At 45.1% G+C, this 144,179-nt stretch overlaps 1 protein-coding gene across 4 annotated transcripts; it reads right to left on the reverse strand.

Moving 5' to 3' along the window:
- Positions 1–24,521: 24,521 nt before the first annotated feature.
- On the reverse strand, positions 24,522–107,585 carry TIAM1 (TIAM Rac1 associated GEF 1; the record flags this gene model as incomplete). Of its 4 annotated transcripts, none has more annotated exons than XM_082491479.1 (25): positions 24,522–25,153; positions 27,182–27,354; positions 28,219–28,306; positions 29,021–29,123; positions 30,106–30,164; positions 31,711–31,819; positions 33,604–33,722; positions 33,850–34,029; positions 36,161–36,269; positions 37,409–37,534; positions 37,821–37,889; positions 38,334–38,438; positions 46,711–46,814; positions 56,533–56,757; positions 61,376–61,462; positions 66,598–66,679; positions 70,550–70,654; positions 76,442–76,612; positions 77,665–77,739; positions 79,795–79,941; positions 82,426–82,611; positions 84,064–84,288; positions 88,388–88,560; positions 91,095–91,542; positions 106,617–107,585. In XM_082491479.1, 25 exons carry the CDS (start codon positions 107,583–107,585, stop codon positions 24,669–24,671), a joined length of 4,722 nt encoding a protein of 1,573 aa, XP_082347605.1. In that variant the 3' UTR covers positions 24,522–24,668. The 4 variants fall into 4 exon arrangements, with proteins under 4 accessions (XP_082347605.1, XP_082347604.1, XP_082347603.1 ...); XM_082491478.1 differs by having other exon boundaries at positions 38,334–38,513; XM_082491477.1 differs by having other exon boundaries at positions 38,334–38,513; positions 46,711–46,817.
- Between the last annotated feature and the right edge of the window lie 36,594 nt (positions 107,586–144,179).

The raw sequence follows: 144,179 nt of genomic DNA on the forward strand, positions 1-144,179 counted from the left end.
GTGTGCTCCTGGAGCAGATCCTCCAGTTTCACTTAATCCAAAAGGGCACCAGGTCACTGGCACCAGAATCTCCCTGAGATGTGAACCAGGCAGGCTCAGCTGGGTGATTAGGACATTGGCTTGGAAAGCACGCCCCAGAGCCAGTTAAAATGCTAACGCAAACATACACTGAGGGCCTGACTCTGCACCTGTTTGACTGATCTAATATATAAGCTATTAAGCAAAACACAACTTTTATACAGACCAAAAGCACTGATTAACTGGTCCTCAAAAGAGATTTTGTTGAGAAATCTGTTAGGGCCATGTAGGGTTTTTTCATACATGTTTTGAAACTCTGAGCTGATTCAAAGTCCAGAGGAAAAATGGAGAAGGAAAGAAGGAAAAAGGTGTTTGTTTTTTACAACTCGTTCACATTTATCATTTGAAGGCAGGCTTTTCCGGGACGAACGCCTGACATTTGACTCTGAAATCTACTGTCACAGACTGCAGCCAGCAGTCACCAATCGTTCTCTCGAAACTTTCATAAATGAAAACTGCAGGACTCATCATCCTAACTTAATACTCAGTGCAATGCCACAGCACAGCGACAACAGACAGATGAAAACACTAAACCCCACTAATGTAATGCGACGAGCCACACAGAAGTATGGTATGATGTGCCGTAAGCTGCAGGGCTTTGTGCTCAGCATTCAAAAGCTCGTGCATCGGCACCGTTGTGATAAGACTTTTTTCCCTTTGTCCCTGTTGTATTAGCAACCCACAGAGCCATGGTGCCACCAGGACAACCGATGTGGAACCGCCTCCATTAGCAGAAGAGAGAGATATTCAGGGGTTGCAGAGCTTGCTGTCAAGTAGGGATATCCACACCTCTTTAATAAGCAGTTACGGGAAACAAATACAATCCAGGTCCCATTTTATCTGAAGGCACAACAAGGCTCCCTCAGAACTTCAGAGCACATCATGTCACCGTGGACTGAGCCACATTCATTCAACAACGCAACTGAGCCGTAGCTAGTTCCTATGTGTCCACTGACGTTTCTCTGCAAGAAGGGAAAGTTAAGGCTAGGATCAGGGAAGACAAATGCATATTACGAAACATTAATAATTTCCATAAGTACCAAATCAAATGAAAGGCTGAAATCCCCTATCACACTGAAGAAAAGGTGGGTTTGTCGGAAATGGAGTCTCACGCATCTCTTTTTGTGTTTTGTCTTTGAAGGAGAAGAGTAAGCCTGTTTTCTCTCTGCATTGAAGACATTTGCACATCCCAGCCTCCAAAACAGTCCCATGCAGGTGAACACCTCACTTGAATGGGATAAGTTTATTTATGCTCTCTGTGAAGAAATTACAGTGGGAAGAACTTTCCCCAGCCACAAGTAGGCATGAGCAAATTGAGCTACCAGTGTCATTTGATTTTGATTTACTTCTTTTTAAATTGAGGCTGCCAGGGATATACTGAACCTGCTGACTTGTAATGGCTTTTTCCAGCTCCTGCCACTATGGTGTGACAGCAGTTTTCACAGTGCAATAAGCTACAATGTCCCCATCAACAGCGTCACCATTGTGCCAAATGGGAATGGCAGCAACCAAGAGAGTGCGAGCGCACCCACGACAGCAGCCTAAACTTATCTTTGGCAGCCCCAGCCAAAAGGAGCTAATGCAAAACCTCCTCATCACCCTAAGCCCCATTGCTACTTCTGGAAGGATTCTTCTGCTGTCACCAAAATAACAGAGCTGCCAATGGAAATGGTTGTAATGGGTTTTTACCAGCCAGCACCTGAGCATCAGAGGTGTTTACATGTGCACAAGATTGTTTTGTCAGCATTTCTGTCTTGCCCTTACACTGTGTTGTATTAACAGTCCCTTCAGGCTCAAATTCAGTTGAATTTAATTATACTAGCAATGCGACATCATCCCTTCGCATGACTAACATTGGTAGTTTTCAGAAACACATATCGCATGCAATATCTCATGGATATACCAATGAAATACCCCAAAGGAATTAAGGGATGTTTCTCTAAGAAGGTGACAAGGCCGATAGCCCAGCTGAAATGCCTCTACACCAATGCACACAGCATGGGCAATAAACAGAAGGAGCTGGAAGCCACCATGTTGCTAGAAAGCTACAACCTAGCTGCCATTACTGACACCTAGTGGGACAAATTCCATGACTGGAGTGCGGCTATCAATGGCTACAGGCTGTTCAGAAGGGACAGGCGAGGAAGGAGCTGCAGAGGTGTTGCCCTCTACATCAATAAATAGATAGAGTGTGAAGAGCTGTCTCTGAAGAAGAGCCATGAGCACACTGAAAGCTTATAGGTAAGAATAAGAGACTGAGGCAACAAAGGGAACCTTGTGGTTGGTGTCCACTACAGGCCGCCCAATCAAGGGGAGCCTATTGACAAAGCCTTCTTACTCCAGCTACAGAAGGCATTGCATTCGCAGGATCTCATCCTGCTGGGGGACTTCAACCACCCCAACATCTGCTGGAAAAGTAGCATCGCAAGCTGTAGGCAATCCAGGAGATTCCTGGAGTGCATCAAAGATAACTTCTGAAGTCAGATAATAGACAGCCCTACCAGTGGCTGGACCTGATGATCACCAACACAAGTGAGCTCATCTGTGACATCAAGATTGGAGGCAGCCTGGGCTGCACTGGTGGAGTTCGCAGTCCTGAGCAAATGGGTCAGGGGAAGAGTAAAGTCAGGACCCTGAATTTTAGGAAAGCAAACTTCCAGCTGTTCAAGGGGTTAGTCAATAGGACCCCCTGGGAAACTGCCCTCAGGGAAAAGGGAGCAAAACACAGCTGGCAGATCTTTACAGATGCTTTCCATAGAGTGCAAGAGCTCTTGATCCCCAGGCGGAAGAGATCAGGAATCAGGGCAGGAGACCAGCATGGCTGAGTTGAGACCTGCTGGTTAAACTAAAGGGCAAGCAGGAAATGCACAGGTAGTGCAACCAGGGACAGGTATCCTGGGAAGAGTACAGGAATGCTGCCCGGTTGTGTAGGGATAGGGTCAGGAAGGCCAAGGCACGGATGGAGCTGAACTTGGCAAGGGACGCAAAGAATAATAAGAGCTTCTACAGGTATGCCAGCCAGAAAAGGAAGGTCAAAGAAAGTGTAACCCCCGATGAGCAAGACTGGCAAACTGCTAACAAGGGACAAGGAGAAGGCTGAGGTACTCAACAATATTTTTGCCTCAGTCTTCACTGGAAAGCTCTCTTCTCACACCTCTCAAGTGGATGGACAGCTAGGCAAGGACTGGGGGAGCAGAGTCCCTCCCACTGTAAGAGAAGATCAGGTTTGTGACCACCTGAGGAACCCGAACATACAGAAGTCTGTGATGATGAGATGCATCCCAGAGTCCTAAGGGAATTGGCTGATGTAGTTGCCAAGCCACTCTCTATGATATTTGAAAAATCATGGCATTCAGGCAAAGTCCCTGGTGACTGGAAAAAGGGAAACATTGCACCCATTTTTAAAAAGGTTAGAAAGGAGGACTCTGGAAACTACCAACCTGTCAGCCTCACCTCTGTGCGTGGGAAGATCATGGAACAGATCCTCCTCGAAGCTATGCTAAGGCACATGGAGGACAGGAAGGTGAGGATGATAATCCTCCCAGGTTGGAGGTGAGGATGATAATCCTCCCAGGTTGGAGGACTCGCAGAGGCCTTGTCAGACCACACCCCAAATCAAAACTTCCTCAGTGAAAAAGAAAAGACGGGTCATTGTAATAGGGGACTCAGTTCTGAGGGGGGTGGAGGGCCCCATATGCAGACTGGACCCGCTACATAGGGAGGTTTGCTGCCTCCCTGGGGCCCGGGTTGGTGATGTTAAGAGGAAGCTTCCATCCCTGGTGCGGCAATGGGATTATTATCCCTTTTTAGTGTTTCAAATATGAAGTGATGATGTAGTAAGAACGCCAAGAGCAATAAAGAAGGATTTCAGGGCCTTGGGACGACTAGTTAAGGGATTGGGAGCCCAAGTCTTGTTTTCTTCTGTCCCTCCTGTTGCAGGGAACGATGAGGGGGTTAACAGGAAGAGTCAGCAGGTCAATGACTGGCTCCGAACTTGGTGCCACAGACAGGGCTTTGGGTTCTTCGATCATGGCCTGATCTACAGAACACCAGGCCTGCTGGCAGCAGATGGGAAAAGCCTGTCTCACAGGGGGAAAATGGTTCTTGGGGCGGAGTTAGCAGGGCTCATTGGGAGAGCTTTAAACTAGATTTGAAGGGGGATGGGCGTGTAACTGGGCTTGCTAGAGAGGCCTGGGCATAGTAGCTCAGCAACTGTGGGGCCGAGTGCTAGTACTTTTGAGAATCAGAAGGCCCACCACTCCTCAAGGGCAAAAACTACACACTCATTGGCTTTTCTGAAATGCCTGTACACCAACGCATGTAGCATGGGGAATAAACAGGAGGAGTTAGAGATCTGTGTGCAGTCACAGGATCATGATCTCCATGATCTCATTGCAATTACTGATATGTGGTGGGATGGCTCACATGACTGGAACACTGTCATGGAGGGCTATGTTCTCTTTAGGAAAGATAGGCTGGCGAGGTGAGGCGGTGGAGTTGTGCTTTATGTGAGAAAGCAACTGGAATGTATTGAGGTCTCCCTGGGAGCAGATGAAGAGCAAGTTGAGAGCTTGTGGGTAAGGATCAAGGGGCAGGGTAATATGAGAGACACTGTTGTGGGTGTCTATTACAGGCCACCTGATCAGGATGCGGTAGTTGATGAGGCCTTCTACAGACAGGTGAAAATCACCTCACAATCACAGGCCTTGATTCTCATGGGGGACTTCAACTACCCTGATATCTGCTGGGAAGGCCACACAGCTAGGCATGTACAGTCCAGTTCCTCCAGTGCATTGATGACAACTTTTTGACTCAGGTGGTGGAGAAGCCTACAAGGAAAGGTGCTCTACTGGACCTGGTACTGACAAACAAAGAGGGACTGGTGGAGGATGTAAAGGTTGGGGGCAGACTGGACTGCAGTGATCATGAGAAGATAGAATTCAGGATTAAGTGTAGTATAGACAAAATGACAAGTAGAGTTGAAACCTTAAACTTCAGGAGGGCTAACTTTGATCGTTTCAAGGAGTTGCTTGGAGAAATCCCATGGGAGATGGGAGGGTAAGGGGGCTCAAGAGAGCTGGCTGCTATTTAAGCATCACTTCCTCCAAGCTCAGGATCAGTGCATCCCAAAGAGAAAGAAATTAGGCAAGGGAAGAAGGAGAACTGCATGGCTGAGCAGGGACCTTCTGAAAAAGCTCAGGTGGAAGAAGGGAGTTTACAATAGGTGGAAGAAGGGGCTGACTGCTTGGGAGGAATACAAGAATGCCGTCAGGGTATGCAGGGAGGAAACAAGGAAAGCCAAGGCAGCCTTGGAATTGAACGTGGTGAGGGATGTCAAGGCCAACAGGAAAGGTTTCTTTAAGTATATAGGAGACAAAAGGAAAACTAGGGAAAATGTTGGCCCGCTGTTGAATGAGACAGGTGCCGTGGTGACAGATGATGCAGAGAAGGCGGAGTTGCTAAATGCATTCTTCGCTTCTGTCTTCACTGTTCGGGCCAGTCCTCGGGAAACCCAGACTTTGCAGGTAACAGAGAAAGTCTGGAGGGAGCAAGACTTTCCTTTGGTTGACGAGGAAAAAGTTAGAGATCAGTTAGATAAACTGGATATCCACAAATCCATGGGGCCTGATGGGATGCACCCTCGAGTGCTGAGGGAGCTGGGGGAAGTCATTGCTGGGCCGCTCTCCATCATCTTTGAAAGGTCCTGGAGGACAGGTGAGGTGCCTGAGGACTGGAGGATAGCTAATGTCACTCCAGTCTTCAAAAAGGGCAAGAAGGATGACCCGGGAAACTACAGGCCGGTCAGCCTCACCTCCATCCCTGGAAAGATGATGGAACAGCTTGTGCTGGGTATCATCTCAAAGCACCTGGATGAAAAGAAGGTTATCAGAAGTAGTCAACATGGATTCACTAAGAGGAAGTCGTGTCTGACTAATCTGATAGCATTCTATGATGAAGTGACTAGATGGGTGGATGAGGGGAGGGCAGTGGATGTTGTCTACCTTGACTTTGGCAAGGCTTTCGACACTGTCTCCCACATCATCCTCACATGCAAGCTTAGGAAGTGCAGGCTAGATGAATGGACAGTGGGGTGGATTGAGAACTGGCTGACAGATAGAGCTCAGAGGGTTGTGGTTAGTGGTGCAGAGTCTAGTTGGAGGTCAGTAACAAGTGGTGTCCCTCAAGGGTCAGTACTGGGTCCAGTCCTGTTCAATATATTCATCGATGATCTGGATGAAGGGATAGAGTGTACCATCAGCAAGTTTTCTGATGACACTAAACTGGGAGGAGTGGCTGACACGCCAGAAGGCTGTGCTGCTTTACAGTGTGACCTGGACAGGCTGGAGAGTTGGGCAGGGAGGAACCTAATGAAATTCAACAAGGGTAAATGTAGGGTACTGCATCTGGGGAGGAATAACCCCACGCATCAGTACAGGTTGGGGGCTGACCTCCTGGAGAGCAGCTCTGTGGAAAGGGACCTGGGAGTCCTGGTGAACAACAGGATGACCATGAGCCAGCAATGTGCCCTGGTGGCCGAGGGCCAATGGCATCCTGGGGTGCATCAAAAAGAGTGTGGTCAGCAGGTCGAGGGAGGTCATCCTCCCCCTCTACTCTGCCCTGGTGAGGCCGCATCTGAAGTACCGTGTCCAGTTCTGGGCTCCCCAGTTCAAGAAAGACAGGGATCTGCTGGAGAGGGTCCAGCAAAGGGCTACGAAGATGATTAGGGGATTAGAATATCTTTCATATGAGGAAAGGCTGAGGAACTTGGGTCTCTTTAGTCTAGAGAAAAGAAGAATGAGGGGGGATCTTATTAATGCTTTCAAATACTTAAAGGGAGGATGCCAGAGGGATGGTAGGAGTCTTTTTTCAGTGGTGCCCATTGATAGAACGAGGGGTAATGGGCACAAGATTGAACATAGGAAGTTCCATCTTAACATGAGGAGGAACTTCTTCACTTTGAGGGTAGTGGAGCCCTGGAACAGGCTGCCCAGAGAGGCTGTGGAGTCTCCCACTCTGGAGACGTTCAAAACCCGCCTGGACACTGTCCTGTGCAACCTGTTGTAGGTGACCCTGCTCTGGCAGGGGGGTTGGACTAGATGATTTCCAGAGGCCCCTTCCAACCCTGACTGTTCTGTGATTCTGTGATTCTGTGATTTGAGACAGCCAGCATGGCTTCACCAAGGGCAAGTCCCACCTGACCAACCTAGTGGCCTTCTATGATGGAGTGACTACATCAGTGGACAAGGGAAGAGCTACAGATGTCATCTATGTGGACTTCTGTAAGGCCTTTGACACAGTCCCCGACAACATCCTTCACTCTAAGTTGGAGAGATATGGATTTGATGGGTGGGCTGTTCAGTGGATGCGGAATTGATTGGATGGTTGCATCCAGAGGGTAGCAGTCAATGGCTTAACGTCCATATGGAGATTGGTGACAAGTAGGGTCCCTCAGGGGTCCATATTTGGACCAGTACTGTTCAATATCTTCATCAATGACATAGACAGTGGAATTGAGTGCACCCTCAGCAATTTTGCTGATGACACCCAAGCTGAGTGGTGCGGTTGACACACCTGAGGGATGGGATACCATCCAGAGGGACCTGGACAGGCTCAAGAAGTGGGTGCGTGTGAACCTCATAAGGTTCAACAAGGCCAACTGCAGGGTCCTGCACCTGGGTTGGGGCAACCTCTGGTATAAATGCAGGCTGGGGGATGAAGGGAATGAGAGCGCCCCTGCCAGGAAGGACTTGGGTGGATGAAAAGCTGGACATGAGTCAGCAATGTGGCCCAGAAAGCCAACTGTACCCTGGGTCGCGTGGCAGCAGGCTGAGGGAGATGATTCACCCCTCTACTCCACGCTGGTGAGACCCCACCTGGAATACTGCATCCAGCTCTCGAGCCCTCAGCACAGGAAAGACATGAACCCATTGGAGCAGATCCAGAGGAGCGTCACAAAAATGATCAGAGGGAAGGAACACCTCTCCTATGAGGACAGGCTGAGAGAGTTGGGGTTATTCAGCCTGGAGAAGAAAAGGCTCTGGGGACACCTTATTGCATCCTTTCAGTACCTGAAAGGGGCTTATAACAAAGATGGGGACAAACTTTTTAGCAAGGCCTGTTGAGATAGGACAAGGGGTAATGGTTTTAAACTAAAAGAGGGAAGATTTAGATTAGGTGTAAGGAAGACATTTTTTACAGTAAGTGTAGTGAAACACTGGCACAGGTTGCCCAGAGAGTTGGTAGATGCCCCATCCCTGGAAACATTCAAGGTCAGGTTGGATGGGGCTCTGAGCAACCTGATCTAGTTGAAGGTGTTCCTGCTTATTGCAGAGGGGTTGGACTAGATGGCCTTTAAATGTCCCTTCCAATCCAAACTATTCTATGATTCTATGTTCAATTAATAGCCTGCAGGTGAGGCTGGTTCTAGTTGCTTGGACCATGGTGGAGGACCTATAGGAAGAAAATCACAGAATCACAGAATTTTCAGATAGGAAAGGACCTCTAGAGATCATAGAGTTCAACTCCCCTGCTAAAGCAGGATTGCCCAGAGCACATTACTCAGGACTGCATCCAGGCAGGTCTTAAAAACCTCCAGAGAAGGGGACTCCACAACCTCCCTGGGCAGCCTGTGCCAGTGCTCTGTCACCCTAACCATAAAGAAGTTTTTCCATGTATTTGAACGGAACTTCCTGTGTTCCAACTTGTGCCCATTGCCCTTCGTCCTGTCACTGGGAACCATTGAAAAGAGCCTGGCTCCATCCTCCTTCAACCCACCCTTTAGGTACTTGTAAGCATTAATAAGGTCTCCCCTCAGCCTTCTCTTCTCCAGGCTAAAGAGTCCCAGCTCTTTCAGCCTTTCCTCACAAGGGAGATGCTCCAATCCCTTAATCATCTTAGTTGCTCTTCGCTGGACTCGCTCCAGCAGTTCACTGTCTCTCTTGAACTGGGGAGCCCAGAACTGGACACAGTATTCCAGTTGTGGCATCTCCAGTGCAGAGTAGAGGGGGAGAATGATCTCCCTCGACCTACTGGCCACACTCTTCCCTATGCAGCCCAGGATTCCATTGGCCTTTTTGGCAACAAGGGCACATTGCTGGCTCATGGATGTTACGGGAGACAGTGTCAAAGCCTTGCTGAAGTCAAGGTAGATGGCATCTACAGTTCTCCCCTCACCCAGCCAACCAGTTCTAACATCATAGAAGGCTATCAAATTGGTCAAGCATGATTTACCCTTGGTAAATCCATGTTGACCACTTCCAATAACTTCCTGTTCCTCAACGCGTTTGGAGATGACATCCAGAACAAGCTGCTCCATTACCTTCCCAGGGACAGAGGTGAGACTAACCGGTCTGTAGTTCCCTGGGTCCTCCTTCTTGCCTTTTTTGAATATTGGAGTGATGTTGGCCTTCCTCCAGTCCTCCAGCACCTCTCCTATTCCCCATGACCTTTCAAAGATGATGGAGAATGGTCTAGCAATAACATCTACTAGCTCTCTCAACACTCGCAGGTGCATCCCATCAGGGCCCCCGGACTTATGGATGTTCAGCTTGGCCAAGTGGTCTCTGACCCGGTCCTCCTCAACTGAGGGAAAATCTTACTCTCTCCAGACCTTCCCCCTTGCCTTCAGGGTTTGGGATTCATGAGGGACAGCTTTAGCAGCGAAAACCGAAGAAAAGATGGCATTCAGTAACTCAGCCTTCTCTGTGTCTTCCACCACTACGGCACCCGTCTCATTCATCAGTGGGCCTACATTTTCCCTAGTCTTCCTTTTTCTATTGATATACTGAAAGAATGTCTTCTTATTACCTTTAACTGCAGTGGCCAAGCTGAGTTCTGATTGAGCTTTGGCCCTTCTAATTTTCCCCCTTGCATAGCTTCATTACATCTTGGTAATCCTTATAAATTGCCAACCCCCTTTTCCAGAGAATGTAAACCTTCCTTTCTTTCCTGAGGTCCAGCCAAAGCTCTCTATTTAGCCAGGCTGGTCTTCTTCCCCGTCGGCTCGTTTTTTGGGACGTGGGGATGGCTTTCTCCTGTGCTTCTAAGAGTACCTACTTGAAGGTACTCAAGCCTTCCTGGGCACCTTTGCCCTTCAAAACTGCCTCCCAAGGGACACTCTCGACCATGCTCCTAAACAGACTTTAGCCTGTTTTTGACTCCATCAAATGCTCCATCAAAACCAGACATCACAGCCCTCAAGTTTGTGAAACTGTTGTTTTTCACTCCAAACAAATCCAGTTCTTTATGAAACTGGAGAGAAGCCCTTTCCCAGCTGTAAAAGCAACACAGATGATGATAGTTAAATTTTGGGATGATCCTTCCTCATTTCTTCCTGATACTGCTTTCAGGACCAGAGAGCAAGAATCCAAGAGAAAGCTTAATCACTATACTATGTTTCCTACAAACAGATCTGTTGTGCCACTCCAGGTGTAACTTCAAATAATGGTAACAGGGAGAATTTTTGGCAAGGGGTAGGGCCAGTCAGAGATCATTATTGCACACTGATGCTGCAGTTTTTTATACACAGCTGTGGGGATTACTTGCATATGGCATGTTACTACTGAACTTCTGCATGTTTGGGATCAAAGTTTTATTATCCTGCAAGTTTCTTCCTCATTCCCCAGTATTAGTCTCTCCAGGGATGGGACATCTTTTTGGACTGACAAAGTACTTCAGAAAATAGTTTTGCAAAGTCTTAATTCCTTTGATTCTCGCTAAGCACACCCTTTGCTACTGTTGTGGTATATTTATATTTATTTATTAGTGTAGAGCCATAAGGCAGCATTTTGAAGTGTGCACAGTTTTAAAAAGTAGATATAGGTGTAGAGGAAGGGAACTGATACCCAGCTGGTACCACAATATGTTATTTGTTTAGAGCCCAGTCATAAAACCAACCAGGTGAAAGCAGCAACATCCCTGCAGATTTTCAATAGCTGAACAAGCGGACATCTCGCTCTGTGCTGCAGACCACAGCCTAATGCAGGGTTAAAACATGTGACTCTGAGAACCTGGCACAGCAAGCAGAAAAATGGAAAGCCCCTCCAGAGGAGGTGAGCCCCCTTGCCAGCACAGACCGGCTCTGTATGGGAGGGCAGGAGGTGTCTGTGCTGCCCCACAGCCCTCACTGTGGATCAGAGCCAGCACTCTGCAGGTTCAAGCTATTCAGCCTAAATGACCTAAATAAAAAAGTCCTCCCCTGTAGTGATTATCCCACAACTGGGACTGTAGATTCCATTAGGTTGTTTCCTTTTTCCTGAAATTCTGTCTTCATTTCTTTCTTCAGTTCCCAATGAAATTGTCTCACTGCTCCCCTCCCTGCCCCTGGTCTTAACTCTCCACACTGATGTTTATGACCTTCCATCCCCAGCTGTTGCCCCAACATGCTGAAACATCTTCTTGGGCCACCTACAGAAATAATGCCAAGCACAGCTCACTGCTCAGGGCCTTTCCTTGCATCGCCTTGAATTCAGCTCCTGCAGCTCCCTGGGGAAATACGGAGATCTGATCCCCACGGTTCCAACTTGTCTGTACCATGTTGAGGTGAATCTTCCCAGACCCACCTACTGTTTTCAAAATGTATTTGCTGTGCAAATATGCAATTTTTATCCCAGCACTCTCAGTTTTACTTTACTTTTAACAACAGCTCTTTCTTCACTTCTTGAGCAGGAGGCAGAGAAGAAGGGTCATTTAAAAATCATTTCATTACCAACTGCTCATTTTCTCTTTTCTCATGCTTTATGAGGTTTTGAGGGGGCAGAGGATTGGATTTTCTTATCTTTTTAAATTACTTTTTTTTTCTGTCTTTATCTCCTTTTTCTGGATTATTCCAGTGTATAATTCAACTAATAGCCTGCTATTGCAGTGACCTCGAAGAAAGCTGATACTCTTCCTCTAGTTCAGTCTTTTAGTTTCTTACTGGAGATCTAAAGCGCTTTTTTTTAATGCTGTATTAGGAACTTGTGGGAGCAGATGAAATAATTGATTGTTCTGCACTGCATTTCTACCAAAGTTTGCTCCCACATCCCCCTGCATTCTCCAACAGTGGGGTTTTTCCCAAAACTCTGTAGTATCATGGAGAACTCTTGAATGACTTGCCATTTTTAAGCATGTTGCTGCAGTTCTCAAAGAGAACTTCAGTGATGCCGGGCTCTTGCCTCAACCCACCCAGCCACTGGTCAGCCAGGGCATGCTAGGAAGACTCTCAGTGCAAATCCGTACACGGTCTTGGTGAACAGCTGCTGGCTCCCACACCACCTTGCAGGTCCTGCAAAAGCAACTGGGGAGGTGGGACGTATATGTCACTTTCAGGATTTGCAGGCACAAAATCTGTTTCTCCTTTCTGCAAAATTTGCCTGTCATCTAACGCACTGACACACGGCCATCTTCGACACTTTTGCCTGTTAGGAGGTGTTATCCCCATCCCTCCCCTCCTTCCTAAATCCTTGATGGGATCCTTCGGTCCCTTTGGAGAGTTCATACAAAATACCAGACACAATTCGGGGAGAATCTGTCCTCTTTCATCGGGGGAGATGATACCCACTGATCAGGTGCATCAGTCCCAGCATCATTAGTGCTTGGATGGCTACAAAGACACTAAACTCTCTAATGCCCCTTGAGGAGTTAATTAAAGGGGTTTAATCTTTGCTGAGAAGAAGTGAATCCGAATCTAACCCTGGAAATTACTTTCTCTAGCAGAATGACGTAAAACCCTCCGCGGGGTTGGCAGCAGCCCTGCAACAGCATGGGACGCCTTGTGTAAGGCGAGCAAAGAGGACAGCGCTTGACTGCCGCCAGAGCGCAGATGCCTTTAATTCATTTTCTGTTTGTTTGTTTTATTAGAGCGGAAATACCCCGGCTTTCAAACCGGCGAAATCACCAGGCCTGCCGGGCGGGCCGACGGGCGCCATTTGCAGGGGAAGAGTGACCCCCGCTGGCCACGGCCTGGAAAGGAGCCGCCGGCAGCTCATCCCGGCCGAGGGCTGGGCGGAGGAGGAGGAGGAGGGGGAGGAGGAGAAGGAGGAAGAAGAGGAGGAGGACGCCTGTGTTGAAGATCAGTGTCCTCCTCTGCCCTCTCCACACACAGTCCCCCCCGCTTCCCCTCAGAGAAGCCGCCGGGCCCATCGCCGGTTCGTGCCTCGGCCACCCCCAACGCCGGGCGGGCGGCGCGGCCCTTCCCAGGGCAGCCCCAGGGATTTTTGGCAGCAGAGGGCGCCGGGAGAGTTTTACCCTGGGACAGCAGTGGGTGGGCTATCGCCATTTGCAGAAACGCCTCTTCAGCCTCTGATCTTTCCTGTAGAGGCCTGCGGCTCTCGCCAGCAGTGGTGTTGTGCTGTGCGGAGGGCCTGAGGCGCAGGAGTGCAGCGTCTGGCTCTGGGGTCCCCAACATCAGAAGGACACGGACCTGTTGGAGAGAGTCCAGAGGAGGGCCACAAAGATGATCTGAGGGCTGGAGAACCTCTCCTGTGAGGACAGGCTGAGAGTTGGGGCTGTTCAGCCTGGAGAAGAGAAGGCTCCAGGGAGACCTTACTGTGGCCTTCCAGTACCTAAAGGGGCCTACAGGAAAGGTGGGGAGGGACACTTCGTCAGGGAGTGTAGCAATAGGGCTAGGGGTAATGGTTTTAAACTGAAAGAAGGTTGATTTAGATTAGATACTAGGAAGAAATTCTTTACTGTGAGGCTGGTGAGACACTGGAACAGGTTGCCCAGAGAAGTTGTGGCTGCCCCATCCCTAGAGGTGTTCAAGGCCAGGCTGGATAGGGACTTTGAGCAACCTGGTCTAGTGGAAGGTGTCCCTGTCCATAGCAGGGGGGTTGGAACTAGATGATCTTTAAGGTCTTTATGGGCTAGATGAGGTGACAGCAAAGTGGATTGAGAGCTGGCTGTGTGACAGAACTCAGAGGGTTGTGATCAGCGGCACAGAGTCTAGCTGGAGGCCTGTAACCAGTGGTGTCCCCCAGGGGTCAATACTCAGTCCAATCTTGTTCAATATATTCATTAATGACCTGGATGAGGGGACACAGTGTATCCTCAGCAAATTCGCTGATGATACCAAACTGGGTGGGGTGGATGACACTCCAGAGGGCCGCACTGGCATCCAGCATGACCTGGACAGGCTGGAGACTGGGGCAGAGAAGAACCTAATGAGGTTCAACAAGAGCAAGTGCAAGGTCCTGCACCTGGGGAGGAAGAATGCTAGGCACCGGTATAGGTTAGGGGCGGACCTGCTGGGAAGTAGTTCCGAGGAGAAGGATCTGGGGGTCCTAGTAGACAGTAAATTATCCATGAGCCAGCAATGTGCCCTTGTTGCCAAAAAGGCCAATGGAATCCTGGGCTGCATAGGAAGAGTGTGGCCAGTAGGTCGAGGGAGATCATTCTCCCCCTCTACTCTGCACTGGTGAGGCCACAACTGGAATACTGTGTCCAGTTCTGGGCTCCCCAGTTCAAGAGAGACAGTGAACTGCTGGAGCGAGTCCAGCAAAGGGCAACTAAGATGATTAAGGGCTTGGAGCATCTGCCTTGTGAGGAAAGGCTGAAAGAGCTGGGACTCTTTAGCCTGGAGAAGAGAAGGCTGAGGGGAGACCTTATTATGGCATACAAGTATCTAAAGGGTGGGTTGAGGGAGGATGGATCCAGGCTCTTTTCAATGGTTCCCAGTGACAGGACGAAGGGCAATGGGCACAAGTTGGAACATAGGAGGTTCCGTTCAAATACACGGAAAAACTTCTTTACGGTGAGGGTGACAGAGCACTGGCACAGGCTGCCCAGGGAGGTTGTGGAGTCCCCTTCCCTGGAGATTTTCGAGACCCGCCTGGATGCAGTCCTGAGTAATGTGCTCTAGGCAATCCTGCTTTAGCAGGGGAGTTGGACTAGATGATCTCTAGAGGTCCCTTCCAACTCTGAAACTCTGTGATTCCCTGATTCCATGAAGGTCCCTTCCAACTGGAACTGTTCTATGATTCTGTGAAGTCAGCTGGGGCTCTTGGCTCCATGCTGAAGCTGATGTTGGAGCTAACTGCCTCACAGACAGTTAGCACTGACCACCAGCAACAGACAAGGCCCACATTGTGGTCATCAGGACCAAGCTGCATCAGTCACTCCAGCAAGCAGGTCCTGGGCTCCTGCAACAGTCACTGACTGTCAGCTCAGCTTCTCACGAGCTGTCCATCACAAAACACTTGGAGCACATTAGGCACGGCAGAGATAGCTGAGCTGAAATACCACCCTGGAGGACCAGGCAGGTGTGCTGTACTGCATGTTGCCTTGGCTGAGCAGGGCAAAGCCTCCAGCACACCTGAGGAAACCACACAGGGCTGGCCCTATGCAGCAGGAGAGCCTCAAGGTTCGCTGAGGTTTCGTGGAGGAAACCTGATGAGATGACTCGCACTGGACCAACACAGTGGCTGTACAAAGTGATAGGCTTTTTCTCTCGGAATTGAAAAGAAAGCTGCTGGAACTATGGCTGCCTGATTAGATTTAAAATGTAGCACCAGAGACAACTCTCTGGCACTGGCAACAGCTGATCCAGAACGACCTGTGCCTATGCTGGGGAGCTCCATTAGTCTCCCCAACACCATGGTCACAGGCAAAATGTTCCCATGGCTGTGTGCTACTCTGAGAATTAACATGGGGGAGCCTAGGGGGCCTGAGAAGCAGGAGAGCAGCTGGTGCAAGATGGTACCTAGAGCAATTTTTGTAGGGACAGTGAGTGCAAAGGTTCATTTTTAAAATGAACATTTTTAAAATGAGCTTTTTTAAAAACACAGAGCTGCTTGTTAGCCCTTGGGCATGGAGGAGTCCCCCCTCACTACAAGAAGGACATTGAGGTGTTGGAGCGTGTCCAGAGAAGGGCTACAAAGCTGGTGAAGGGTTTGGAGGACAAACCTTATGAGGAACGACTGAGGGATCTGGGGTTGTTTAGCCTGGAGAAGAGGAGGATGAGGGGAGACCTTATCACCCTCTACAACTACCTGAAAGGAGGTTTTAGAGATGGGAGCTGACCTTTTCTCCCTGGTGACAAGTGATAGGACAAGAGGAAACGGGTTCAAGTTATGTCAGGGCACGTTTAGATTGGATATTAGGAAGCATTTTTTCACTGAAAGGGTTATTAAACATCGGAATAGGCTGCCCAGAGAGGTGGTGGATTCACCATCCCTGGAGGTGTTTAAGAAAAGGGTAGATGAGGTGCTTAGGGACATGGTTTAGAAGTGGTGGTGTTTTTATCAGGGTAGGTTAATGGTTGGACTTGATGATCTTAAAGGTCCCTTCCAACCTCACTAATTCTATGATTCTATGATTCTATGAGTGCCTGGCTTTTTCCTTGCCACACTCCAGGTACCCCAGGTGCTGATTCGGAGTCTGCTCTCCTTTTGTAGAGAATGTAGCATGTACTTAATATTCTATTCACGCCTCTCTGCAGCTTTATGAATCTCAGTTTCTGGCTTTGATCCGGTTCCTGCAACATTAATTAATTTCAGGCCCTCTTGCTCCCTCTTTTTTTCAATATGCTATTTCTAATTCTTTCTCATTTCCTCAGGTTACCTATATCATTTCAAACAATTTTCCCCAAGAGCAGATTACTTGGCTGTTGTAACAATGTGTGATTGCATATGGGTCATCAGCTAATTGCATAGATGCGACATAGGGATCTGGCACACCTCTCTGGCACACAAGTCTACGACACTCAAAAATGGCATCGGCATTCGCCTCTCCAAACCACACACAGACTTGCAGGAGGAACTGCAGGAGGAAGTTTCCCTCTGTCTTCCTCCGTTTCATGCAGAGAGGGCTGGCTCATGGTAGCGCAGAGCTTTTAAGCCAAAGCAGCGGGGAGGATTTCAGATCAGGTGCGGTGAGGTGCACAGCGAGCTGGCGTACACGAGCCACTTGTCACCGCTTGTGTGCGTGCTCTTCTAGTTGTGTGCTGCTTTCTGCTTGATGGCCTGACTCTCTTCCTTGATTTCACTGCTTCACTGACTTCCTGAAGGTTTTGGATTAGTCTGGAAGTATTACAAGCTGAAAATAATCCTACCTTAAGTAGCAAACATTAACTTGCCACTGCTGTAGGAACTGCTGCATATACCATACCCTATTTTGATGCCATTTCCTTTCTGTGCCTTTCATTGTCATCCCTGAGAGACATGGAGCTCCACAAAATTTAACCACTCTAAGAATCCGTGTCAGACTTGCTGGCAACATATTCTAGTTGTTTAATTTCTACTTCCTTTCACTGTCATACCTTCATACTTTTTATTATCTTTTTTTTTTTTTGGGGGGGGGGGGAAGTCCCGTGGCATCAATTAGCTGGATTAATGGCTCTTTGAGTACCAGAAAGAGCTCGGTCTGGAAAAAAAGCTGACTAATGAGGAATATGACAGAGGTTTCTGAAGTTATGGATGATGTGGAGAAAGTAGAGATTGACTCTTCACAGTTTCCTCCGATGTAAAAAGTTGGTGGGTGTCAAGTGAAACTAGTGGGATCAAAATTCAGAATGAGCAAAAGCAGGTGGCACATCCCTGCCTGGGTACCAGACCTCTAAAACTCCTTGCCGAAGGATATCTGGATGCAAACAGCTTATCTGGATTCAAGGGCACACTGGACAGCCTCCCGGAGCCGAAGTCATTGGAGAGCTACTAAACACACAGGGTGGGATTCAGTTGCCTTTAATGTCACCTGAGGTGCCCCAGGATTACCCACCATACTCGCCACCATACTCCATATGCCTCTCTGGATGAGCAAAGCTCACCTGAAAGCACCTGTGTCCTCCCGCACCCCACACAGAGAGATGTCTTGGACCTCTTAGATGCCTGAAGCATTACTACTGACTACATGCAGGCAGCTGAATTGACCTTGAGATCTTCTGAAGTACCTTAAGATACTACACCATGAAACAGCACTATATGCCTGTGTTTAGGAGCTGGGAGCGTAGAGGTCAAAGCATCACAAATGTTTGCTCTATTCTTCTTCCCTAGATGTATGTCTGTGGGTGCTGTTTGAGGCAGGACACTGGAGGCGTCTGTAGGGGAGCCCCGAGGCATATCCTGCCCTCCACCGCCCCTTGCAGTCAGCCTTTCCCAAGAGATCCCTCCTCCAGAATAGCCACATTCTGAGTAGGGTGCTGAACTCAAACATCTGCTGGACTCTGGGAGGAGGGGGAGTAGTACCTTTAGCTCTGATGTGCCAAAACAGGGGGGTTTCTCATTTCAAATATTTCGCTGCGACTGGGAGAAGACGGGGGAGTAGAAAACATAATTTCATATACCCAAATGCAGTTGGGATAAATGTCTAGTGATGTTTTTGCAGCAAGGAGCCAAGGATTAGTGGCAAACAGGAACTTCTGCCCTTTACTGTGTTTAGTAGACCTGGGGCATCCCAGGAAATATACCTACATCTGCACCGAACATTTCTCACTGGGGGCGAGAGGATCTTCAGTTGTCCCACCTCCACAGTAAATCTGTGCTCCTGCCATTTCCTATGGAAGATTGTCACTAAGCTTTATCTCCTGGGAGTTTGTCTATTGGGTGTCATCGCAATATTTTTATTTTTTGATAGAAAAGTCAAGATACATTTTGCAGTTTGATCCTGACCGAAAAAAAAAAAACCCAACAACAAAACAACAAACAAACTGAAACTTATCCTGCGTGACTGGGTATGGAGGGGTGCAGAGAAGGAGTCACAGCATCACAGGATAATTCAGGTGGGAAGGTAGTAGACCCTCACTAAGGTCTCTGGTCCAACCTCCTGCCCCAATCAGGGACAGCTCCGGGATCAGACCAGGCTGCTCGGGGCTTTTTCTACTTGGTTCCTGAAGTCCCCAGGGATGGAACTGGCACGAGCTGTTCTCCTTCCAGGCCCACGGAGGCGTAATCCCCTGAGGTGGGGTGCAGTCAGCATCACCTGTAACGTCAGTGCTTGGAGGGGAACAGCCACAGAAACCACGGCTTTATTTTGAAGGTCACATAGAAAATACTTTATTGGCTACAATTATTCCCTAACTCATCATCATCCCTCCCCCCTCTTATTAAATTGATTGGAAACACAGATTTGAAAGGAGAAAGCAAACTCAATACCACAGCTGTACGTAAATGGACAAACAAATTGGTCATGGTTTCAGCTGGGATGGACTTAACTTTCTTGCTAGCAGCTGGTACGGGGCTATGTTTTGGATTTGGGATGAGAGCAGTGCTGATACTGCACTGATGTTTTTGGTTGTTGCTGAGCAGTCAAGGCCTTTTCTGCTCCTCACACTGCCCCACCAGCAGGTAGGCTGGGGCTGCACAAGAAGTTGGGAAGAGACACAGCCAGGACAGCTGACCCCAGCTGACCATATTCCATGCCATGTGATATCACAGTCAGCATATGAAGCTGGGGGAAGAAGGAAAGGGGGGACTTTCAGAAGTTTGTCTTCCCAAGTAACCATTACACGTGATGGAGCCCTGCTTTCCTGGGAATGGCTGAAAACCTGCCTGCCCATGGGAAGCAGTGAATCAATTCCTTGTTTTGCTTTGCTTGTGTGTCCAGCTTTTGCTCTACCTATTAAACTGTCTTTGTCTCAACCCATGAGCTTTTTCTCATTTTTACTCTTCTGATTCTCTCCCCCAACCCATCTGGGGGGAGCGAGTGAGCAGCTGCGTGGTCCCAGTTGCTGGCTGGGGTTAAACCACGACAAAATCCCTGCTGCCCAGGCAGTCTCTGTGACTTCTCTGATCACTTTATTACTCTGCCACAAGAAAGGATTTCTTACTACAGCTAATTACTTCTTTACATTAACAAAGAGGAAACATCATCCAGACTAATGGCTGAACGGCCTTCTGCAAACCTTTCCCTGGTACCACAGGCTTTCTGCGTGACCTTGTGTGTACTCCTCTACCTGCCTTCATTTGTCAGGCTTAAAATGGGAACAATTTACCCAGGCCCTAAGGCTGCTCTAAGATTTCATTATTGCAAAAACCTGCTCGAGCTCATGCCCACGTACAACCCAGAGCTACTATGTATTATTAACAGGATGTGGCCGAAGAAAAACGGAAACAGAGGAAGCAATTTTTCAAAGGCTTTCTTGCCCCTCATTTCCCCCCAGAATAAGGCAGAGCCGCAGCAAGCTCCCAAAAACGCTTGGGTTCATTCAGTAATATTGGATTGGATTCATTCAGTAACACTGACATGCTGACAGTCTTCTATCAACATGCATGGCAGGCCTGGTAATGGAAAGGCTTAAATAAGAGAAGTCTAGTGTTCAGCAGAAGTACTTCAGCAACTGCTGAGAATAAAATTAAAAGGAAAGGAAGGCCCTGGAGTGGGAACACGAGCTGTGGGAAGCACTCTTTGCCGTCTCCATTATTATCTGGCCACAATTAAAATAGCCACACACAGGGAGCGGGGTCACATTCTTGACATGTTATTTGCAGAGACAATAGCCTCCAAAATAAAGTATTTCCTGTGCTATCCTGAAGCCAGTGCAAGCAAAGCAGGTCTGCCAGAGCAGACAATAAAAAACAACTGACTGGTAAAACTAGAGTTAAGAAAAGCCCTTCCCGAACCTCAGTGCTACAGGGCGCCGTGTCCTCTCTACGCAGAAGACTGATGCTGTTCTACTACGGGCAAGACCAAAGGGCTGTGCAAAGCTCTTAGAATCATAGAATTGTTGAGGTTGAAAGGGACCTTGAAGGTCATCAAGTCCAACCATTAACCTAACCTGACAAAACCACTTCTAAACCATGTCCCCAAGTACCGCATCTACCCTTTTTTTAAACACCTCCAGGGATGGCGAATCCACCACCTCCCTGAGCAGCCTATTCCAATGTTTGATAATCCTTTCAGTGAAAAAAATTTTCCTAATATCCAATCTAAACCTCACCTGGCATAACTTGAACCCATTTTGTCTCATCCTATCACTTGTCACCAGGGAGAAGAGGTCAGCCCCCACCTCTCTACAACCTCCCTTCAGGTAGTTGTAGAGAGCGATAAGGTCTCCCCTCAGCCTCCTTTTCTCAGGCTAAACAACCCCAGTTCTCTCAGCTGTTCCTCATAAGACTTGTCCTCCAGACCCCTCACCAGCTTTGTAGCCCTTCTCTGGACACGCTCCAACACCTCAATGTCCTTCTTGTAGTAAGGGGTCCAAACCTGAACACAGTACTTGAGGTGGGGTCTCACCAGTGCCAAATACAGGGGGATGATCACTTCCCTAGTCCTGCTCACCACACTATTCCTCTTCTCGCAGCTCTGGCAAAAACACCTTGTTTCCTAATAAACCCGTTCCCCAGTGTCCACCAGCCCACCTTCTGGGGACAATCTGGCAGAATCCACGTGCATAACCCAACTGCCTGCACATCTGTAGTCCTGGTTCCCCTCAAGAAAAGCAGTGAGAGCGGTCTCAACCACAGGCCAGGGAAGCTCCTGCCCAGGCTGCACAAAACACCAACCCACAGTGTGCTCCTTATGTTTGGACTAAAACTCAGCACCTCAAGGGGAGAGGGTTTGGCCAAACAACTGGCCACGGTGAGACTGGAGAGCTCTTCCAATGTAACTGCAATTCTTCCGGAATTTGCTACTTCTTTCCCCTCTCTTTTTCAAATATGCACTTAAGGTTCCTTGTGACCAGCACAGAAAAAGAAACAGGCATGACTAGTTATGGACATAATAAGGGAAGTGTCAACTCCCACTTCTGTAAAACATGAGCTGAGCCGTACCTGAGGGCTCTTTCCTAAGCTACAGAGACTGGTAGGTGAGAACACAAGAACTACCCTATAGCATTACACTTTCCACCTTTCATACCTTCTGTGTAAGGCTTGATATGTGATAAATGAGCTACATAATATGAACTTTTAAAGCAAGGCATGATGTTACCGCAGTAGGACAAGCTCTTTAAGCAGCTTCATATATAACCTGAAAGCTGGACTCAGTTGCTGGAAACATTGCAGTAGCTAGTGAAACTAAACTGTGGAAGAAACGAACATGTGAACTCATCTAAAGAAAGGCTGTGGCATTTAAAATAGTTTATACTTGTTCACATTTGTTCTGTGCTGAGCAGACAAGCAAGCATTAGCACGCTTTGCACCCATGTTTTTGATGCAGTTTTGCGGATTTGGGGAACAGTTTTGCTAGTTACAGACCTGAACACGCCATTTTAAAGTTAGCGGTCCCACTAAAGGAAAGCTTCATTTTGTACCAAGGTGCATGTCTAATAGGCACGCTGTGGCCAAACACTTGTGTCTAGCATTTGATCTCCTGCCTGTCTCGTTTTCCATCCTCTAACAAGCAAGGCTCCAGGCTTGGACCTTCCATTGGGGAAATAAATAAAAAGGAGGTTTCAATAGGAGAGAAGGGAGGCCAACAAGCTTGCCCCAGCCTTTCATGCTGGACAGGCTGAAGCTCAGCACATGCTGGCCAAAGGAGCTGTTACTTACCCCTGAGCTCAGACCCCACCAAAAAGCGGAGCCAAGACAGGCTGAACCTGTTCTAAGGGATTATCTGCACACGATACAGGGCACACGCTAAGGGTGGAAACCTCACTATTAAGGAGGCTCCCTACAGGTTATTAAAGCCAGGAGAGTGATCCCAACAGCTCCATCTACTTTAGGACTTGCTTCCTCGCTTGCCTCTACTGATGAGAAAGGCACCTGTCGTGGAGCACACACGTACACATACCACTCTCTTGTATTTTTTTTTCCCAGTATTTTATTTCTGACAGGCATTTACAACGTTCCATTCATAGAACTAAAAACATAAAAATAGACCTTCTTTCAGCTTATAAAAGAAATATATAAGAACCTTTGACATAGACATGTCATGACATTATGTACAAGAACAAAGGTACCTTCCCAGTACCAGCCTTCCAGTTTTTCAGCGCTGACTGTATTCCGCTGGGTACAGCATAGGACAGCTAAAACCTCCGCTTCTCTAATACGCTGGGACACAACTGACAGGTAGATGATATAAAACAATGATGTGATAATACAAAGGGTATAGAAACCTTTCTAAAGCTTTTACGAAAAGAAATCAGAAGATAGCAAAAAGTTAATAGAGAAAGCTTTCATAAGATCAAGTATAGTGCACCAGAAACCAGAAAGGAGGGGGGCAAGGGAAGAATGCTAGCTGGGACACAAAGACAGTGATGGATTTTTGGGGGGAATAATTTTTGTTATGTTTTAAAATATAGTCAGAGTGGATTTTATAAAATATAATCCTAAAGCTATTATAAAATTTCAGGTTTTCAAAGTACCTACTAATGTATCAAACATCAATAGATACCAACAACAAAAAAGAAAATTTCATATAATCTTCCTTTTTTTCCTATAGGTGAAACTGAAATGGGAAAAGCTATATAAATCCTAAAAAAAAAAAAAAAGTGCTATTTTGTGTTTTGTATTTGGAAGTCTACTTAAAAACCACAAGATTTTAGTCACATTTTACCCTGTTTTAGATGTTTAAATAAAAGATTTAAAATGTTAAAGAGGTTTGCTTGTGTAGAACTTGTTCATACTCTATTGCAGTGGAAAAGCTTTTATATAGGAATTAAAATACACTAGTTTCACCCACAGTAGGAGAGTGGATGAGGTCAGTTTTTTGGCCATGAATTCCCTGTCCCCTAAGCCCAAACTCTGCCAGAGAGCGGACCAAACGGATCTGTGATGTTGTTACACTGGCTCCAGCGAGGTTACACCATGGATCGGTTTGGTCCACTACAATTCAGTCTTGTCATTTTATTTTATTCTTTTTATTATCTAACTAAACTCCAGTCTCAAACATATACAATAATCCTTTTCCTGAAGAAAGTTATACCTAAATAAGAGTTTCCAGTTCATATTTTAATATAAAACCACCATTCCTAACCCTCTGCAAAAAGCTAGCCTCGTATCCTAGACGTGGAGCTACGCTAACGCTGTAAAACTCTTATCCCTTTGTGCCCCTGCATCTCAGGTAAAATACAAAAAAATATTTCTTCAAGTGTTAAATTTGGATCTCTTAAGAGAGTTTGGCATCTTTATAATATTATGTAAAACTAGAGCTTCCAACATTTGACATTAAATTAGACCAGCCACAGACCAAGAGGACGTAACACAACATAAATCCCAAACCTTTCCTCACACATTCCTAAAATACATGTATATTCTCTTACATTTAAAGAGGGAAAAGTAATAAGAATACTGCAACTGTACATGTTAAAAAGGCAGTTTCCTCATTAAGGAGATGAGCCTACGACTGACGTTTTACGGCTATAAAACCCTCTGTTTGTTGTGCTATTGTTTAAGCTAGTTCACTGCACGTAGGTTAAGACATCCAGAGTAATTTGTTTTCCAGTGATGATATTCTCCCCGTACTTAATTTCAGCCCCTGATTATTTTAGAATAAATAAAATAGTGTGAAAGCCCTTGGTAACGTAAGACAGGACCTTAAGCTTATTCCGTTCCAGGTTTTGAGCGTTTTACAGTTGCCTAAAGTGTGGCTGCATGGCTTCGGACCAATTCAGCTGCCGAAATGGTGTGTGCAAGTGTGCAATCTATCGGGATCAGCGCTCCGCAGTGTGCGGGAGCGGAAGGGAGGGATGGAGGGAGGGACGGGGAGACCTACGCATCCAGGCAGGGAAGGGGAGCGATTTAGAGCTCCGTGTTCAGTTTCCTGCTGGGGACAAAGTCTTCACGCCTAACCCAGATGACCTCCTCGCCGTGGCCCTCCACGTCACCGTTGATGCCGGACAAGGCCGCCTGCTTCTTCAGCTGGGTCATCCTGGAAGCATGCGTGTCCATGGTCGGGCGCGGGCGGTCTCCCCGGCACGACTGGCTGCTCGTGATGGAGGCCGCCTGCAGCCGCTCCCGAAGGTCTCGGTCGGCCACGGCACCTCTCATGGCCTCGCAGTACTCATCGTCATCGCTGAGGATGTCTGTTTCCTTGATGTCCTCCTGCTCCTCATACTGAGCAAGGTCAAACTGTTCCTCTACCCAGCGGTCAGTGTCCCCACTGTGCGTGGGCTGCTGGGGCTCTTTTTCGGGGCTGCTTGTGTAGACGGCATCTGAGTCAATGGTAAACCTGTTTCGGGCCAGCCGCCGCCTCCTCCTCCCAAGAGACTTGCTTGGGGCTGACACTGCGCACACACAAAGATAAAACCCCACAGGCTTTTTACACACGGTACAACTCTCTTTAAAAAGTTAGTCTTCCAGGGGCCCTTTATTTAACACTGCTAGGCACAAAGCAGGCAGACTCCCACGAATGACCTAGTCATTCGGCATCCTCCCTGCGGGCAAGTCACACTTCACTCAGCTCCTCAGCACAGGTCTCTCTCCAGCTGAAAAGGGAGTTTCTGCTACTCAGATCCACAGTTGGGATAATGGCCCACAATTACTGTTCCTCCTAAGCGGTAGGCAGGCAGCCAGCCAGCACAAAGTGCATCTGTTCAGCTCAGCTTCTCACACGCAGTGCCCTGCTGTCAGCACACCGTGAAAACCAACTAGCCTTACGCCTCAGTACGGGAAATTGCTTTGTTTCGGGTAAAAGCAGCACTATAGGTTTCCAAGTAGCTACCCCAGTGCTGAAGATGCTGAAATTGTTGCATTATTTATGGGGAAGTAAGTTCCCTCTCCAGGCCCGACTACTCCCTTCCCTGCTCCCTCCCTACTGGGGGCCAAAAAAAACCCAAAAACCCAAACATAAAACCCCCAAACCAGAAAAACTTCCGGAAGTTCCTTACTCAGTATCACCTGGTCTACTAGCTTTTGCAACTGGCCCAATTAGCAAATTCACATCTTCGGTGTTGGAACATCTTCATAAGAGGCTTGTGAGGCAAAGCAGGGGACGAATCCTGCAGCTGAAGGACCTGCAGGCATTCCAGTGCTTTACGTGCACACACACGTAGCTCCATGGCAAGCAGGTGAACTCCGAGGTTAGAGTTTGTCCCTCTCCACTAAACAGCACCTTAGCATTTTCAGAATGCATTTATTAAAATCTAGCTTAGGGGCGGGGTTACATTTTAATATCCCTGAGCCTTGAAACATGCATTAAGTACAACAGCTCAGCAGTTGCAAATTTTCACTCTAGTGAGAGGTCTGGACTCTGAGAGGAGATTTTAATCTCCGCAGAATTCATCAGGCGAATGCACCAAGGAGCCAAACTGAAAAAAAAGTTTGGCATCTACAGCAGAACAGCCCCACAGGCTGACTGAAGAAGCACTGTGGTAAAACAGTTGCATTTTGGCCCTCCTTTGGCTCTTCTTCCTTACAATTTTAAGTGTCTCTGAGGCAGATGGCTAACAACACCCCGAGTGAGAAGCCATGCTGCGAATGTTATTGGTCTGGCCTGCCCGTTACAGAAGAGGAACAGAAAGGCTGGTTGTCTACATTGCTGGATCTAATGAGCAGAAAAAAAACCCCAACAAACAAACAACAGACCAGAACAAAACACGCAGCGGTGCCGTGTACTTTTCAGTTGGAAGCAAATGTTTCTTCCCTCCATCATCATCTAGTGTTCTGAAAATGAAAACCTGCTTTTCTCTGGGATTTTCTCATTGCTTTTGCCTGAAGTCAACTGAAAAGGAAAATCCATGGTTTAGGAGAGGCCATTACAAAAGTAATAGTACCGAGTGCATGCCTCTCAAAATGTGAGAAGTAGAAGCACGTGCCCTTTAGCAATAGAGCTGAAAAGGCTAAAACGGAGGACTGTCATGGTTTAGGCCAAATTGGCTACCGGGGATGTACAAAGCTATCTCTTCAAACCAAGCCACTCACTCAGGGAAGATGATTTCTCTTGTGCATTTTAATTTAAAAGTGCTTGAGTTAGCTCAAGTTTCTGTACATGCTTTTAAGAAATATGCAGCGGGCTTCTGCTTTGTTCAGCTGAAACCCATTTCCAGATTAAAGTGCACAGCCAATCGGTATTGACAGGAATCCCATTTCTTCCTTCCATGCCAGAAGGACCGCTCTGAAGCCGAGCCTTGAGTGCAAAGCAAGGTAAATAGAGGCAATTTAAGGCTCTCAAGAAGGTGAAGCATGGAAAACCAGCAGTTTTTACATACACAGGAGAGAACGCTAATCCTAATATACAAGTAACAGACACCACCACATGTCCTACAACGGTGCTGGGGTTACTGGGATCTTGAAAGTCTGTAGCCCTACAGTACCTGCCCTGTTCATGGCTGGCCTTGCACCTTTTAGAGCACACAATCTTTTTCCACCAAAAGGAACATATTGCTGGGATGAGGGCAAACTTTCAGTTTTAAGAAGCTGTCTTCTGTGTTTATCCCGCAGAATTGAGTGCACTGCCTTCAGAAAGTCCTTCCTGTGTTCTGGTGAACTGAAAAATAGGAGAGAATACAAAGGGCAGCGTTATTTACAGCTAAATGCTTGCTTTAAATGAGACAAGTAATGACCAGTTCTGTAATTTAAGACAGTGCAAACTGACTGGCATGCACTTCCCCCAGAGAAGACTGAATTTAATACAGTATTTTCAAAGCAAAGCTAAATCTATAATCATTGCAACGCACGTCCAAGGAAACAAATGCACCGTTCATTAACAAAACATTTAGCTATTCACCCCTCTTGAGGCTTCCTTTTCCTCCAATACCAACCATGCACTTCACTTTGTCCGATAAACATCAAGTTGACCCATGGCAGCTAATTAAATCTCAGTTTGTCTCCTGTAAACGCGCACTAAGCAGAAGTCCTGCAACTCTCTACTGCTACATAGTAGGAATTGGCTTGGTATCAGCTCCGTTGGACTCTGGTGAACATGTGTACCAAGTTCTTATTTGAACTCTAAAACACATCTGAGCAACCATCAAAATGAAGATGGACAAGGTTTACTTAAGGAAAAGGCAATGCCCTAAGAATACAGGTTGGAACTTGGTTGCATGAAAGCTACCAGCTGAACAAGACACATGAGCAGCTACCTGACATAAAGATCCAATGCTGGAGTTTACTTGGATATAAATTTGTGAAAGGAAAACTGTAATAAGGATATTCCCATAAAGGCACAAAGCTGATCAAATATATGCCTTTATTTAATACATTTTACAAAATTCTGCCTGCCGGAAGTAAGGTTTTCACACCCTCTCCCCACTTCCCCTACTGGCTGTTCCCAGATTGCCTTAAAGGAAAGGCACAGGCAAGCTGGGATCCAGAGATGTGGCTGCCATTGAAGAGATGGAAACACACTTACCTACAGCAAAGGTGAAACGTTCTTTCTGGCCTGCCTTCAGACTCAGATTTAACATGGACAATCTCACATACAGAATTGGTCTCTGCATCTAAAGTGAAAAGCAAGCAGCGCTTCATTCAACAGTTTTTCATATTTAACCCCAATTACAGTATTTATTCCATAATCCTGAAAAAATGGTTGAAGACCAACCAGGACAACCGATAATACACTGCAAATAACATTAACTCATGGCTGAAATGAAGCAGTGGTTGAGCGACTAATGAAACAACAAGACACTTAAAAATTTCCAAAAGCTAGTAGTATTTTATATGCTCTCACTCCCATAAAAAATACGAAACCTCCCCCCCCCAGCTTTTCAGGTACTCCACAGAGTAATGTCACATTTTACAGCTATCTCCTTTGTTCTTTCCACTTACAAATTAGAAAGGGAGCAAATAGTTTAAAATTTTGAAATTTAATATAATAAGCTTCACCTGAAGCCATCAATGACAAGAACAAAAATTGACTAGCCCTGTTGTCTCACAGCTGCAAGATTTCCTTCTAGTCTCCAGAAGAGGAACAGAGGGACCCAGAGTCAACAATAACTTTGTCTTGTTTTTCCAGGACCCTGACTGGTTTCAGAAAAGTACTGACAAGCTGTAGATACACAACTGGAGCTTCTTCCCCTTTGTTTCCCTCTGGGGTTATTATGGATGTTAGGGTTGTGGCTCCCTTGCTCAGGCCCCAGAAGCTGCATACACATGTGAACACCCCCAGACCAAACATTAAGAACCCTGCCAAATTCATGCAGTGGGAACATTACCTGCACTTGCCAACGCTCGAACCTGCAGTGCTTCTAAAGGTATCATGTGGCGAAAGCGGAACGGATCCCAGTCTTCATAAATTGAAGCTCTATGTGATCCACCCTGGAAGAATTTCAAAATTCCGTTAGGAAATGAGACACCTTGGGATAGTCAGACAAGATAGTCTCCTTTTGCTTTGCACTGAGAATACCCAGCTAGAGACATACTGCAATTCCTATTCTCTCATTACAACACGTTAGTAACCAGCATCACTGATGTGCCTATCTATGAAGGTTTTGCTAAATTCTAGACAAAAGCAACCATTAGACCAATCAGCTCTTATCAAAACCTTCAAAAGTCATTCGAGACCAATGCTGCATTCTCTCTTCCAAGTGCATGTACACTGACAAACATGCATAAGTTTTGCCTTAGTCACTCCTAAGTTATTTTGTGGCCAGCTGACTTTAGAAAACAACCATACGAGCATTTCAAATCACATTTTGGTTTATGCCATACGTGGGAATCAAAAAGTTTTCTGTAATACTATAAACTGTGTTCCCTATTGTAGCAAGGCATGTGTTTACTGTCAAGCTTAGCTTTAACTTTTAATCCCAAACTCCAGTAGGATCGCCTGATATATCCTGTAGGCACACCTAATTTAGCTAGCAGCAGTCAGCACTTGCTCAGTGGCATGCAACAACCAGAACTGAAGTGAAGGCATTGCATTTCACTAAGAAATTTGACAGACATCAGCTCTCATATTTGATTCATACACATAGATCAAAGACCCAAACACAAGGGAGACGTTCAAGGTGACGCCTTTTTTCATGGAAGTCCACTCCACAGCATGGAATGGATGTGGCAGGCCACAGGAATGACTAGTCCAGCAGAGAGCAAAGGATAAACTAAATGACAGCTTGCAGAGCACTGTACCCAGGCTGAACAGCAGGACACTCAGCATTAGCCAAAAACCTCAGTTGTGTGGCAGAGAACAAGAATCACATATGCAAAAGCACACTCTAGCACCACAGCTTTATGGAAAGCAAATCTTGATTGTAGCACCACAAATGCACACAGCATCACCAAAATAGTCCAAGCAACTTACAAGTTTCTTCTTCTGTTTGGAACCATCTTTGTATACAAGGACCACAGCAGTTTTGAACACTAGAGGAGAAAGTTAGAAACAAAAAACATGTAAGTCAATAAGGCCGGGAATGGGTCTCCTCTACGTCCAAGCACAGAGACCTTTCAACTCCTCAGACATCCCTCACCTGAGTCCGGGAGGGAAGGCAGGAGTAAACCTACCATCCCTCTTTCATATTTTTCCCCCAAAAAACCAAGCTCAACCACTTTTACTAGACAAAACCAGGTTACTTCAAAGTCACTTGAAATTAAGAGTTTAAGCTACCAGTTATTGGAACAAGTATTCAAGCAGCATCAGTTCTATACAAAAATTTAGCCAGGGGGATTAAAGTTTTCTAAGTTCACCTCAGACAAATGAGCAGCATCCAGCTACATGCAGCCAGTCAAGCAGGTGAGACTGCGCTTGGCCAGAACTTGAACCCCTCCCAGGTGGGACAGTGGCCTACGTGGAATTAAAAAGTGAGCACCACTGGCAGGCAGAGGTGTAATCCAATTCCTCTTTTCCATCCACATGGAGCTGGAATTTGTCTTTGAAGACTCCAGTTTTCCTTGTGATTTCTTTCTTCAAGGCCTCAAACACACCCTTTGTTTTAGGATTGAATTGCATGGACATTTAATTGTGGATATTTTATGAAACCAATTTAAAGCTTTTTGGAGTAATTAAGAGTTGCCGCACATTCCTAGCAGCTTTCATGAGGGCCCTCATTAAGAGTAGGACCAGGTGCTTTCCCAGCTTAGAGGAAAGCAGTCAGTTTTTATATGCTTTTCCAGAGCAAAGCTGAAAGAGTATTCTTTTGTTATCTGTTTGGTACAAAACAAAGACAAAAATAAAAATCACCGGCTTCCTAACCAGCATCGCTTTCTGGAAACAACGAGGAAAAAGTCTGTCGAGTGTAAAGAAATTTAGGAACAAATAAAGAAAACCTAGCATACTCTGCATTACTTGATATAATTCTGAAAGTAAAAGAGAATTATTTAGCCAATATAAGCAATCACGTACCTTTCCAAGGGACCATACTCCACTGCAGTGGAAAGGCCTTGAGATTTATGCCAAGAGCAGTTTCAATTTCTAGTTTGGCCACCCAAGATAGACTACTCGGAGGCAGGCAGACCACTACAAAGCAACTCACTGAGAGTCCTGGCTTAGCTTTTAAGCCCTTTTAAAAGCTTAGATATACTTGTTGTGGCAAAAGGCACGGTAAAAAAAGGCAAAGCCTCTTCAAGCCCCCAACCCCATCCTACAGGATATGAAAGAGTTACTTGGCATTGATCAGACTACCGAACTATATCGTTTCAGAGACAAATACCTTTCTATGTAGCTCTCAATTCATAGCCTTGGATACAGGTTTCAGAAACTCTTGCACTATTACAACAGTCATCTCCAAATTCTTCACAAGATTTAGATCAACACAGAACAGAATTTGACCGTTGCAGCAAAGAGATAAATACAGTTTTAGGTTCCAGCCAATCTTGCAGAAGGCAACGCTTAACTACCTTCAAGAAATATCTGCTAAGGCACAGTTCACAGTCTTTGAGGCATGTGAAATAAAATTATTAGGATACAAACCAAATGCTGCCAGCTCAGGTTCCTTCTTCCACTTCCCCAGTGAAGCAGGAGGATTCAGCCATATCACTGTATTATGCAAGAGCAAGTCCCCCATCGAAAGGTCTGCAACCTGCCAATACAAACACACGCACAAAGACACAATGTGTAATCAGCTCAAGAAAGCTTACTTGAATTTTCAGTTCAAGACAACTTGCTTGAACTTTATTCTTAAACAAACACACACACCCCCCACAAGCAAACTTTTGGAATATTTAATCAGATGACTGCAAGTGTGTGCAAACAGACTGTGACAGCTGGCCATAGATGCTTGTAAATCCTTAATCGGTGAGCATAAATTCAGAGAAGTCAAACTCAGAGTCCAGCTCTCATAATTTGGTGGGAAGTGAAGGCAAAACCCAGATGTTTCCCTTGGTTTTTTTGCTCCTTTGTCTATCTTTCTCCCAACCAGTTTCTTTCTATTTTGTTTGAACATTAAAGCATAGCCCCATCACACACACAACACAGTTTGGGGTAAAGTTTAGAGACCACATCACGTGAAGCAAAGCACTTCCTCCCCACAGTTGCTATGGCTCTTGATTTCACCCAAAGGCTCACCTGTGAAAACCACATTGCTGGAAACAGACTAATAAAGGAGCTCATAACAACTGTTGTGAAATGCCTACTAATATTGCAGCAACAGGAACTTTGACTTATGGTCTCCCAGAGTGACAAAATTGAGGGCTATCCCCATTCTAGGGGCCATGATATCCCATTCTTCCACCCTCCTTTCAGTGAAGTCTGACTTTTGCCAAAGGACAGCATGGATACCATCAGTACAACCACCTGAGGTCTCCCTGATAACAAGAGCAACGCTAAGATATGTGTTTACCATCTCCTCTCCCAGATTAACACCGAACCACATTTGCTCTCCCAACAGATGTCCTGACACACTCTCTCCACTGTTGCTTGCCAGCACCAACCATAGTCTCTGCCCTCTACCCACCACCTGGATCCTCCCTCCCCGCTGCTATCCAGCTCTCACACCCAAAGCTTCCTCAGCACTACTCAATCACAGACCTCCTTTGCCTTGTAACCCAATGCCTCTTATGTTTGTTCTTCATCCTGGCTGTTGGCAAAACCCCATTACTATTGCTTCATACAGTCACATGTCTCTCCAGCCTTCATCCGCATCACTGCTCCCATTGGCCCAAAGGTTCCACCTCTTCTTTGAGTCCCCCTTGACCTTACTCCATTCCCCCCTTACTGCCCACCACTCTCCTCCACTGTGCTGCTGGACTGCAGACCCACATTTTATTGGTAAACAGGGAGTCCAGGTCTCAGTCTGAAACTTCAAGATACCTTCTATAGGTTTCTGAGACAGTCAGCCACAACTGAGCCATGCTGGATCTTCACTTGTTTGCATATGCATCATACGAGACATCTAGACCAAAGCCCAAGGCAATCTTTTCTATCAAGCCCACTAACACACTTTCTAAAGGAGAAATAGCAGTTTCTCACACATCACACCTCACATTTTGATCTCTTTAAAGTGATTAAAGAGCGAAGTACAGACTTGCCTCAGCACGCCAGTTCACTCACACTGGTGGGGCAAGGTTATTTATGTGGAACAAGGAGAGCCAAGACATGGACCTCAAAATAGTGACCTGCAGGTTGGGATGTGATTTTGACCCAAGCACAACACTGAAGGTAGATTAACCCACTACTTCTTTACATTGGTCCCACTCACTGAACCATAAATGGAAAAAGTTTTTGAATTGTACTGGGATTTATCTCTTTGCACCAAGATCCACTTAAATGACACAGCACGAAAGGTAAATATTTGATACAATTTAACATTCACGTTACAGGCGCTAAAATAACAGCCTTTTTCTCTTAAATTTTATCATTTGTTACCTCTTTTTTCTCCCCTGTTTGTTCCGCTATAAGTTGGTCAAACACTGCCCCGTATTCTTCATGGATTTTCTGCATTTCATTAATGTGGCTGGCAACTTTGTTCATTGTTTTTATGGCCACTACAAGAAAGACAGAGAGACAGGGGAAGAGACAAAAGGTATTTTTAAGCCTCTGAGAGGAAGGGGGAGGAGAAGCGTTCCAGATCAGAGGTTAAACAGGGAAGAGCAACGTAGTTTATCTCCTTACCATCAAGGTGATAGTGTTCTTCACTGTCTACATCAGTCAGAGCAAAGAGCTCCTTCAGCAGGAGAGGGTATTTCAGTATCCGCTGGATGGGTTTGATGAGGTAAGACTCCAGTGTGGAGGAGTGCTGCCGTCGGGGATTCTGAGCATCCAGAAATGCCTTGAAAGCAGTGTCTGTCTTGGCTGGAAGATTAAAATGAAGCAATTGGATAAATCAAAAATCGTAACAGCTGCCCTGATAAAGTGACTTTTCCAGCTTTAAATTCATTTATCCAGAGGCATTTTGCAAGAAAGTGCAGATTTATCAGGTCCACAGTTTTAGATTTATGCACTTCAGGTTCTGAGTTACTGACACTTTGCCACAGATATGCTATTTATGATTTAACATCAGGAACCCACCTACCGTACCAATACATGCAGTTTTTAATTTCACTATCTACAGTATTTCTGGATTTGCAACTATTCTAGACCCACATAAATTGTTTTCATCGTCTGTTTCCTTTAAGAAAAGGCTCAAACTGGATATTTGTAAGAAGTCACTACTTGTGAGTCTCATCTGACAGGTACACCTATAATATTGGTGAGTCTAGTTACTGTTACCTCATTAAACCTTAAAATGCAGTACTGCACAACAACAAGAAAAATCAAGCACTAGTAAGGAGGCAGGAAGCAGTAAACTTATGATGGTACACCATATTTTGGGAGCTCAGGCAGACTGGACACCTGATTGCTGTCATCTTTTCTGCCTGACTGCTACTGAATTTATAAAAATACTATTTTCTCTATTGCTCCCTCTACTAGAACATAAATTTGTACCTGGAGGTAAGTATGGAGAAGGTGGCATTTTTAGACATACAAGTTATTCGGTGCAGGAACAATTCCACACAATTGCTTTATTAGAGCCATGTCCCCTGACAAGGTTGGGTGGAGTTTTTGCAGTTACCCGATTTCAATAAAATAACTTCAGTTTCAACTCCAAAAGCTACCTGCACCTCAGCCGAGGACACCAAATTACACTTGAAATACACTCCCAGGCTTTTTAAGAGATTGGAATAAAATGTTAAGTTCTGTTTGTGCAATAATTCAAGCACAACTAATTCTCATTTATAAATAGGGTCAGCAATGAAAAAGTAAAACAAAACAACCAGATCCACCTAGTCTATGGCCTTAACATTCAGGTCTAACAAAACAACACCAAAAGAGAGCATGGATGTGACTAGCAATAAGTCATTTATTCATGTATTCCAAGTATTCTTTGCAGCACGGTAAATAAGAGTTTACAAGTAGAAATAAAAAAAAAAATGTGCACAAAAAAAAAAAAAAACAAACCACCCCACCACAAAAAAAACCACCCCAAAACCCCAAACTATTGTCAGGCATCCAGATGTACTTTGAAAAATAAGAGCTCCTCCCGTAATGGCATTGGTCCTACAACTGGAACCATTTGTTTATTTAACGTCTTGGCTAAAAATGAATTGCATGAAGCACTGCTAACTCTGAGAGATTAACACTTTCGCAGGGGAAAAAAAACATGACTCCATTGCAAGGCGGCCCATGGGCATTTATAAGCCAGACCACAGTTCATTTACCTCCATCTCAGCAAGCCAAGCTCTGCTAGGAATTTGTACATGGAAACTTCTCAGGCAAATTGGAACAAAGGTGAGAGGAGGAAGAGAGGGGAGAGCACAGTGAAGTTAAAATATTTAGACAGCTCCCATAAAACATTCTCCCAGGCTGATCCTTTCCTACTGGCTGTCAGCATTCTACCACATTGGCCAGAGCTTCAGTGGGATTGCAACTAGCAAGGATTCATGGCACAAACTCTAGGAGGATCCAGAGGTCATTACAAGCATCACCACTCTCAGTTCCAAAGTATAGCAATCCATTAGCACATGCCACATCACCCATTTATGAAAACCTTCCACTCCCCACATGACTGAAAAGAAACTGAACATGTCAGGGGAGAATAAATTAAGTGTGTGGGGAAAGACTACATGCAAGGTTAACGACCTCTTGTAATGAGCTACTCGGGTATCATTACATTGATGGTGGTCCAAAAACGCCCATGGCACTGAGCGCTCTGCGAGTCTCTCAGGCCAGGTGGGCTTACTTCCCTACTGCGAAAGCTCCTGGAGAGCAATAAGGCACACGTATGCCTTCATTCCTCCACCACAACTTGCCCTGCATGGTTTGGGGTGAAGTGGCCACCTCTCATCATTCACAAGGACAAGTTGTGCCAGCCCAAACCAATGTGTCACCGTGACATCTCACCCTCTGCACACCTAGGTCTGTTTGTCCAGCACACGGCTCTTACCTTTCACTAGTACTTTGGGGACTTTTGTGTGGCTGGCACAGAAGGCACTGTACAGCTTGAACCGGTCGGCGTAGTAAAGAAAGGAACCACCCAAGGAAAATAACACTTTCTAGGATTTAAAAATAAAAAAAAATGTGTTAGGAAAAAACGCACATGAAAACCAGTTAGTTATTTCCCCTTCTGCCAGGTCACCTGAAGTTTCCATTTAGCTTATGGATGACAGGACACTGCATTTTTAGAGTGTTTTCACACCATCTAGCAAAAAACAGACCCTTGGTGGCTGGATTCAAGCTATGTGATTAACATCATTAGCCAAGTTCCAGTCAGGATGATCTGGAGACACAACTGACTATACAGGGAGCTAGGTTCACAGCTCCAGGACTGTATTTACATGCCTGAGCTTAAAACCTTACTGATCTAAGTAATGACCGGAGGTCTTAAAGCTCAGAGCACACGGTGGTGACAGAGGCTTCCTCCACTAAAAAAAGTATCTCTGTGCTCTCTGTTAAGGGCACATTTCCTACAAAACAAAAGCTGTGTCCTCATTACGCAAGGGCACTGTTCATGATTCCTGCTTGTTTTAAACAAGCACCTGATGGCAAAGCCACACACGAACAAAAAAAGACAACTTCTTTCAGTAGTTCTTCCAGGGTTGTATGTTAGCCGAAGAGCAATCCCAGTGGAATTATTATTATTCATCAAGACATCCTGTCCTCTGCCAAGGTGAGTGCTCAAAGCAAGAGTAAAATTCCCCAAAGACTAAATACTGTATTATCTACTTGACATATATCCAGTATATGACTGCATTTCCACATTTTCCTATATATATATTTTTAATGAATTTTATATATCTTTTGTTTACATTTCTACCTTTGATGCACATCTGCTGATAGTTGGAAGTATTTGCCATATAGTTCCGCTATGCATCAAAAGCCCAAATACAGAATTCAGATACAAATACAGACTTTACGTAACTTTCCATTTCTAGCTTTTCCTGACAGCCCGAGACAAGAAATCTGGCAGAAGGGCAAGAATAGCATCTAAAAGCACATGGTGTTACAGATTTCTAGTGCTCTATAGGGCTAAATGTAGCATAAACTACAATTGTAGCAAGATGTTTTTCAAACAGTTCCAGTATTAGCTAACAATTAATCTTGAGTGTAAGTAGATGTAGGTTTTTACATGAACAGTGACAGTAGTCAGACAAATATGATAAAGAGAGTTAAAGGATGTAAACAATGAGATTACCTTAAATTGCTCAACTTTTTCAAGCTTTTCCAGGTCTGGAACCAGCCTTACTCCATCTTCAAGAGTTTTCAAGAACTCTACCTGGAATGCTACCATTTCAGTCAGATTCCCAAAGAGAACATCCAGCTAATAAGAGAAAAAAAGTGAGATGTTGAAAATAGCACTTTGCAGCTGAATCACGTTTTCTAGAACTTCAGTAATTCACAGTCCAATTGTATAATCAGTGTGATGTCAGGAAAAAAACTACAGACTATACATTATTGAGCAGTACCTTTATACGCTACTCAATCCATGATTTTAAAAGAAATTGAATTCAAAATTTCTCTATAGCCCTTTCTTAGATAAGCAAGTCAAGCTGGGGGGTGGTGAGAGTGGAGCTACCTAGCAAAAAGATAAGCAACAGGTAACATACCTCATCTGGTGTGAGGAACGTTTCTTTTTGTAGAGGCTTCAGGTATCTCTCCATTAGACAATTTAAGTCCTAAAAATTCAGAAAAAGATTCCCATGTTGGTTCCTCGAACTGCCTCTGATTATTTAATGAAGTGGCAAAGATCACCATTTAATTAGTCTATGAATTTTTCTCTTTCACACGTAAGACAAAATAGTTGGATTTCACAGAATTTAAGATAGTAAAAGGAAATATTTACACAGTTTTACTTACAAAATCAACACCAGCTCTCATTTAACAGCGTTCCTCTGCACACCAGCTAAGTAATTTCAAAATGACAGCATAAGAGTTTGGAAAGCCTACTTTTTTCAGAAGTTTAAGTTACTATTCTAGGGACAGATTGTAGAATTGAATGTAAGTTAACTAAGAGATACATGCACGAAACATAGTTTGAAGTATTAGGTAAAAAACTACCAAAGTTTTCCAGAAGGAGAAGAAATATTAGTAGACGGAAACAACACATTGAGACCCCTTACTTTGACGTAGGTGCGTTCTGTCTCAAGAAGTTCGCAGATAACCTTTCGCAGTTTATCTGCATCTGTGAGCTGTCTCATGGTGGCCAGCTGGGGTCCTGTAAATTCCTGAGGATGAGCACTTGAATCTGAAGGGTTCATTTCATGCAGACTGCGACAGAAAGCGGCAACCTGCTCCGTACTCTTTAAAAAGAAGGAAGAGGAAAGACCAGTGGTAATATTTTAAGTAAGAGCTATAGGAACGATGGAGCTGAGAAGCCTTTGCAGTTAAGCAGTTGCAGCTTGGGGGCTTTTTAACAGATACGAAAGTCCAGAAATGCACACATCATTTCATGTAACTGTCTTTGCTATCTCTCAGTGACTGGGGATAATGGGGAGGGGAAGAGTTGCACAATTCAAATTAATTGAAGAGCTGTTCAATAACATTCCTGGTTTCAGATAAGCATAAACTGTAATTAAATAGGCTCATACAGCACTTAAGATTGAAAAACAAACAAACAAAAAGGCCCAAGAATCAGGAACCAAAAATGACTGTGCAAGCAAAACACACACCCCAGCCCTCTGCCAGTTCCCTAATGGAGTTTGCAACAACCCTTCGAATAGCTGTGTCAACACAGCCAAGGAGACAAGGCAGAGACAGAAACTGTTTAAGCTGTTTTTCAGGGAGGCAGAGCCATCTGGGGAACCAGAGCCCCTCAGGCTTCAAATGCAAGCTCTTCGGGAAGGTAACTGTGTATCTATTCCGTGTCTGGAAACATGTCTTGCAGGGTGAATTTCTTCCCCATAAGTCAGGTTTTTCAGAGCTGCTCCATCTAGCTGGTTTCTTTAATGTTTAATCAACTGTCTTTATATAAAGACAGTTATCCTCTCTTCACCTCCTCATGTTAGATCATCTTCTCGCATCTTTTGTTACACCGAAAAGCTTGAAGCAGGTACAGTCTCTGGTGTCAGTGACAACAGCCCCAGGCTTCTAGGGTTGCCAAAGCACTGGTGTGCCCTATCTCCATCCCTCCCAGAGACCTGGAGCAGGCACGGGAGGGAAAAGAGCTGCTGCACTTGATCACACCTCTAACCTTCTGCATGTAATCCTGCCATCATGTCTTGATCCAGATTTAGAGACTTCCCAGGACTGCCTCTATATCCCTCCAACCCATACTAAAACAACTTACCCAAAATTAGCCTGTTCAAACAGAGAATATGCAGGGAGAGAAAGGAGGGGGAAGAAAAAGGAAAAAAAAAAAAAAAGGAAAAAAAAAAAGGGGGGGGGGGGAGGGAGAGGAGGGAACACAACACCACCCTGCAGTTTGGAGATGGAGCACTGCTCCCCAGAAGGTCACTTCACTCCCACCATCTGGTAGCAACAACATCATCCAGAGCCTGAACTACCCCACACCTTCATGACGACCCAGGCTGAAAAAAATCTCTGCACTTTTTAAGCTGTGCAGTCTGCTCACATACAGCTATTATTTTCCTCTCTCAGTGCTCCTATAGCGCTACACAGCCATGAAGCCCGAGAGGAGCATTAACCAAGCTAGCGATAAGTAAGGGATTTCCTTCCATAACACAGTTACTTTCCTTAAAGGTATCTTATGGCTGTAAACGCTCACCTGAGTGTACCACCGCAAGGCATATTAGCAAAGGTGTTTGTTCTGTAAAGGATGATTTTCTTCAGAACACAAATGTAAGCAATGAACTAATTGTAACTGATGTCTATACAAAAATGCCTTTCAGACACAGTTTATTACAGGAAAAACATTCATCTTCAATATCTGAGGTTTAACTCAGATAAGGAAGAAAGGGAAAATGTTGCAAGTTGAGGGCAGGGGGAAGCAGTGAGTTGAACCAGTCCATTTCCAACTCAGCTTCTGGTAATGGTGCATGTCACGGAGTTGGATTTATTTAAGAGTCAAAGTAATTAGTTTTATTTCTCAGCAAGGTTCCACCTACACTTCCTGTACGCTTAAGTATACCCAAAGCATACTCAAACTTTTAGGTTAAGTTTGCATTAGGTTTCAACAGGTGCAATCTTGATCCCAACAGTCCCAAATCCACAAAGCACAGTAGGTGAAAGTCTGGCTCCCATGCAGGCAAAAAAACCTGCCTGAGTTACCTGCTCTGCTGGAAAGGGGCAAAAAGCTGACAATTAATAAATGTTAATCTGAGCCTGCAGAGACTCAGAATAGGGAGGGTTTCCCCCAGGAACATTTAGCTTTGTTAAGGCTACTTCCTGAAAGAATATTTGAGGAAGGCATATCCAGTGACATTTTGCTCTAAGAGCCAACTGTACAATTAAAAATAGTTATAATGTATAAAGCACAATATGGATCAAACTCCAAAAATAAACCAAGTGTTTTAAGCAGTTCGTGCTTGATGCCCCTCAGACAGCTCACCATTCCATGCATTAACTTGCAATAAGTTGCAGGGAAAGATGGGTCACCCAGAAAGAGCGCGAAAATCCACTTACACCATGAAACGCCAGCTAAACACTAACAAGTAGCTGAAAAGTGGATAACTGTCATACAGGCACGCAGTCTGCCCCAGTAGGAATACTTACATCCATATGCCAAAAAGGAAGCATAAGAGACTTTTAAAAGCCTTATCTCTCCTTGTGCACGCTTAAACTGCTCGCTGCCTTCAGCCTTGCCCAGCTCCAGCCAGCAGCCACTGAGCTCTGCCTCGCCACTGCCCTGCCTCACATCTTTTACCTATTTCCCAAGTATCGTTCACCTGATACTCTTTGGACAGATGAAAGAGCCTCAAGCACACTAATGTTGACAAAACTGTTTTCTTGCTTGTTCATTGAACAAATAGTCATTTCATTCCTGAACGTAGTTCTTTCTACCTTATATTTACTTAAAAAAATAAAATCAATTTCCAGGCAGAGAGCAGATGCATATTGCACCCAGGGAGGTTCAGAACACAGCTATTTTGCTGAAAGCTCTTGAAAAATATTAACAAAAGCCTCTCTGTCCCCATTTTCCTAGAGAAAGTGGGTAGAGTAGAGAAGGTCTGGAACAGAAACAGATCCTTTTATCTCCCAGTACCAGCTCTGTTTGCCAGCTGCAACAATGATAGCACTGAACCAGGATTTCTCTAGGAGAATTACGGCACCACTCTTCAGGCACAGTTCTGTGAGCAATCCCATCTAGCAACCTTCAAATGAGATGGAGGGCTGGCACAACTGGGCTGTTAAGGGAAGTTTACTTTGCAAGTACATTAAGCCCTCCTCTGCAGGGGGCTCAGCAGAGGAGCCAGGCTCGCATCCTTCCCCCACACAGGAGGAGCAAGTCCTTAAACTCATCAAGCACGTTGATGCTGCCCACAGTGGGGAGTTTTGGCTGCCTGCCCTAGAGTTGTAAGAGCAGAATGCCATTTCCCCTTGCGCTCACCGTATAAAGGCATACGGGTGCCTGGCCATCAGGCAGATTGTCCCCTCGAGTGGCATGCAGCACCTCTGTTTCATCACGGATGGCAAACTCTAAGCAGTATTGATCTCGCAAACAAAACTCAAGCAAGTTGCATGCTTTCACACATTGCCAGGACTGCTAATGACATCGCACAATAACAAAAAGCCTCTGCAGGGTATATATATTACAGCTCAGCCTTGAATTTATAACCTGAAAATTAAAACAGCATGAAAATCCATTTAACTGCTAATTACTTAGACTAGTCGCGTTGCACAGTAGATCTGCTCACCAAATACAGCATACGGTACAGAGAGTCGCCGGCTCTCACAGCGCTTTCGTTCTTGAGTTTACGGTTAACTCTCCAAAGAGCCGACATCGCTGGAAAGACAGTATTGCCAGAGCTGTCACTCAGCTAGGACGAAAATCCCAGGTCTCCACATATTCAGCTGACCCGAAAGGCTTTCCCACTCCAGATACTCCGTGCTGCCTACTTGGCACACAACACAGAAGACGGCTGCATTTTAATAAGGAAGGGCAGTGACCATATTTCTCTAAGCAAAGCCTTTCCGCATGTGTTGTTTGCCGCTGGCCTCGTTTGCTCACCACATCAGCTACCAGGCAAAGCTGAGAACTCAGCGCTGCTTTTCATAGACTCATTAAGAGAAAAACTTCAGCAGAGAGGCTGAAATGCAGCAAGGCGGAGGTGAAGGCAGCCCGGGAATATAAATGTCTGTTGCCTGTGGCTGAGCATGAGCCGATTGGCTACAAACAGCACTGCCGAAGAATATTAAACATCTGAAAGGACGGAGGCACAGAATTAAAAGAACTTAAAAAAGCCAGTTACGCGACTAGAAAACCTACCCCTCAAATCCCTGTTTTAATCCTTTCACATCTATTGCAACACGTCGAAGGTTTTGAGACTTAATTCTGGTCTTGAATAATGCTGCAGAGAGAAGACGACCTATTTTCTCTGAAAAAATACCTCTAAATGGTATAAGCATGTACACACACAGCCCATTACAGCATGCTCCCCTAAGCACAACTGCTGCAAGGTAATTAACTTTCATTTCAAGAGGCAGATGTCTTTAATTAGAAACAGGGAGATAAAGAGTGTCCTGCAGTATTTTAACTGATGATGGCTTTTAAAACACATCCCCAATCAAATTCAAAGGAGCATTAGAGGAAAAAACATGCACAAAGACTGCTCTTGAGATACGACACAACACCTATCTTAGCCTTTGGTAACCTGCACCACTAAGCACTCACATATATAATCAGTCTTCAGGGCACCTCCTTTGAACCTCGATTTATTCTACAATATTTAAAAGGCCAAAACAGTCAGGTCACCACAGAGGCAAGTAACCATTTAATAAATTACTCTGGTATGAAATGTTCCCGATATTCTGTAGAACTGGAGACTGACAGATGGGGGTATCATCTAGATTTCATAAACAGCCTGAAATTTGACTTCGCATGCTAGATGAAAACAAGCCTGAAGAGGTGGCACAGGGCAGGCTTCCCTTTCCCCTGCTCCCCTCCTCTGGCCTCCCACGCAAAATAGGGAGAGAAGGGAAAGTTGGGAGCCCACCCCAGAGCAGAATCAAGCAGGAACACAACTCAGGCCACTGCCAGTTGCATGGCTTAAAGGAAGAGTCGCACCCAAAAAGCGTACCTGCTTGCTACTGTTTACATAGATTTCAACCCAAGAGACACCGTAACTAAGAGGGCTGGCTGACAATGGGAAGGCATCAAGAAATTAGATAGGGAGCAAGTCCAAAGAACAACAGCTATCCCACACCACTGCACTGCAGACGCCTCAAGCCACCTTGGAAATAGGTTTCTAGTATTTTATCGGAATAGTTCTACAGACATCCCATTTTTGCTTATAATTATGATTGCTTTGATAACAGTGATGGAGAAGTAAACTCCATGTTACCAGGTCTTTAGGATATACAGGAGATAAGATTTTCAGAAAAGGGAGGAATCCTCAGAGCTACTGGTGAACCCTTCAAATACTTCATCACCATCAACAGCTTGGAGGCTTTTGCAGATTAAGAAACAAATGCACCACTACTAAGGAAACACACACCCACGTGCACATGCTGGTCTGGGGGAAGGGAACAGACAGCTGGGAGGGAGGAGGAGGAGAAGGGAAGACACATTCGAGTACCTCCTGTGTTATACATCCACCTATTCACATACATGATAAAATTCAGGTAAGTCCAAAGGGACCCAAGCCCAGCTTTTACTAGGATTTCACACAGCTTACCTTCATAAAAAGCCTACCCAGCTTGTGCTACAAGTGCGGCTGAAGGAGAGCTGCAGTGCTGCGTTCCTCTCCTTTTTCCATGAATTATTAACTCTCCCCTAGGATCGCTTCGCTGGCTGGAGAGCCGGGACGTTTCCTTGGAGAAGCTCAGAGCTCTTCTCCTCTGCAGCGCTCTGTGGGCATCAGCAGACCACCAGCACCACGGTGCAGAGCAGTGGTATTTGCAGGATTAAGCCCTGCCTCAGGATCATGCTATCACAAGGCAAAAGGCAACACAAATGCTATTTTCGGATCTTCAGCTGCTGATGCTGCATCTGTGCTGAAAGAAGAGGAACTCTGCATTTAGCTGGGAGGCTCCAGTGTAGTTTAACTGGATATCCTCTGCTGCCCAGCAGTGAATGGATAAGAGTGCTCCTGCTCTGCTTTTGCCAAGAAGGGCAGAAAATAAAGAAAGTCTCCCCTGAACACCATCCGAGGGAGACTGGAAGCTGTGGCAGTAATGGCGATACAGGGTAACATGCCCCTCCTGGTAGTAAGAGGGCAGAGTGTTTCACTTCCCACGTACAAAAATAACCCGTGTAAAACAGCACTGAGGACATCAGCTTAATCTTCTGCAGCATAATCCTAGGCGCGTGGAAAGGTGTGGCAGCACACGGACAGGAAAACGCCTTTGCTTTTTCCCTCACCTCACCAGCCGGGTGGCAACTTTCCATGGAAAAACACATGCTGCAGACTCCTTACTCCCTATGCAGATTGACTTTAAAAGCAAAGGGATGAGGAAAACCCTCCCATTGATGGAGCTTTTTTAGGTTAGGGTTTTTTTTCCCATTGTTGTTGTATTGAAAAATTAGTGATTAGCAAGCAGTAATATCCTCCCCACAACTGCATACTGGAATTCTCTATAGGCATTGCAAAATAATTTGGGGGTTCTGCACCTTTCCTTAGAGAGGAAGCACAAAGAAAGCCCACTTAGTACAGAGCTCTTCTATGTGAACAGGGACAGTGGCATTCATGAGTTTGCCAACTTGAGCACACAGTATATATACTATATGTACAAGTGTGCGGCCGTTTTTATGGAAAACCATTTCAAGCAGTTTGTCCCATAACAAACAGAACGTGAAGAAAAATGCCTCACTCACCTCTAGATCACACAAACAAACCAAGACATATTTCTGAATTTTAAAAGAAAAAGTACCAAACACAACATGTCATTTGCAGAAAGACAGATTTTCCTCTGGTTGGAAACCAAAGCTTGTTAGAGTTAAAAGTTACTCTTCCAATATAAGAATATTAAGTATTAGACTGCTAATGCACATTTCTCAGTTTAACTAAATCTGTTGAGCCACAAGGCTAATCATGTAATCCTTACGCCTTGCTTCAGGCAATTATAGCTCTGAAGATCCAGGAGGCAAGATGCAAAATGGAACTCCACAGCCTGTCGCATGGTTCAGAAATAGAAAGCTACAGAAAACACAGCAAGAACGTTTATTCCCCAAGCAGCTGTGCGTTATGCTTGGTGGTCTTCCACAGCTTCAGTGTTTAACAGAAGAGACTCCTTTCAGAGCATGTGAAAATCCCACATATTTACAGTTAAAAATCCCAAAGTATCAACAAACACTTCCAGTTACTCAAGAAGAAATTCTTTGTACTTACAAGAAGTCCTGTAATAAAGCCTGGAAGCAAACTCTAACAGCAATCACCCCTGCATGGAAGTTCTGCATATACTTCATGCATAGGAATGTTTCCTCTTATCTGACTTCCACTGTCTGGCTATCAAAGACAAAACTGCAGGCTAGCATGACATAAGAGATCAGGAAACAAGAGGCCAGGGTCTTTTCCTTCCTTTTGCTACAGTGACGAGTAGAATAGTACAGGGACCAGTTCAGAGCTCACTCTAACACATTTTAGTTAAAACGAGAGCTGAGAAAAAACACACCTATACATAAGCACAGACTAAGTGATATCTGATACTCGTGAGATCGGGTATTCTGTAAAAAAATAGCTGTAAGTTCTCACATCACGTATGCAACAAACACCTAAAAGCAATCAGTGCCTTCAAAATAACCTCAGTAGATTCTGCCACAAAATCCACTTCATCATCATGCCTTATGGTGTGTAAAGCTCCCCAGCACCAGAGCAAGTGCAAACTACCAACCACTGTGAAACCCATCCCTTAATAGACGGCAATTAGGAATCCATTTGCACAACCTCTTAGCTATAATTGGAGAGTTTTGCTTCAATTTAAGGTAGATTGGCTATAATTAGTTTGCATTTAAAAACTAGCATGTGCGCTATACTATTGATTTAAGGAAACACTGTTTAACTTACATTCTTCCTATGCCTAGAAATCAACAAAGAGTAAGAAATTGTAATAATCCACCTGATCTTTTGGTTTAGCTGACCTGCTCTGGTGAAGGAGGTGATAAACCAGGCCGTTTAAAAACTATGTGGGAATATTATCACAAGATACTGAAGATGTGAACTAACCCTGGAAAAAGGCCATTAGTCTTGCTTAAGAGGTAGCCATGTGCCATAATCAAAGCTGTAATTTGTTTCATTCAATATCATCCGTAAACACCTTAAAAGTAAGATTAACATTTTCCCAGGAAAGATGCTTTAATCGTGTGCAGCTGTAAAGTCGGCGCATCAGCTGTGAGTGCACTGCGCTTTCGCTCCTTGTCATGTGAAAATGAAAGTTTCTCACCTTGCTCATCTTATCGGCCTCATCAGATGACTCCAAGTCTTGCGCTTCTGCCTCTTCTGGAGCTGTCTCAACAGAGCTGTCTCCGTCGCCACAAAGCGAGTGCCCTGCTGAGATTGAGATGTGTGTGAAAACCCAACCATCATTTCTGAAAATTCAAAAAGCTGGGCGCAACAGACATGGAGTTCCCACGGAGGGCCAGGCCCCATCCTGCACACAAGTACATGCCAACGAGACATTATGCCAGAGGCAATCGATGACCTTAAAGGAGTACCTCAGTTTACAGCAGGAGCCAGGTCTAACTACAGGTGTAAAACTAAACAGGTTATGGCCAGACACATTATTTAGTTGGAAACTACAAAAGCCGATTCAGAGATAAGGCTAAAATGCCACATTTAAATTCTTATGTTTATTATTAATTTCTTGGCTGGTGAGCAATTGCCTACCTTTATACTTCAGTGGTTTCAAATGGAAACTGCAGTATGTGAGTGGGCAGGCTGTGCCAAGAAACAAGCCTTGATCGGCTCTTCCTCCAAGTTAAGTCAAACGTGATTACTTTAAATTGCTTGCAGTTTTGGCCTAACACACCCACTACTGAGTTTCGATGTTGATTTTTAAGGAAACAAAGCAGGTTTTAGCAGTTTTTAGGAGCCTGTTACATTAACTGAAAATTAAATTTCATTTCCACCAGTACATGGCAACAACCCCTATGCCTTAGTATTCTTCTGGAGACTATGTTGTTGATACAGCTAATAACTTCTTTGCGACTTCTTCTAAGTAAATGATGAATTACCTGCAAGAGACAAAAGAAAGAGCAGAACCAGCCTAAAATCTCTGTGCACAAGTAACTTTTTTGGGGATCTCATTCCCTGACTCAAATAGCTGTAAGACGCAGTATTACCACACTTTAGCCCGTCTTCACAGAAAACCAGATTTCATATACATTCAACTTCTAGATATGGCAAATTATAATGACTAGTGATGGAATGAACTCGGCCAGGAAACTCCTGCATGCCTCAATTAAGCTTCAAGCCAACATAAAAAGATGCTTTACAGCAGCTGAGCCCACACGCTAATTCCTTTTACCTTTCTCCTCTGCTCCTCTCAACCTCATAAGGAAGAGATTTTTCTGCAGTGTCATTCCTGGGGCTGGATGGAGAAGGGTGGTTTCTGAGTACACCTCCCTGCCTACATCCTGCCACACGAACATGACAGTGAATGTCTCACCAGGGACTATACTTTTTATTCTGTTACATTTATTTTTCAGGTAATGCAGAAAAACATCATCAAAGTTCAATGGATACAGCAACACAGAAAAAATCTCTGCTTTTTAAAACCCAAGACTCAACGGCCTATATTAGCATTGGTTTTGGTTGTGTTGTTAGCATGCAGCATTTAAATGTTTCAGTGGAAAACCAAACAGAAAATTTTTCAAACCAGTGGGTTTTTTCATTTGCTAGCCCTACAAACAGAAGCAGCCCAACAGCACGCTATCACGTTGTCAAGCACCCAGTGGTCCAGCAGCCATACCCTCCGATTCGCTACTTAATTGAAACATGGACAGTTTACAAAGATTAACAGTGATTTAGCACATCAGATGCAGCACCATTTCTATGTTAGTCCCATGCTGACTCTCATGTTACTTGCTATTTTTCAATTAGACGTTTCAATTTAGGTAAGTCACATGTACTTTTCTATAAGAAGCATTTGGCTAGATAGCAACGCTGTGAGTAAAAAGGCCACAGTAATGATAACACGCATCTGTCATACTGATATATTTCAGTATGGCCAAAAAGGCTATAATAGCGTGAGTGGTCTTTTTAATTCAGATAAAACGACAGGCTGCTTTCAAAATCAAGAGATTGGGGAGGGAGGGGGGGGAAGTGATTACACACATCTAGTATGTTTGTTTATATTTATACTGGACTGAAATATGTTTCATGATATAGGAATTATAGTCTCTAAGAAATATGTTTCCTAAATGAATAAGAAAATTAAATTCTGTCCCTTTGCTGCAACTGAAAAGGCACTGCTCTTCTTCCAAGGAGTTTTATGTTAATACATAATGTTGGTTCGCAAACACGTCCTAGGTAAGGTTCTCTGCATCAAGACTGAGGGCAGAGATCCAGGTCTAGGTTCCTCAGTACCCAACTTTCAGCGGCTGTTCTTACAAGCTTTCAGCCACAATTACCAAAAACAATTTGCACGACTATACAAGATTTCCACTTTGCTGAGTCTGGAAAAAATTTGGAAAAATTTTTGGTATTTTTTGGTATTCAGAAATCCGGAAATAAATTCAGAACATATTCTGTGTACTGGGATGGAGCTAAATTGGACATCAAATGAAATTAAAAGGACATAAAAGGTAGTTCACAGCTGAGCTTCTGGAAGACATGCCTCTCTTCTGAAAAGACGGGGTTTACATTTTAAAAAGATGTGCCTGCAGGGGTTGTTTAGCAACACAAAATCTATTTAAAGAGTGTTTTTTTCTGTAAGAAGTTACGTTTTCTGAGCCTTGCCTAGATTTTATCAACCTGGACTATCAGCTTTCTGGTCTCTCTATTAATGTGTGAAAAAATTCTTAAAACCCCTAAGCTATCCATTGAAAAATAAGAGCAAAAATGTGCTATGTGTCATAATTTGTTTTGGGCAGTCTGAGTTTTTTCACTACAATTAATTTCCCATTATAAGCTGTGTGAAATACATCCTACAGCTGTTTCTCACCCTAAGCCAAGGCAAATAATGTTTGTTTGGGGGTTTTGGCTTTTGCTTTTAAGCTACCACTTTTTCTTTTCCTGTATATTAAAACACCACTTAATCTGTTTCCTGCAGTATAAACACTTTTACCCAGCAGACAGCAATCTTTCACTTATGCCTTAATGAGCAGTCACACAGTACATGTGCTCAGGGTATTTCTAATGTCTAAAGCTGCCAAAGCCAATGTCGACTTTAGCGGGTTTATCTGGTGGTAGTTAAACACAGGCAATCAGTTCAATAATGCCGCACGTTCCTGCGCTTTAATATCTTCCAGTTACCGTCCCATTTCTGTCAGGTTCATTACAGCATTTTATTTTTGCCCTGTAAATCTTTATTTAGCTGTGCAAGGAGCTCTGAGGACAATGTGCTCGTTTCCTTCTGCAGCACCTGAACGCTGCCCAACCCCTACCATTTGGTAGGGACGATAGCCTGTGGGCTTCACTTGACATTAAGGAATTAGAAAGGGAAATCCAAAAAGCAGCAGGAAAAGGGGGTCAAATCCATGTGGCCGTCAGCACAGACGGAGGTCGCACGAGCTCCCAAGTTGCCTCGGCAGTGTAATATCCGTGACATTGTGACTAATGCCCATTAAATAACGCCTACTTATGGTTAGAACTAACAAAATAAAAGGTAGTCTTATATCATTGGAGTAAAGGTGCTGGGGCTTAAAGGCCTGGAGAATCACGTAAAGCCTAAGCACCATGCCAACACTTGGCTAAAATTTTCCACGGGTGCTGCTTCCAATTTGCAGGGTTGCTGTCGCTCGAGATTTTAATGAGACTGCCACAATATTTGGTACTGCTCTTAAAGCCCGCTTCTTGGTGCCAGATTATTTGCTTTTTAATGCAGTGGAAATAAATATTCCCGGCCAAGCTCTTTCAGCTGTGGTGCAAAGCTCAGAAGTGCGCATCCCACTAACACAAAAAGCAGCATACAAATCAGAACACCCACCCCCCCCACCCCCCATGTTCATACTTTTAGCATCACGATGCCTTAATTCCTGAGTATGTGGAACTGGCAATACTGAATTTACTCCCCTCAATGGCAGCAACAGGGAAGTGCTGGCGAGGGTAGCCCATCTGAGCTGAAACCGCAGAAGAAATATGGACCAGGCAGAATGTGACTACCCCAGCTGAATCCCAGCCAAGACACTGGGGTGTCTGTGCTCCTGCGAGAAGTGCTGCGAAGGTTTCAGCTGCCAAGGGCTCTCAGCGCCTCATGTTTGACTGTAGTCTTAAAAGAAAAGAGTATCTCTCACTTGGGCAGTTCAACACCAATTCCTTAAACAGAAAGTGTCATTTCAAAATGCTGCTCGGGAATGGCCCCGCTATGAAAATGGGTTACCTTTCAGAAGAGACTCTGTCATTAAACAGAACAATTTTCATACATACTGTCTTTCGGATTAAATTTTTATTTGAGACAAAATTTCACCTATAAATCCACAATAAAAAAGGTAAGTATGCATTTTTTTCTTTTTTAGAAGAATTCTGGTTAGCTTTGAAACACTGAAACATGAAAGAAGGAAACATCGTTTTTACCCTGTTCCATTGGGAAATCCCACAGAGTTGCAAACTCCTCCAAAGCCCTGTAAAACTGAGCTACAACTACCACAATTTCAGTCAACCAAGCAACCAACTGGGAAACTCTGCTTTTCCTGGAGAGCTACAGAACAAACCCCATAAATCTTGTTTCTTTTCGAAAGAGCCCTATTGCTTCTCTTTCCATTTCAACACAGCAATAAATTCCAGAAATATAGAAAAATCCATGCTGAACGTCATTCAATTCATTCACTCGTCTTGGGAAAAATGCAGATTTCAATGAAACCTTCCCTGTAGCAGCTGTACCGCGGTCACTTTTCACCCTCCCCAGGTCAGGAGCCCCAGTCAGACACTTGTAATATGCTTGAGTAGCCCCTTTGGCACACACAGTTTTCACAGACGTAAAAATGAAGCATGTGCGCAGGGACCTTGGAAACCAGGGACGCTGAGATCAGAAAAAACCAGCCTTTTCTTCTGCAAGTGGCGTGCCGCAGCCTCGGGCTGGCGGAGCCGGCAGGGGGAGCAGCAACCCAGCAAGAATACTGGGATTACAAAGGACTGGAGCAGGTATGCTTACTGCAGCTAAAATGGGAAGGGTCAGAAACCCAAAGCCGCAGTGCAAAAACTAACGTGCTAATAGCCACGCTGCTTATTTCAACAGCAGCTCAGGCAGACTGTAGGAAAGCCAGGAATGAGACCTCTGGACGCAATTCTGCCCGAGGCAACATCCTTGAGCTTTGGCTTTTAAGCTTTTAGAAAATAGATCTCGGGAACAACAGTTCTGCATGTTTCTCGTTAATTATATGCAAGACCCTCAGATTGCTGCTGCAGTAAATGCCCCTGGAGTTGTTAAATCAAGCACTGAATGATAACAATACTTTTTAACTTGCTACAAAAGGTATGAAATTAGTCATCTGCCTCAGGAAAATAACCCTGAAGAAATTAAGGTTACTGTTAGTCTCAGCTTGTTCTGAAATCCAAATTACTTAGCCTAAGGGAACCTGTGACAGGACGAGGATGGAATGAAAAATAATGGCCATTCTTACAGTGCAGCTTTGGTTTTGGTCTTTAGAGCGCGTGTTACCTTCAGCCTCTGGTTCTCCTGCCTTTTGAATGACAACATAATAGACTCCCTAAAAATACCTACCCACTTCATATCGAGAAGATTAATATACCCATTCAAAACAGGGGTGTACTTTCTTTTTTATCATGCATACATTCTGCACGGTGATTTATATGGCTCTCGGTTATCCCTGCAGAGTTATCCCTCATGCTAGGGGTCTCCAAAATACAGGAGCATGCAAAGCCTAAACCTCAGAAACTCAACCCCAGAGTAAAAAAGGGTAGTGAATTGTGGGGAGACCGCAAACAAATATGGATGCTGCTCCCCACTCCCATTCCCAAATCCCCTACTAATAACAAAATATCTCCTTTATGATTTTGGGGAGAAGCAAGGCTGTGTTTCCAGGCTTCCGGCTCTCATTCCCCGGACCGAGTGGAGCAAGTTGGAAAGACAAAACATTCCTCGTGGGGAGAGGAAACAGCTTTCATTGAGCCTTTTCGGCAATAAGGGAAACATGCTGCAAGGCTCCAGACAGAATGAGAGCTAGTCCTTCTCAACCAGATTTATGCAGACCACATTAGCAGGAGAGAAGACTGAAAGCCAGGAAAAACAGTAATAGATGAAAGGAACAAAACTTGTGGCTCTGCAAGCACAATGCAGCACAAATTCCTAGGGGAAAGTATGTATCATACCCAAGACGATATTTTTCACATCAGTTAGAGATATACAATCAAAGGTCATTTCAAGAATAACCTGTTAAGTAAACACAATGAAGTAACCACTGTCACAGAGCTGATTTGCAGCTGTAACCCTCATCACAGTATGTACAAGGTAGTTCCAGATAATGAAACAGCTGTAAGACATGTCATCGTATTTAACAGGAGCACTGGCAGTCACTTCAGGGAGGTCAACTCCCAGAAACACAGACTCGCTTTGCTCCTGGAAGACCTCCCACTGAGTAATAAGGCATTAGGAAAGCTTCCTTAAAAAAAAAAAAAAAGTAACACAGCATCTTTCTGTTGAAAACACACAATATGATTTGCCTCACACAAAAAGTCTGCCCTTTGCTGCCTTCATAGCTGATGAAGAATTGCCAGTGAAGAAGATAATGATAGCACATCAGCACGATCGGTCAACCAGACCCTGAATTTCTGCAGAATGGATGTGCCTACAGGTGATTTATACCTGCTGGCATTCTGGCCCAGCAACGTTTCACCCCCCTGCTGAAAGCAGGGCTACACTACTTCAGGACTGAAGAAAAAAATCTGCATGCTATAAATAAAGCACATAACAGAAATCACTGAGCTGATTTGCCTAGCCAGCCAAACTGCCGGTAATCAACAAGGACACAAATAAATGGGTCAGTGGGTATTTCATACTTGACTGCTCTGTACAAGAAGCTGTGGAGCGGAGACCAAAAACCTAAGATACAGCCACAATCTCCCAAATAAAAGCACGTACCTCCTTTTAAAATTTCATGAGGATCCCATTTTAGGTTAACGAATCCCTGAAAAAGCACAGGGCCAGAAGAAGAAAGGCTCAGTAAAACATTGTAGTTTTTAGGAGAAATTCTTTTAGAGAAAATTTTTTTTAGAGAAATTGATGGGGAAGATCAAAACACCTGCCTCTCAATCGCACACTTGGGTGCAGATCCTTGATTTCTCTCCCACCTCAGGCTAAGTCATCCCAAATGAGAGCATCGGCGTTGTTCAGCTTTAAACATCGTCTTAATGTCAGTCTTCAGAAGCATATTTCATATGCCAACTACAGGCACTTTCAGAAGCTGCCAGACACCTGCACATCTGCTGATGAGCTATTGTGTTGCTTCTGTTGGTTAAAGAAGTATTCCTCCTCCTTTGAGAAGGAATGAAGGCGATTCCCACCTCAACGTTTGCTGCATTTTGAAGGAAAGGAAATATCAAGAGAGCTCTAGCTTCTGTGATGCCTATAGCCTGAGAGCAAAGGAGCTGACTACAGGACACCAAAATTGAAGGGCAGCTGTACCAAGAGAAATCTGAAGGGAAATGGAAGGCCTAAAGCTTATCCCTGGTCCTGGGGAGCTATTTAAGAAGCAGGCGCCTTGGCCCACCAGACAGTTCACATGCCCACAGCATGACACGGAAAAACAAGCAGCTGTTCCACACCACTGCGATAACCACAAAAGCCCAACTCGAGGGAAGCTTCCAAAGGAGGACAGACATGACTCGAGTTGGGAGCAGCACAAAGGACGTTGTGTCTGCAAAGCAGCAGAGGAGGGAGATCTGATTTGGCCATGACACGTCCATCCAGCCAGGTCCTATGTTTTCATTTCACATGGTGCACGCAGCGTTTCTCTGGATAATGTTAAAAGGCAAATGCTAGGCTCTTCACACACATTTGGCAAACTGTGCATTATCTCACCAGCAACGACAAGGACCCCTCTAAAACCCCCAAAATGCAGAGAACTGACAGTGGCAGAAAAACTGCTTGTTGAGACAAGCTGTTGAGACCCTGTGTTATGAAATGTGACTGCTCTGCCTTAGAAATCACTACATTGCATAAACACAAAAGTCCCAGTTCCCAACTCTTTGCACCCAGGGCAGACACTCACTGCCCTGGAAAGTCAGGGTACGAAGACTCAGGACTTGTGGTTTCAGTGAAAAAGCCAGGCAACGACAGAGGACGGGGCCCGCCTAGAGCTGGTGTTCAAGTAGGAAATGGGGGCATCTTGTGGCCAGCTATAAAAATGTACAAGGTAAGTTTGATTTTTCAGCACAAAAGCCTAACTGGGTAAAGTTCAATGAAAATTGAATGGGAAAAAATGTCCTTCTGAAAGTGTTCAATTTTAACTGCCTTTAGGGGTTTATTCCACATCTTACATGACGCTGCTTTTATCAATCCCCTCAGAGGTATTTGCAATAAGCTGTTTTTAAGCTTTCTTGTTTGAGCTATTCCACTTGCTATGAAAACCACGCTCCTCAAAGTCAGACTATTGGTCCAGCTTTCTCTTTCCCCTCTACGTGTTCCCATCACCTGAACAATGACATTTTTGCTAGATCACTTTCAGTAAATATTTTAAGCAAAACCAGAGCAGCATCTAGAGAGGCAGGCTGTACCTCCATCACCCTTTGCAGGCAGAGATGAGTCAGCTTGGTCCTGAGCCCAAGCAAGCTATCTTTCACTGTGGTTCATTTGCTCCAGCTCAGCATCATGCTAATGCATTCACAGCGCTCCTGGGTTAGGTTCAGTTTGCACCCAGTCTCATCCCAGAAGCCCTTACAGCGAGTGATTGCAGCAATCAAACAGACATGTCCTGGGAGAAGGATGACTAACACCAGGTAAAGTGCATGAACAGTCCCCCTCCTGCTCCAGCTTTTTATTCAAAATGCCCCAAACAAAACCGTTTCATAGTTATCAAAACAACTATTTTGACATTTCTGAAACCTTTACTTTGGGTAGAAAACAAAGTATTTTGACATATTCAGACACCACTTACTTTTGACCGGAAGTCAAAATTTACCTCAGCTCAGAATAGTTTTGATTATGTGGAAATGACTTCTTTTTGGCCATTCCATTAATTTTTCCTATATTTTAAATCATTTCAAAAAACTAAAGTAAGCAGGTATGTCCAGTATCCTCTTCTGGTTTTGAGTACGGGGGGCATTTAGGAGCCGGCAGGTAAGAATTGACTAAGCAGGCAAGTTAAGAGGAGACATGGTACAGGAGCTTTCCTGCTATCCCAATGCAATTCTCAACACTGCTGTCCTACAGAGGTAATGGCTAGCAACCGCCAAGGAGGCGGTCCTGCACTTCTGCAGCTGTTTCCCTTAATCCCAACATGGATGCTTGTCCTCAGCTGGTTCAGAAAGCGAAACTAGTGGCAACCAATTCACAGTTGCTAGGGATTAATTTTCTGCCAGCTCAGTTCTCCGAATGGGACAGCGTGGTGGGCAGGAATGCCCCTTCCCACCACAGTGTGCTGTGGGACCAGTTAGATACATTTGGCTGTAAAATCAGTCCCTACCTTTAGGTGTTTTGAACTATGCTTGTGAGTTATTTATGCATCTCATCAAACACACAGGGGTCCTGTGCTCCCGGCTAATGAGAGAGGGCAAATGTGTTATCCCCTCTTCCTTCCCTGCCATACATAGATCCTATGAGCAAATCCAGAGGGAAAGGCACCTCCTTAGCAGCCCAGAAGGGAGCCATTAGTTCTGTGACTTGCTGTAGGCGCAGTTAGATGATGTGACATGCATTTGGAGATGACACATGTTTCACGGCCTAACCATGTACACAGTCATCCTTCATTGCTACTGCAGATTATACCGTACAGCTTCCAGAGCTCCCACGTATTATCTGCCCAGTGCATTCAGATTGCAATTCCTCTCACTTGCACCACGGATGTTACATGCAGGGATCAATGGGATTACACCAGCACATTGTAAGTGTGAATCCTCCTCCTGGTTATTTCTACATCAAACCAAATACCTTGGTTGCTCCCAGCAAATGCCAGTGTGCCGTCACTCAAGTCAGAGGGGTTTTCCAAGCGACGTGGTGGTGGCTGCATTAGTTTCTGCCCTTCCTCTATCTCAGGATAGGTGCGGACAGTAAGACACAGAGAAGGCTGAACAAGGGCATCTTTCAGCAAAGCTGAGTCCAGATCCTCAGCAGCTTTCTTGTTAATCTCCACAATTTCATCACCAGCTTTCAGGCCTGCAATGCAGAAAGGAGCAGGTAAGACTTGCACAGTAACTTCTGTTACCCACAGACATCAAGGAGCTCAGCCGGGTGTTTATGAAGTGCCAGACAGGGTTATGTCTAGACATAAAGTAAACATTTATTGATATTGAAATTTGATGGACTTCTGCGAGATCTGTTGTCAGGCTGGTACTCCGTACTTCAGTACCATCCCTAGGGACACGGTGCCCAGGAAGTCCTTCACAAGGTACCAGCAACAAGATATTCCCTTTTTCTTCACGTCACTCTGCAAGGGAACAGCCGTTGTACAGCAAGCCACCCTACACAACATATTGCTCGTAAATAAATGTATATTGAAGGACAAGGAGGTGATTGGTGACAGCCAGCATGGCTTCACCAAGGGCAAGTCACACCTGACAAATTTGGTGGCCTTCTACGAAGGGGTTACAGCAGCAGTGGACAAGGGAAGAGCAACTGATGTCATCTACTTGGACTTGTGCAAAGTGTTTGACACTATCCCACACGATATTCTGGTCTCTAAATTGAAGAGACAGGGATTCGACAAATGGACCATTCAGCGGATAAAGAGCTGGCTGGATGGTCGCACTCAAAGAGTTGTGGTCAATGGCTCGATGTCCAAGTGGAGAGCAGTGACGAGTGGCGTTCCTCAAGGGTCGGTACTGAGGCCTGTAGTGTTCAACATCTTTGTCAGCGACATGGACAGTGGGGTCGAGTGCACCCTCAGCAAGTTTGCCGATGATACCAATCTCTTTGGCAAGGCAGACATGCTGGAGGGGAGGGATGCCATCCAGAGGGACCTGGACAAGCTGGAGAGGTGGGCCCAAGCCAACCTCATGAAGTTCAACAAGGCCAAGTGCAAGGTCTTGCATCTGGGTTGGGGCAATCCCAAGCACAAATACAGGCTCAGCAGGGAATGGTTGGAGAGCAGCCCTAAGGAGAAGGACCAGGGGGTGCTGATTGATGAGAAGCTCAACATGAGCCAGCAGTGTGCGATTGCAGCCCAGAAGGCCAACCGTATCCTGGGCTGCATCAAAAGAAGTGTGGCCAGCAGGTCCAACGAGGTGATTCTGCCCCTCTACTCCACTCTTGTGAGACCTCGCCTGGAGTACTGCATCCAGCTCTGGAGTCCCCAACATAAGAAGGACATGGACCTGCTGGAGCGTGTCCAGAGGAGAGCCACGAGGATGATCCAAGGGCTAGAGCACCTCTCCTATGAGGAGCGGCTGAGAGAGTTGGGGCTGTTCAGCCTGGAGAAGGTTCCAGAGAGATCTTACTATGGCCTTCCAGTACCTAAAGGGGGCCTACAGGAGAGCTGGGGAGGGACTTTTTACTAGGGCATGTAGTGATAGGATGAGGGGGAATGGCTTTAAACTGGAAGACGGCAGGTTTAGATTAAACATTAGGAAGAAGTTTTTAACTTTGAGGGTGGTAAGGCACTGAAACAGGTTGCCCAGAGAGGTTGTTGAGGCCCCATCCCTGGAGGTGTTCAAGACCAGGCTGGATGTGGCCTTGGGCAACCTGGTCTAGTAGGAGGTGTCCCTGTCTATGGCAGGGGGGTTGGAACTCGATGATCTTCAAGGCCCTTTCCAACCTAAACCATTCTATGATTCTATGACAGAGTCAGACTTCTGAGGTGCTACACACAGGACAGCGGATGGATGGAGTAGCTGGGCTGGCTCAATCCTTGCTTTTAACTTTCCATACAACTAAAGTTTTTTATTGGAAGTGGCCACCTACCCATACACCTAGGAGGACAGAAAATGTTTCCCAGTCACCTGGGGCGTATGATGTAGGACTTCAGATAGCCTTCTCTCTGGCCCTGTCTGAATCACATCTTAGCACACAGATCTTCAAAAGGCAAATTTTAGCGCTTGGTAAATTAGTCATGTTTTTTTTTTTTCCAATCTGATTTCAGGAATTATTTATAGCATCAGTGCCCAAGGGAAAAGGGGATCTGCAAAGGAAACAGCTGACTCCCGCTCACTTCGGGGGCGATACAGCAATGCTGACAGATTAACATGCAGCCCTCCAAGGTGCCATAGGAAATGTGACCTTCCCCTCCACCAGCGGGGACTCTCCGACTGACAACAGCAAGCTGGACCAGGGTATAATCCCAAATAATCTTCAGCGTTAGGCAGGCAGCAGAGCACTAGGGCACAGTGGTGCTGACAGCCCCGATCGTCGAGGTTGCTCCTGCTGCTGCAGCTTTTGTCTCCACTTGAGGGGGACACTGGTGGTCCCCCTCAGGCATCCCCCCAGGAGCCGGCCCGCTGGGCACAGCTGGTGGGAAAGCATACCCTGCAATGGCCACCAATCCACCAACGGGACCACTGTGGCATCCCAGTCACCGTTCTGGCATTTACATGGATGAAAGCTGGAATTTACAGGGTCAAAAGAGCTGCTCTGTGGGGGTGACCTGCCCTCATGCCATGCAGTCCTCTGGCTGGGCAACCATACAAAGGGTGAGTTTTGCCACCCTTAAAGCCTGGATGAAAGCCCTGACTTGATGAGCCTGAGCTGCAAGCAGAGATCAGCTGCATGGTCCAGGAAACAGATTACCTACGACCTTCAAGAGAGAAACATGGAAGGGAGGAGGCTAAAGAGCTTCAGTCTTCTTTAGGAAAATTGAGATCTTTCTAAATGCATGTAATTGTGCCCAGAAACGGTAGTGTGGCGTGCAGTTTCAGAGAGAATAAAATGAACTAGATAGAATAGCTACGAAGTAAATGGACCATAAAATCATATTTGAAACAAGAACAAAACAAGGCAAGTCAAGCATTTCGCATTATTTCATTAATTCTACTCAGTGATGACATGTCATAATAGTAGCACATTAATATGCCTGCAACCATAAACATCATTTCTGGGGCTTCATTTACTCTTCTCAATACTTGTTTTGTATCATTTGGAATAAAGCATCATGTCTATCTCAGTACAATCAAGGACCTCAAATTCCAACAATGGTCTAGCTAACTCAGACCAACAGAAAAAATAAAAAGATAAATCATAAAAAGCATTAGGATAAAATAAAATTTAAGTTTTCTAATTCGAAAAAAGATTGAAAATTAAATACCGTATCTCATGCGATTAGACTTACTATAGGAAGTGCAGTCAAATGCAAACATGCATGTAAATAATGGGAGGAAGGGAGAGTTTTCCTCCCTGCTTTCTGCTAACCGCGTATTTTATCACAATTATGAAGAGCAACGTATCACTGAAAGCATGTTTTAGCATTTCAGCCCCACAGGAGGCAGTCTGTGTTCATGCATTCATTTACATTGTTGCTCAAACACTAACTAAAAGCAAAATAAGAAAGCCCTGCCGCCTCCCCCCCCCAAATCATATTCTCTTTGCTCCTCACAGGAAACCCACAGGGGTTTATTTCCCCGTGGAAGGCTAGCAGAGAGCTGACCCCAGCCCCTGTTCAAGGCTTTTGGCAGAATACCCATCCTGTCAGCCAGGGAACTGTATGGGGCTGAGGTGGGGTGAGGAGGGACAGGAAAGAGGAAGATGGTGTTTTCAACCTTAATAGACATACGCAGCAGCCTTCAGAACCACCTATGTGGTTTGCTCAAGTTAGGGTTAGAGGCTACGGCTGAGTGAAACTCCAGGCTCCCTGCAGCCAAAACTGCTCCCCCTCCCCTGCCCCCTGCTTCGTCCTTCCTGGTTTCTGTCTGTGCAGTCCTGTCCCTCCACTGTGCCACTTCTGCCACTCGCTTCACTGCAACACAAGCTGACTCCATTTGCTAATGGGTCAGAAAACCAGCCACGCATTTCTGCCACGGCAGTTTTCTGTCGAGCCAGTGAGCTGAATCGGCTCAGCAGTGTCAGAGTCAGCACAAGGCAAAGGGCTGGACCAGTTTGGGGGACACCAGCCCGCACTGCTTTCAGCAACAGCTAACTGTTGAATAAGCTCTGCAAGACCATATAACCACTCGCCAAGAAAACTCTGAAGGTGTTTTTGAGAACTCTGCATACGCTGATGGGTTATGAAGAGATGAGAGTCTTCACACTCTTCATGCTCCCCATGTTAAACTTTAAAATCTGTTTAGGTTTCAGCTGCCCAGCTCCTGCGACTGCATGAGCAGCAGTGCCAGCACATTAGAAAGGACAATGAATGGGAATAGCAGTAAGGGCACGGCAGTGTCAGGGTTGACCTCAGCTTGGGTAAGCTGCAGTTAAACCATATCCTGCTCTGCCCTGGGACAAGCCCGGCAGCCTAGTTATCTCTGCCAGTTTCTGCTCCAAGTGCTGTCATGCTTCCTGCAAAGGCTGGAAGCAAAACTAGAGGCAGTAATCCCAGCCACAGAGAGCACTATGAACAGCCACGTATTCAGTACCTCAGGTTCTTCCCAAAAGAACATGATCTCTTTTGGCCTGGGACTACGGTTTGGTGCATTCATAATGCTCCCATACCAGAAGGCTCAAGGTCCGTACCAGGATTAAGCAAACATTAACAAAAGGCCAGGCTGGATGGGGCTTGGAGCAACCTGGTCTACTGGGAGGTGTCCCTGCCTATGGCAGGGGCGTTGGAACTCGATGATCTTCAAGGTCCCTTCCAACCTAAACCATTCTATGATTCTATGAAAAGCACTTAAAAAACGTCTTTTACCTTTCTTGAAAGCTAGGCCTGTCTCTTTGACGCCATTCACATACAGCCGACGAATCCCTTCTTCTTCCACAGAGGACAGGGAGAAACCTAGAGAGATACCCAGTGAGATGGTTAGAAAAAGCCAACCAGTTTCAGCGTGTCCTACATGCAGTACAGGTAAGGCTGTGCTGTCCCTGCAGTGAGCAGTCAGGAATTCCTCCCTTCTTTCCCATAAACCTTCAAAAATGTAAAGAGAAAGTTAAAAAATGAAAGTGGCTTTAACAAAAACCTGAACTGAATTTCTGAGTTTATATATAAATCATCTACAGCTTTATTTGAAGATACCACAGCTGCAAAACACTGGAACAGACTTCCAATTCTCTTGCCACAAAAGGTCACTTCAAGAAGTTTTGCTGTTTGCAGACAAAAGCTGCAGAGAGCTGTTTGTGACCCAAACAGACAAAAGTCAGGAAACAGAGAGCTATGGCTGACATGCCATCCTGAACTCTGACAAGGCATAACAGCTCCTGCTAAAGCAGAATGCCAACTTTTACTTTTGGAAATTCCTGCACTGGACAAGTTTGTAAACATGCCACTTTCCTTTTTGCCCTTTCATTTCTCAGCTGCTCCTGGCACAACCTGTTACTAGCACATGTTTCATAGCTACGTTAGAGACCCACAGAACAGCCTTATGATGGGAAGTACTGACACAGCCTTAATCTAAACAGTGCAAATGGTACCATTATGTTTGGTTTTGGTGATTTTCTTGCCATTTGTGTTTGACACTGTGTAAGATAACAATGTGTAAAGGAAATACAATGTGGTTAGTTAAATACGGTTTGTTTATTTACTGTTGAGAGTTATCTAAAGCAGAACATTTGCCTTTCTGAAACTTCATTACTCCCTAAATGGGCATAGGCAACCATTTGCTCTCTCTTTTTCCTTCAAGAAAAACATTTGCAAACCTCTGGGGTGAGACGCTTGTCTGACATGGAATCAGCCACCAGCCAAGAGGAAGCAGATGTGCTGGGAGCCTATTCTGACTTTAGGACTCCCTTCAAGTTGGTACTTATAGATGAGAAGTTATTTTTTCATCCATCATTTAAAAAAAAGAAAGGAGGGGGAAGAATGTGGCAGCCTAGAAGCGAGAAGCATATGGCCCTTTGTGACTTACTGAGCTACTTGGAATCTGTATGCGAGCTCCTCAGCCTGAATAAAATGAAATTTGTGAAGCTCACTCAACACACCAACTTTGGCAAAGAGAACAACTCTTTACTAAGCAAAAGAGCAGCTGTAAAAAAAAGTAGTAGCTATCGGCTGTCATCACTGTGAAGCCTACCTGGAAAACCCTTAACCAGAAGCACAGTGAAGCATGCCCAAGGCTGCAGTTCAAGTCAGCACAAATTATCAGTTACTAATATCATCACCCTTTTGCAACTGAAATGCTGTTTTGCAGCCTACTACCATACACTTCAAACAAGGCAGAGCTGCATCTCAAGTTCTCGCTATGGCTAACTGTGACAAGATTAGCATGCCCAAGCAGTCCCAAGCTCCCAATCTCCTCCAGGAGAAGAACTCTACCTCCTCCAGCCTGTCAGGGCTAAGGGCGGGTGCAGTTGCTTTTTAATTTGGCTTTCATTAAAAAAAATAAAATATCCAGAGTGGAATGGGTGTAAGGAGCAATTACATGTGTTATCATCACCTTTAAGAGATGAGAGGTGGGCAATTGGCAACAGCCTTGAAATGGTCATCTCATAAATACACATAACCTCTCTGCAGACAGGGTCCGTGACTATACCCCAAGTACGGATAAACTGTTTTATTTCCACAGTTGTGATGTGGCTGAATCTGGTAAACAATCTGAAACAGCATTCTTGTCCCACTGCAGTGCCGGTGCTTTCACTGCCATGCAGTAAAGCAGAGCAGGCAACTCATCCAGATGGGAAGTACCTCAGTCAAGAGAGTGTGTGTGTGTAGATATATGTATATATACACTTGCATATATGCAAAAACATGTAAGTGTAGTTTGTATATACACATATATAGCGTGAATGTACATCCAGTTTCCATCTGGCTGAATTCTGCAGGTGCTCCACACAAACACGTGTACTAGCATTGCATGAGAGGAAGGGCAGGAGTGGGTGGAAGCAACAGCAATTGCATAAGCTGGCATCACTGCCAAAAAGATTATTATCAAACTGTGCATGGACTCTGAAACACAGGTGTGAAGAGATGGGTGGTGACCCAGACACAGCCTTTTCTTCACTGCAACATTTTGATGACAGGAGAACAAAAGTCTGCATCTATAAGAGCACATGGCCTCACCGAACCAGCACAATACCTGGACAAATCTGCCTCCAGAAAATTACCTCGGCCCCCTGAGACAGACAGTTGCTAACAAAAAAGCCAGTACATTCCCGGTACGTACAGGAGCTGGAATCAATAGGTTCTTAGTGCTGGTGCACCCTGATTCCTTCCCACACAATCTTTGCAAAGATGTTGGTACCAGTGAAAGAGGCAAGAATGTATGTACCCAGACATCAGCAACACAGCACCACATTGACAGATCTAACACTGGCAAGCTCCGACACACTGGCCAGACACTCCAGGCGTGCCTCTTACCACAGGCACGCTGGTGGGAGTAGAAACACTACGAAATGTTCCCAGTTGAGCTTTCCTTGGAATGCTCTGCTCCATCCACTTTACGTCACTTGAACTCCTGGTGTGCTCAAGCACAATGGTGAAGCTGCTCCAAAGGCTTGCTAACGTCTGAAGGCCCAGCTCTGCCCCCTCCCAAGCACCAGGATCTTTTAGCTGGCCCAAAACAGCTTGCAAAGCCAGCAGACAGCTATTCACTTCTTTTATCATCTTACCTTTCTGCCTGGCTAGTGAACTGGCAGAAATTGCACTGGCCTAATTGCACCCTTAGTGAAAGCATTTCACCTCCTTATCTTTGATACCACGTCTGTTAAATGGGAGATAACAACACTAAGTCTACATTGTTGGGATTAATCAATAGCTACTTGTGAAGTATCTTGAAAATTCAAGGTGATTTATTATTGCTATAGCTGGAACACCAGGAATAGCAACAGGTAATATCACCAATGATTTTCACGATCTCAACCATTTTCAAAATAAATACTTTTCCAGTTCTTCTGGAGGAATCAAGGCACAGGGAATTTGGACGTATGTTTTTTAAATGGGCAAGAAGTATGAGACTTGAACAAAGCTGCACAGAAAAAAACCAAATAATCATAAGAATAAAAAGTCCCTTAGCGTTCTAGGCTTTCAGTTTCAGTATTGGCTCCTGACCCTGTTCCCAACACTTGCTGAAGTGCCTGTGAGGGGCTGAGCCCCCAACACTGCCCAGCTGACTGAGAACCAATTTCAAAGGCAGCCCCGCTTACACAAAGGCTTGTGTATGTGCTTAGATGCTTGGAGACTATGCAGTCACGTTACTGATTAAGGTTTTTTTCAAAACAAAACCAGTAGCAAGAACCCTTAAGCAACCTTGTTAAAAAGATTCTACGCCAAAATGTGAAAGCTCTGATCTTTGTGTTGCCATAGCCCGTGAATGTGCTGTAGCTTTCTTTCTGGATTGTAAAAGCATGTATTGGCAATGCTAATTCTGTGAAGAGACTAAAAGAACTAAAATTTCAAATGTACCTAACATACAGGATGGGAAAGGATCTCAGGAGGAAGCCTCGCCTTCCCCAGCACCAAGGCAGGATCAACACTTCACCTCTGCTCCACCGCACACCTGTACTTCAGCACACATTTGTCACTGTATGAACTCATAGTGCTGTTTCGCAGACTACAGAAATTCTGCTGCCATTCAAAGTCAAAGTAAGTTTTGCTGTTTTCTTTCAATGAGAGCAAAGTCAGCTTTTTTTGGGGTGTATTTAGCATTCACTCCCTGCAGGGTCAGAGCCACTGAACAGATACATCCCATGTCTCACACAGCTGATCTCATTTCACAGGACATGACAGCATATTTTACAGTCCTTCCCATCTATCACTTAAAAAAAAAAAAAAAAAAAAAAAAAAGAAGAAAAAGAAATAAACAGGAAATGCCACTCTTGCAGTGCTTTCAGGCAACAGCATAATTATCAAACCTAGGGCCATCACTGTGCTGGTTAATATTTCTCTCTTAGGCCTTCAATATTCAAACTGCAGTCAGTACCACTGCTTTGTAGCAGAGCACAATATTCAAATGGACTGCAGCTGTATATTAAGCAGTTTGGGGATTCACAATTATTCTAGTCATTAAAACAGAATATTTAGATAAACCATAAAAAGATGCAGATTGGTTTCCCACAGGGTAGGTTTCACAAATAACTTTAAAATACACTGCAGAACTATAATTGCCAGAGCAAAGGGCAAACTCACCAGGCCAGAGGCCTGTAACTTGAAATACTTGAAAGCTAAGAAATACGACCACCCCCAGGTAAAGATTAGGGATTTTGCTGAAATTACACAGAGAGGACTTCCTCTGTTTTACATGTTATACACAGATCTGTATGACCTGTCGAATTCTGGCTCCAGGAGTCCATGGGGCATCCTCGAGGGCTGGGTGTGCACCGAGGCCAGGCTGCTCCAGCCTCAGGAACGTCGAGGCGAGACAGGGACCCACCTTGAGTGTCCACGGCAGGCAGGGAAAGGGGCCAAGCAGCTTCTCCTGGACAGCTGCCTGGCTGCAGACCTCGAGATGCCTCCCACCCACAGCGATGCTCCTGGCTGCATCCCTGCCATCATGCTTGGTGGAAGGGGTGAGGAGTGGGAGAGCTGGCTAGCAGCAGCAAGCCACAGTGGCAGCCCTCTCCCAAGCCCCACTGCAGGCCCCCATGAACGCCACGATGCTGGCATTCATGTAAGACGTAACAACTGGCAAAGGATGCTGTTTTCCGCCGGCACTCAGCTGCACAACCTCTGTAGCTGGTGTTTCGAGAAACTACAAGAACAAGAAAACATTTGCCCTTTCTGCCACCATAGCTCTCATCAAAGAGCTACACATCCTACATCTCGAGCACCAGGAAACACAGCGTTCAGTGCACTACAAATAAAACCATCCTCCTTCAGGGCAGGGGAGTGAGCTTTCTGTGGATGACACAGGAATCAGATGTGCTTTTCTTATTGTGTTCAACAGGCCTTTCAGGTATATCAATGAATAGCAAGCAAGAACCTGCATACACTAGAACTGACCTTGGTAGAAAAGTAAAAACAAATCAAGAAGAGAAACTCACCATAAATATCAGAGGATGTATCAGACTTCTCTATTTGAATGTGCTGTGTAATTTTCTGACAGATTTCTATTTCTTTGTACAGCTGAATAGAAAACAAACACAAAAATATGTTACTGTGGGAAGACACATCAATTGTAATCTTTATGAACAGATTTTTTTTTTAATTACAGGCAGAAGAAATGGACTGTAGTCATCATTTATTGAACATTTTTTCTCCACGTGTGTGAGATGTATTAGTAGTGTCACTATGCTTTACTGTTAGAACACAGTTAAAGAGGAGGAAGCAGTGTTTTACTACTGCCAACATAGGAGGAAGGATACATCTGTTTCTCTTGGTCAATACCATTTTGAGTGTACAAGAAAAAGAGCTTCTATTCCTGTTTTCGTATTTTATGGGTAGTCACCATTTATCTTTTTATATTATTTTGATTAAGACATTGCAGGAATTCAATTATTCAATAGTATTAAAATCACAAAGAGGGATTTTGTTTCTTAAATACATTTTTTAATTGTTAGAAGACTTAACAACTGGTATGCAGCTCTTGCTTAGCATGAAATTTCACCTTTAACACGTTTATGTTTATTTGTACCGAGAAAACCCCCCAAGTCTTTGAAATGGTCATTAACATCCTTCCTGGGAGACCAGTACAAATTCACACCTAGGTAATAACCCAGAAGCCTACGCACGCAGGTGCAATTCGCTCTGCCTTTCAGGAGCCAAGCAGCACCTCAGCAGGGCTACATCCCTCCACCACAGCTCACACATTTTGTGCTTTTAAATCACCTACATTCTCCTGTCTTGTGTGGCTCACTATTGTAGCCGGGTCCTGCCCTGAGCTCCAAACAAAGGGCCTGTCACCCCACCTGAGGCAGGGAAATCCTGCTTTTCCAGACAAAGTCACCCAGACCAGATATTTAGAGGCTCTGAGCTGGTATCTTTGAGAGTCAGCCCTGACTTACTCCTTGTAGGATAGCCTTGACACTCCGGAACCCACTGGCTCAGCCAAGGTTTGAAGCTGTTTTTTCCATAGTATAGGCTAGCAATTAAGTAACAAATCATACTTTTGTCTTTGGAAAAAATCATACCCACAGGAAGATGAGAGCCCACAGGTAAATATTAATTTTGTTTACATGAGTGTGTAAAAAAGCAATTCATAACAATTAACGTTTTGTAACTAAGTGGCATCAGTGTTTAGACTGAAGTATTTAAACTGTTTATTTAAAAAAGAAGAGTAACTTATTAGTAAAGGGTTTCTTTAATGAAAATATAATTTTATCTCCTGCTTATATGAGCACTTAAACATCTGTTTAATTGCAAATATTAGGTATTACAGAACAGTTATATACCCATTTAAATGATTGTATATAGTAAAATAAAATGTAAAACTAAGTAAGGATGCCATGCTAGCAGTATTTTTAAAATGCAGTTTTCAAATATAGGAGCATATTATTCAGAACCTGAAAAAGAGTCAAATGACATTTACAAGAATCTCAGCTAGATTTCAGCAAGTGTTTTAAAAATAGGAGAAAGAGAAAAGGAAGCGTAAATCGTGGTATTTATCAGAACAAAACTTGAGTCTGATCCCTTCAGTCATCTCAACTGAGCATGCAGGACTAGAACCAAGGAGGACGGCTGACGTGCTCTTGCAGGGATACAGGAGCCACGCGCTGCCTGCATCCCAAAGCACCTCTTCAAGCAAGAACCTCTATTGAATGGGAGGCAAACCACTGGGATGCACACACTGCAGCTGAGGTCCCCAGACCAGAGAGCCAATCTGACAGCAACCCTGAGGTGCCACTTACGTTTCTGCGCCCCATGGACCCATTGTCCCAACACCAAAGGCAGGCAGCATATTTGGGCTACGGTGGCTTGTCCTGTGAAGCCACCGGCATCACGGGCACCGCATGCTCATGGGGGAGCCCCCTCTCTGGACTGAGGCTATGCACAGATAAGTTTGATAGCAATATCAGGAGCATCCCAGGGAGTTTGCTAGGCACTGAAGAGTGCCCGGGGACAGGATTTCTTCCTGACAGTAGCAGCTTTGCCCCTTTGAGCCATTCCAGTCCTTCAGTGTTACTCACAGCAGCTTTGGAGGAGGAGGAGGAGGAGGAGGAGGAGGAGGAGGTTATTATTATTATTATTATTTGTTGTTGTTATTATTACTTTTATCATCATCATAATTATTACTATTATTAACAACATCTCAATATTTTCCCTTCCTTGTCCTTTTTTCCTCTACCACTTTTCATCTTGTCCCAGCACCCTTTCCCAGGACTACCTTTTCCAGCAGACCCAACGCCTCCAAGCCCAGACTCATCCTACCAGCAAGATTTTCAGGGAGGCCTCTGGTCTCATACTTCCATCTAAAAGTGCCATCTTACCCAAAGTAAAAAGCCTGGCATGTCAAGCTTCAGCCAAAACTCTCCAACACTTAGTTTACAATAAAAGGTGCTTAAAAGTATAACTGCCTGGTACAGCACCTAATGCTAAATACTATCCCCTGAGCCCTTAGTAACATTTTTAACATATAATGAACTGAGCTTGTGAATTTTTGAAAGACTGCGTCAGAGCACAAAGTGTCACCATTAATGTATTGGAGAGGAATGGAATATCGATATTTAATCTTAATTTCTTATTTAAATACATCTGATACATTCTGCAAGAAAAAGGAATATTATTCCTAAGAAAGTATGTTTATCTTTTCTGCAGCAATGTATGCTGTAAAAGCATTTTAGTAGATGGAAGACACCTCTAAGCAAGGTGACATCAACATTAGACAATATTATAAACAGCTATTCAGGTGACTACAAAAATAGAGGCATTAGTTTTATCATATTGCACCAAAATAATTTAATTACACATTTAAATAAATTAACTCAAATTTTCTCATGAAACAAGCACACAGACAAGCAAACATACAAATGTGTGTTGTTTTAATGTTACTACATTAGATATAATGCTGCAGCACCTATCTAGTCTTTCAGCATGTACATATTCCTGCTGACTGTAGAGTTTCAGTTTCATTTCATTTTTTCAGAATGAAAATAAATGATGACTATGTCAATCCTACATCTTTTCAACATAAGACAAGTCACCAAAGTCCTTCTGGGCAATGAAAGCTAAAATCTCGTCTCCTCTGAGTTTTATTTTTTCCCAACTATATTTCACTTCCCAGTCTTAGTACTCAACTGGTACTTTCTCACTCTTTTTTTTTTTTTGACAGTGTTAATGGCAAAGTTTTACTTTTTATAAATAAAACAGCCACCAACGAAAAGGACTTTAAAAAGCTTTACAACATGCATGTGTAAAATGATAGAGCTAAAGCATGACACTAATTCTGTTTGGTCTTTTTTTTAATATCTCATTTCAAAATTCCTTTGAAGTCTGCTTTTGAGATGCATGATATGAAAACATCCAACTGAAGCAATTAGGAAAGTATATTTTCACACGTAACTCCAGAGCTTTTAAACCTCAATGTTTACCTTCCCATTTAGGGGAAAAAAACCCAACACACAAACAACAACCCCAAAAAACCAACTACTTGTGCATTTCCCCCTCTTTAAATATCAGGCAAAGTGATCTGAACAAGAAATCCCCAGGCCTCAACATTATGTCTTTAAAACCACCAAGGACAATATGAACAACAGGAGAAGGCAACCTTAAGAGAAGTTAAGCTTAAATGTATGTTACAGTGACTTTCACACATTACCTGTGGTTGTTCCTCCTCTCATCCACACAGACACATGCATGCACAAACATAAGATAAACCAACTGTCTCCTCAAGATGAAATGTTTGGAGGGATTACTTTACTGTAGACCAATTTGCTATGGTCTGCAAAGCACTATAATTGCAAGTTAAAAAGCCTAACTCTGCATATTACATATCAGATAAACACTAATTAATAGTGTCCTACCAAGGAGCATTTAATTTTGCTCACTAGGTAGCATTACCAGTTCATAGATATCCTCTTCTGGCTTTGGTACGTAAAATTGAATCTGGTTTTCAATCAGGAATTTAAGACGCAGGTAGTGAGCAGAGTGATCCAGCTGGTGTGTCTGCAAGAAATGGAGAAGAGGCTTTAGAAAAGAAAAGCAATGGCTCACATCGTCTATACTTAGAGAACGGCCTGAAAAATGCCCCAGCACCGTCTTCCACAAGAGGCCCATGATCTCCTAACCTGAACAAGAACCTGAACCTCCTCCTCTTCCACAGTAATAACTGTTCATTTAACCACTGACCAGGATGTCAAGGGCAGTGCTAGCACTCTAAGCAGCCTCTTTGGTTCTGCTTATGTGGCAGTTCTGCTCCATCCCATGCTATCACAGAAATAAGCAAACCCTATTACAGCAGAAGACTCAGAGCATGCCTTTGTATACAAAGGGCATTTAAAATCACAAGGAGGACAATAAATGTGCTGCTAACAGAGAAAAATGTAACAGGAAAGGTTTTTTCTGTTTGTTTTGGTTTTTTTAGCGTCTTCATGATTTAGGGAGTTAGTATGATGTGGTAAATTTCAAGCAAGGTTAATATAAAAAAACATCTGTATGTCCTCTAAATTCAAAACAGCTCAGGATACACTGGCTTTATAAGGCTAAAAGAAGCCAAGAGTTGCATACTGGATTACATCCCAGTGGAAACAGGTCACACCATTTTAATGAATTGGTTATAATTAGCTGAGGATATGGCATTTGGTCTGGGAGATGTTAATGACCTTTTCTCAGCATGATTAATAAGCTTGATTTAAGCAGAGGTTAATGCAGTGTGTAATCAAAACACATTAGAATTATGATAAACACAAAGGATGTCATTCAGAAGTTACTTTCAAAGTTCATAAACTATTGACTAAAGTCAACGAAAAAACCCAAAGTGATTCACAAATACAGGAGGTAAATTCTCCTCATTGTCACTTCTGAAATCCCATTATTATATGCTTTTATACATTGGCCTTTTCATTTTATACGAGCAAATTCCCAAAGTTTCCTAGGTTGTACTAAAAACAATGGCTCATGTGAAAATTAATGCAGGAACATCGCTATTGCCTATTTATGTTTTTTAAAGCCTCGCTTATCCAGTTCAAGCCAAGATGATGATACATCGGGACCCAGCTGACTGATCACACAGCACAGATGATGAGTAATGTACACCGAGTGACCTCCGGAAAAGATCACACACTGACCTAGCAAGCCCTTCAGCTAATACTCAGAGAACAGTGAACATTTTTGAAAGTCTAGATTAGCCCATGAATAAAAAAGAGCTACCAATAAGAGGAAAAAAGACAGATCTATTGCTACACGCTACATAGTGCTACGTTCAAACATGTCCAATTCAAAGACCACGTTATCCATATATGAAATTGAGTATCTGAAATGGGATAACGTCTGTAATCTGGACAAATACTTAGTTAATTAAATAAGGAATGTGATATCTATCAAAGGCCAAAATAGAAAGAGCTGAATGTAGGAGATCCTCACCCTCTCCCCCCTTTTTCTGTTTTGATAAGCATTTTGCATGCCTTGGTCATTGTTTACCAACTGTTTTCACTGCTTTTTTTTTTATGTGCACACACATACAAACCCCCCAGAAATTAAAAGGAAGCAGAACTGGTTTTAATTGTTCAGAAATGATACATAGGAGTCCTAGATTAGTTTCTGGTCAGATTAGTTTACTATCCCTAGACACAAACTAAAGAGCACCTTGCACACTAATCAAACACAAACATACAGAGGAGGTGTAAACCCACAGGCTGCACACCCCACAGCCAGAGGGAGAAGTGCACGACAAGTCTCTCTGCAAGTCTGGAAAACGCTTGAGCCATTTACAGCAAAGCCAGTGGGGAAAATTTCTCTGTGGAAAAACCATGCTAGAAGAAAAGAGAGCCAGGCAACCTGGCAGCCTCCTCCTGCCACCATGGTGTATCTTCCCGTGGTCCCCTGCACCGAGGCTCTCGTACGCGTCCTGCATTTCACGCAGTGTCAGGCACGGCTGCTGCGCAAATGCTGGCCAGCCAGACCTGTGCTGAGAAGCTACCTGTCATCGACTAAAGCCCAGGGTTGGGAGAGAGCCCCTGTCTGCAGCCAGGTATTTGTGTCGCTTCCAACAGTGACGCTGAACCCCCTCCCCTTGCAGAGGAGACCCAAAGGGACACTTTCCAGCCTGCCCCAGGCCAGCAGAAATCACAACCTGTTGCAGAGGGACATGAATTGACCCAGTCTGGGGCCTCCAGATGTTGGGCGCAGGCCAAGAGCTGCCTTAGCTGCACCAGCAGGGCAGGGAGCCCGTGCTCAGCCGCCCAGGGCTCCCCACGGGGCCGGGGGCACCCGACACCCTTCAGCAACACAGCCAGCAGTTCAGAGCCACCACCGGCCCCCAGGCAGGGGCAGGGTGCACTCACGCCTGCCCGCAACCCGCTCTGCAGCCTGCGTCCGATAGCATCTTAAAAGAGCAACCTTCCCCACAGGCGGCGGCTTGATCTGCCATCCCAGTGGTCAATGACAGGGCTTCTGCCTGCTTTGATATGGGGCACCACATCAGGCATGGAGATGACCACTGAGACGTCTTTTTTCACGCCCATCTTCGCAGGGAGATCTGCTTAGGAGAAAATTGTGCACGGTGGCCATTTTGGAGAGCAGGAGGGAGCCAAATGCAAGATGACGGATGCGGCACTGAAGCCCTGAACTATGCCAGAGCACAGCACTGTCTAAAGACGTTGCTGGATAAAAACCACATATATTTTGAGCCACTTATTTCTCCCAAGAAATGCCACCAGTCGGGGGTGGATGCCATTCATCTATTACTGCAATCCCATCCAAGTTAAGGAACGAGAGTCATCACCATTAAAGCTGTGATGGTGCAGCACAAGCCACACCATTTTGTTAATTAACATTTGTATAGCTGCAGCAAGGCTTTGTCTACCTGGAAATTTTACATTAAACTGTTTCAAATAGGGGCATGATTTTCTACTGAACTGAAAGGAAAAGGCCCTCTTAAAGTGGACATAGCCAGTCTGCCCTAAAAGACATACTATTAATCCTTTTTTTTTTTTTTTTGTTGCTGGTCTAGCAGCATCCATATGCGGGAAGGTGGGAACAGAAACATTGCAGCTTTCATGATATTAATATCCTTTCGAGACCACCCAAAATACCTTTTAGCAGTCCAAATAAGCTTCCCGGGTTATTTATTTCTCTCCTAATAACTCTGGCTATGTCTGGACTAAATTAAGCAGCTAACCCAATTTAAAGCACAACCCAACAGCTTAACCAATGTGCTCCTGAAGCAGAATTTACAGCCTGGAGTGTGATCCGATTCAACAGGCTCCACGTGGCATAGCGGGTTGGCACACAACCCAAACTATTCACCCATTTCGGCTCCCTTCTAGTTAAAGCAAGGGACAGGCATATTCTTTCAGCTTGGTGGGGGAGACCTTCATTAGCACTGAGATGACAGCACCATGGAAACACGCTAGCCATCCCACCATATTACTCCGGCTTCATACTTGTGCGGCCCAAACTTTTTCAGTAGGAAAACACCAGCTCAAAATCTAAGTGAGCCCGCAGAGCATCAGCCTTAAGTAACTTCTCAGATACTTTGGGCTTAGACCCAGAGACCTACGGGAAATCTGCTTCTTGCCCTGCACGCAGGTCTATTTGCAAAATGCAAATTGTGAGAAAACAGAACCTTTCTTGCTTCTCGCTTTTTATCCAGTTCAGTCAAAAGACTAAATGCCATGTAGCCTTCTATGCTTGATTTTTGGTGCTGTTCTCTCCATACTTGCTCTGCCCAAATCCATATACAGTGTGTGTGTTTCTACTCAATTTTAAGACATACCTTTATGCAAATGTTAGTAATACACACACACACGTTCACACTGATCAGTATTATCCATAGGAAACAATTTAATGCATATACACTGACTTTTTCTGACTTCCAAGTGATGTTATTAGTTAAATCTTAGGAGAAGTCTTCGAGAAACCATTTTAAAATATGCTTTAAACTCTCCTCCCACCAATCTTGATTCATAAAAGTGTCACAAAGCAGTTTTCAAAACCTAACTCGCTGTATAATAACAAGCGGCAATGTTAGTATAAGAACACATTTTCTACAATGACTTGAGTGTACTTAATGTTCTCCAACAGAATAATCAAGCTCAGTTTAATAGCACAGATAGATTTAACCACATCTACAAACATGAAGAGGTTTATATGAAATGTAGATCTTGAAATGTTTACTATACCAGAACTTGACTGGTTCTCAGATGGCAGATGGCAAACTGATGTGAAATGATGTGGATCAGATATTAAAGGGGAAAAAATGAGCTGAATGCAAGAGACAGAAGAAAGAGATTGATTATTAAATGCTACAGAAAAGAAGGCATCCATCAGTGTTTTCCAGACTGCAAACTCTTACAGAAAGGAAAGAAACCGATAATAGCTCTTCAAAAAACAAACACTCACCCACCTCCCCTTCTCCTTATACACCACCACCCACAACAATCAAATACGCAGTGAGAGACCATATTCTCAGCAGAGACCTACTGGAACTGGTGGAGCTACACCAATTTACTCCAGCTAAGGATTGGGCTCACTGAGTTAATCACTCTTACCCATAGGAAAATATAAATCCTAAAAATAAATCATTACTAATGATGTGTCATTCAGCTTCCCTATTATGTCTCTCTCCAAAAATGTCATCTTTTCCTGAACACAATGAAGAGCTTTCACAAGCTGCAGCACCTGGCAGAGAGACGAGCACACTGTATAATTACTGCAAACAAATGCCTTTCTCTCACCTTCCATCGCTTTGGAAGCACATGCAACACGTTCTAAAAGTCCCCAAAGTTAAGCTCTTAATAGTAATAAATGTTTTCTTTTCTTTTGCTGTTGTTGTTGTACAAAAGAGGACTCACTTTTCAGAACAGCACGTGACACGAGTTGGGTCTAGCTTGCAGTCAGCCGGTTAGCGGAAAACATACATTATGTAGCTGCCAGAACTGAAAGCTTGTATTTAATTTGTCAAAGCTTTCAACTTCTCTGCTGAGATGTAACTCTTTTTAATGGCCAAATGTCTCTCTGATACTTCATCTTGAAAAGAAATCCAGGTGGTTTTTCTCCCACTCCCCCCCAGTGCAGATAAAAGCTTTCCTCTCTCTTCCCTCCTGCCACCTACACGAAGCGAGTCTGACTCCGCAGCGTAGACAGCAAACACAGGCACCTTCTCCTACTCCTGGTGCTGCTGTTTTCTCCGAGCCTTCCTCCCCCACGCCAGCCGGAGGGGAGGAAGCGGCAGGGGGAAGGAAGGAGGAACGGCACCTGGAAACAGGACCTGGCACCTGGGAAAGGGTGAGATCACCCCGCTTGCCTGGCGGAGTAGGGAAGGGGCCACGGGAGGACTTGGCAGAGGTGGGGGGACCAGGGTGGTCAGGCGAGGACAGGGCGACTGCACTGTCATGATATGGGGCGTCCGGTGAAAGGAAGCGGACTGGGGGCCAGGATGCTGGGGGGCAGATGGGGACAGAAGGGTCCTGTGCACAGGTGGGTGGGTACATAAGAGGTGGCAGCAGAGGCAGAGGCAGGGTGAGAAGGCACTTCAGAGGCTCATGCACAACAACCAAAGTGGAAAAGGCAAAAATTAGCCTCCCTTCCCCTTTCTACACCCATGCCAAGTTTAGCTCCAACTGTAGGAATTTTTCTAGCATGAAAATTTCAGTATAATTCATGTTTTTCATCTAACATACGACACACAAACCCCAACACCGTGCAGTCTGAGCACTGGCATATGAGAAAGTCACTATGAGATTCAACTGTAGTCCCCTTCACCCTGCTCCAGGGCACACTCGCAGTCTTTACCTTGCAAATAATTTCCAGCACATCTCGTGTGGTGTCCCCGGGACGGATGACTGTTAGAGCAGGCTGGTTGTTTGGCAGGCAGAACCAAGACGGCGTAAAATACTCGTGAACCCAAATATCACAGTCAGGATTGTGCTGATGGACACTGCTCAGCGCCACTTCTTTTTCCCTCTAAATAGACAAAATCCATTATGACTCTACCAGCCAAATACAATCTCCCTTTTCATCAATAACAAGTGTAAGGAACATTATATGCTATATCAGACAGCCCTCTTATAGAGAACACATTTTATTCATAAGCCTAGATTGAAGGCTTGTCTGGACAGGAAATGTTGCAGTTTTACCTGAGCAGTATAAAGTGTGCCTTCCCATGCTACCCACACAGCTACACTGGCGCAATGCGCTTTTCCTGGGATTTCACCCTATGGCTATTGGGAATACTAGGAATGCAACAAAAAATAATAGTGATAAGGAAAGATTCAAAATTAAAACTTAAATGCACTGTGTTTCTGGGTAAACCAATCCAAAGCTAACAAAACTATTGTAGATGCTATAGTTCCTATACCTAGAAATGGCAAAATAGCAAATCTTAGCATTTACTTTGAATTTACATCCAAGTTGCACTCCAAGCTATAAATCCCCAGGAGGTGATGGAGCTGCAGAATCCTTATTTGCTGCAAGTGGGCTCATGCAGCTAAACCCATATGCGCTACATGAAGAACGTGCCTCTTAGCACTGTCTTAATGCCACTTCATAGCTGACTTTCTCTGGGGAAAAATAAAGCAGTTGTAATTGTGGCTGCAAACGCAAAAGCACACAGAAGCTCACAGAAGCACACGATAACAAAACGGAGAAAGCCCTGCGCTTCATACTTGTGCCAACCCTAAATTATGAAAACCCCATATGGCCATCACAAGGAGCCATTTTCCAGAATCAGCAGCATCCAGGTCCTCCTGTGGGAAGGCATTTCCCTGGCGTGCAGTGCTAATACCCTTCTGGGTCTGGCACCTCCGGCTGCGCTTAGGATGCCACACACAGCAAGCCCTTTTGACTGTGGGCAACCAGCTCAAACCCTCCCAAAGCAGCTATAAGCCCTACAGCACACAGAGGGTCCTCTCCTCTCCCAGTGGCTCCATGTCCCCTCTCGCGTTCCAGAGTCAACGCTGCATTTAGGCTGGCTGCAAACGGGGGGCAAGGAGGCAGCTGGGGAGCTGGTGTTTTACCTTGCCATCCGGGACCGTATCGTCAAAGATTCCTTCGAGAGACTTCTTTACTGAATCAACTCCTTCACCAAACACCTGAGGAACAACACAGTGACTCTGCTTTAAAACATGAGCATGACTCCATACCGTCTGCCGCACATGCTAAGGGGACAACAGCATATCTAACATCTAGCATGGAAATCAAACTGAAAAATAAAAACATTAATCTCAAAACACAGAAAAGGAAAACATCAGCTTGTTAAAAGGGAAGGGGGAGTGAATGACAAGCTGGTGATGGGGCACCATGCTAAAAGATTAGAGGCCAGTTCTGCTTAGTGGTTTGTCACTGACTTACTTGGTGGAGCTGGACAAATTTTATCTCCTTTTGTGCTCAGTTTCCCCACCTGTAAAGTGGAGGAAATGAATGCTTCTCCACCTCTGCTAAGGCTGAGAAATCAGAAGAAGGGCTCTGCTTCCAAAAAGTACTTAGCAAACACTCAAGTACCACAAGTCAGTGTAACCCTTCTCTAATGAAATAAGAGCTGGTAACCCCGCACCAGCCAGAGAGCCAAAATCAACATGACTCCATGCAGGAGGAACAACAGAATGGGAATATTTACAGGATCCATCCCAAAGCAGCATCGGACTGCATCAGACGGGCAAACAGGGTCGTTACTGCAGCAGAAGCTTATAATTAAAACTGAAAAGTAAAGTTTTATAGCTCCACATCAGCACAGCTTTATGATCAAGTTGCTGGGTTTGGCTGTCAACTATTCTGTACCTAAAACGAAGCAGAGACCGTGCAGGATGGGAGAACGTCACTGCCCTTTAGGGGTTTACAGTTTACTGCTTCAACTTGGCAATACTTTGCGTGCTACTACACAGGAGCAGGGGAAATGTGTTCAGGCACTACATTTAGACATTCTGTTGCTTTCTCAAAACTTTACTTTTTCTTTGAATCTCTCCAGTATGACTTTTCTTTAACCTGGAATAAAATCCCTTTTCACGCCTGTGCTTATTGACGAGTGAGGGGGGTAGGAATGGGGGCAGGGGGAGGAAGCGTGAAGAAAGCATTTATCCCCACTGAAAGAAAAAACAAAGGTGAGTTCAGGAAAAAAAAAACACCAGGTCTGAAGACACAGCATGGGCGGGATCCTAGCTTAGGACAAGGGATTGCGCTTGATTTGGGGAAAATGAGTACAAAGCAACAGGGTTGCCTCAGCACCAGCACTAAGAACTGGGAATGCACTCATGGAGGCACCTGCTGCTTCCCCGCAAAACCCTGAGCTTTTGCTCAGCCGCTAAATATTAGGTGAACTATTACTGTCTCACTAAAAACAAGATAAATGATTTTGCAGCATTCATCCTCTGCTAAACAAAACAAACACCCACTGCTGCTTTAACAGAAGGAAGAAGAAATCACAGGGCACAGAACAACACGTGTCCCAAGCCTTTCTCCCCTCAAAAAGTGAAAGAAGAGAAACAAAAGCAAAGCCTACACTTCCTGCAATTAGATGAAGTATGGCTTTCAAAAACTGAAAGCTATAATTAGGGATGTTTGGAAAGAATAACAGGGAAGCACCTTCCTACCATACTGAAACACGTTTTCTAGAAAAAGATCTGGGCAGTGACAGGGTGGAAACGCTTTTGCTTTTTAAAAAATCTGAAGCAGAACAGGGACTGTCCCTACTAAATGCAAAGCTTTTTGTTAGTTTATGAAGTTTTCCCCAAACTCAGCTACATTTAAAGTATTCTATAAACTCATAATTTTAATTTAAAGAAACAAACAAGTCTGCCCTTTTTTTCCTTCCAAAGTTGTATCTGTTTTACACTGCTGCTTTGTTACTCCTGAGTTTAGGGAAAGTACCTCAAGCAAAAGCAGAAGCAGCAGAAATGCAACTAATTCAGCTAAAGAAGGTGCAAACTCCAAACCTTGTTTAATACGAGCTGCTGTATACTTATCTATAATTACAGTCACTGATTTTTGAAGAGGATGTGGAATAAGATGACTATGTGCCATGAAAGTTTAAACAGGCAAGGTTAAGGTTGGATGTGTAAGTGCTTGCTGCAAGTGACTCTGGATAAGCTGCATTCTGCACACTAACAAACAAGCCTGGAAAATAGCAGTATCACAAACTTACACACACTTACCTGATTAATGCTTGGCCTCCCTTGCTTTTTCTTTGAGGTAGTATCCAGCCCCCAAAGAGAAGAAAACCTGCTTCTCCGTTTACTGGCAGATCTGGACATGGCCTGCGTCCTTCTCCTCACTCCCGACTCCCCTGTGCGAGCCGCCACCTGTCAATGCCACATGGTTTAAAATCAAAGGTCGCAGCATCCCACCACACCATGGCTTACATAATCTAACAAAGAGTGGAATCTGGTTTAAAAAATAAAGTATAATACTACAGCAACAATAGGTACTCACAACAGGGACTATGGTGATGCTGCCAGGCTGCGTCCTTCTCACTGCAATTTAACGCACTTCTTCCAACATCAAAACATCAAACATCAAAAATTTAAATGGACAGTACCAGCCCTCCCATTTTTTTGGCATTTAATCTGAGATATTTTGAAGCAGCCTAATCATCACAGAGAAAAGCCTCAGCACTAGTGAAGGGTTTGGATTTTTTTTTGTTTTTTTCTTTTTTTCTTTTTTTTTTTCCTAACAAGGTTTCAAAGCTGGACACACAAAACCTGAAATTTCCAAACTTATCTGCCGCTTCTGAAAAGCCCAGTCTTTCTCTTTGCTCTTTCCTGTGGAAGCACTCTGGGCATCCTGGAACTGACTCATAGCTGTTACAAGGCCAGATAAAGGCTTGCAAATAGGTCAAGGAATTTAAAACCTGCACTTCCTTAAAGATAGCAACATTTGAAGTAGTGAGCAAAACACAAGAAGAGAAAAAGTGAGCTGAAATGACCCTTTAGATTAGAGCAGTGTTAACTGCTTGGGTACTTGAAAAATGTCCTGTGGCAACCCCTTTGGAGTGAAATGATAATTTGCCTTTACTGAGACCAAATATTTGGGGAGAGCTTCCCAAATGAGGAAGCTCTGGTAGAAATTAGTGCGGCGTTAGTCAGAGGTGAAGTGTTGAGGCCGAAGTTTAAGCAGATTTCCCATGTGGAGGTGGCCTCAAGAGAGCAAGCTCCTCTTCTGCGAGAAAGGGAGTGGTAGGAGAGACAACAGGTATGAATGGGAGAGCAAGGAGAAGCGAGACAGACAGACAGACCGACCGACCCACCCTGCTGACTTGGCCGTACTCTTCCTGGAACACCTTTGTACTGGATTCCCACAGCCGAAACTAGCAAAATGTGACTGTCATTTGGCAACCCCAGCAGGAACACCCAAATCTCTGAGTTATGCCCCAAGCTACGGAGCTGCGAAACTGGTTGTTTGGGTGCAGCAGATACAAAAACCCATATAAAGACAGAACAAACAGAAGGCTGGCTTGTGTACCATCGCTGTATGAGTAATGGTGATTCTCCTTGGAAAATATGGAGAAATAAAGGAAAAGGAGAACTTCAACACTACTGCAAGCATCTCCATTTCTACATCCTGGACTCGTGAGATGTTTCTTATCTGTACCTAAGACGTTTGTGCAGAAGCACCTGGGAGGCTTAGCCCATCCTCTGACTAATGCACTGAGGAACATTTCAGGAGAGCTAGGGACACCACGCTATCACCATGCAGCACCTAGCTCAAGTCTGAGACTCACTGCATCATCTCCACGCTACTGAGGGCAAAGGAGGACACGAGAGTTTGCTTAAAGGAGAAGAAAGCACGTGTCTTTTCCAACACAACATATTCAAAACATATTTTTTTTCACTTGGCTCTCAAGAGACACCAGCATGAAGAGGCAGACTGTTTTTCAGGCTAACGCTCTGTGCTTTGCTAAATGCAAAAAAAAATAAGCATAAATGCAAATTACAGCCCGGCACTTAAAAAAAAAATATAAATCCACCAGCAATTATCAGGATGATGACGCTAATCTTTTCATATATAAAAGAATAAAAACGCCCCTGACTGAATTACAACTCTGGATTCAATTGAAGGGTACAGCTGACATCTACAAGACAACAGTGGAGCTCAGCTATTTCTGTGAAGCTCCAGGAGTCCAAGCCAAAACTACAGGAACTTGATTTAAATTCATTAAAAAACCACCACTTTGCAATACATTTCCCTGTATTTTTAAGAGCTGGGTTGTTACATTATTTACATTTAAACAACCATTTTAAACATTATTTGCCACACCATAAGTAGCAGAAAAGAACATTTCCCCTCCCTTGTGGAGCATCAGGTTTTGATCACTGGAGACCGGATATTAGCCTAATTGGCCAGTAGATTCATCCATATGGTAGAGAGCAAGCCATGCCTGAGAAGGTCTAAGCCAACACATGCTGAGGGCCTCGGAAAAAAAAACATTGACCTCACTGGACTTTTGGATGAAGCCCATGTGCATGGACATTAGAGGAGAGCGGGCTCTTGTAACAGGAAGATCTGTTTATAGAAAGCATGTTTATAGTGCAGATCTGGAAATTCAAAATCACACGTTTAGGAGAAACATGGTTCTTCCACTTCCATAAGGCCATGGCTTGCAAGCATCTGCTTTTTAATCTATATCCAGCACACACACCCCTTTCAGCAAGCAGAATATTCTACATGCTAAGGTAAGGGCTCACTCCCAGGCACGGACTGCTGTTTGTTGACGTGATCTCTGCATTGAACATGAGAACCGATTTGCAGGTTGGCAAAGATGACCCCTGGCTGCTTTTCAAACTTACCAGCGCATGAAACGACGAGACTGAAAAGATTCCAAGACGGCCCATCGCAACTTTCGTTGGGCGGCTGGCAAAAGCAAGCAGTCTTTTAGGGTTTGGGAGCTCCCCTCCTTGGAGACTAGCCAAGTAACAGCGGTACCGAAATAGGTCCATCTGGAATTGTTCAAGATTTTGTTCCCAAACAAAGATCTGTATACAGCAAAGATTGAAGAGCAAGACACACAAGAAGAAAAGGGGAGAGGAGGAAGAACAGAGTGGTAAATACCTTAAGAAAATTCTAGTGTTCCCAGTAATACATCTCTTTCACCAATGCTGATTTCATTCAAGAAACTTTGATTCCCCTTCTTTCCTGCTATCCCCTACCCTCCCAACCCCCCAAAAGGATACAAATAATAAAAAAGTTTTCATTAGATGGAAAACAACTTTTTTTTTATGTTCATGGCAGAAGTTGTCTCCTGGGACAACCACTCCTTTGATACAACGCTAATTAATAGGATTAAAATTCCATTTTTAATTTTCTTTGTGTTCCAGGATTCTCTTCGGAGCAGTCCCTTAAGAGGCTTCTTTCATGCATCAAGAGCATCTGAGAAACAAGAAGACCAAACCCCACCAAATTCCACATACAGAGCGCCCTACAGCAGCAGCCGCAGCAGCGGCGTTGCTGTAAGCATCAACAGAGCTTGCCATACTTGAAAAAGTATAGTACTCTGGGGATAATTAATCTTATCAGCGGAAGAGCACTATAACCAGCCTATGTAAGGACTTATTTAAATAATTCAAATCGCTGATAGGAAACAGTTTCAAAGCATTTAGAAAAACTCAGTTACATAAAGAGAGAGACTGCTCTGCCCTCTCACTGTAATTGACAGCCTTTGAGTGGAGCCTTTTCAACAGAGGTGAGCATCTCTCCCCTCTCTCCCCCCTTCTCATAGGTTTCCAGGGGGTATGAAATCTCTTTAGCTTAGCGCATTAGGGCCCAGCCACTCCCTGTGGTTTGCACTACAGGCACGTTTGGCAGACGTGGTAGAAGAGCTATAAACTAATGAAGCAGGAGCCATATGTTAGTTTCCTAAAATAAGGTGCTGCTGCGGCAGAGGGAGAGACATCTGCTCTAGGCTCTCTGCTTCTCAGACGCAACTACGTTATCCACTCGAAGTCAAAAGGAGCAGTCCCAAAGGGCAGCCAGGACTGCAGCCATGAGGTCAAGGCAGGCCCTCTCAACAAGCAGAAACCAGGGACAGCTTCTTCACCCCATCTGCCAGCAGAAGAACCAGCCTCTTACACTCTTAAGACAACTGCAACAGCAGCATTTGTCGGCCGACGACCAGCTCTTCCCTAAGGCACCCTGCTACCATGGCCTGGTAGCCTCTTCACTCCCCTAAAGTCCTCACACAAGCTCCGAGCGGCTAGCTAAATCCTTTGTGTGGTGGCCAGAAGACAGCCCATGTGGTACCTTAGTGCACGTTGCTTGGAGAAACGGTGCAACTAGGGCAGTCAGCACAGCTCTCCTGCCAACACACATCTCGCCCGTCTTGGGGAGCTCTGCCCACATACACACACGGCACAGTGGGAGCAGACAGAGGTACCGTTAAGCCTTAAATATTTGCTAGGGGCTTATTTCACATAAGCAAGCGAGATTACTTGATCCAGTATGGTCTTCTTCTTCTTGGAGTCAGTTACTGAGGACAGCTGCATTTCACCCATTTTCTTCATCTTTTCATCCATATCAATCTTCTGCTCCAGCTTTTTTATCTCTGTTTTCAGGAGTTTGACTGTGTCCTCTTTGTGATGCTGCCTTGCCACCGCGGTTGCACAAGCTGAATGGATCGCCGTGATCCAGTTCTCCAGTTCGGTCTGGCTAGAGGTCTGAAGAGAGAGAAAGAGAGGGAAAAGAAGTCAGGATCCTCTTTAAAATTGATTGGAGATTAACAAATGCAATTCCAAGGAGTTTCCTTTGCCTTTGATCTTAAGATTCAAAGCCTTAAATCCACTTACGAGAGAAGTAATAAAAACCCCATCAATTCTTAAGCAGGCCATTTTTAACTCAGCGCTAGGCATTCAGCACTTAGAATTACACCTATATCTGTGCTTTGCAGCTGTACAGTGTTTCCCAGCAAGGTCTCAGGAATTACCTTCCTTGTTCAATGCAATGCTGCCATAATTTGTAGCTCAACATTTAATGACATTTTCTAAACTCCCAGTTCCTTAAGGCAGGGAATGCACCAGCCTCTGTGCTCTCCACAGCATGGAGAGCTTTTTTGGCACGCAACAGTTAGTAATAAATTAATGGCATAAAACGTGACTGTGATATCTATGAGTAGCTTTATTATGATGCATAGACAAACAAGCTTTCCACTTCTGAAGGTCCCAAAGCACTCTGAAGAGAACCCTGTGATCATTAAAGGCAGGCTCATCATAATTTTTACAGCTCTGGTATTGTCACTCCCCAAGCATGTGTGTGACAGTTCGGGAAAAGGGAACACTTCTCGTCTCTGGAAGTGTTCAAGGCCAGGTTGGATAAGGCTTATGGCAGGGGGGTTGGAACTAGATGATCTTCAAGGTCCCTTCCAACCCAAACCATCCTATGATTCTAGGATTCTATGAGATACTAGGCTGGGGCACGGGACACCAGTACATTTTTCTGGAAGAGCACTATTCTGATTAGAGGCTTTTGACACAGGAAGGAGAATATTTCAAAGTATTCCTTTTCCAGACTTTCAAAATAAAAAATAAATCTTCTTCGCCTTCTTACTAAACCACATTCCTTTTTACAGTAGGTTGTAAAACAAAATTTCCAGCCAACTCAGTGTTGCAGCAGACTTTCTCTGAGTGTCAGCCTTCAGCAGTTAATCACACTGGTATCTGGCTCGTGTCTGAAAAAGTAGCAAGGTGCCAAAACACCCTGTTCTAATTAAACTTTCTGATGATACCTGATCTATTAATAGGCAGCACAGTGTGACTTCTCCAGTTGCTAGCATAGATGAAGAAGGTCACCACCACTGCTCTCCTGGCGGTCACAAACAGCAGCAAAGGACATGGCTTACTGAAGCCAAGGAGAGATTCCCACAGAAGCCCGACTCTGGAAATCACATATGCATAGGCTGGACTTCAGGGTGACGCTCCCAAAACTTCTGTGGTACTGAAGCAGGTGAAACACATGTCCCAGAATGACACTGCTTTCCTTAGCTCAGGTTAGAAGTCCTAAGCAGAAGATAGGGTCTACATTGGAAAGACCGATCTCTTACACTCAATTTTCTTGTCTTCAGTTGGCACTGTACAAAGTACATTGGTTAAATTGGTCAGGCTTCCTGCCCAGGTAATAATATTAACAAGTTCTTGTTCATAGGGGCTTACAATGTCTTATCGCCACTGCTGAAGACACGTTGAGCTGAGAAGAAATTCCTTGCTGAGGAATTTCTGCTGAAAATAGAGAAATTATTTGCAGAATGGGAGACACTTTGCCTACACTCAGGTGGTGAAAACTAGCCCCCAGTAGAGAAGAGAGTAGCACTGGACTTATAATGAGATGGTATGTTTTGTTAATTCCTAGAAAAATCGTAACAGCAAGAGGTCATATTTTTGTCTTATTCAATTTTAAAATATTATCAGTCTACCATTAGATTCAGTTTTCTTTTTAGTTTCATGGGGAGAAGGAGCGAAAAAAAGATTCTGGAATGGATTTAAGAGCAGAAGATTCTTCTGGTAGATGAGTAGGCACTTCTGGTGATTCTTCTGGTGATGAGAATCACTCCACCTCTCAATGGAAAGGACGACATAAACAAGCTGCAAACATCTGATACATAAGTATGTGGTGTCACAAGTTGCTCTGAGCTCCTGGAAAATGCATGTGACATCTGCAAGTAATGGATTTGCGTAGGCACGATAAGAACTGACTGAGCAAGGAATCATCGTGTAGGAGGAATGTGATGTCTCTAGGTGCAATGCAGTGGGAAGGCTTGTTACAAGATGTCCAGTGTCTGTACATATTACAAAGCAACCCTATTTTTCTCCCTAAGTACACAGTCTCCGTAGGACAGAAATAGTCTTCTGCAGGTCTGTGGTTTCTTCTCATCAAAACCACTACTACAGCACTGTGTTATGTGTGGACGGACGTGTATGACATGAGCAGTTAAGTAACACTCCTGAAGAGCTGTACACACGTGTCAGCTGCTCTGAGTGCAGCAGAGCAAGCCCTACAGCAGTCACTCGCACATTACTTCCACCACTACGACTGGTCTCCCTCCCTTCACCCCATACCCATCCCTTCTTTCTCTTCTGCTTCGCTGGCCATGCACGGGTTCTATGGCAGAAGGGACACATCAAGGGAAAATTTCTGCAAGGCAATATAAATGATTGTTTTTCATTTGTAAAGGCTCATTTTTGCTATTTTCCACAAAGTTACAGAAAAATCTACTCATGGCATAAAGACAAAGGGCTTATAATGAATAAGGCCCTTTGTTGCCACAAAAGAAATGTACTGAATGTGACCTTTTCAGTATTTAGCATCCACAGGCATTAATTTTATGAGAATTAAGGTTTTTCCTTAGAAAACTCTATGTAAAAGATTTTACAGCTCATACCATTAGATCAAGAGGAGGTGGTGCTCCACAACCTTTCAAGCACGTGCTGAGACCATAAGCACCACACTTACCTCCTGGATGAAGCTCTCCAGGTGGCAAAATACATGTACCCCGCTCAGGAAACGCATGAAGTAGAAAGGGGCAGTGCAGTATTACATTATGAGCTGAGGAATAAACAGACTCAGGTGGCAGAGAAGCTAGTCCACAAAAAAAGGATTATTTTTTTTTCAGTACACAACCAGATACTCAGTCTCTTCAAGTTGTAAGCCAGCACCACGTCCTGTGAATCAGCGAGGCTTTTTTATTTTGCACTAGTTTGAGAATCTAGCCCCTTGTTTAGGACAGCTGCAAGGACCTATGAGACAGTGTAGTTTTAAAGATTTGCTCTGGAAGACAGGGGGATGATGTGGGGGCACATCCTACCACAAAGTCGCTTCTGGTTTAAGAAGGCAAGAAACACTGAACACATTTTCACTGGAAAGGGAAATAAATAAGGAATTCCTCTGGTGAAGAAAACTGAATCGAAAAAGGAGGAAATGGGATCACCTCAGTACAGGCTGGCAGTTACAAATAAAAGAGTGTAACACCTTGGTTAGTGACAACTTGCAATACGAAAGTGGAATGCCAACCTAAAAATCACTCAGGGAAGCAGAAGTTACCAAAATACAGAAATCTTTTTCAGTGAAACACATCAATTAACATATGGTCTTTGATACAAGTACTGGACTTTTTAAAAATGTACCCTGTGAAATTCAGATATTTCTACTTTCTGATTAAAAAAAATAAACATACACTTTCAGCCTCTTCTTGGGCAACAGCAAGATGTTCACTAAGGTCTGTATGAACTAGGGGCAACTGGATTCTGCAGCACCACTGAGAGAATACCTGGAGGTCCAAGTACCCCCTTGCACCTCAAACTCCTTTTGGTCTTGTAAACCCCTTGAGCCTCTCCGCAAGGTGCCATCTTTGATACGTGTCTCTTACGAGATGCAGATAGTGTTACAGCACATTTAATGCACTATTGTATGTCCTATATCGTAGCTGGCCTGGTCTTAAGCACACTGTCAAACCATGCAAAATCCCCAATTTTTACAGGGATGTAAGACTATTTCTTAATTCTTACTTTGTTCCAACCATCTACAGAAAGAGGTTCCAGTCAGTCAATAAAAACAGCAGACCTTACAGTGCTTCACATGTGGTGGCAGGTCTCTTGAGACGCATTTACCGAATATATCGTGTCCTTCCTCTAGCATTGCCAGAGGAAAATCCCAAACGTACTGGAGTCAGCAGGATTTTTCCATTGATTTCAACCAGAGCTAAGATTTCCTCCTTGGTCAGAGACAGAAAAAGAGAACACTTTTGTAAAACCTTCGAACCAGACCAACCTGAAAGAGGAAAGCATCCCCAAGGGAGTTGCTGAGACAGAAGACAAAGTCCTTCTTGGGGTGTTCAGGCACTGCTTGCACTATGCTGTTTTCCACCCAGACAGCGTGCTTTGGGATGCTGTTGTGGTCAATGCCAGATCTGCCATCAGTCTCATAAAAAAACAATGTGCATCCTAAAAGAGATGATCATATATTAGCAAGAAACACATTTAAACGCAACAGCCGTCCTGCATTTATTCAGCACTAATACTTGGGACTATAAATCATCTGTAAAACTGTCACAGGGATGAGGATTTGCCAGGGCTGTTCAGGCTTTCAGCCCCACAGCGGAGAGCACCAGCATTGTCCCAGTTTTCAGCCTAACAAGGCGGTGGCTTCCCCACCATAGGGGCACACCACAAGCTCTATACTACACCAAGCCATGCCCCAGCACCGGCCATTTTGTTCACCCGAGGATTACTAAAACAGAGACGCAGACGTGAGCCGAGGAAGTCATGGGCAGTAAAATACAGCCCCAGATGAGAAACACAATTACAAATCCCAAAGTAGGGGTCCTCCACAGCCACCCCATCCCACCAAGGGGACCAAAAGGAAGACACAGGCATGAGGGTGCGTCTCCCCAGGCAGTGCCGGAGAGCTGTGAGCAGACAGGCCTCAGGCAAACCCCCATGGCCCTGCCCCAGCCTCCTGCAGCTGCTAGCTGCGACAGCCCCTGCAAGGCAAAGATCAAGTGATTTAATTACTGGATGCAGATGAGTAACTGGAAGAAAAACGGACTGGAATGAGCTGTGCTCGCTGAAAGACTGAGGGACAAAAAAACCCAACAAACAAACAAACAAAAAGCATAAACCAAATCCTTATTCCACTATAACTATTAATATTAGTTAATATAATGGTTTAGGTTGGAAGGGACCTTAAAGATCGTCTAGTTCCAATCCCCCTGCCATGGGCAGGGACATCTTCCACGTTTCAGCTCTGACTTGCGGTGACACGGCCAAAACCAAAAGACGCATTTTAGCTGGGGACATCGAACCACCTGCTTGGTTTTACAAAATAATCTTTACAATTCTCCTGGGGGGTGTGTGTGGAAAAAAAGGTATAGCAAGTCTGCAATTTGGGAGACCCCCAAAAAAGAGTCTCTTCTCTGTCTCTCCCCCACATTATCTTACTGTTGTTTTAAACTATAACTGGCACATTGTTCCTCTGCCACTGGAACTGGCCCTCTCAAAGGGATGCCCTGTTACACAGCCTCCCAGAGAACTATTTGCAGCCAAACAATAGCAGCTGTTAACTTCAAAGCCTCGTTTAAACACTGACATTATTAAGGCAGAGCAATCTAAGGAGCAAACACTCCACTTGAGTCAAAGCACTTTAAAATAACATTGCCTCCGTGCTCATCCTTCCCTTTTTTCCTCCCAGATGGCCCTTTGTTTGCCTGCTCCTCGCAGCAAGACCTTCCTGCCACTTTGTCCCCCCCTCTCAGGAGATCAGGGCTACCCCCTGCCCCTGAACCCTCCCTCTGTCCTCTTCCATTTCCCCAACCCCTCTAACCACCCCAAGGAAGAGCTGGCACCTATCTTTGCTGTTGCTTTTAAAAAAGTGCTGCAAATTAAAACAAACAAACAAACAAACAAAAGTGCTCTGAAAAAAAAAAAGCACTCTGTGAGGAGGACAGGGCTTTAACCATACTGAGCTTTTTGGTAGTCGAAGCTACAGCAGGAGACATGGCTCTGCCTCCCCTGGCTCAAAGGCGAGGCCGGTCGTGGCGAGGGAGAGGGAGGCCAGTCCCAAAACCCTGCAAGTGTTGCTTCCCATTTTACTGCTGATGCAACCACATGAAGATTAATTAGAGGTCGCTTTAGGAGGCCAGCTCCTGAGTTTCGCTGCTCCATTAACATTTATGTGCATTTATAAGCACTCAGACCCTGAACAGGTCTGGAGCACGCTCCTCACAGGAACTGGAAAAATTCAGAGAGAAAAGTGTCTGTGGCCCAGGCAGCCGAGGAGGCCGCGGCAGGGCATCCGGGTGCTGAGGGCTGCCCACCACAAGATGGGTGACGCAGTCAGAGCCAACATCTCCCAAGTCACAAGCCAGCCTTGATGACCAAACCGTGGCTTCCTGTCCACACCACGGATGTGCCGCAACTCGCTGGGTGTCTGTACTCACGAAGCACATCTCGGAGAAGAAGAGGCCAATGGCACCAAGTGCACGAGTTGCAAGAGGAATGCAGACAAAGACAGAGCCCCTGGTTGAACGCCTGTCAGTGTTATCACTAGCAAACTCCCACTGTTGCATGCCTGTGGCTGCATGCAGATGTTTAGTTTGTCAGCAGGCCATAGACATAGGTATTTAGTTTGTCAGCAGGCCATAGACGTGCTTCTTAAAGGCAACACCCAGTGCTGAGGGAAGCCACCCTAGGTGGTGCCAGCAGGACTCAAAGGAGGGTACGAACCCCACTTCAGTACAGCGCAGTCGTGTCTTGGACAACACACATGCCATAATGTGAGCACAACGACAACCATCAAATAAACCCCCCCTCTGAAAAATATCAGGACCACTTCCTCATACTTGGTGTTAATTATACTGAAGTTCACAGCAGCTTTTGTTAAGAGTCTAGGCATCTGGTTTCCTCATCTGCAGCAATACACAACCCACAGGACACCGCGGATGCCCATCTGGATAAGCCCTTGCACACTTGCTCTGTACCTTTTAGGGAAACCCAGTAGTGCTTCCATTTCCTGCGCGTGGCCGACTCCACTTTCTTGTTCTTTTTGTGCACGAGGAAGTTTTTCACAGCCAGAGCGCCGGCTTTCCGTACCGTGCCCTGGGCGGCCGTCAGGAGGATGTCGGACTGCCCCGGGGAGCTGAGGGTGCCACTGCTCTGCTCGTCGCTGAGGGCAGAGCCGGCCTCCTCCAGGTTCTCGCTGTTAGTGGTGCTCATCTCCAGCTCCCGGCGGAAGTTCTCGTACACCCCCTGGCGAAGCCCATCGCCCGTCGAGCTGCTCCCGCTGTCGCTGCCAATGAAAGCCCGACTGGCCGTTGGGGAATAACTAGAGTTGGTAGCATTGGAGCGTCTAGAAAGGAGGTCGGTGTCAGTGGCTGCTCCCTCGATCCCACTGTCAGTGAACTCGCTCCCCTCGCCTGCGTTGACGTCCTAGTTGCAAGAGAGACACAGCATGAGATGAAGAGCCTGGCTGAGCCTGGCCTTCTGGAGACACCAACAGAACCCGAAATGCCCAGGTGTCACCACGTTTCTTCACACCCCCATTTTGTCTGGCATTGGAAATGCCTCATCTCTTTTTCTTCCGAAGACAAACAACGGGAAGAAAAGGTGGGGTAGGCAGAACTTCCAGTTTAGGAAAGACCAGTCACACACTCACGATTTCAGGTGGTGCCTCTACAGCCTTAGCATTTTGGAATATAAGATGCAGCATCATCTGTTTACATTAAGCTAAGTTAACAGTGCTAAAGGTTTTGCAAAAGGAGAACATATGGTAGCAAAAACTGGCAGTGTCAAGAAAAGCAGCAACCAACCAACGCATTTTGAAAAGAAAACATTGATATTGTACATTCACACCTACAAAGATACATTTTAGACATCTCAAGATTGTCATTTGCAAATTATATAACTAAAAAGGTACTTCTTTTTTCTCCTAAAAAGTTAATGTATTTGAGATTATTTCTGGTTTGTGTCACTTCTACATCACAAATCCTAATGATGGGGCAGAATCCCATGGTGATAGACCCTGCCAAAAGACCACCACAACAGAACATCCTTCCTGGTCCCCAAGAACTTGCAGTTGAAGGATCAGATGAGACAAGAATATGGCTGGCTTGAGCAAGACAGGAAACAACGAGACCGAATTCAGGTTTCGAAAGCTGAGTGGCTCAGCTTGCCCCCTGCAACAAGGCTAGTGCCTAAAGGGGCCTAACCTCTACAATCTCAGCACCCAAAGGCATCTGCAGCAGTTTTTGAAGGAGGACAAATAAAGGCCAAGCCCTGTAAGTGGAGAGAAATATCTTACGTTAGACACTCAAGAGAAGAGGAAACCAGGGAAGAAGATGCAAAGAGGTGAGATATATGGCCAAAACAACAGGAATTTCAGCCTTTACCTCTCCTGCAAGAGCAGCCGGTGCTTGATTTACAAGTTTTTAAAAAAATGAGGAGACTCTGAGAAGAGGTGGCAGAACGCAGTATTTATTTTGAGAGAAAACAAGCTGCTAGGTGTTGGTTCAAGCACCAGTTTTCTATGCATCCAAGAGCAGCTCTGCGGAAACTGAGAAACCCTCCACCGAGCTCTGCTTGAAACCTTCCTCCTGTGGAGCAAGAGCTGGATGAGGAAACCTTAGGGGGAGGGGAGGGGTGTTGCTGAATCTGACTAACTTTTAAGGCATTAATTTGCAACGGATGGGCTCATTCTTTATAAACGCCACCCCTCAAGGGAGACTTGGAGTCCAGCTGGAAGAATAAACGTTTCCTTCCCCACTCAATGAGCACAGTTATCCTAGTCAGTCTGGTTATTTAATGCAACGCATAGTGATAGACAAGCTGTTCTGGACAGGCCAATAGTCCTCTGCTCCCACCGCATGCGAACGAGCTGAGCAGGGCTTCCTGTAAGTGCAGTCATCTGCCCGTACAGAGCAGTTTTCTCAACCGCACGTTTTTTCCCTGCTGTTCCAATACACTTGTTTCTTGTAAGCCAAATACATTCCCGTTTCTTGCAGCACTGCAAAGGAGGGATATCTGGAGAGGGGAACTGGCGCTGCTCAGAAACCGATGTTTACAAAACACCACCGCAAGCGAGTTTTTGCACTCCATCACGAAAAGCTGGATGGTGCAACTTCCGATGACAGCCCTCCATCTGAGACCCCACATGTCAGGGAGCCAGGACTGGCACGGCCACTCGACGCTCACGTGCCCGAGGCACTGCCCCTCTGCCAGCACAAGCTACATGGGCATAAAACCAGAGTGCCAAAGAACCAAACTGGATCCCCCATGTTCACTGGGACAGTTATTCCCAGAGGATGCCTGGGGTTTGCATTTGTTTTCTGGGGCCTCCTTCCTTCATAAATTTTTTAATGGGAAAAAGTGTGTCATGCATATAGCATAAACAAATCTCCATTCTGCAGTGAACATTACGTAACAGTGGTAAACAGAAATTATTTGAGGTTTTGAGATTTTTACTTTAGGTTAATAATAAATATACAATCAATCTCATAATTATTTTATCCATGCAATACAAAAAGTATAACCACAATTCCAAAATTTTAGCTGTTTAGCTTTTAGGAAGCCTTTCTCATGCTTTATCTAGAATTAGTCAGTTTAAAAAAATAAAGAGTTACTAAAACAGTCCACCAACCTGAGTGAGACAGGATTTGTGATTTTGCCAGCCAGCGTATGCACAAAACTTTCTTGGTGCTTTTTAGCAGATGGAGTATTTTTTTCAAAAACAGAAGCGCACCCAGAGATGTTCAAGCACAGCACTGCAATGCAGGATCTCAAGGTTCCTTGTGCCCTGTGTGACACAGCCGCCTTCTTGCGTAACCTTGATGAGACACAGTACTAATCGCCTCAGTTTCCCTGTCCATAAATGGGGATTATACACTGATACATGGACATAATGGCTTACTATTTATAAAAAAATGAAGGGATGGAAAACTCAGAGTGAATGTTATATACATTCATGAGCTTCAATTGTAGCACATTTTGCAAATATCTTTATAATCTTTACCACAATGCAAGTGATAGGTTGGATGGGTCAAAAGATCTTTTCAGTATAATGCTGCAGCCCTGCCCCTAATCTTCCTCTGCTCCCTGCACTCCCTTTTCCTCTCTTAAATACCCCATATCAAAGACTTCTTGCCAACTGATGCAAACCCTTTGGTAGGAGGAGGGTCTCAGCATACAAAGGTCAGAACAGTTCAAAACCTACAGCCTGCTGATATTGTTCACGCTCATGAATTATGAAACGTAGCATTGAGTGAGCTTAGCACTTTCGGAAGTCCGCTGTATGAGATCGGTCTCGGGGTTAGTAGGGTTAAGAGAATTCATTGCACAGGTCTCTGACTTCTGAGTTCCTGCTGCAATGTCAGCTCATTCTCATCGGAGGGTATGAAAAGCTCTCAAGAAGCAGCCAGCATCTGCTCTGGCCATCTCACAGTGCTATAATCCACACACTGAAGGGCATTCAATTAAGAGTTCAGCAGAAAGTACAGAGGTTTAGTATCATGCTTCTGCAGAAATGTGCCAAGGCCGAAGGGGTAACACTCCCAAGCCAAGCAACAAACCATAGCAGGGTTTGATGAACACATCACTGGGGGCACAGTAATACCCCTGCAAATTTTCAAACAAGGATGCTGAAAATTAAGCATCCCAGCTCACACCCTGAGCAGCATGGCTCTCCACTGATGAGATCGATGTGGATACATGGGCCTCTAGCTTTGGTGTCCAGTTGCAAAGTACCTACTGACATGGCCACCAGAGGCTACTGTTCAGAAGCAAAGCATACATTGCATAACCTTGATGAGATCTGTTTAAAATTATTCACGTTTCCTGCTCAGATTCTCCAAGAGCCCCATGGGTGACAGCAACGTCTCTCTCCTCCAAGGAAGACTTATTACTATCCGAGGTCCATGATGGGGTGCACCACAGAGGCTTGCTAACAGGTATTTCACTCCTCGGCAGGAGTTCCCAGGCAAAGACTCTTGAGGCCAAGAGTCAACTACAGGCATGGCTCAGTCTTCCCCCCTCTGACTCTTGCCCAGCATTCCCGCGGCTCTCCACCAGGATGCCGATGGCATGTGCTAGGCACATCACAGGAGCCGAGAGACAGCTGAAGACTGCAGAATGCATGTTTCCGAAGCCCACAGTTTTGGACATTATACACATATTATCGGAAATCACCAGCACATAACTCAGGACTTGTAATTGCTATAATCAAGGGGATCTGTTTTATTTCACTGGTTAAAATCCCCCAAAAATTTCATTTAGCTCTGTGTAAGATTCAGGACACTGCACCTGATATTTTGCACCTCACCAGAGATCTTGTGTTTTGCATTTTCAGGCTGGCAAACAGCTGTCTCCACACAGAGGAATATCATCTCATCCCATGAACCAAGTGCAAGACTGGAACTAAAATCTGTGCTACCCTGCTTAGCCTTCCCACTGGTGTTTACCTAGCTTCAGGCCTGAGAAGACAAGAGGGCAAAGCAAGAAGTGGAAATCATCAAATTGGTCACACCAAGTAGAAAGCATGTAGCAACAAAAAGAAAATGTATTTCCTCCAAGACAGAGAGATGGGGGAAGTCATGGGAATAGCAGTTCTTGGCATTTTGCACATACAACAGGTCTTAGTCCATAGGGACAACAAACTGAATAAACAGGGGGCTTTGTCCCTTAGATTTAAGTTCGCCCTGTGGAAAGCAGGGAGAAAGTCACATAAAGACCATTGGCTAAAGAAGGGAACTAAACAGGCTGTAGTGACTGTGCTGCACTGTGTGCCCTGATGGGGAGGCGGTAAGCAGCAGCACAACATCCACCAGGATCTGGGATGCCTGCTGCTGCTGAAGATGACAAGAGGAGCGGCATACCTGTTGCAAATGCCCAGGGTTTATGAAAAGAGATTCAGCAGACAGTAACGGAGGGAAAGGTGGAATGCCTGATGCCAGAGAGGTACGCCACACAATGAGAAACCAGAGATGGACTGAATGGTGCCGTTGTTACCAAAAAGAACGCAGCGAGGCTCAGCAAGCAGGCTGCATGCCAGGACAGTTACAACAGCCCTAATAGCATTCAAGTGTAATGAAGTGGAATTATCCCAGCCCCATCAAATGCAGAGAACAATTTAATTGATGAACCAATTGGGTAAAATATTAGTGAAAGTATTAACAACCCACTTAAACATATGTTTTTTCCTCACATGAACACTGGGTTTCATGCAAAGCGAGACAGTGGGGAATAAAACTATAATGCAAGCTACATCAAGCTAATGTACTTGGTGCTGTAGCTTTTACATGCTCACGTGATAGTCACACCTCTGTATGTCGGCTACAGCCACATTGGTTAAAAAAATCTTGCTAGATTTAGAAGACAGACAGAAAAAAACCTTTTGCTTTAGAAAAAATGTCTATCCTCAGCTAGCAAAAAACAGGCAAAAAGTTTTGGGACAGGTTATGAGTGTCTTTGTCCCCTTGTTGAACATATTTGCTACTGGCCTCTGCTAGCAAGAGACCACCGGATGGGCTAAGCCTTGCCCAACTGTCCGGCCCACGACTGGACACATTCAGATCACTTGTAATAACGAAGCACTTCCCAAACTTCCCACCAACAGCCGTGTTAGGCACTATTAAAATGGTTTGGTGAATCACTTTCTTCTGCTTGACTGACAGCAGTGATTCATGGGCACTTTAGGCACATGGGACTGATTTAGTAGGAAAACTCTTACTTCCTTAATATAAACAGTTCCTTATGTAGTTAATACTTCTTTCTAAATTAACCATTATATTAAAAGTACTCGTTAGTAAAAGACGACTCAGTGGGTTTTTTTCTTAGAAGGGTTTCCCTCCAAGAGAATACAAATCCTCTGTTCCCCATCCTGTTTAGCAACAGAGCAATAAGGTGTTCACATTCAGCAACAGCCTGAAATTGCACATAACCCGTCTGGTTGCTAGTTAGGCAAGCACCACAGAATATATTTAAAATAGATGGGTAAGCAGCCTGATGGTTTGCATGCTTTTATGTGCCTAGAGTCTCTTTGAAGCTCCTACGTAGAAAAAGATTGGCCTGATAAGTGTCTTTCCTTTCTTTTCAGTACTGACTCTACCATCATTTAATGGTCAAGATGGTCTGTTAAGGTATGACTTGCTCCAAATCGAAATCGTGTCCTTTCTCCAGAGTAACTTGAACACTTGGTAATGAATGCATTGGACGATTTATCTGTCTTGAAAAGAGTCAAAACATTCCAAGAAGCAAGATAAATCATAACTTGTGATTGAAACTGGAGTGGGAAAAATGGTTTCAAAGCTGCAATAGACAAACACAAAAGCAACGCCATAGCTCGTTCTGTCTGGGGGAATGGAGTTTTGAAGAGCGTTACAAACATACCAAATCCTGTCTCATAACTCACTGTAGAGTCAGAGACATTATAATAATGACATGAAGAGATCTGCTACCACAGCAACGAACAAAGCCCCTAAAACCGATGCTGGGAGTTGCTAGGAAAGAAGATTGTGAAGATATCTGCAGGCCTGTGTACAGCAGGACAATACTATATAAGAACTAGCCAGGATGCACCAGACTGACAGCCACAAACCAACACGGGCCAACTGCAGTTTTCTGTTCGATTGGTTGGGTCTTGTTTACACCTCCTAGGAGGACTACCAAGTCCAGCAAGGTACAGTTGCAAGCCAACTGCAATTTGTATGCGGATACCAGACTGAGGTGCTGGATTTGTTACCTTTGGGAATTCAAAGAGATCAGATACTGATACGTACAAGCAGCTTTGGTTCCTACTTCTGTGCACTAACTGCACTAGTGCATCAGTTCTTCAGACATCTGAAAGAATCAAAATTAAAAAAAAAACCAACAACTAAACCCTTACATGTGTTATTAAAGCTGCTCGGAGTGGTTTAATAAGCAAGCAGGTTTTGGCCATGGTTTTCTGAAATCAAATTTACTCCTGACAAAACGGGTATTAGCCTAGACCTCTAGATATTTCTCCTACCAGTAAGCTTCACTCTTATTATGAAAGGATGAATCACAGTCACAGGTTTCTGGGCAATAAACCCTGGGAAAGTCTTAAGGCATGGATTTCAATGGATTTTGGTTCCAGGATTCCTTTGTGAACTTAGTGTTGGTGAATGCTATACAGTGTAATTTGGCACCTTGGAAAGACAGACAAGGTACCGGGTGCCAGGCACCCAGAAGATACTTGAATATAGGAAGGAGATGTGCATCTCCTTTGTTCCTGCAGGACAGGCACCAACGTATCAAGCATCCATCAACCCCATTTCCTTTGCAGGCAACTCTGACTGATACATACGGCTGTTACCTCAGTATTACACTTGGTTCCTTTGCTCCATATTAAGTTACCACGTTATCTGGGTGCTTCTAACACAGGGGTTGGGAACATTTTTGGTTCACTGACACCCCAGACATTTTCCAGCTAATATGCGGTCCCTTCCAGAAAGATCATCTCTGTAGACCACCATGCTTCCCCAAGGAGCCTGGTTTTCTTAGTTGACTTAGATACCTTAAAGGAAAAATATGGACCTACAGGGACTCCTGCAGCAGTCAGGAAAGTACAACCCCAGAGGACTTGTCAGCTGTGAGATAGAAAATGCTGAAAATGAAACTGTCCCCCATAAAGCTGCAGGGAAATACATAGGACAGCTTTACCCATCTCTGCAAGGTACTGTGCGGAGCTCTTCACTGACTCAGGACAGTTCTGGCATCAGTTTGTGCTCTGTTCATGTTCAGAAAGTTAGTTTTGCATCCCTAAGAGCTAAAGTATTGGGTAAAGGGAAGGGGGAGGATGTTTTGATTTTGCTTTTTAATAACATGAGCGAAATCCAAGCCTGCGAGATAATGCATGAAGGACAAGAGGGCCCTTAGCAGGAAACAGCACAAAGCACTACCATGGGACCTGAGCACACCAGCTCTTCCCTGGCTTTAGCGCTGACTTTTAAGGGGTGCTAAAGTATATAATATCGCAAACGAGAATCATCCTATAATCCAGTAAAGCCTCTTGCAGTGTGGTCTCTGCGCACAGCTTCCGACACCTGCGCAGATCTGCGGTGGACACCCGCTTTCCATCCCCACCAGTGGGAGGAAGTCTCAATTCTTGAGTGCTGCAGTGTTTAATCCCTCTGTTCCCAAATGATACACTGAGGACCCCCCAAAACTTACCTTGCTTTCATCTCAGTGGACCACCCAGATGAAGAAAGTTTCTAGAGGGATTGAGCTAACCATAAACTAATGCAAGCAGCCTAACCAGGCTTGAGTTAAACAAATGGCAACATGCCCAACCAAAATCCTCGAAATAAAATAGAGGGTTAGGTTACTTTTTGTTCGCTCAATGCCAAGAAGAGGCAATTCTTCCTGAGAAATGTAATAGAGGGGACAGAAGTGGAGAAGAGGGAAAGCTCCTAGAACAGCAGCTTGAAATCAAAACGTATCATCTGGGAGGTGTTCACCTGAACAATCACCTAACTTAAAGGAGCGGGGAAATGTTTGCACAGGATCACACGCTGAAGCTCTCTGAAAAGAAATGTTTCAGTGGACCACTTCACTGGAAAGGATCACTGCTGCAAATTGCATCCATCTAAGCACAGCCCAGCAAACAAGCAGCTGGGGCAACCTGTCTGTGATTTTTAAGTGGAAAGTACTTGAGACTAAAAACATGCAGTGTATCAAGCTTTACAGAGAATACAATTATTGCCAATGGTACAAGCACTTCAGAAGTATAAATGACAAAGTCCTACTGTTTAAAAAAAGACATGCCTGAATGGAGCGAGATCAGGTATCAGGACTGCAGATTTGCTTTCCATTGACTTCAGACCAAGAGCGAAGGAAGAAAAACAAATTAAGATCTTAGAAAGAGTATCAAAATATTTGCCAGCGCAGACCAAAACACTCATTTTCACATGCTCCTTTCCCTGGCAATATTGGGGCAGAGTTGTGTGCTCCGAAGGGAGTGACTGCTATTTGCTTTAAAATATCCTGAATAGGCAATACCTGATCTAATCTCACCCATCTGGAAAGGTCAGTCTGGTGACAGAGCAGGGAAAACCTCTGAGTTCAGGTCTGAAGCCCTCTATTCAAGCTTTCCCCCAGGCTCGTGCTAAATCCACTTCCAGTTAGCCAGGCTATAAACACCTCATTTGGTCTGGGCATTAAATGGGTCTGGTCATTCAGACACACTGAAAGCTGTCACCCTGGCAGCCAGCAGGACCCAAGATGTGGATTCACAAGCAGCTTATACCAGTGCAAGCTTGGGCTGCCACCAAAAAGAGCGGTTACCCCTTCTCCCCCACCCCAAGCCCATTTCCACCCCTTCCTTTAACTTGGTGCTCTGTGGCTAGTAGCTGAAAACAGAGATGTTTGGGTTTAATAGAGTTGTTTGCCTGGAGGCTCAGTAAGACCAGCTGACCAGTGCTCTTAGGTGGGATTCAGCCCTTTGAGTCACCCGAGCCAAACCGTCCGACTCAAGGATCTCTTGCTTTTGGAGATTCGGAGCATGGTCCAGGCTATATCTGAGACCTTGGGAATAACCACCTGAAAGGCACTATGAGACTGCATGAACAGGGGCTCGAATTAGTGAGATGCACACTACTGCAGAAAACCAGCAACATCTTACTTTTAGGCACTTACTAAACTATGTGTTGTTAATTATAATTTAATGATACACGACTTTGTCTTTATTTCTTTCCTCGATTCCATCTGGAGCCAAGCAACTAAGACTAAAGGTCTGGGACAATCTGATTAAGAATCATATTTACGGTGAATATAGCTATGTTTTCCAGACTACAGACTGAGATGTACAGAATTACTTCAATAGGAGTTGCTGAAGACACGCTGCCTGGAAAAGCAATGACCAAGGAGGGCTATAAGAGCAGGCTGTAAGGTCACAAGTGTTATGTAGAGAGTGAACAGGATGCAGTGGAAGCCAGAAGGAGAAAATTATTTCAGAAAAGAGAATTCATGAGGGATAGGTCAAGCCGACGGTCTTGGATGCATTCCTCGCTCAGGAAGACTCAAATCACTAATTTTCTGGAATTGGAAAGAATGGCCTAAAGGAAAGTTCACCCCGTACTTTCCCCGTTTCTTTCTTTTCCTGAGCACTTGGTATTTGGGGAACAAGGTACTGGGCTGGATGGTGCTTTCATGTGACTGACCCAGTGTGGTCCTTTTACATTTTGAGGTTATGTCCTCTATGCCACAAAACCATTTGTGAAAAAGTTTTACACAACTTAAAAACAAGTATCAGCTCTCTGGAGTGTAGCCATCCTACATAACGTAATGAAACACTATAACCTGTTATAAAATTCCCTGAGATAGTAAAAAAATAGTATCGACTGGAAAGATACTCTAATTTTAGACTGGTTTCTCTGTATGTCCTGATCTAATTCCCACAAAAACCTTGGTTTCATCTCCTGCATATTCTGCAAAATTTTTTCATACAGGATATTTTTTTTTTTAAGGCTTGAGATCCCAAATTCCTTCAGGCTACCTACAAAGGCCTAAAAATAGTAACGAACTTGAAAATCGGACAGAAGGGGATTTAACGCGCCAAGGACATAGCCTGGGGTTGGCGCTGAAGGAAGTGCAGTTTCCAAGTCAGGCAGGCAGGAAGCTTATTCACTCTCCCCCTGCTCAGCTTCACAACAAACACTGGAGCGAAGACACTGTAAAAAAACTTTGCTTTTCCTACAGAATCCAGGGACATCTTCTTGCTGCTCCTTCTCAAAAGTTATGTAAAAAACCTGGAGCGCACCATTGTAATGCTAACGCTGGAACTGAGCTTTCCGGAAGAAATCACAAACTGGGCTATCAAGCTCAGAGAGGAATGAGCCACCCTTCTCATATGTGAGTGGTCGACCACGCAGAAATGCTTTGGCCACAGTGTCTCCTTGAATTTTAACACACACAGGAATCAGATCATGCTCTAAATACTGCTTGTAAAACACCATCACTTCCCTAGAAAATACAGTCCACCTATAGCTTCACACCTCCAAGGGACTACTCCTAATGTCTTCCCCACAAAGTAAATACCAGCCCCAGAAGCCCATGGAGGTCTCTGGCTTCAATGGCCACTGCCATCACCACCTTGACCATCATGAAAACCAGATGGGGAGGAGCAGGACCTGCAGAGCCTGAGCCAGCATCAAGTAGGGCTGTCTCATGCTGATCCGCAGCAGACACCCATGAACAGACACGCTGCTGGAGACACAGCCTGGCAATCAGTTTGCTGTGTGATCCCAACGTCTTCTGTGCACGCAGGATGACTTCACCCAACTGTAGCAGGGTCGAAATGTAAAAAGAGGTTCATGCCCTACACGAGGCTGTATCTCCCACATTTGATGGTCTAAAGAAAAGAACAGTAAGAAATTATCCACAGAGAGGGAACATGGAATAAGGACATGGCAAGATGGGCTTGGAAGTGGCACAAAACCATATCTCAAGGTTACCATTCCCTAATTCCCCTCCTGAAACTTCAATTACGGCTCACAACAGCAGGGGAGCATGTTGTTAGAGTCGCCTCTGAACATCCACAAGGAGGAGGAGGAGGGAGTCTCCCGCAGGCAGATGTTTAGCTGCAAGCAGGACACAACAGGGCCATTTCACAAAAATCTGGATCCCAACAAGCAGGTTGTAGAATCCTGGGGATCTCACAACCCACAGTAAGAACAAGCTGTATCCAACCGGAGCATGTCTCTCTTCAAGCAAAAATGGGTGAAAATGTCAGCCAATTAAGCTTTTTCCACCTACATCACATCAGCTCCAAAAGCCAAACAGGATCCTAGCAGAGCTCCCCGGGAAGTCTCGCTTCAGCAGATCTGAACCCTTAATGTTAAAATGTTACGAAAAACAGAACTGCTGCGTGGGTGCCCCAAAGCCACCCTGTGAATATTAATCGCCTGTGCATATTGAATATAATTGTCTCTCCAGTATTAAAAAGCTCTCCTTCTCAATTAGTGGAAAGTGACTCCCACAATTCAATTTAAGGTTTAAATTTGGAAGGGAGAGATTTTCTTTTCTTTTTTTTTTCCTTTTCCTTTAATATAAGCCACGTACTTATAAAGAACCCTTGGATAAGGCATTATAACAAAACACATACAGCTGTGATTCTGGCATCTCCTTTCTGTGATACATTCAAGGATGTATATTCCCAGTAGCAGTGGTCAGCACACCACAAAAATTATAGCTGCTGACAACTTCTAATAAATTTTGCCTGTGTAGAAAATACAATGATGTACATATACCTGAACATGCAGGTAACAGTGGCTGGATTCAGGAATCAAACACAAGGGCACAAATCCATTACCGTGGTCTCAGACTTACACTGCGCTTGGTCTCTCCTGCTTTCAGGGACCTCTTTCGGAACTCGACTAGTCAAAAGCTACCTACAAGAAGCCATCAGGACCTTTCAGTATTTCTAGCACCAGGGCAGGTGAGACTAAAAAATCATGCAAATATCCCAGCTATGACTCTCCAAAAACTGAAAAAAAGCCCACTGGCAAATACAAACCCAAATTCTAGTGAGCATGGGAAACAGTGATCTGGGCAGAAACCTCACTCCTGGCTATGAGGCTCGATTAGGTGACTTTGAACAAGGGAGCTATTCTGCACTGTTAAATAATACAGGAACAGTGACAAGTCACTGGCCTGGAGGTCAAGAGGGAAAACTGTGTCCGACACCATCTTTCACTTGGCCTTGGGTCACCTTTGTGTGGTGCCCCTGTGGCCCTAAGACATAACTATTATTTTGTGGGATCAGGATGGGGGGAGGCAGTTCAAAAGGCTGGAAAAAAACATGCAAGTTTTGCCTCAGTCCACTGAATTGTTTTTATAGCATGAAATGTTTTACAGCATGAGGACATATATAGCAGGCTCTGGGGCAATGCTCAAGGTGGTCATCAAAGAGTGTGAAGCCCATTAAGAAAGTGTTGAAAGACTAGGGAGGGAAGAGGGAAACAAAATTCCCCAAACTGTGATGAAGTACCGGCTGGCACAGGCAAACGCAGTGCCGAGGAGCACATTAACAGCAAAGCAGTAAGGGCATCAGCTCTACATCTCAGCTTCCACCATCTCAGATAGGGTAACCATCATGCTCTACTTCTTCACACCAGGGGTGTCGAGTAAAGTGCTGAGATATTGTCAGACTGAGGACCTGGTACAGACACAGATTGGTAGTCTTCCTCCTCTCACCCTATCCAAAGCCACCTAATCAGGTTCACCAAGGAACTAGTCCTTTCACTTCATGTGCAAATTTGGACTTCCTTTTTGCTCTATCTATCAAACATATAATGACAGTCATTTCCCTAAGCTTGTTAAAGGTAGGCTTGGGCTAACATGACTTCATTGCTGACAAGTATCTTATACTTACTATATGCTGCTTAGAACGAATTTTGACCTTTCCAAAGCTTTAATTTTGTTGAATTTATAGGTGATAGTAATCACTGTCGAGACTCCTTATAGCCACCATCTCCAAGCTCAGGAGATAGATCTAGTGAAGCTAGTCCCACAAAGTGATTTCCCTGGTATAGCTGAGGCCTTTGCAAAATGCTATGCATATTCGTGACTTTCACCAAGTGCCTCAGAGGAATCTTCTCAATGCCGAGACAGGCACCAAGAAGAAAAACAAATGTTTCGCTGTTCACCAGCGACACTGCTCTCTTTTTCTTAAATACATTTGAAAGAGGGCTGGAGGCAGCAGTTGCACCTAACAATCTTCATGAAAGCTGTTATGTTCAAGGCTGCCAAGTAACATCCTTTTTTTTTTGGTTGTTGTTGTTCTCTTGCTTTTTATCCTGCACTGCCTTGATGGAGCACCAAAGGGTTTCTGCGCTTGCACCGTAAAAATACCTCCTCAAATAAAGAGCTGATTTTGAAGTATAAAGCTGCTGTTGTGGGATGCTGCAGCATCTGTTTTAGCATGTCATTTTTATATTTAGAAGCAGCGTATCTCCAGAGATCAAGCACAGCCAGTAAATCACTCAGCAACCCCTTCCCATCAGCTCTCACAAGTCAGTGCCAGCTGACGGAGGGGACACACACACATGCACGCTCCTCTCGCCCTCCAACAGCCCTCCACACCTCCACAGCCCTGCAACCTCCTCCGCAGCACGCTGCAACCTGCCCAACATCTCTAACGCTGGTGTCCTGCCCACAGCTCAGCTCGGCAGCAGGACACGAGCCTGCTGGCCTCCGACCTTGATGCGACGTGCTGCTTTTTTCTTTTTCTGGGTCACACGGCGCGGTGTGTGTATGGCTGCATGGCATATGTAGGAGAAACCATGCAATAAAATCAGGGGAGCCGCTGAAGCATGCAATCTGGTGCACAGCCCTGACCTGCGCCGCTGGACTGTTCTGTCTGTGTCCCCTGGCCATGTTTCCGAGCCGGTGCCTACAGCTCAAAAACAGTGGATGTAAAAAACGCCACAGCCAGCGTCTTCCATTAGGCAGCTGGACCACTGCTCAGAGAAGGTCCATCAAGCCAGCTGAATGAACTTCAACTGAGTGCAGCATGCCCGCGATGTGTATGCCACAGGCAGCTTGTACAGGTGGGCAGGATTTATAGCTCCTCTATCCCACCTTTAAGAGTGGTCTGCCACTTATGTAAGCAGAATTGCTGTGTGCAGCACACGGCAGTGCTGTGTAACTTCATCAGGCAGAACATGGCCAAGAACAGCAGGGCAAAACATAATAAAGACCCAACAGCAGCCATGAAAGCAAAAGTCACAGGAGTGATGTTCGGAGGGTGTGAGAGGCACCAGATAGAAAAGCTCATCTTGGCTCTGTGCTGTCTATTAAAGAAGGATAAAGGATGAAGGGTATGATGTCCTCCTTGGCTAGGAGAAGCAGCATCTCCTCCATACATCCCCCATGGTTTTTCAGTTTACAGCAGGTGAGCGCCACAGCTTGCAGGACTGGCAGTGTCCTGGGAGGTAACAGCACCGTTTCTGGGTGATGTTTTGCACAAATGTGAATGACAGGTAATTAGAAGAGTGAAATTTCAGCCCAGCAAATGTTTACCATGGAGAGGAGGAGAAACACTCTCAGGTTTTTTCTCTGCTTCCAGCCACGAGAGCCGAGGAGTGCTTGCACATGTACAGGCAAGGGAGGGTGATGGGACAGGGAGGGCAGAGAGAGGAGACACAACCAATGTGTGCAAGCTCCCCAAGTGGAGTGATTGGTTTTGGCAGCTACTCTGGGAAAAAAGGCACTGTCAGCACTGCAAAACACGCAAGAAAATCTTTAGCTGGCAAATGCAGATTTATCTTTTCCAGAGGCGGTGAAGAGTGGAAAAGGCCCAAAGTTGCAGATAAGGAAGAGAGCAGTGACGGGATCAAGCCAGCTTCGGAGACCAGCTAGTTCAGCTCTCTCCTGGATACAGCCTCTCTTTGGAAGGGGGGTGTTGAAGGAAAACAGAGCCTGGAAGAACCTGGAATAGCGTTACCTACAGACACAACTTAGCTTCCATTTTACACAGAATAAAACTGCCTTACCTGAGTAGTTTTTGCCCTTCTGCCTTGCATGCTGTTACTATGGCTAACTTGTGGGTTGGTGGCCCCTTCGGAAAGGCAGTGGGATTTCCTACAGGGCAGTGTATTGTAATTACTGTAGGAAGGCGCATCCTCAGCAGTAACTGATGCCATCTTATGGCTCCCGATATCTGGGATGTCGGACACTAAATTCCGGCAGTACCCTCCAAAGGCGTTTCGCGGGCCTCCGTTGATGGTAGCGCTCGGGGTTTTGGGGGAATACAAGTCGCTCATAGAGTTGGCACGCTGGCAGGCAACCAGTGGCTGGGGGCTGCCGCTGGCCTCTGTCCCCCGTGTGGCCTCAGCATCCTTCTCCTCGGCCAAGCCCAGGATTTCCTCGTTGCTTGTTAAATGCTCCTGGCTGAGGTCAGAAAGCGAAAACTCCAGGCTGTCCTCACGCCAGATGTCAGCAGATTTGGAGCGCTTCTTCTTGAAGCTGGCCGTCTCCATGAAATTTGTCCCGTTGGCCGCGTATCGATGCGACCTCCCATCACCCTCTGCCAGGAATGGCGGCTCGTCCCCGTAGAGCCTGCTCTCCTCTGAGTCGGGCATGCTCTGGACGGATGCAGTGGTGAGGACGGTGCTGCTGTCCACGCTGGGAGTGACGGAGGAATCGGTGTGGTAGGAAACGGGCCGCAGGCCCATGTCCACACGGTCCACCCAGATGGGGCTTCCAAAGTCCTCTAGGTTGGCTTCCTGGGCAAAGGGCTCCAGGCCATTCTCTGCCAGGGACTGGGGGATGCTGGGGGTGCTGCTGGAGCGGGTGCTCACTTCCGAGTTACGGTGGATAATTTTTCCGGAAGAAGCGTGCCGCGTCCGGCGAGAGGCTTTATTGGAGAGGCGAAGCGAGCGGGAAGTGTGCTTGCGGCCCAGGCTGGTGTGCTTGTCTCCGTAGAAGGCGTGCTCCACACTCTGGCTCTCCGCGTTTCCCATGGTGTCACAGTCTACAAGGGGAGAGAGCAGGAACCGTTAAAGACGGCAACCAAACATGCAGGCAAGAAAACACATCGACGCCCCAGTACACCCAAAAAGAGCTTAAGAGCTTTTTTTGTTTGGGTTTGTTGTTTTGTTTTTTTTTTTTTTAATAAACCTGTCCTGAAACCTTCACCACTGCTTCCACTGGGTCTCACAGGACATGCTTTAACAGCAGCAACTAATCTCACAGAATTAATTAAGGGAGCCAGTGACCATACCAACAAATTTATAAACACAACTCAGTTAAATCACTATGTAGGAAAAAGCCAGACAATAGCTATGCTGATGTAAATGAGGAATGTAGAAGAGGGAAGGATTGAGCCTTGAAGCTTGGTGTGAACTGGAGACAGTTTACCATCAAAGTCCACTGGCAATCTCAGCTCTGCACACATTTAACATTATGACTCTTAGCATCAGCTTCGCAATTCCAGCCAACGCTACAAACTCCAAAAATCAACAGCTATTGTTTATCTGCATGTAACAAGATGCCAAAAAGTAGATGGATATACACCTTTATCTGAGATTTCACTTTTTCTTTGCTAGGAACTGCGAATTGAAGCACCAAATAGCAAAGTACAAATTCAACTGTTCGGTAGCGTGCTAATGATAGGTTTGATTTCTGGAACAAAAAAACAGTGCAACATTAGGCAGGTACAGAGAGCCCCACACAAGAAAGCCATATTATGAAAAATAAATTAGCATGAGTGACTCAGACTATACAAAAATAACCTTTCCTTCCTACTCACTCTGAAGCAGATAGCTAGCTCGAAGCGCTTTGATCTAGCAAGGAGAAAACTGAGCTGGAACACGGGGACTGGGTTTCTGTCCCCATCTCCGTACATAGCCTCCTGCATTATTCAGTTGCACATGTCCCGCTGTGAAACAAGTTTCCCATACAGAAGATGGGAGTGATGGGAGTGATGATCTGGATTCAATCTTGGAAAACACTTTGAGGTCTGTGATCTCACTCAACAAATGCCAGAAATATTTTATCAGTAGTATTGGCTCCTTCTGGCCAAAGATCAAGAAGATGACTAAGAAATGTAAATGTTAAAGTACATGCCCATTCAAAATTAAATAGGAGATCCTGAATTACACACAAGACAATTAGATCTAGATAAATAGTCTGTAAATCTTGAATAGAAATTCCAAAAGAGAAGTTCCTCATTTTGGGGTATTTCTATTAGTCTTGGTTGAAAAAAAAAAAAAAAAAAGAAAGCTGCCCTGACAGTAAAATAATACGAAGTTTTTAATTTCTTGGGTCAATTTCCTCAGGATGCGCTGATGGGTATTGAGCCAGATGCTGGCAGAATGAATGTGATCATGTATTTTCCGTCACTATCTAAATACACACTATTGCCGCTGCACAGAACTGAATTAGTCCTACATGAATTACATAGAAAGTGAGGAATCGATTGTGCTAAACGCAAGCAGAGCAGTTCTGCCCCAGGCTGCCCTGGGCGCACATGGCGGAACTGCACTTCTGCACTGATACTTCTGACCACAGTCAGAGGATGGTGCTTCTCTACTCTTCTACCCAGCTAAGTAGGTCGTGTCTGAGGCTAAAAATCTGTTCAGTGCTGGAGCAACAGGCGCTTCCATAAATATCTGCACATTTCTGTATCTAAAATAAATATGATTGCATGTCAAGTAAACTATACCAGGAAATACCCTATGTCTGCCGAAATTAATGGCTGAACTCCCATTGACTTTCATGAGACTTGGTTATCATGCATAGTCTAGAAAAATAAATGCGCTGAACAGAGGGCAGGTTTTAATCTAAAAAAAAAAAAAAAAAAAAAAAAGACAGCATTATAAATCCCTACACAGGGTTTATTATTCCTTGAAAGCCACAGCCCTTTGATATGGACTGGACTGGAAAACAAATGTCAGCTAGCTTTGGCTTCTAAAACATTTTATAGCACAAAAACTGTATTCTGTCTTGCACAGTGATGTCTAAAACCAGACCTCAACACTCCCAATCTTGCAAAAGAAACCCTCTTGGGGTAATGCTTTCAGCTTCTTTGATTCTGAGATTCTTGCTCACCACACTTTCATTCAACAGGATTTCCACTGGCTGCAAAGCCCATCGGAGCATGCAGCCATTTATCTCCAGTCTCCAGCCATGCAGCCACCACCTTGGTATCTATATCTAAGGAGAAAGAGCAGTTTTAAAACTCCTCTTGAAACCCTGAATGATTGAAGAGTGCCTCTTTACCTTCAGAAACAGAGCTGTCGAAGGGCAGGAGCGTCCCCTGCACATCACACGGCGAGACACCCTTGCTGATGGAAACACCAGGCTGCGTGGCTATGGAAAACAGCCCCATGCCACCACCTCAATGTAGTCTCCATGCACACTGGGCAAAATTTCACCCAGCCAAAAAGTAACAGAAGCAGAAACAAGCAAAGGAGCAGCAGCTCAGGCTGCGACCCCGTGAGGAAATAATGCTGCTAGAAATAGTCGCATGGAAGGAAGAAAGTCTTTTCTCCCCAGACAGCAGGAATGTTTACTGAGCGATTTCGCACAATGAGAAGTATCTGCTAGATACTGGCAAGAAGTGTCAGACTTCAAAGCAAAGAGCTGTCCTTTTTTAATTCCGTGGATTGGCGCTTTAGGTGAGGATGCCTTTGCACATCCCGCAGACGGCTGTCTATCCAGGTCATTAGCCCATACCTCGCTCCTGTACCCAGGAAGGACGGACGACTGAAGGATGGATGGCTGAAGAGGCTTTACCCTAAAGCCACTCATTTCCCTGGCATTACACCGCAGACTGGTCCATTCTGTATGGTGAGTGCGATGGGGCCGCCAGCAGGCACAGTGCAGCTCACCAAGCTGCAGTGATGCAGGATGGTGCCATCCCCGCAGTTTGTCCCCGTCCCCCGCCAGATGCCAGGAGATGCGGGGCACAACAAGCTGAGCCCACCTCCAGCAGGGATGGCCAACCCCACCGGGTCAACCTGAGGGTGGCTGCTTTTGGGGTGCCTAAGACAAATGGCTCCCCCTGGAAGGGTCCCCCCCCTCCTACCTTCTCACCCCTATTTTTGCCTCCTCTCTGCATTTCTGGCTGAGTATTTCCACCAGCTACCCACAACCACTTCAGGTGCTCACACAGCCGAGTTCACCAAAACAGCAGAAAAAAACCTTGCGGGGGGGGAGACTTTATTTATTAGTTTATTTTTGCTGGGATAGTGAATTAAACTGGCACATGCCAGACGCAGCACAAGGGTGCCTGTCTGGGAACACAGCAGGGTAAGGACCGGGCAGCACGGCTGGAGGGCAACGCGGGAACTGGAAAGAGGGAACAGCGAGTGGCACATCCCCCGTTTTTCGGCAGCAGTGAGCTCTTAGGTCAGCTCAGGCAGATGTGGAAAGGCAGCCCTGAAACATGTGAATTCGCACTGAACAGATGCCGCTATCCCCAGCGAGCAAGAGCGGGTTCTGGGCAGCGGAGGGGAGCCCCAACCTCCCCTTCCCAGGGGCAGCAGCAGACACCCTGGGGCAGAAATGTCTTAAATTGCTCCAGCTACGACTGCCAGATGCTGCCTGTCTATGGCTTAACTGAATTTAGCACACTCAATGAAAAAAATCTGTATCAAATTAAGAAAATGAGTAATGTTAATGGGAGTTGCACGCAAATGCTGGTAGGACAAAGGCTCCCCTTGTTAGCTCACCCGCCAAATCCAAAGGTGACCATTAAAGACCTATCAAGGTACCACCAGGATACGACGTAAATCAAGTGTGACACGTCTTGATGCTTTAAACAGGTCTGTCGCACTCAGCCAAGGATTGCGACGTGTCAAAAATCTGTTCTGAATTACTCTCTAAAGCTAGCAGAGATTAGCGCACAAAGACCATGCACTGCAATCAGAACTAGTTGGAAATTTTTCCAGCAGAAAACGTCGATTCATCAAAACCCAAACTTTTCGTGGGAATAGACCACTTTTGAAGAAAGGCTCCTCCGCACCAAGAGGGAGAGGTTTGAAAACTGAAGCAGGGAGACAGGCACGTCTCTTGGATGAGGCACCAGCTCAGTGACTCAGCTGCTTGCCAAAGAGGCAGAAGATTGAGACTCGTATCTGCAGCCCAAGTCAGGCAAATGTGGGGTGGCAACTTGTTCCTCCACATCCTCAAGAGGTGGCCCTGACCATCGAGCTATCGGCTGCTCTGGGAAAGGGCCCTCTCTCCCAGAAAATCTGCTCCTTCCTGGTTCAAAGCAGGGAAAATGTCAAAATTGTGCAAGTCTTCAAGTGGACAGGAAAGTCACCGTTTAGCCAGCTTGCAGGTCAAGAGACAGTACAGGGGTTCGAGTTGTTGTTTTTTTTTTTTAAAACCCAAACTTAAGATTGATATCAGCATTACCATATCAGCAGGGAGAACACAAATTCTGCATGAAAGCTTTGGAAAAAACAGTGTTCCCTACATCAGCTACCCTGAACAGACCGACTGAACTCTAGATGAACTGCTGAGTTTTTGCTGGATGAGTCTTATATGAAATGGTTACACATAAAGACGATCACATTCTAGATAACCACTGATGACGGTCCCCTCAAAGAATATCATTGTCTTTGAAAACAGTCATTTCCCTTTCTCTTCCCTAACCCCCAATATTAAATATTTCTTAAAATAGTTACCAAACCAAAATACGCATTTCAACTAAGCCTAAGTTACTAACTCTCAAACTTGCAAAAAGTTGGACCTTTAGATTCCAGAAGAAAATCTGAAATGTATTAAATTTCCAACCGAATTTGAAGCACCTCGCAAGACAACAGATTGCAAATTTAAAATTAGATTCTAGTGGGAGGCCCTGGTGACAAATCTGTATTTTTCTCCTGGAGCGGAGCTTGAAGGCTGTGAGAACCAGAACAATGATTAAATCCACAGTGAGCAACGAATCTACAGAAATAAACTTTTGCTAAAATCTGCCAGCCAACAACAAAGATTTTTACTGAACTCACAAGAACCACATAGAAAAATGTACAAGACTAATAACCAAGTGTGAACATACACATTTTATTGTAATTAAAATGTGCGTTTTCAAAGGGCAAGAGAGAGGCTGAAATTCCACAGTAAGCCTTTGAGTTTCTCGGAAACTCCAGCAGCATATTTAATTGTTTTCAAATCAGACCCTTTTAACCAGCCATTTCTTTTTTGTAAGCCGCTCTCACATATGTTAAAGCACGGGATGGACTCCAAAAAGGCCCTGCAGGCAATTCAAAGAAGAGGAGGAGAGAGGGAGGAAGGGATGTCATCAGTAGCTGCTTGATAGCCATTCAAATGCCTAAATGGGTGTAATCATAAACCGCATGCAGCTTATCCAATTTTTCCCCTCCCGCGAACCATTATACAACACAGCAAACTCCTAAAGAAAAATATATGGACACACATGTACCTTCCGAGGCAGTACCGGTATCCAGCGCAACCTTCCCCAAGAGAGCTGTGGCATTTAGAGGTATAGAATTGCAAATGATACCAAAATGAACAGTTACTGGGACTGCAGAAGCTGTCAGCACCTGCCACTCAGCGACTCCATTACTCTCACGTCAGAGTCTATGACTATATGCCAAAAACCTGGGGAGAAAGAGGGGAGAAAAAAAAAAAAGAATCAGACAAAGGGTTAGCGGGAACCCTTTACATACAATACAGGAGGACGTCTTCCTGTTATCATTATTTACCTAAGAAACACTGTGCAATATAGCATGTGAACGCTGTGCTTAAATTCTAATTACAAAATCTGACGCTGGCAGAATAAATGAAAAACCCAGTCAAGCACCGTCAGCCCAAACTACAGAACGTGGAGAGTTCCTCTTCCCACCACTTAGTTCAATAAAAATCCCAATAGACATTAACATGCCCCTGCTGAGGACGGTCTGTCTCAGGCAGGGCGAGAAAACCTCAGGTCCAAAAACACGCCTGCATCCAGAGACGACCACCAAGAAAGGCACCTTCCATTAAACCCAGGTTTAACTTCTGGCTGCAAGGGGGGACCTAATCACCTAGGGAACAGGCCCGAAACAGAAAGATTTCTCTGCATGGACTAAGTTACGAAAAGGGCGGTTATCCAAGCAGGGATTTCATTAACATTTTTCAAGGGCGAATCAGACATGTAGGACAGAGCATTTACATGCATTTTTGTGCACGGTGAAAGGATCGTTGGGTTAATTGCACTCACTAAGGCACGGATACAAGAGACCAGTCTGCGCCTATTTAGACCTAAGACAAGTCACAAGAACAGTCCTCAAGTTACGCACACACGTGCATGCGTGTGGGTAACAAATCCCAGCCCTTTCTTGGCCTGATACCACTGGCAAGCTCCCTTGAAAGCACGCCAGCTCAAGGTCCAGTCCCGTGAGATACCAAGACCCACAAACTCACCAGAGGGCTGGGTGCGCTGCCCATGCCAGCTCCCAAGTCACCCAACTCCCCCTTCTCCCAGACAAACATCGGCAGTGAAATAACAACTCAACACTGCACGCAGAGTTTTGAGAGTTACAAACTTTTCCAAAAGTCTCAAGGAAGAAAAACCTTGAGAGAGATTACCGATGCCCTTCATGTTATTAGAGCTGCTCAGTGGGGAAATTGTGATCCTCACTCTTGGCTGGATTCTCAAAAGAAACAAGAGTCACCGGCTCCTTTCTAAATTAAAAACATTCTCATTTTCTTTCTCCTCCTTCATGTTCCCCTCTCTGCTCCCCACCTCCCCCTCTTCCCCCAAGCTGTTGGTTGAGATCTGAAAAGCAGTTCATGAATTGCTCAGGAGCTGGCAGAAATTAATAAAATGAAGCTCATTTATATTGAAATGGACTCATTACCATGCCAGCTGCCAATAATTTGCAAGACGGGAATCTTGCTGACAAACAAGGTCCTACAGGCAAGAGGCTTTCCACCTGCAGCCACCGCACAACGAGCAACCCTGCAACGTGCATTCCTCGCCTCCAAAGAAAAAGGCATTGCGACCATCTTATTTCAGATCTGCCTGCTGCTGCCCCAGAAAAACTTGTCCAAAAGAAGAAAAAAAAACAGATGAGCACAAGCATTTTATCAAATTTTCTACCCTGAAGCAGCTTTTGAGGAGTTCGTAACTCAGAAAAATCTGCTCCAGGCTGAAGCGAACTTTGGTCACTTCTGCGAGAAACCTACCAAAACGTCACCCACTCCCCACGCCGCCTGTGCTCCTCCGACAAAAATCATTCTTCTTCTTGCGCTCATTTGTTAAAAAGGTGGGAAGATCCAAAGTGGACGTTTACAACTGGATACTGGATTATCCAAATCGTCACTACACTCCAGTACATCCGAAGGGCTGGCAATCCCCTTTGCCACGAACAGATGAGTACCACGCATGCACGGCTCCTCCAGAAGAGAAGGATTTATCATTACCCACGGATTCTTTCCTGAAAAGCTTTGTTCCTATTAACTTTTACAACTTGGATAGTCTTTTCCAAACGAAACCAAGTCATGCTTTTCAAGAAGAACATCAGTTTTCATACTTCTCTTTGTCTGCCAGTAATACACACTGGAACGGTCCTCGCCCCCAAGCTTCACGGTTCACCCCAACAGCCCAGGCTCTGCCGCAGCAGAAATTCTGGGGGTCTGTAGTGCCAAAGCAGCCCTGGACAAGGACTTATCTCCAACAGGGTCTTAGCAAAAGGGGATGCCCGTGCTCCTCCATCAGGAGGAAAGGCAGAAGCAAACATGAGCACAGCTCCATGGCTTGCTTCCCAGCACAGAGCCCTTCCCCACGCAGGACACATTTGCTCCTGTGGACACTTTCTCTGTCTCTGGAGCCTGACCAAGGGTGAAGCTGACTGCACGTTCAGACCACCAGTAACTCGCCAGTAACTGTTCTCAGGGTAGATGGACACTAGTAAACATTCGCACACGGAACAGTTCATGTCATTAAAAAAGAAACATCAAATAAAGACTTTCAAACTTCTTTGCTCCATACAAAATATGCAGTCTTAGAGATGACTCCTGCAAACATGTATGCACACACACATATATATACACATCTATGATGCATGTATGCATGCATATATGCCAATAACTACATACATCAATGCAACTCCACTTGTTCTTTGAAGGTTTGGAAGTAGCACAGCTGTATTTATTTCATAGCCACAAAACGGCACATTGGAAAATCAGGCCAAGGAGTTCCCACAGGGCTCATCACACAGTAACTTAAGTCAATCCAAACGGAGGAAGCTCGCAGCAAACCACCATGAATGGATTAAATAAATGCATAGTGGGGAAGCAGAATGTATTAAAAGAGCACCTTGTTATTCATCCCATCTGCTACCTGTGATTCTTGGTAGAGCAAAGAGAGGTTTGACTCTCACATGCTGGGAGGAGTTTGCAATGCCAAGATATCAGGAAAAAAAAACAGCACACCTGTTTTCTTTTTGCTTGTGGACACTTGATATGAACATTAATGGATGAAAAATATGGAAGCTGTAGTTTTCTAAAAGCCTCCTTTTCAAAGCAAAACCCTTCCTTTCCAGCAAGGAAAAATTAGTATGCAAGTATATCCCCTTGTCCAGTGAACATGAAAAGTTGGCTAGAAGGACGTCAGCTCTCTTCAATTCCATTTTTACTTTTTGATTTTATGATGCATTGTTTTTGTCTGATTCCAAATGCAACTGCGGATGCGAGATCAGTTGGTAATTAAGCAAATCTTCATCCAGCTTTGAGAAGCCCTCAGTAATTCTACCATAAACCATCAGGATGCATATACATCGACAGAAAGCAGTAGTCATTTCATACAGAAACTATTTAATATTAATCAGTGGCTCTGGGCTGTATTCCCCACCCACAATCCCAGTTCCACGCCATTGTAACTCCGGTGTTCGATCCTGTCTCCTGACATGGAAAATCAGGCCCTTTATTTGTAACTGGAGGCCACATTTTGTTAGCCTTTATTACCTTTAGTTAATATGAATTGCTGCCAAGATCAATCTATCAAATCACCTACCCTGAGAAGAAGGTAAATGCTCTAGTATGCTCCAGGCTCCTGGTGCCCTGACAACTCTGGCTCTCCCCATCCCGTACCCCTGGGCTGCCCTCCACAAAATGAAACACTGCAACCCACAGGAGATAGATGGGTGGGTGGGTGAGTAGATGGAAGGAAGGAAGGAGAGAGGCTGCTCTACGCCCAGATCTGTGTCTGAGAGGGCCTTCAGTGACAGAGCTGGGTTCAGAAATGTAACTCAGAAATGCTCCAAGCTTCCCTGTTCTCGATGTAGTCACTGAAACTATGTACAACGCTGAACTCTGAGACCAACTCCAGTGGATTGCAGAAGCTAGCTGACTTTTAAACCAATGAGAATAAATTACAAACATGCTACTTTTTGTGTGTTCTTTCTCTGACATATAAAATGTCGCAGAAACCTTTAGTTTGTGAGAAAATCAAATTTTAAACCACCACGGCCTCTACTACCTGTCAAAGAAAACAGCTTCTCCTGAAACTGCAGTCTGACAACGATGACCGTCCAGACAAGGCTGGGGGGGCCATCTGCAGGTCCATGAGAATTGGCCAGCAGGGCTGGAATTGCAAAACCTCTTTGCAGCCGTCTCACTAATATGCAACGTTCGTGTCTGTCACGGTTAGGAGAACAATGCCGGGTGATCACTGCAGATGAAGAGGAGGGGACAAAAAAATAAACCCACGTTCTCTTTGTGGAGAACTCATAAAGGAAAGATGTGGGAAGCCTTGTTCCTCCAGAGGTACCACCACACCTATGACAATTTCTAAGGGTGGGAACAAAGGTCGAAAAGAGAGGAAGGGAGGGAGGGAGGAAGGTCCATCAGGAGACCTAAAACCTCTGTACAGCTGACAGTCAACCATCCCCAAAACATAGCTAAAGAAAACAAAACCAGAAACACGACACTGACAAAGCACCGCGGGGCCTTGGTAATAAATTAATGGAAAAGAAGAGCAGGTAGCCCAAGGGAAAGCCCCCTCTTCAGGGTTTCTATATTTATACGAAGGGATGTGAATAATTGACACGGTTGTGGGTTTGTTTGTTTTTTAATCATTTTTACAAGTATCTGAGCGTGTTTTAAGTCTTTCTCCTTCCCTTCCCTTTTATTTTTAATGGTGGGAAAATCCCCCTTTCTTCCCTAGGGGACATCTGCAAGGTTTTACACGTTTTCAGAAAAGGGCAAAGCAGGGAAAGGATTCTAATTTCAGATCATCAGACATAAGCAAATCTATGGGAAGCCACAAGGGCAACTCCCTGGAGCCTGTGGGGCAGACGAACAGCAGTTCGCGTGCTGCATCCTGGGAAGCAGAGGGGTTTTGTAACCCGCTCCGGGGAGCTGCAGCCAGCGCTAAGCCAGGAGGGAGGTGCAGGGAAGAAGGAGCCCGCTTGGCCTCCACAGAAGACAAGAATGAGAAAGGCAGCTACAAGGACTGCGTGTGCATTTATGTGTTACTTAAGAAAAAGAATGCCCAAAATGCAGCTGAAATAAAAATAAGGTGCGGTTTGTTTATTTACCTTAAGGTTATGCATTATTGTTATTACACTTTGCTTGAAAAGGGCTTTCTGCTTGTGCCAAATGAGCAGAGAACTCTCAACATAACCAGGACGGGACATGCCAAATGCATTAGAAAATACCCTTTATTTAAAAGTACCAAGAAAATGTTCAGAGCAGGAGACAGAGCCCTGAATGGATCCATCATAGCGCTCACTACGCAGCCCAGGATGGGCAGCTGGAGAAGGGAGGAGGGAGAAGCGGGGCAGGACACGGGGGACCATGCACACACAGAAGAACCACCCAGCACCACAGTCTCCAGCAATAAAAACTGAAACCCTTGGCTTGAGTGACCGGGGAGCCACAGCAGGCAGGATATGAAGGATTAAAATGCTGTGGAAAAAAATTAAGGCCGATAATTGGGGGAGGGGGAATTGGAAAGGAAGCGTTTAGTGTATATCCTCATTTAAGCACAGAGGTAAGTAATCTGATTTTCAAGCAACGCCAAAGACCTCACACAGATCGTTAAGATGGTGCCTGAGATATGAAGACAACTATCTAATTTTAGATACCCCAACTTAAATACCAGGGAGGGATCCCAGAGGTCTACGGAAAAACAGGCAGCGAATTAAACTCGGGCAAATGCACGATCAGAGTGGCTTTCACATTTTGGCCACAATGTCTCTGACGGAGAATGATGTACCTCACTGAGGTACAAAAGCATTATAAGGTATGCTACATAATTAGTAAAAAAGATGTAAAAGTAACAAAAACTTTGGCGATGAGGCCACAAGGGAAGCATAATAATGAAAAGTATTGAAGCAGAGGATGTCCTTTTAAGTTTATAGCATGCCTTGCGGAAGCTTGGCACCACTGTCCCTCTCTAAAAGTCTCTACTTTTAAATCAGTACCTTGCCAAATTCAGTCTTCACTGAAGTTGTCTGCCAGGGCTAGGACAGAGAGGCCGGCGGCTGTGGCACTGCAGAGTGGGGCTCAACTCCCATCTGGCAGTCAGCCTCCTGTGCCACCTCGGGCAAGCCAGGGAGACTCCCCGTAGCTCCTTTCCTCTCTGCCAAGCGTGAATACAGAGTTCTCATCCACTGCAGAAAGACCCAAGATGGCCATATCCCCAATTTAAAAGGGCACTGGGTGACTCCAAGGAGGAAAGCCACGTTTATCTGGCAGAATGCACACATTGAACATCCCACGCTTCCTGAAAAATAAGAGAGCTTATTCCCTGGCATGTGAGTGATGCCACGGCCGGGTTGCTCTGGCAGCACAGGGACAGCTGGAGATGTTAGTGGGACAGGGCAAGGCGGAGATGCTTGAGACAGAAGTTCACCCAGGCCAAAAAAATAGGACTACCAATAGGACTACCAGCCTCAGCCTGCACTGAGCCCTCCCACTGGGGCTGCTGGAGAGGATGGGAGAAACAAAAAGGAGCCCCAGGTGAAGAGGCAGCCCTGCTTCACAAAACCCCACACTGGGAATTATAACTACTGTTTATTCAGAGCCTGGGAGGAGAGGTGAGCGAGCATATGACCAATGGCTGCTGTTTTCACCTACCGTGATGATACCAACCGCAAGAGAGCAGGTTTCTCAGCCTGGCATCACCATAGCATAAACCCTTGCCGTTTCTCTTGGCACGCAGGAAAAAAAAAGAAAACATTCATGCAAAACTCGGCTGGTCTGTACCAGCTTGCCACTGTCAAAGTTAAATTAAGCACTCAGATTTTATCTTGCACGTCCTGACAGAACCTGATCACTCAAAAGCCATCGTGGAGATGTATCCGCACCGCAGTTAAGTTTATCTGGGTTTACCGGTTTTAGTCACAACTCGTCCATCACATCTCCTGACACAGCTCCTGCTGAAAGCTCTTCCCCTGCGGGAGGAACACACAACACCAAAGGCCGCACGTTGGATGTTGTTTCTTTAATTAAGAGGGAGCAAAACCCATGAGGGATGGTAACCCCAGTGGGGAAGACACCCTTGGGGCTCAGGGAGTGAGACCCCACCCCGGGAAGATGCAGGCAGGGAGCACAGAGCCCTGCCACCAAGTGGGGAAAGGGACTGATCTTTTTGAGAGGAAAAGCCAAAACTATCAAAAGTCAGGCTAAGGTAGCTTCATGATGGAAAGCTGAAACCTGTCAGCTCTGAGCGTGGCCTCAAAATAAAAAGGACGCTTTGCCTTCATTTTCAGTAAGGGCATGGGGGACCGAAGCATGTGAATCACCGTGTCTGAGGAACAAAATTCAGAGTTCAAAATGTGCCAGTCAGCAAGAGTTTTGAATCTGCACCCCCAAACTATAAGAGAAGCAGTGCAAGCAACCACAGGGATACAGACAAGAATTTTTATATTTAAACCTGTGGATCAGGATCCTGCCTGGCATTGGAGAACACGTGATCCCAGCAAGGACATACCCATGTGTCTGGCCTCCACAGCACACAAGGCTGGAGAGCCCACCTGAGAAACAGAACAGGGAACGACATGGGGAGAAATGAGAACGTGAATAAAATGCAATATGGATTGTGGGACACTACTCTGATCTCTTTCTCCAACAAGATGACCCATTTCCCAGGGGAAGAAAGGGCAGAAGATACCTGTCCAGGGAACTACTAGTTAAGCTGAAGATGACGAAAACTGGCATAGGAATTATGATATGCATAAGAAACTTTGCAAAGAGGTTGTGCTGAAAGGAGACTTATCTGGCTCAAGGGACCAGGTTTTTTAATGCTTTCAATGATGACACACGAAGAAAAAAATGCACCAGTACCTTGTGCTGATTACACAAAGCTAGAAAAAGTCACAATACAGAAGAGACCTTTTGTATTGATCCCAGAGGAACATATAAACCCTCGATGTGATAAAAGTGACCAAAAAAAGCAAATGTAATCAAAAGATGCACCAAGCCAAGATTTGCCCAGAAGAAACAGGAGTGAACACTGCCACAGAAGACATTGACCTCATCTGGAATAACATGGGCAATGCTTGTCATCCATGGCAAAGGTTAATACAGGCCAGACTACCTTCAAGAAAAGCAAAGCAGACACAATGAAGCATAGAGCTTCACTCTGAGAGGCGAAAACAACAGGACTGTCTCATGTGGCAAAACGAGAGGCTACAAAAGGACATGATTTATGTTCACGGGCAGAAAAGGGAATCATAAATTCAAATAGTTGTATTCCTAGTAATTTCATCCTGACAAAACAAGCAAGGCGAGGTTAAAATAGACCATGCCTTCTTCCCGCTCCCTCTCCCCTTAGCAAATGGCCTTGAGACAGGCAGCAGTCCCTGGTACTTGGCTCGAGCAGAGGGACCTGCCTAAAAGCAGCCAGCCCCAGCGTGTGTGTGGGATGTCCCAGGACAAGAGATGCACAACAGGCAGGTCCTCGCCATCCCAGCGTGACTGGTGCTGGCCCCAGGAGCTGCAGGCCAGGGTGATCTCTCTCTCGGATGTGTTTCAATGGACAAGGATTGAAGACTATACAAGTTTTGCACAATAATTTCTCTTGGGCAGATTAAACTTTGCCTCTAGAATAGCAAATCTGTAGTCAAACGGGGGGGACAAGCATGTAGCAGAGAGGCAGCTTTGTCCACTAGCAACCCCAGTGGATCCAGCTGGCTTACTCAGGAGATGATTACTACCCTGGATTTCATGAACTGAGCAACCTTGGTGGGATCCTTGGACTGCAGCTGCATCAAGGGAGAAAGATCAGCCTTCCAAAAGACATGAAACTCAAGCTCTTTTTCAGCAATATGAAAAACCCAATACGTTGATGAAGCTGGACTAATTCTCTGTAGTTTGGCAGACACAGTAGTTGGTTCAAGTTCTCCTCTGGCTTTGCAAATTATGGTCAATAAAGGTAAAATGTTGCTGCTGGCACACATAAGCTACCTGTAATTAGTGCAAAGACAGCACTGCCAGATGACCAGCTGTGGGACTTGCACCTTTATGCTCCTGACATCCTACAGAGCAGACTGCCAAAACCAGCTTCAGTTCTTCTTTTGAACATGATTCAAAAAGTATCACCAGAGAAGGAGCAAGAAGAGGTGTTCCAAATCCTAGGTGAGAATTTTCCAGCACCAAGCTCTCACTCTCTCTTAGTCCCCTCAATATTTAAATATTATATGAAAAGCATAAGCAACTAATTACGAGACAAACTGAGGACAACTGTTCCAGGAGCATCCAATAATGTAGTAATTCAAGAACGCCTCCTGCGAAGCTGCCTCCCAGAGGAGAAGTGGCAAATGGAGATTTTAGGCTCACCAGACAGGGGACTTTCATCTGGACCTCCCTGCTTTTGGAGGATTGATATCCTCTTGGGTATAGGACAGAAAGGAACATGCAGGTGTGTGCATGTGTGCAGGGATGAGGGTGGGGAAGCCACTCTTTCTCTGTTTTATTGATATATCTGGAAAATTAAGTTTTCATTTGAATACACTGAGTGCGTTTAAGTCAAATCTGTGGTTGCCACGATCTCTCAGAGCCTCAGATCCTGCCGCACATCTGCCTAATCCTGCCTGGGAGCTCCAAGGACACAGTATCGCTTGACTGTGGCCCTCCGCAGCTTACAACCGGCTCCAGAGTTTCTTAGCTGTCCCAGACTCACAAACCACATTTCAGTGAATAAACCATTCAACAAAAAAAAAAAAAAAAAAAAAAAAAGAAAAATTGATTGCCTACGCTGAAGTGAAACATTACTGGAAAGTCACCCAGTAGAGCTATTTATTAAGAGAAAGCACTACAGATGCCGCCTGACTGAAGCAAGACCAGAGCGTTGGTGGAAAACTGCTTACTGTCAGCTCTGGTTCAATGCCTTTTTTATAAAAGAAGGTCACTAATAAAATGTTCTGCCTCAATATTTATAAGAAGAATATTTTTCTCACCTGTAGCAGTTACTGCGGGTTATAGTCACATAAATGAAACATTATACAGTGCTAAAATATTATAACACACTTAACTGGGATTTTTTTAAGGAATTCTAATGTATGCATTAGAAATGCAAACATCTCACGAAACAATAGCTGTACCTCTTCAAAAATGCCAGGTTGGTGAAATATCAGCCACACCATCAAACAAAGACACAGTAAATCTACACAGCACTTGATATTTTCAGCAGTAGTAAGTGTCATTCCATCATTTCAATACTTCATGTTGGTATGTGGCCCAAAATAGTCCTAGAAGAAAATAACCAGTTTCCTCTTTAAATTTAAAGAGTGGTAGATGATTTTAGTAGCTGAGAAAGCTACTGATATTTTCTGTGGCATCATTCCCAGCCCAAATGAAAATAAAAATTGCAGTAAATGTACACACGGTGTATTTGTGGGCACACTGACCATATTCACCTATGCCCGTGTTACAAGTGAATTATTCAGCCCTGAGCTCACAACCATTCCTGAATTCACGTGAATGGCATCTGTCTAACAAAGGGAGTGATGTCCAAACTGCAGGAAAGACCACACTTTCCCAGTAATTTCCCAGCACTGTTTTTGCCTGTATTACACACAGCCCCCACTGTGTTACTGGATAAAGTGATTTTTACTCAAATGGGTGTTAAAAATAGTATCAGGGAGTCTGAATTTCAGTCCTCTTGAAAGCTATGGTTCCTCCCTCCTGTGCTAAAGCCACCAGGGGAGGTGACTCCCCTGTGCCTTCCACCCCACCAGCAGCCACAGCCTCACCAAATCTCCACACTGATCCTACAGACCTAGAGCAGAAAGAGTAACTTATTTTAAAGGGAATTTTGAAGGGAATCCCTTTAAAGAGGGACCAAAAGAGAGAATCGAAGGACACTTTTACAATTCAGCTAAACAAAGACTCCTTGGTTTTGCAGTGCTTGCATCAGCCTTTGCACCTCTTTTTGAAAGACAATATTTTTTGTGCTGGTTCAGAGGTCTTCACTGTTGGAGTTTTCAGATCGCCAGTACAGAGTCTGCCCTACAGATGCTCTGGTGACCTCTGGACATTTTGCCATCAGAGACAGTCTTCCCATCTTTAAAGATCACCTTGCCACTCAGCACTGAGGGGCTGCACATCCCTTCAAGTCACCCAAGAGAGAAATCAAATATTTCAAATGCAATTCCCTCCTCCTCTTGTTTACTTCGTTTTTTCCACCACTTTTCAGCACTGGCATACCTAAATGAAAAGAGGAGGGGGAATAAAAGCCAATATTTTGCCCTTTATCATTTACAGATTTCAACCAACTCAAATCCTACACAATCTTTGCCAAAAAGTTATCCCCTGTACATTAAATGAGGAAAGACAGCTCTGTGCAGTGCCAGAATCTAAGCACGGTCTCAAGATTCAGGCCAGACCTATGTTACAAGCATCTGCCAGCACAGCTACGTCAGTCTACAAATGGGATGGAGCATGTCCTCTGATTATTCCTCCAGGGGCCACCACAATACAGTTACAGGAGCAAAACTGTGACACGGCTTATAGTAGCGCTTTTTTTTTTCCTCCCCCCCCCAAAGAAAAACAAGCTTAGAACAAGCTCTTCCTGCAAAAGCACCGTTTTGCCAGCGTAAGCACCAGGGGTGTGAGGGCAGCTCTGCACCGCCGTGAGGAGGCTGCGTTGGTGCACCCCACCAGCGCAGTGCTGCTAAGGGGTACCTGGCCCTGCTGCACCCTGCTCCTGCCCCTTGCCCTCCGCGACACCCTGCCTTTCTTCGTTCCTCTGCCAGCCCTGCTGGAGGGGAAAGCCGCTCTGTTCTCCGTCGCTCAATACCGGAGCTGCTCCAAGCAGCCCCCCCTCCCCAGGTCGTTGCAACACGCAGCAACGCACAACACTCTCCTTCTTGCGATGCTGCGGCCAATGCTGCTTCCCGGCGGCGAGGCTGCCGGCTTCTGGCTGCGCCGAGGGCGGGCAGAAACCTCAGGTGTGCCAGGGGAAGAAAAAGCGTCTCCCTCCCCAGTGCTGACACCATCCTTTTCTTCAAAAAAGGGAGCCGTCGAGCTTGCGCATATCAGTCTCTCTCGGAACAAGCCACCACATGAGCGACCCGGCAACCCTCCCTCCCGCCTGCGGAAAGCGGCAGCTCTCTGAAAACACCTCTCTTTGGGCCCAGCCCAAAAACACCTTAGTGAAATCGGTGGAAAATTAATTCAATGGGCTTGAGATCAGGCCCCTGGAGAAGTAACGAGGTTTGAAGAGTCGCGCGCAAAACCAAAAAGTTTAGCCCAGCTTCCACTGTTTCTGAATTGCAACAGGAAATACTTCTTTGCCTCACGCGTGTACTTTCATGCCAAAAAGGAAAAGGCGAAAGGGAGCAAAGAACAGAAAACAAAAAAATCTCAGAGAAACAAGATGTTATTTCTCTGGCCTTTCTAAAAACCATTTCTTCAGTGGTCATTTTTATTACCCTTTTCTTTGGCCCACAGTCCCCTCAGCAGCTGGGCTGTGCCTGAGCCTCTAAAGCCGGCTCCACTCACCCCTCTCTCGGGGGCTGTCCCACCCGGGAAGGCTCCTTCTCCTCCCCTTCTCCCTGCTCTGGCCCAGGAGACCTGATGGCCCCAATGAGGAGGAAGAGGAGGAAGCAAAGGCAGTGGCAGGCAGTACTGCCACTCTGCCCAACTGCCAGCTCCCGGCATCGCCCCAGGTAGCAGTCCCAGGGCTGCACATCTCGCTTTCCCATTTGCAAAAAACAAACAAACAAAAAAAAAAAAAAACAAAAACAAACAAACAAAAAACCACCACCAAAAAAAAAGGTGTGATTCAAAGGAAACTCAGAGTAAGCATTTTGAAAACACCCTTATTAACATCTTTCATATTTTTTTTTTTTCAATACCTGAAATTCCCACAGCAGCTACGTCCGGGCAGGGTCCCCAAAAAGCAACTAGACACTCTTGCTCCTCTGCAAAAAGTGTTCATTGCTCTAAACTTTCGAGAGCCAAACGAAGACAGCACAGGCTGGAGAAAAATCACCTCTCCTTTCAGCCCATCTCACAGGCTGTAGCATCCACTATACCATCCTCCTGGTGACATCTGTAAGGTTGCAATCAGCTACCAGTATTTCTGTAATCTTATATAGTGTAGCAAACAGTAAGTCCATTAACTGTGACATTTTTGTGGCATTTCTGTTGGTTCGTTTGTTCCGGAGGCTTATATTTATAAGAGATACAGAAACCTGACGGGCTTCCTTTATCCAGTGTTTCAGACAGATTCACCAACTTCCAAGGTTCATTTCAGGTTTAATTATTAGACTAACAATTACGTACACAGGCAGTAAATCTCTTTTAAAGATAATAAAAACATTTGAAGATCAACTGAATGTTAAAAACAAGAGTGACGCTCCTCCAAGCATCACCCGAAATCCCACTGCACCAATTAATATGCGGGACATCATTTTGTCTGACCACTTATCAGCACAGTGGGTCACAAGGGAGAAGTAATTTAAATCAGCCATGTCTGTAATGGTTTTGAAATAACACAAATAAACTACTACAGCTGCGGCTGGAAACGTGGCTTGGGGCCAGTTTCTACCACCCCCATTCTCCACGAGCTCTGCTTTACCCTAAAAAGTCTGACTGATTGCACCGGACGGAGGAACAGGGGGAAGAAGGTGGTTTTTGGCGAAGACCTCGTTCCCCGGGATAGGGTGATGGGGCAGGGAAAAGGCCCCATGCACTGCCGGCCCGGCAATTAATTTAGAGGTCAAGAGCAAGCACCGTGGTGAGAGGGGGGCGCAGACCCCCGGGATGGGGATGGGCACCTGCTCATGGGTACCAGCACTGCTCATGGGTACCAGTGCTGCTTGTGTGCCGCAGGCGGAGGAAAAGAGGCAAACTGCCCCCTCACGCCCGACCACCTCACCTCTCTCCATCTCAAATCAGAGGGCACACAGCAGCCCCCACGGGAGAGGGCTGCAAAGGAAAGGAGCCAGACGCGAGGTTTGGCGTGTCTTATCTACGCCCAGCTGTGGGAAAGGAGGGAGGGAGGCACTCGATTATCACTTCTCGCGCAGGTTTTAACACGCCTGAACGTATTCTCTGCCTCTTAAAAAAAGAAAAAAAAAAAAACCAACACCAACAAAACAAACCATGAAAAGGAATGTATAATCACTTTTGCAGGGTACCTTTCCGCTCCAGCTTGCAGAGTCTGCCCCGCCATGTACTCTTCCCAGCGCAACGTGACTTGCGAAACATTTTACACAATGGGCACCTCGAACATTTCAAGGGAGACAACTTTCTCCCAGCCCCACCAGCAAATTAGGCGGAGGCCTTTGCTGACAGCTCCCATACAGATGAGGAAAAATGGCCCAGTAAAATCTGAACATAGAGGTGAAATTAAAAAATATAAGCATTTGTTTACACAGGAGATGCAAGAAGCTCCAGCCAGACGTGCATCCCAGGGCATCCCAGGCTGCTGGGTTTGGGCTTTTGGTCAAAAAACTCCTGCGGCGCCCAGAGGAAGCCCGCACCCAACACACTGCCACCATTATTTTTAGCATCTACAAAAATGCTGAAACCCCCCTACCTGGATGGCGCTAACCAATGCTGCAACATGGAGGTGTGTAAGATGGCAGGTAAAAATCTTTACAAGAATAGTTTACTTGCGGGCAGGCAGAAAGCGATGCCAACTCTCCGCTGAGTAATACAAGCGCATCTCTCGGAGCCACTCATTAAAAAAAGTTGGTGCTTAATTTGAGGCAGGAATCACTGAGAAAAACCCAGACCATGAGGAAAGGCAGCTAACGAGATCTGGAATATCAGAATGGGAGGGGAAAGGAAAGGGATCTTAGGAAGATCCTTAGGGATCTTCCTAAGGAGCAAAAAGGCTGGGAAAACTCTAGGAAGGTTTTGTGCAGGGATTCATACGCGCCTGCAGGGGCTCAGCAAGGTTAATAACCTGCTCTTCTTACAACACCACACGTAAATACGTAATTTTAAGGCACGGGCCAACTTTGTAAGTTTATGCTACTAGTTCCATTTTGATCTTCCTCCTTAAAACCCGACTTCCAACCATGTTTTGAAAAAGGAAACGAGTCCTATACTTGTCTTAACAAGTGGGCAACACCTGCTGCGACGCTTTTGGGTTTGCTGTACTGCTTGGGGTTTGGATTTTGTTTCTTAAAGCCCAACCTAACAGGCTTAGGGAAAAAAAAAAAAGGCCCGTAACCAGCTTTGGGGACAATAGAGAAAAAGACTTCATTCATTCACTCCTTTGTTTTCAGGAAACTTATCCTGACGTTTCTCTGTCAATACATCATGAAAAACGCAGAAAACGCGAACATAGGCGGGATGGCACTTCAAAGGGAAAAGGTACAGCCCTGCTTTGGTTCCCAGTTTCTTCTGACCAAGCCTATATTCTGAGACATTTCTGTATCATCAAGAGACCTTTTTACTGGAAGTTTTAACAAGGAGGGAAAACACAGCAGCATCCTGCTTGCCAAGTGTAATTTGTTTATGCAAGTTTTCCAGAATCCATGTTCTTTTTCCCCACGGAAATCTAACATCCACTTGCAAGGAAGGTATTTAAATGCTATAATATGAGATCTGAACAAAGCTCAGCACTGCTGTAACATAAGTTGGCTCCCAGTACACTCAAGCAATTTTTTTATATGAACACTCACGTGACTGAAGTTCAGTATTGTCCGCAGTACTATACCAAGGTCATTATTTCAGATATCACCCTGACAAGTAACTTTATTAAAAGAAACAAGATTAAAAAATTATGCAGAATTCCAGACAGAATTAGCCCATAATTCAAGTGAGCAGTTTGAAGCGCGGATCAATGTTAAGCAAGATTGCTAAAACACCTATCAGCAATGAAGCCATCCCCGGGCTAGTGTTTTTTCCAGGGAACTTTCAGATGAAGATTAATGGAGACATGAGGACAGCTCTCAGTTTAACCTGTCAGCCAGTGACTTCGGACTAAATTGAATTATGAATTGTTGATCCCATAAGAACGCTACTTAGACGTTTTCTTGCGGTGTACATCGCTCTAAGACACTATCCATCAAAATGAAATGGAAAAGAATTTTTTGTCAGCTGTGCGGGATTTTTCCCAATTAATTCATTAATGGAGTTTGAGAGAAATATTCAGAAGCGTACCACATGGTGTGCACAGATAAATACCCTACTGTACATATTTTGTAACTTAGTCTGTATTTAAGGCAAGCACTAAAAAACACAATGAACAACAGTGAATGCAGTTCTTAGTACTAACGTTAAATAAAAAAAAAAAACAAAATGTAGTTAGTTTTGTTGATTTATTTGCTGTGTCAAGTGTAACACGTTGCTGAATTTCTACTAAAAGAATATTATTCACGAAGACCATTCTTGCGCTACCTGGTGGTATGCAAGAGATAATTTGAACCACTAAAGCCAGCCCAGCCCGTGGCACAGGAGTGATATCCCAAGTCCGTACGCTCAAACACTTTGGCAGCTTCTCTGGTGGGTTTTGAGCTGTGGTCTCTGCAGAGGCTCGTGGGAATCTGCAGGAGGGGACCGGGAGAGCACGTCCACAGCTGCTACGCAGCACACTGCCCACTGACGACTTCTAAGGGATTCACGCCTCTGCTGGAGTGGTTTTAAGGATGTACTAACCAAAAGATGTTGAAAGCCGCTGCACAAAAGTACAAACCCATTCCAGCGCACGTAGCCTGAATTTGCATAGAGAGAGGCATAAATCACATTCAGTATCATGACAGCTAACCATAAATTTTAATTTAGCTGACGTGATACCAAACATGACATCCTGGACTAGTTCGACCACAAAGTTGTGACTGATGTCACACAAACTAACTTGATGCTTAAATACATTAATATGTTGCTATTTAGATCAGCCTTAAGTAAAACCTCAAAATTCTACCAGTATTTTCAAATCCATATAGATGAAGAAACATCAATGCAACAGCCACCCAGCTTTTCCAAGGAGATTACAGTGCCTTTCATGAAGAAGCCAGGAAGCAATTCTACATGCCAAGTTCATAAACAGAATTAGATTTAGAATTAGAAGAGTAATAATTCCATTTTTAATCAGGGAAAATGGCAGAAATAATTAAAAACTAATAATCCTTATGGAAACCCAGGCAAACATTTGTTGATTTAAAATTAAAGTGGTCTTGTGGTAGACTCACAAGGAGCTGTATTTAGAATATTTTCAATGCTCTCTTACTAAAAAAAGCACTTAACTTTACTGCATTTTTAATTAAAAGAATAACCTACAGGACTTGGAAGAAAAAACTGGTACAGCGGTATGGATTACTCTGCTGCAAAGAGAAACACTGCTCCATCAAGAACATTTAAAAGAACTTCATCACATCATATATGTGTAGTATTTTGAACTTCACCTGTAAAATTTTACTCGTAAAAAATTTAGATAACACAATATTTTCTCTTTTCTCCTCACTCTTACATTTTGTGATTTTAATCGCATTGCCTTAATTTTTTCACACATTAGCAAGGGATCATAAATATCAAGATGAGGGCTGGTTAGGGTGTGGTGGCTAAAACCATCCCCATGGGTATACCCAAGTGCACTGCTCCGATTTTAACTTGGGCATACAGGCACTGAGCTGTACTGCTTAATGCCATATTTTGCCATTGCTGCTGTAGGAGCAGTAGCTTCCAATAGGGGACCAGCACGGATGGCTGTGAGCAGTCAGTGACTCAGTGCCCAGTTTAATTTGCTATTACAGAAGACAACACCCTTAGCTACCTTTTCTTTGGCGCTTTCAGGTCCAAGCGCTCCATGCGTGGCTGCTGCCCCAGCTGGATCCTGTGGCCCTGTGGCTACTCCATTGCACACCCCAAACTCTTCTCAACTAGTGGGATTTTTAGAGGCATGAAGAAACCTAGACTCTGGTCCCTATACAAACATTTTTGCAACAAAACAAAAAAAGTCAGTTCTACTGTGATTTTGTAGAGACACAGGTGCAGTGATATCAGTGTACAGGTGCCCTCTGCTGCTGCAGCTGAATCCCCTTTGCATGGGAAAAATCAAGTCCACTGGTGTTCAGTTCCACAGCGCTGAAGACGGCGAGGGAAACTTCACCGTAAGCAGGGAAACCCCCACCTGGGGGGCCTACGGACCTCCAGGCATTTCCAGAGGGACACAGCACTGGCTCAGCCCTCTGAGCATCCTCACACCTTCGGGAGTTGGCTGCCCAACTCCAGTGGCACGGTCCAACGTGCATACACATCCCTGACAACAGCCCAAAGAAAATGGCTATCTGCATCTGTCTGCAACAAGCTGGAAGCATAAATGGTCATTTAGAAAAAAAAAAAACAAACAAACAAACAAACAAAAAAAAAACCTCAATTTCTATATGAAATCATGATAACCCAGCCCAGGCATGCAATTTTCCCTCACACTCTTAGGGATCAAGCTCTTCACATACATTTATGTTTAATCCTTTGAGCACTATTACAATGTCATAATGAAAATAAAATAACGGCTTTCAAGTGTAGCTATTGATATAATCACATTCAGCCAGAAACAAGCAGAAAGCCCGAGTCTTCAAATTCACGATTGCCAGTGAAACAGCTAATGTTAACAGGTAGCATTTCAGATCACATTCTGTACTGCTGAATAAATTCAACAATGTTATACAATGCTGTCCCATCGGGTAGACCTATTTTCTGTTATTAGCCTGATGAAATAACCTGCAGTACTTACATCAGGCACGTTCATGTTCCTGTTGTTTTCTTTACACTTAGCACCGTGGCTTATTTTCATGTATTCAACAAGATTTTAAGAGAAAAGTCAGATCAGACGGTGGGGGATGTTTTTCAAAGAAGGGCATATGCCTTTAGAACCGAGGCCTCTTTTTTCCCTAAATCTTTAAATTCTCGAGGATTCTGTTCAATTGCAAGCCAAGAATTTTGGCGTGCAGCACCCAGGCTTTCTGAAAAGTTTATTAGTTTATTCAGTTGTGAAGCTTAAGCAAAAACTGTATCTTATAGAGAAGGTACTAGATTAGGGCTCCACTCTCCAAACTTAATCCCATGGATTCACGGGCAACTATCTTAAATCTCCCTCCATCTCAAATCTCCTTTTACAGATGAAAAAATTATTTTCTTGCATCACTGAAATAAAGTCAGAATAAATCCATTTATACAGGTGAGGTGCTCAAGCAGGTGCCGTGGTGGTGACAAATACCTACTTAGACAGAAGGGACTGGGCTCAACACCACATAATTTCATCAGAGTATCAAAAAATACAATGTCACTTTGCTTCACATAAAAGGCCTCTCCGAAATGAAGCAAAAGGAATCATATGCACCTCCTTAAGAGATGACCAGAATTAGTCTCATATACAGACCTGCCGGACTCACTCAATTACTTTGAGATAACATTGCAATAAATTGTAGGTCAGGCACGGTGCAATGTGAATCCCTGGCCTCCGGCACTCATCTATAAGGTTTAAAAAGAGAGGTCGGAAGAAGATAATCCTCTTATTGCTCTATGAGTTTTACTAGTAGAGACTCTAAATGTGAAATTTAGTCCCACTTTAGCAATAAAAAAGTAATTTTCATTTGCCAGCATCCCAAAGCTGTCTCTCAAGAGCTCCGGCTAGGAGCCTCACTGAGCTCCAGAAGCACCCGCAGCATCGTATGATGGAGGCAGCAGTGGGGTGGGTCAAGCCTTGAGCACCCACCAGCTCTACCCAGCCAACCCTACCGGCTTTTGAAAGCCCTTCGAGCGGGGAGCTGAGAAAGCAGACAGGAGAGGTTGGACACGCCTCCGCACGAATGTCTTCATTTCTGAGACCTCCAGATAATTTTGCCAAATATCTCACAGCAACAAGTTTTGGTGCCTTCTGGTGCAAAGAGGGTAACGGAAAGCAAGCACCATCAGGAAGGCATGAAGTCGCTGTCTCTCCCTTCTGTACCAAATTCTGAGTAACATTAAGACATGACTAACACTTTTTTGCAGATTGCAGCAAAGCAAGAAATTTTATTGCCATTTAGAGAATGAATCAGTAGCTCCAAGAGGAATAAAACCTTCTAAAAGCTTTTATCTTCCCATATTTGAAAACACATTTTTTTAAAGAGAATTTGATAAAAGAATAACTTTAAATACCTGCTAAAAATGCTTTAATCCTTAATTCCTTCTCATCAGTATTACACACTGCCAAAACCTGTCTGTTGGATTTGTTTTACTTCTCTCTCTGAATAATCTAGGACCAAAGCATGTTACAGAAAAGTCAGTGGAAGCAACAGGTGGGCAGAGGTTTCAAAATTCGGATGCCGCTCCCTTAAGTGACTCATTTTGGGGTTCAATGAGCAAGAAGTGCATTAAACTTTAAAGGGATTCCTGTACAGAAATAGCTCTCCGCAGCTGGCTGGTCTCGGTAAGTTTAAAGTGAGATGTACACTCTGATGAGCAGGTTCAAGATCGCTCTTAAAAAGCTGGCTATCTGCAGCTTGCCTGTAATCTTGTCTGAATTACAGGCAAGCTAAGGATGGCCAGCTGTGCTTCTAAACCTTCTAAGCGTGGAGGAAAATCCCAGTCAGATGGGGGGTATCCAGCCATCTCGGGCAACAAACTGTAGGCTTGTGATAAGCACAGCAAAATAGGAGCAGGCTCTGGTGGCAAGCAGGATCCGGTCCCCCGACCACAGGAAACCCTGGAGCTCAGACTAAGACCTCATCCCAGTGCAAGGGTGCATGTATTTACAGGGGCTGGCAGGCAGGTCTACGTCCTGGAAATGAGGTCAGCTGAACCCAAAACAGACTACGAAGGCAATTCCTCAGATTTCTTGTTTATCTTGTAGACAATAGCTCCAGGCTAAAAGAACTTAGGGTAAAATGCACTGGAAATGTGCAAAATACATTCAATAAATATCAGAAAAACTTTGTAAATGTTCCTTAATCCACAGAAATTTGCGTGTAAGGACCCATCTTCCTTTACAGAGGCACTGAGGCACCAAGCAACCATGCCTGAACTGTGGGCGAGTCATTGGTGGCAGGAACCCATCTCCTAGTCCAACTACCAGACTACACTCCGTGCTACAGGCAGCACCCTTTCATCTCTTCAGAAGATCAACACTGAAACCAACTTAACAGTAAAGCTTTTGGTGGGGGAAAGGAATCCAGCAAAGCCCTGAATTCAGACCAGGAGCCTGAAGGTTTACTTGCATAACCTCACTCAGTACATTTAAGTTAGTGGTACATGCTTCTCTCTTGAGCACAAGGCTCTACCTCCCCAAAAAGCCCTACAGCGGAAAGGTGACCCCCCACCTCTTGAGCTAACAACAGCCTCCACTGGCATCCCCTGAAGGAAAGCTGGTCTCCAAGGAATAAGATGCCATCCCTGGGTAGCAGCTTCATAGCTCTTCGCTGCTCTACATCAACCACATACTACCATGTCCTCAGCCTTTTTTTATGATCACGCCATCTCCGTAGCTCTGCACATTTTAGTATAGAGGATGTTATTTTTCCTCTTAATAGATTTATTTGCAATTTTGCCTGCCTGACCACTTGCTGTCTGGGAGCTGTGGTTTTACTGGGCTCCTTCAATTAAACTTCAAAGACTTCAACCTGTCTTCCCCCGCACATTTGTACTCGGCACCAAACAAACATTTGTTACAGCACTTCACTGTTTACTTTCACAAGACACATTGCTCTGATGTTCTGCGTTGCTGAATTATGCAAAAATAGCATACTCCACTGACATACTTCCTATACATTTGCAAGTTGTTATATCTGTGTTTTATACGCACAAGGGGCGTGTCCTCTGGAAACATTTTTCTTCTGAGACACCGTCCACCCCAATCACCTCCTGAGAGCTGATCATGGAGAACTGCTGTATTTATACTGCAGTTGCATCTGAAAGCTCCGGTGTGGACTGAAACCGGAGCTCTCAGCTGCTTTGCAGTCACACAAGGATATGCGATCCTTGGTCCAGAAGCTCACACAAAGCTGTAACTATTTTCCCTACCATGGCAGACCCAGGCTTGTCAATTATTTCATTGCCATTTCTTTGGTGCTGGTGGGAGAAGCTATACCATGCCTCGTGCAACTGGGCAGCCCCAGCTCCCATTTCACATGGTACCGAATACTTTGGGGGAACCCACACCATTCGACAATGGAGAGCAGGTTTTCGGCAGGCGTAAAATGGCTTAGTCCTCCAGGAGGACTAACCAACGCACACCCCATGAGACTCCATCCCCTGCAGCATTGGCCAATACTCCCGATTCAGAGAGACCGACCCCTATTTCTACCTCTCTCTACTCCAGCCCCATCCTATCCCAAATCCTTGCCCTTCCCCACAGCCTGTTTCACTGCCAGTTTCTCCCTGCTCCCTTACCAAACACCTTTCCTTGGAAAGGAGATCCCAACAAAGAGAGCTGTAAGGTCCTCGGAAACATGAGGTTTCTTTGTTAGCTGTGAAGCCCCATGAGCTGAACGAGGCTGCAGGTAGACCTTCCCTGCAAAGCCTCTATTTCCAGATAATCTTATCCCCTTCATCCCAAAGATGCAGCTCCAGCCACCCCAGCCCTGCAGCAGGCATTTTTACTCTCAAAGCCACGCTCCCCCAAAAAAGCTTCGATTTCTTTCTTTCTTTTCACTTGCCCAGAAGCATAAATCAAAGGCTGACTGTGGTAGGTACCGTGGTTTTCTCATGCTCCCAGACAGCCGGGTTCTGCTTATTCCCCGCATTACTTAAGCAGCTGGAGTCTGTATTTCGAAATAACATTGAGTACCCACGCGGATGTGCAACTTTGCCCTCCGCTGGCCTCAAGCCCCTGCCGCAAAAAGGCTGGAGGCCACATTTCAGCAGAGGGGCACCGGCTGTCCCCCTGCCAGGGGGGTTAGACAGTGCTGCCGGCCGCCCCGGCAAGGAAAGACAAGGGGCTCCCAGGGACACTGCCAATGGGTCCAAAGTCTTCGTGAAGCTCTGGATATTTATAGGGGTTTACCAAGTTCAGGTGGCCCAAAAAAACTGGCTGGATCTACTTCTTCCTCAAAAATCTCCGGTTCCTTTTAATTTTCCTTTAAAAAGAGAACCATAAATTCCAAACTTAAAGGTACGTTCAGGTAATCATGTCAAGCATAAAGACATGTTTTAAACAGTAAACAGAAGCTGAAATGTCATGCATTCATTCATACGCCTCGAGGAGTGACAGCTTGAAGGGACATATCAAATAGTATGACTTTCCAAATTTTAAAAAAACAGGCTGATAAATTACAGTGATTTATCATTCCACAATGAAGCACACACACAAAAAAGTGCTTCCCAGAAAAAAGATTACCAAGAAATCATCCAGATGTTACTAAAGCATTAAGATTAATTTGCTTAAAAAAAATAAAAGCAGCAAGGAAATGACTCGCGCTGGCTTTTTTGTTGTAAGTTTTATCCTGCAACTTCTAACTGAATTGACTTCTGTATTCTGCCTTGAATCTTACACCAAGGCTACGTGCATTCCTGGTGCCTGCTGCCTATGCTTGCATCTCTTACAGCAGCACCTTGCCAACTCCACTCTAGGATGCCATAAAAGTGAACAAAAATGCAACTTTCCTCCAGCTTAAGGGGGGCAGGGGGAAGTAAAAACCAGCATTTTCATTGCAGTTGCGGGGGGGGGGGGGGGGGGGGGGAGGCTCCTTTGTTACAATTTTAAAAAGCACATTAGTCATTTTCAACCAAAACAACCTTTGGCATATGTATTACACATCACTTACGGTGAAAGTTATCAGATGCTTGGCAAAGGTTTTCAGTAACCACTTTAATTCACTGCATAAGCCTGCACCGATCACTTAAGAATTCCCCCTGCCCCCCATCCCCCAGGAAACCTGGGAGCAGGTTGGCAGGTTTCCTCCAGCAACCCGTGGGCCGTGGCATCCCTCCGGCTGCCATGGGGTCTCGCATGCGTGTGTCCCCGAAGCAACTGGCAACGGGAGGCAAGCAGCCTCCCTGCAGCCGAGGAGGAGCGGCAGACCACCTCTGTTTTGGGTCTTCAAGGCCAGGCTGGATGGGGCTTTGAGCAACCTGGTGTAGTGGGAGGTGTCCCTGCCCATGGCAGGGGGGTTAGAACTAGATGATCTTTAAGGTCCCTTCCAACCCAAACCATTCTGTGATTCTTCCAGGTTTTGCCAGCGTTCATGCAAAACCCAGGCACAGGCGAGGACACGTCTGATCCCTTTGGAGACGAGACTTCAGCATTGAGACGCGGCTTTCCCATGACTGGGATAACCCAAAAATCATCTTCTCAGACACTTGCCGCAGGCACAGAGCTGGCAAGCAGCAGTCACACAGCTGCATTTTTTTAAACTCAGATTGATAACTTGTGTTCACTAATTTCAGGTCGGAAAGTTTATAGCACACAGTGAACGTCCTTCGACACACTGGATTTGGGGGTTTGGGCCATATTTAGCGTAATACCATGCAGACTGTTAAAATCATTTTAGCTGCTTCTGGCTAGGCACATCGGTTAACGTGCAAGAATGTGCCTATCAAGCACTGCTGTTCAAGTGAATTTTGTTTCACGGGAACCATTAAATACTCCTTTCTCCTGCACATCCCAGACCTCGATCAAAAGCCCTCCTGCCCTGACCAGGGTTTTGGCCCCCTTTCCAGCCTGGGCGCAGGGAGGTGGCTGCACCCATCAGCTTCCCACCTCCCTCTTCCCAGCGCTGCCCTTGCCCAATGGGGAGCCTTTGTCTCCATTTCAATGTCTGAGGGCCTGGAGCACACTCTGAATATACCTTCCCCACCCAGGTTAATGCAAATGAATAACAAAGCAATTTTCAGCTGGGAAGCAGACAGCACAAGGCTTATTTGTTTTCCCTCTGAATTGAGGATTAGAGGGACTCTCTCGGCTGCAGAACCACAGAGGGCTGTTTGCTCACCTGGGGAAGTCACGACATCAGGTTTTCAGAGTTTGCTACAGCAGTTTCCAATAGGAGCTGTGAAGCCCTCACTCACCAAAAGTCCAACTGCTGCCAGGATATTTTCAGCAGCCACACGTCAACATAGCATATGGAGGAAGAGACTGGCACGAGCAGCTCCATGCATTCTTCAAAAATGGTGGAGGCAGGGACTAATGCAAAATCTACATGCTTTCCTTCTTCCCTCTATTTTATAGGCTTCCAAGCACCACTTCCCGGCTTCCAACCAAGTGCTACAGACGAGGTCTGGCAACTTCCCTGACTCATCCATCTGCAGCTCTGACTCGCTGGTGTTCCACACTGCCTACTTCAGAGAGCCTTATCTTCAGAGGGGTCACCCCCAGCGCCCAGGACAACCACCCCGATAGCTCAAACCCTATGGGAAAGAGACATTTTCCTACACACATGGGAAGCATTGACTCTATGGACCAAGAGACCAGTGCAGCAGAACCACACACCTCTGCCAAGCAGTCGCAGTGGTGTCCTGGCCCCTGCCTGCCCTGCTGGCAGCTTTGCAGCCCCCTGCGGCTGTCCCCATAAGCTAAAATGCATCTGGGCATTGTCACTAGTGCAAGTATTGATACCGGGGGGGAGGGGGGGAAGGGGGAAGAGACTGTTTCATAAAGAGAATGCTATTCAAGTGCTGTTTCTGCACTTCCTATCCAATATAAAATCCCCTCAACAAGTTGAGGTGTTTTCTTGCACTAGTCATATGACACTGAGCCCGCCAGGTCCAAATTGTTTGGAAGGGGAAATAGAAATGCAGAGCAATTTTCACAAGAAAAAAAATGTTTCTGCCTCCTCAGAAACAAACACAACTGTTCCCACCACCATGGTTGCCCACCAGCACCACCTCTACCCCCCTTCTCTCTGCAGAACAGCACACCTACCAAGACTTTCACACATTCCTATGTCTACAAGTAATCCATACGCCTGATCTTTCGACAGACCCAAACCATTCCTGAAATGCCCCCCCTTGCAAATTACAGCGGCAGGTAGGCACGCAAATGTGATTTGTGGTCAGGCCCCAGTCAGCTTACAGAAGTGCTGCTTGTTAGCGGTTGCTCAGGTACACCTATGGCAATGCAAGGTAATGCAATTTATCTTATACCACTCTTGGTGAAGTCACACCATGGAACGTTTGCTATGCTCCTAACAGCATGTGCACAGTTGCTGCAGCCCAGCTAATGCTTGGCAGTTTGTTAACCTCCGTTAACATCACTGTGAGTCCAAGTCCAAGCTCTTAATTACCCCGTAATCTAGACCAACTCTAGTTAACACTAGAAAATGCAAGAATTGAATTATACCACTGCTGGTCTTCCATGAGCTAACCTCCCACCCCAGACCTCACTGCTGGGAAGACCACAGAAGGCAGCAAGGGAGAGCAGGAACTGCCGTGGGTGCCAGCAGCAGCGAGACCACCAAGCCTCCGGCATGGGCTGTGTGTGAGCCACGGCAAGGGTTTGGTGCAGAGAGCCTTCACGGGAACCGCAGCTACACAGAACCCTTCAGCCTGCACGCACCCAGATGTGTGCAGTGCCTAACGGGCTACCCCATTACACTGCGGGCCACTGCTGAGATCATTTATTCGCTTTGCTTTACAAGGGTTTTTTAAGCTACCCGAGAACATCACATTCCAACTCTTATTGGAAGCGTAATTGGAAGTCTCGAAAAGCAATTACATTAAAAGCACTCTGCAGTGAATCAACTAACTACCCGTTTGCCCACAAGCCTCTCACACCAGCCGCAGCATCAGCCGATGGGGCTGTATTTCCAGGACCTGCGCACAGAGATGAGCACGGAGGGAAGGCTTCACACACGGGAACCACACAACAGCTTCCCCCTGGAAGGAAGAGGGGTTTGTTAGTTATCACAAATGCTTCCTTTTCCTTGAGTCCTTCGACACCATCCCACTGTTTCGCAAACAGGCAGCAGAGAACAAGCCTGCTGAGCCAGGGAAAAGGGATGTTCGTGTTTGTTTAGAATTCAATTAAAATTTGAGATGTTGCAACCAATAAAGATAAAAACTACATTCTGGTTCAAAACACCTAAATCTTATGTGACCTATGCCTTGCAAGGTACAATAAGAATATAAATATTTACATGACAACTTCCCCTTTTTTTCCCCCGCTTCTGCACTGTTTGCAGCACAGCTGGGCTAATCCCATTTCCACTGTGTTGTATTCTGACCTGCTTAAACAACCCCATGCTAGGATGTTAAAACACTCTAATCTATAAATAATGTATTCCTCTCATCCAGCAATGGATTACTGGGCCATAAAACTCACTGGAATACAGCACACAGTCACCAGTTTAACAAAATAATACTGAGAAAGACATATCAGTAGAGAGTCTTTTCAAGATTTGACAACACCATTACTTTTGCATTGGATTTTTCTTTTTTAATAAATTGTTTAGGAGCTGGTGTTTTATTCTGGTGACCTCTTTTTTCCCCCCACTGAAGACCCTTCATTTTTTTTTTTTGTGCTATTAATCCTCACAGCATGGCAAAAGACCAGCACCGGCTAACTAATCACAGTCAAAGTGCAGGGGGAGTGATAAAGGGCTCGCTGCCTCGACACACACGGTGAGGCCACACTTTACACCCAAGCCAATTTGTTGCCCCAGGTGGGGAGCTCCCATTTTTGTCCCCCCATCCCTCCTGCCCCAGCCTCTGGCAGCTTCACTGGACCTCCTACTGGGCCAGTCCAGGTTACTGATCCTGCAGGAAACTACCTGTATTTTCCTCAGGGTTCATTTTCAGACAGCCATTACCTACGACTCAAGCCATGTGTCACTTCATTTAAAGAGAAATGAGTCTGCTCCGAAGACCAATATCTAATAGACTTACTCCCACTGCTACGATGGTGCAAAATCAATGCCTCTCCTATTGCCATAGACGCCAGCAGGAGCCCCGATTTCCCAGAGCAAAAGCATAAAGCTCAAGCAAATGCTTAAATAATGCAAATTTGCAGTTTGGCAGATTTTTTCTGACAGGCATTCTGGAAAAATAAAGTGTTTCTGCCTCAAAACAAGTTGGAACCCACTTAAAAACAGAAGTGTGCCCTTTAAAGAGCAAGTTCCCCTAGGAAGTGTAACCAGGCACGTCATACTCCAGCACTTGATTCCTTAGCTCCATTTGCCGTGCAATTTTGCCACAGCAATTTTCCACATATTTGTTGCAATGCACAGATGACTTTTAACTCCGAAAAGATTGGGGAAAAACAAGCAACCCGCCAACACCCACAAAACCTGCTTCCTTCGTTCCATTGCACTAATCACATGTGAAAATTTCAATCATTCCTGCAATATGAAAATGTCGTCAAAGGAATTAAGAGCCGCCTTGACAATGGGTTTCTGGTATATTAAACAAAACGATTAAAGCACTAACATTTCCAACAGCTACAGCGTGACTTAATTCCCCCAAAAAGGTAGGCATTATACTTTGCCTCTGCACAGGAGGATTACTCATGGCTGATGGGTTGCAGCGCAGCTCTGAATCAGGTCTGAACCCTGCTCGCCGGAAAGCAAGCCTGTGGCCCTCAGGAAGCAGAAGCCATATCCGACGTTTCTATAGCAGGTAGACTGAAGACAGAGGGTCGGGATGGCGAGCCGGGAGAAGATGGCAAGCCGGCCCCTCGACAGCAGCCAGCTGCTGGGGGAAGAGCAGGGCCGGGAGACTACGCTGCCCGCTTGGTTATTAGCCCTAATGCTTAGTCACAGTAATTGCAGGGCCAGGGCTCTGTACTCACATTTCCTGTCACCAACCCAAGAATTAGGCAATTTAGATTTAAAGATAGTAACCAGAATATAAAATAACTGTGTAAGCGATCGCAGAAGTAACTAGGAGAAAAATGAGCAACTTGATACAGAAAAAGCTTCCCGTAGCCCCTGCTTCTGCAGCGTTATCAGATCGACAGCGAGCACCAAAACCCACCAAATTCAGGCTTCTACCCTTACTGCAAAGCACAGCAGCATTGCCCTTCCCAGCGTTTCAGCTTTCCGCACCTCGCAGAAACACTTCTAAACAGAGCTCAATTCAAGTTGAAACCTTTCACAGGGCTCATTTTCAACAATTAAAGAGCATGGCAACCTGTAATTACCGAAAATAAAGCCAGACAGCTGGAGAAGGGAAGCATCTTTAAAAAGTAACACAATACTACGTTTTCTCTCTTAGGGAATTTAGCTATTAAGTCCCCACGTCCCATTCAATCAGTTCGAGCTCTCAGTGTCTGCAATGAACCCAGTGGGCTTCTGCTACCTGTGAGCAGCGCAAACCCTGGAAAAGCAAACAACACTTGACGACCTCATTAAATGCAACTCAGAGAAAGCAACACCTCCATCCACACTAGGGAAAAAAACAGAATTTAGGAGAGGAAAGCCTTATGGGGGTTCCTGGATACACGGCATCTAAAACATGATGACACTACACCCCACAAACTCTTTCTCCCAGCTTTAGCCGAGCTTCAGCTGCTCTCGTTCCCCCAGCCCAGCACACACAACGCAAGCAAAAGTTAGTATCATTCGTGAAGTAGCTTACCGCTCATCATCAACAGCACAAACATCTTTGCCTGTTGTATTTCCCAAGCCCCGGCTGCCTGTAACAGAAAGGAGGAAGCGCCAGCGTTTCATTCCCCTTCTGCTTCAGAGTGGGTGTAACTCGTTAAGTCTCATGCTAAGATGAGATGGGTCAATTGGGTGTGTTTGAAGGTTTGGGTTTTTGCCATCACTCCCTCCCTCCCTTCTTCCCTCCCTCCCTTTCCTGATTAATTCCTCCCATCACAGGCTTCAGACAAGCTTCCACTCAGCCCCGCTGGCTCCTGAAATCTGAATTCCTAAGGACACCCCTCTGGGGTGACTTTAACTCACCAGCCTGGTGCACTGCATGAGGAGCCACAAATTAAAATAACCAGTCACCCCACAGAGGCAACTTGCACATCAGCTACGCATGAAACAGCCGCCTGGTCCCTTTCCTCACACCACATTGTCCTTGGCATTTCATTGCATTTTCAGGGAGTAATTCATCAGTGAGACATAAAATAAAAAACTTTTGACGTGCTCTGCACCTTTTGCCACTGCCCTCAACTCCCTTACGCCCCAGAGGATTTCTCCCCGGGTACATACCTGGACTGTGCTTCTGTAAGAGGACACGTGTTCAAAACACGCAGGCAGTTGCCTCCCACTAAGCTGTCCACAGGTGCAAAAGTGTTTGGAGGATCAGGAACTACAGGGATTTAGAAATTACTCATGGATCTGGTTTTACTTAATTCACTACTTCCACATAACTGTCTCTGGACTAGGATTTGAGCAGCATTGTCCTTAAAACCAGGGTTGTTTAATGGTTGCTATAAATAAGAAATACCAATACAAAACCTAAACCAGCTGTGTTTATCCACCAACTTCCCCTACCTTGACTCTGCACCCATTACGGGAGAAGAAAAACAGGTATCAAACTATTCTCAGAATGAAGAAGACAACACGGTAAATATTTTTTTACAAACAGAAATCAAATTAATTAACAAATTAACATTTGCAACTCCATGCGATACTTCAAAAATATAGAGTATTAAGCGATAACCATATCCTTGCAGTTCTGTCATCTGCAGCCCCGCAATGACCACAAATTTGGACAAGGACAAAATCGTTAGGAGAAGAAATAAAGAAATAAAATGGCAAAAGGTAAGTGCAAGAGCCCCCTTCTCCCACAGGGTTATACCCTCAGTTGTGCGACTGCAATGATTAAATACCTGTAGTGAGGCTGTGGGGCTCCACGGATGCTGGAGGAGAGGATGGGAGGAGATAACTATTTTGGGCCAGCCAGAGATGAGATAGTTGGAGAAGTGATTTGATGCGGCACAATCATTCTTACACACCTCATTATCAGAAACAGGCATGCAAGCCCCATTTCCTGGTACAGCAGTCAGCTTTAGCCCACTTCAAACAGCAGGTTTGGTTTAACTTTACATTTGAGTACCTGCAGCGTCAGATGTTTCCGATATATCTGCCCACGCTTAGAACGCACCAGGTCCCCCCATGACCGCAGGCACTCCTGATAAGCACCAGAGTCCTCCACCTCAGCAGCAGAAGAGGGCTGAAAAAGGGATGGGACCAGACACACAGTTTGGATGAGAAAGCACTAAAATAACTGATCTTAAGCCTTATGGTTAATTTAAACACCAAATGAGCACAGCCAACAGCTCCTATTTCTGGGCCAGGCAGGAGAAACAAACGGCAGAAAGTCCAGGG

Source organism: Vanellus vanellus (genome assembly GCF_965231255.1).
Source record: "Vanellus vanellus genome assembly, chromosome: 1".
Taxonomy (NCBI): domain Eukaryota; kingdom Metazoa; phylum Chordata; class Aves; order Charadriiformes; family Charadriidae; genus Vanellus; species Vanellus vanellus.